Genomic DNA, 124,267 nt, shown 5'->3' with positions numbered 1-124,267 from the left:
TCGTGATCGTGACAATATATCGTGGTAGGGTTAAACTACCTAATAATAATAGAAGTAACAATAGTACGAGAAAACAAAGCTCTAAATTGTACCGAATTTCAAATTTCGTCACTCAACAACTATAAAAAAAACCACCGAATAGTGTAACAAAACCGAGAATATCAAACAGAATACACAATTACTAGGAGTCGTTCAAAAAAATCACATAACAGATTTGTTTGGCATTGCGATCTCATCAGCAAAATCAAGATCAAAGATTGTTTGTCAGTGGTCTCGAGGGCACATGCTTCGTACACGATTGGGAACTTAAGTTTTCATCCGCACAAAACTCACCGCCGTTCCTCTACAGCTAGGCATCGAAGACATACATCTCTTTAAAAGGTGAGTAGTACGGCGATAAGTATATAAATAGCATTAAGAAAACTGTAGAATTAAATTGTTAGCATTTAATTTTTAAATAGCTAGACGGCCAAATCAGACTAGCGAAATTGAAAATATTACACCAGCAGCTATAGGAGTTGTGGAATATATTTCAGAGAATAGATAATGACAGATAACGAGAAGAGATGATAGATATGAAGACAAAAAGATATGGAAAAAAGAGAGAAAAGTGAGACAGGGCAAGTAGCGTGAAGGGCCTAAAATAGGTATCTCGGTTGTTGCTGATAAGAGTTGATCTGTAACACAGTTTACTGTTGATGCCGTTCCTCTATCATATTCACTCTTTATACATTGTTTCTCTCATGGGCAGCTGCAAGACTGTGGATATGATTACTTAAAAGTAACTATTTTCTAATGAGAATAATTCGGATAGTATTCACTTAATCGGAAAATGGGCTTATGTGGTAAAACTTTAAGATTTAAGAGGTAAACTACAGTATTAAACTGCATTCTCCGATAGTTTGACTCAAAGGAAGCATTGATGAAGAAATATTTTAACCGTGTACCATTCGATTACGTTAAAATTGAAAATAACTTTTATGTGGTTAAAAACAATCATAGAGATATGATGGCCATTGTGTGCATATCTCGCTGTTTTCATTTAGCTGGCTATCTTGTTAAACTATTGTACAAAAAAAATCCATACCACGATCGCCAAAAAGCATGAATTACGTAACAAACCAGAACGTCAAGAAAAACAAATCCATCATATGATATAGCTGCATCAACTAACGGTTATAGCATACACGAGGAACATTTTTGTTTATTTATTTGTACACATGTTTTTGTAGGGAAACATTTTTAACAGTGTTTGCAATAATTGTAAACATGTTGCAAGCCAAATAGCATTGGATTACCTCGTGGGTTCTAGCGTGGAAGAGTGGATAAGTCATGGTTTAGTGGATAAGGATACAAAAGCAGAGGATCGCTAATATATTACATAATTCAGCGCATGTATATGCTGTCTCTGATGTATGTTCAAATGTTCGAATACCGCTGTAAAAAAAATACAATTTAAATAGTAGCTTTTTATACTTTCAACATTTTTTTATTCTTTGTATTTACCGATATTTTTCTTACCTTTTTTGCAGATATTGTTTCACAATCATTATCGCTAGTTTCTGCAATATAAACGAGTTATAAGATTTATTTGATCCATTAAAGAATCTTGTGTAAGTACACTAATTAAAAGCGTATCAATTGCATGAAATTCATTGCATAATTTTTACGTCACTTTGCAGGAAATAGTATAGCGAAACAGACAAAAAAGCATCGAAATTCGAATTCAAAGTGATACACACACAATAAGCAATTCTGTAAGAGCTCGTGCAACAACACATCTAAAAGATTCAGGACAAAGAGCAGTTAAACGCACTAATTACGTACGTTGCAAACGGAAAATTTAAAAAAGGCGAAGGTTTCTTGTGTGAGAAAAAACAGTAAAAAAAAAACGCAAGAAAAAATTCTATTTCAAAAGGCTGCCAAGCAATAGAATGAACTCCAGTTCGGTGTCACTGACAGTGTGGAAGGCAGCATAGAGTCAACCAAAAACTCCAATAGATTAACAATTCCTAGCAGTATTGCCAAGTTTCTTGTCGGTTGTTAGTTGAACGCGCGTGGCGAGAAAAAAGGAAAAACGCTTAGCAGGCTGAATCGCACTGCAATTGATCTTATTACTAGTACACACTACCACAACTATTACTATTACTTCTAATACTACTGCAACCAACCACCAGCAGCATATATACATATATAGTCGAAAGTAGTAAAATAACTGTTGCTGTGTTGCCATTACTCAACACCTACTTCACCAACAAGTCTGAATACGCTTTTATGAATTTACTTAAAAAACGAAAACACATTGCTCGATGTTAAAAGAACGCTCTATCGGTAGAACCAAATCTACGGCCGTGCTGAATGCGTGATGAAGAGAAGGATACTATCGTAACATCTGGTGCGCAGGATACGCAGCAGAGTTACGCCCTACAAGTTACGTCGTAACTGCTACCAAACGCTAATATTCATTACTACCACACAATCGATCTATGAGTCTGAAATCATAAACACACAATCAGGGATTGTTGCATCGACATCATCCTCTCTTAACGTAGCTAAACCGTATCCGCATCGTACGCGAAACAGACGGGATCGTTCGGATTTCGGAATTCGTTCTGGGTCGCTATCGGGGTAATCATTGCTCATCCTCTCATCGCCTTGAGCCTCGCGATCGCCAGAGGTTCACGCAGCGGAGGAAAAATTTAAAACAAACAACAAAAGGTGATATTAATTTCCCTTATTATGTGCCAGTGTTCCTTAGTAGGTGCACATACATACCTAGCATCAGCCACTAGAATACAACCGTTCAAATTCGTCCTCCTTTACATCGGTGATCGTCCCGTGGCGAAAGGCCGGATCTACGAACTTCGTGCTTGTGGAGATTTATCTTAAAAGAAAACAAGAACTACGGACCACATCACCGCAAAGCCGTACAACGTTTAAAAAGCATAAAAAGCGCCATTATCATCACTGGCTGCGAGCAGCGGCAGCAGTGCACTATCATTGAAGGTTCATCATTATCGTCATTATCCACGTATCAGCGTCCCGTGTTCAACATGATGGCCGATAGCCAGCCGAGCGAGAAGGAGATGCAGAGTAACGAAAATGACACTGTGAATATGAAATGTGATTTATCTCATTACCTGATAGCTGTAAACAAAACTAAACTTAGCGTAGTAGTTACGATGAAGGAACATCAGGAAAAGGACGATGATGACGTACGAACAGAAACGCAGCAGCTAGGTGATGATGATGACCAAATTGTAGGAAGTAAGAATTCCCAATGCGAGATACCACTATTCAAACGTGAGCAGGATAATAAACATAATCTGGAAATGGCCGAACGGAATGAACGTACCATGATAGCACGGGAGAAAGGACAACCAGCAATCGAACAAACCCAATGGATCCCCCGCTCCCCTGTGGAAGGCAGTTTCATGACGTATGAAGAGCTAGTCCGTCTCACCGGCCTGGAAGCGGGCCTCCGCCAGAATGCGCCAAACAATCGCTTTCGGATGAGATTATGCGGAGGTGGTGAGGATTCGATCAACAATGGTACAAGTGCCTGGGGTGCACCCGCTGCTACGAATAGTGCTACCGGCAGCACCTGGGGTGCTCTCGGTGGTGCTGGCGTCAACAGTGGCGTTGGAGCGACCCCGCAGCAACCGAATTCATCGTCTACAGGTGCATCAGCGATTGGCCAGCAAGGCACAGCGACAGGAACCACCGGAGCCTGGGGTGGAGCCGGGCAGCAGAACGGTGGACAATCGGCAAAGGGCACATCCTCTGCAAATCCGGTGGGCGTCTCCTCTGGTGCCGGTGGTATGGAGAGTGCCGGCGGTAGCAGCGGACCAGCAAGCCTCTGGAATGGTGCATCCGGAGGAAACATAACATCTGGTGGGCAACAATCTGCTCAAGTTTCCAGCACTTCGGTACCGTCCTCGGCCATTGTCAATGCCGGTGTGGCAAACAGTGGCGGGGTGTCGCAACAAGATCAGGGACCCGGTGGTGCTGGTGTACCGCAACAGCAGCAGCAAGCCGCGGGAAGCGTGCAACAACAAGCGGTTGCCGGTGGTGGACCTTCCAGCCAGCAAGAAGCTGGAGTCGCCACGGCTTCAGCCGTTGTGCCTCAGTCAAGCGCCGCCAAGAACCAGCTGGAACATCTGAACTCCCTGCGAGAGTCTCTGTTTGCGCAGGATGGCTGGGGTTCGGAAAATGTTGATCAAGACACGCAGTGGGACGTGCCAGCATCGCCGGAACCGGGCGGCAAAACCGATCCCAACAGTGCGACCAGCGGTCCAACGGCCGGCATACCGATGTGGAAGACAAACACGGGCACGGAGCTGTGGGAGGCGAATCTGCGCAACGGAGGCCAACTGCCACAACAACAACCGACGGTGCAGAAGACGCCCTGGGGCCCGGCGAACAACTACGGTGGCACTTGGGGCGAGGATGACGAAGCCAACGAACCGGGTAGCGTGTGGAACGGCGCGATGGGTGGTGGCGCTGGTGGCAGTGGTCCAGGACCGGGTGTAGGAATGCGCGAACAGCCTCCGGGAGGACCGCAACAACAGCAGGCACAGCAGCAGCAACAGCAACCTCCGTGGAGTTCAGCAGGCGCCGGTGGTGTGGCCGGAGCTGGTGTTGGAGCCGGACCTGGTGGCATGTGGGGCGGAGGTGGAGGAGGTGCCGGTGGTGGTGGTATGGCAGCAAATGTGCCTGGTGCGCTCAAGAAGGATAATGAGTGGGGCGCTACGATCGGAGCCGGATCCGGTGCGAGCGGTGCCGGTGGTTGGGGAGGCCCCACGACAGGAGGCGGGACGGCAGATGTTGGTCGCGTCGGAAACCAGGTGTCGGCCGGCGGTCTCGATCCGAGTGGCATCGATATGCGCAACATGCGCATCGCAAATGGCATGGACAGCAACCGTGAGATTAGAGGTGATCCACGTGGCATCTCAGGCCGGTTGAATGGAAACGTGGGCCTCTGGGATCAGCACCAGATGGCCGGCATGCAGCAGAAGTTGCCGCCGACGGCGACCACTCCGGGTACACCAACGGGCCCAGTTGTCGGAGCGCAAGGTGCCGGTGGAGCTGGCGGCCAATGGCCCTCAAACCCGCTCGCATCCGTCAACAACGGTGTGGGTGGTGGAGGTGGCAAGCTTGTGGCTGGTTCCGGATGGGACGATCCGAATGCTAGCGGTGGCCCTCCGGTCGGCGTGCGACGCAACAATATGGACGATGGAACCGCTTTGTGGGGACAGAACGCACTCAACCGGCAGAACTCCGGGAACGTGTCAGGATGGAAAGAGAACAATGCTGGTTTGGGAGGACCTCCACCAGGCGCTGACGGTGGCATGGGCCGCAACCTAATGCACCGCAATGCGATGGTCGGAGGTGGCGGCGGTGGCAACCTACCCGGCAACGGTGGCCTTGTAGGCCGTGGCGTTGGTCCCGGTGGACCCATGAAACCGGACAGTCTGTGGGGCCAAAATCCGGCCGCAACGCTGGGAGGTGGACCACGCGGAGGTGCTGGCAATTGGGGCGGCGACGACGTGTCATCATCGGCCGGAGGTGGTGGAGGCGGAAACTGGGGCGACGAGAAACCACCCGGTGGTAATTCACTGTGGAATGACGGAGCCGGAAACAGCTGGAATAGCAAGGGTAAAATGTCCGGTGCCGGTGGAGGCGGATGGAATGACGGCGGTGGTGCACCGGGTGGTGGTTCCAGCGGTCCGGGTGGTATGGACATGGGCAACCCGGACTGGGGAATGCCACCGCAAAGCAAACTGCCACCGAATGGCAACAAGCACAACTCGCTCGAGATCGTTCGCTGCAGCAAAGCATTCCGACAGCTCTGCGAGATGGGCTTCAAGAAGGAGGACGTAGAAAACGTGCTCCGGCTGACGAACATGAACATCGAGGAGTCATTGGAACTGTTGCACCGCAGTAGTGGAGGTTCCGATTGGTCCCGGCGTCCAGACAGCCACGCCGGGTTCGGAACGGGCGATCAGTTTGTCGGTGGTGGCGTCAGTGGACGTTTTGCGGCCGCCGCTGCCAGCGTTGGTCCATTAGGGTTCCAGCAGGTACGTACGCGGATCGTTGGTTGCCAAAAGTGCACTTTTCATCATCATCTCCTGTGCTTTCTAGGGCAATCAAACCAACCTCGGTGGTGGAGTGTTTGGAGCCGGCAATGGGCCGGCGATCGGAAGCGGTTCCTTTAACAGTATGAAATTTGGCGGTGGTGCCGGACACGGTGGTGCAGGCGGTAACGGTGTTGGACCTGCAGGCGGTGGTCCCCCGGGAGGTGCTGGAGTGTTCGGGGGCAATCAGCAGCAACAACAGCAGCAACAACAACCAGGTGGTATCGGTGGTGGCGGTGGCAGCGGGCTCAATCAGCAAAATGCGCAATCGCCACAGATTCCGAGTCATCAACTGCGCGTACTGGTGCAACAGATACAGCTTGCCGTGCAGAGTGGTTATCTGGAAAGCCAGATCCTCAACCAACCGTTGGCACCTCAGACGCTGATGTTACTGCATCAGATGTTGAACCACATTAAGGTAGGCATGAAATATAAATAATTGAACCCTAAAGATTAAAGAAACAGATAAAAGAATAGACCAAAGACACTTTCTTGTAGACCCCGCAAAATCGAGTCAGAGATCTCTATTTTGACTCACTTAAACATAATTATATTTTGTACTTATGCGAACCTTGACTATTTTATCTTTCTCGAACGCAAGCAATTGAATGCCATGCAGAGCAATCTGAATCGTACCGGTGGAAGTGTGAACGCTGTGCAAATGTCAATCGCGATTAACAAGCTGAAATCGCAGATAGCTAACCTGCAGAATCAGATCAACTTGCAGCAGGCCAGCTATCTTAAGCAGCAGCAGCAACAGCATCAGCAGCAGCAACAACAACAGCAGCAGCAGCAACACCAACAACATCAACAACCACCTCACCCCGGCAGTCTGAATGCAAACATTAATGTGACGGCGATGACCGCCGGTGGTGGCCATCCGGGCAACGATCTCTTCCGTACCCCGTCGGATCTCACCGGACTTCCGGGAAGTTTCGCAGATATGGGATTGAAGGATAGTGGCACCGTGCCCTTCCCAACTTCCGGCAACACTAGTCAGCAGTCACGATTGCAGCAGTGGAAGCTGCCGACGAACAGTGCCTCCGGCGCGGGTGGCCTCGACAAGGATGCATCCGATTTGGCTGACTTTGTCCGTGCACCCGGTGCCAGCTCCAAATCTGGATCAGGCATTGATGATGGGTAAGTATTTGAATAAATGCTTGTATGCGCTCTGTTTTTGATGTGTTGAAAATTTCACGCATGTTTCTTCTCGCTACAGTACTTGGTCCAATGGACGTAGCAATCTTGGCGATGGATGGCCAGATTCGAATTCGCAAGACAACAAGGATTGGGTGGGTGGTAATGATGCGTTTAGCGATCTGGTGCCTGAATTCGAACCCGGAAAACCATGGAAGGTAAGGGCGACATTTTTCCGGACAAAAGTGACAACAGTGCTAGCTTACGAACAACGCATTCTTTCCCCACTTGCAGGGTACTCAGGCAACAAGAATTGAGGACGATCCGACCATCACGCCAGGCAGCGTAGCTCGCAATCCGCTCTCGATCGCCGCCGCTAAAGAGTCCAACCTTTTCGGTGGCGGTGGTGGCACAGGCAGCAGCGTTGTGTCGGCTGTAAACAGCAAGTCCTCGCCTACCGAATCAACCTGGAGTTTCAACCCGTCTGGTGCCGCTGGCGCAGGCGTGCAGAGCGGAAATTATGGGTCCAAGGTCCAGAAGAATCCATGGCAGGATGCGGGAACGCCCACGATGCCATCGGCGGATCTGTGGGATACACCACTCGGTACGGTTGCTGGTGGAAAGGGACGTGGTGTTGGTATGATGGGTGGTATCGGTAAGCCGAGTAGCAGCAAACTGGACGCAAACGGTTGGAACACCCCGAGCAACCAGTCCGGTAGAGGTAACACGTGGAACAGCAGCGCATCCTCGACCAATTCCTGGTCATCGACATGGATTATGCTTAAAAATCTTACAGCACAAGTAAGTAACGCAACTCACAGCTGATTCTGCCATAGTCATGTAATTTATGTGTGTAATTTATGCATTCACTTTTTACAAACAGATTGAAGAGTCCACGTTGCGCACGTTGTGCATTCAACACGGTCCGGTGATAAACTTTTACCCTTACCTGAACCAAGGGATCGCTCTATGCAAATACGCCACACGGGAAGAAGCGCAAAAGGCGCAGCTAGCTCTGAACAACTGTCAGCTTGGCAACACGACGATCTACGCAGAAATTCCTACCGAAAATGAAATACAATGCATTCTACCCCATCTCATCGGTTCCAGCAACGGAATGGCAAACGGCCAAGCAGGTGGCGGCGGAGGCCAAAATTGGCGTCTCAGTGCCGCAGCCCAATCGCAGCCGATGGTTAGCAGGACGAACTCTGTCGTTCAAGGTAAGTCGGTTAGAGAAGCAAATCTTCGAAAAACGATAGCATTAATTTATTTGATTGGGTGTCAAATATTACCCACCAATAGATCCATGGAACTCATCTGCATGGGGCGCAAGCAACACCGGTCAAAGCCTGTGGAACACTCTCGATGGCGGTACTGGGGATCGCGGAACACCAGCGAACCTGAATTCGTTGCTTCCGGAGAATTTGCTCGGGACGGAACTGAACTGATGATTGCGAATTGCGGCTGCCGAGCGGAATTGATCTGCTTGCACAGAATAATTAGCTGAGAGGAAAAACAAACACGTTTAGAAACGATCGCTCGAAACCTATCACTGCTGCTCCACCTCTCGACCCGCGGAAGATGGCGGAAAGTATAGTTATAGCTGCATTAATGCAAGTGATACGATACGATGGCATGGCATCGGAGCTCAGCTCGCCGCTTCGTCCTATCTTGCATGTTGTATGCAATTGACACATCCCAAAAAAGAAAAAGAAAAGAAAATACAATTCTCTTAAGATAGTTAAGGTAAGTGCAATGTTTGGAGACTTATCATTGGTGTTCCTAGAAAGCATGCTGCAGAAATTATAGCTAAAAGATGTTTTGTTTTTGCAATATTACATTCAAATAAGCGTTATGGCATCTCTTAATACCACCAGGAAACAGTAAACATAACGTGATAGTTTCTGATCATTTAAGTAACACCACATGATGAGAAGATCAAATTTTTGTTTGTTGATCAATCGTTCAAAGCTATTTTCTCTTACCTTGCAATGCGATTTGCTTTTGTTTATTTCTACTATTTGCAGAAATTAAATTAGTTTTAACGGAAAACTGCTGCTGAGAATGAGCAAAATGAAGCACAGGAAACCACGCATCCCCAAATTCAAACAATACTGAGCGTACACATCAATACTTATCGATGGGTAGCTGAAATGCAGAGGCCTGCTATTACAACACAGTGAGCATGAACCGGAGCGCAAAGGATGTTAAACAAATAGTAAAAAAAAAGAAACCTAAAAAGTGTCTTTTGAAAGTCAGCGGTTTCGCGTCTGGCGTAGTATTAAGGTGTTGTGAATGTTTTTATCATTTTTTTAAACAATGTAATCTTATACAATTTAAATAATATATTATATATATTTGAGAAGATGGTATGATGCGAATGATTGAATGAAAAGCAAACAAAGAGGACGTTTTGAAGTGCGAGAGAGAAAGAAGAAAGGGGAAAGGGAAAGAGAGAAAAAAAGTAATGTCATCATGGCATCATAAAAAGATGAAAAAAAAGAGACGTAACCTTAAAAAAACAATGCAATCCACGTAGATCCAACGACTCGGGCCCGCAAGATACATTTCAAGTCAAAGAGAAAGATCTAGTTCTAGCTACAAACAAACGAACACTATTAATCGATGAGTAAGAGTTTTGTTGACTTTTTTGAGAGAAAAAAATCTTCCCCACCCTCTCCCTACGAGAAGTTCTCCTTCCACGCCATCGTGAGAAAATCTCTACGGTGATTTGTAGACGATTAATAAGTATAGTAAATCAGGGAGATATAGATAAAAAAGACCAGAGAACGCGATTGAGAAGGCCAATTATGTCTGCTCCCGAATTCCTCTTGCAGACGATAGAACGAAATTAACGAAAGTGTGCTACAAATGAAATCGAAAGCTGATAATGTTATTATGCTATAAGTTAATGGAGCGCTCGATTCATATACAGAGGTAGATATTTAGCATTTGTCCTAATTATTTTTTTCGTTTGTTTGTTTTAAGCATTAATATTATCTCCATCCACTTCCTTCCTTTCTCTATAGTCCCTCCTTTTTACCCCGTAACAAGAACGATCTGTTCAGGCGTGAACATGAGATGAGTACTAGAGGAAGAAGAACGATGTGTGGACAAAGAGGTTACTCACATTATATATACATAAATATATATATATATATATATATATATATATATATATATATATATATATATATATATATATATATATATATATATATATATATATATTTATATATATAGATATAAATATATATATATATATATATATATATATATATATATATATATATATATATATATATATATATATATATATATATATATATATATATATATATTTATATATATAGATATAAATATATATATATATATATATATATATATATATATATATATATATATATATATATATATATATAAACAAAAAAACATTTCCTTTTTATGACGCTTGTAGAAACGGCTGTTTTGAAAGAAGGCATGTATGGATACACTCAGCCAAACAAAGCAAATTAATAGTAGTCTTAAGTAACTAAATACTGATCCCCGACCCGGTAGGAGGGTCGTAAATCACATGCCTAGTGTGCGTAAAAAAAACTAGCCTGTAAGGATCCGGTAAATAGTAAGGGCATGAAACCAAAAGAAGCAAAACTATAAAGAAAAAAAAACAAAAAAAAAAGTAAAATGTAAGGAAAATGATGAAATCAAAAACAAAAAAAGGAACTAAATTTTCAAAACTGTAGTCATTAAAGAACGGCAAAACACGTGTTGAATGGAGAATGGAAGAAAAACCAACTCATCATACCATTTAAACTGTACTCCCTTTGATTAGTTTTTGCGTGCGTGCGAACGACGATAACAACCCCACTAGCCTTTCCTTCTCTGATGCTAGTGAGCCTATACCAGTTTGTAGGGCTGGTAGGTGTTCATGCTTTCCATAGACATAATTCGTGCGTCGATCCAGGTGCTGTACCGTTTCCCTTCTTTATTTGTTGTTGTTCCATTTTAGCTCCAATTGTTTATGTTTCAACACGTCAGTGGAAGAAAAATAACAAGACGTGGAAGGTGGGACGGAACTAATCAAAGAAACATGAGACGGTTTATTAACAGAGCTACTAAATGGATAAAGTTATCAAAAAGAAGTGCAAGTCAAATAGCCATTACGGAAAAGAGATCGTTTACCTACTGTTCGAGGAGAAGAGTATTACATAGAAGCAACATATGTGTGGTAAAAACTGGCTAACAAAAACCAAAACTGAACAGGAAAGACATACGGAAAGTAACGTAGATGTGTAGTAAGGAATATGGAATACGTTCCACCAATCGGAGACGGTTACATAAGACAAAAAAAAGGATAAATGTCAAAAACTAGGTCACTAATCGATTTCGTTTTGTTTTCATACTTTTTAAGCCACGTGCGTATTAGCTTTAGGGATTTTGTTTCCTGGTTTCGTTCAAACTTTAGGAAACTTCTGCAACGAACATAGAAAAGGAACGTGGCGAGTGACGTAGTCGTCGCGCGTGTTTGAAAAAGTGAGGAAAATACAATAACAACCGAAAACGCGCCATTGCTATTCGGAAAGCCATCTTTTTGTTTACCCATAACCAGAGAGGATAACATGGACTAATCAACCAGAGTATTGCTCTTAGTACTGTGTAAGGAATAGTGTGAAATGAGGGTGATGAATACAAATTATCCGTTCCTAGTAGTAAACCACGGTGGTAGTCATACTCTCCTGACCATTGTCGGCATAGCCCGTTACGCAGTAAATAATAGGAATTGGGTTTATAGACGACCTAAAGGCCTGTCATTACAAAATGGTCAGGCTTTGATCTTTCTCATAGATTTTTAAACTTCGACATGAAGGCACATTTCCTTACTCTTACGATATATGTATATTTTTTTTTTCTAACGAGTTGTTCTAACGATGGGCCGTGTTGTCATGTGTGTGTGTTTGTGCTCGCTAGCTAAAAGCACAAATACGTTTTCCGTTGCTTCTCCGCATGCAAGTCGGAAGGAATGGACAGCTATACTGCACTGCGGTAGCTCATTGTATAACTGTCATTTATGAGGTTGAATGTCCGTGCAAACATTGCCTTTCTTATAAAGTTCTCAAGACGTGCTATATACATATGTGTCGTTAGTATTCTCGTTAGTATCCTGCATTACATGTCGATCAGACTGAACGGTAACGAAGACACAAAACGAAGCTATGATTCAATGTGCAAATTTAGCAGCGCTCTCGTTATAAGCCTTAAAATGCTTCCTCATGTTACGTTTTTTTTTACACTGTCGTAATTATTATAAACTAATTCTATTATTTTTTTGTATCTGCATTCCTCGATTATATGTTGCTTCATGTTCGCCCTGTGTTAAAGCCATACGACTTGCGATAGGTGCTCCGCGTTATGCTATTCGGCGGCATCTGGAACAGGCAACTCAATCAATCTCAACCAAAGGACGTAAACCACAGAGACAGAGAAGCCAGGTTATTAGAGGAAAATATCGTGAAGCGCTAGTTTTTTCATCATGTATTTGTGCATACGTTAGTAAACGGAATTCATTCACAACCGGCAAAGCAATGTATGAAGTGCCTATAAAAGGAATACTAGCGTAGCAAACAAACGCTTCGTTTTTGTTGTGCATTTTAAGTTAGGCAGCATGGCAGCTGATATGAATGTTGATTTCTTTCTTAAACCAGAAACACTCAACGCTCCGTTTGAATGCTGCCCAGGAATTGAGTGCAATCATTACCCGAATATTACATCGGCCGTCGAAGATTTTTCGCACCAGTCGCGCCTTGCAGAAGTATCATTGAAGGTAACAAAATTAGACCGTTTCGTTTCTTCCAACGAGGCCGAACAATGAAGGATCAGAATAGGGCACGTTCTCTACGCACAATGTTAAATTCCATAGGTCATTTCAAGACTAATGACAGGCGTTCTTACGATTGATGAAACCGTTTATTTTTACCGTCAACTGTACTCGATAGTTTTTTTTCTTTAAGGTATAAGCTAGAAAACACGCTAAATAGTCATGTCGTACACTCCGCCAGATACACTCCGGACTGCTATACTTCTGTAAGGACAAATAAAAAGAAACACACAATTAACCACTATCCTTATCTGCATGATTTGTGCACATCGCGAACAGAATCTACAAGTGAATTTAAACAAATTCGCCCATCTCCGCCCATCAAATCGAGTTGGGAAGCCCCAGCCATTATTATTGCACAAATTTATTTGCCTTCTTTAGCTCCTGGTTTTGATATTTCGATTCGATACGTATCTATTCCGCTCGATATTCTTACAAATCAACTAGAACATCCCGATGAGCATGCACACAAAATTAAAGTACTCAGTATGTCGCATCACGTTCACTTAGCTGACAAATAACAATCGTTTAGGAATTTAGGGACAGGAATAAAAAACCGTCACCAAGCGCTGGGAAAGGTAATTATCCATTGTTTGTGTAAAAAATCACAACATACTGACACAATGATCCATTGAGGTAGGATGTAAGAGTAACAAAAGGATGGAATAATGCTTGCCGGTGGAGTCACATGTCACAATTCCCAAAAGTGCCCAGGTGCAATTGAAACAAGGCAGAGGTGAATTACTGACACGAAAAAGCTGACAAAAATGATAAACTTGTGATATATTACTTTCCACATCCTCAAGCTCATACACCTAACCACGCTCAGCATGTTTAGTTCAAAAATTATTAAACTAAAATCATATTCAAAACATTATTTCCTAATAACATAACATTATACATGGGTAGAAATATTGAAGAGACGCTAGAAAAATCATTCATACCGATGAAGGCATGTAATGGAACGAATGGTGTTAGTTCTTAAGCAGGTCAGCTCAAAAACGAATCGATACTAAGAGCCAAGCCCGCCCTAATGGTGCTTATAAATTTGTGAATCAAATTTGCTCAATTTAAATGGTGCATAGCTCTTGCTGGCGTATCAGAAAGGAACGTTTGGTATGGATTCGCATATGTGTTGAAAGATTGATCAAATTGACGTGTAACCAAAAAATGAAGCAATTTATTACTTACCCACAATAATTTTCTGTGACAATGTACTGACCATTATCAGTAACTTAAGTGCTAGTTTGTGGCCACCGAAATCTGTGTTCCGTTTCATTGGAACAAACTCCCGCAAGTACCGGGACTCTTGTTCCGTCTTCCAAAAGGGGTTTTTCTCCCTTCAGTTTTATGCTACAGTGGTACTGGCGGGGATTGAAAAGTTTTAATGGACCGGATATACCTATATATATATATTGCACAGGCGACATGAGGAATAATGCAGCAGCATAAATTGCTCTTCTCTGAAGCAACCGAGAGACGTAGGCTTAGCTTTTGTTAGATTTTGTGTTTAGAAGCTAATTTTGTCTCACTTTCGTTTCAGTGCCAAACCTCCTAGTGATTTGTAAAGCTTGTTTTCCATTCGGCCGGCACAGGATAGATAGAACAATTCTAGTGGAACAATCCAGTTCAGTGAGTGTAGACTTTATCCAAACGTCATCGTGACATCGATCGCTCGAAGAATATTACCACTTTACCTACTTAAACCCATCGATTCTCAGTATAATGTGATGTGGACGATTCCTTTGCTAGTGCAATACCATGTTGGTGGTAACCATGGCAACGATCAAGGCGCGTTGGGGATTTAGAAAATGTTTTTTGTACGTTTTACAGATATCCGTGAGATAAACAATGGCGCCATTTTTCAAGAAGGCTGTTAAAGGTTAATTACTGTATCTATTTCTGCTAGGTTCTTCTAGGTGGTTATGTTAAGTGCAAGAATAGTGAATATGTAATATTCATTATTGTGTGTAAATAGTGAATATGTCTAATTGATGTTTTGGGCACATACACACACACACATACATACATGCGCACACATCGGTGAAATTTTTCCAGAAGAAAAGTCCAATATCTAGCCCCCCTGATACATGCGAAATGAATGTGATGATAGTCAATCCATTGCCGAAGAGAAGGGATGACGAATATTTGCGTTACTCATTCGCAGTGTCTTCTTGCAAAACGATAATTTGTGATAGGAAGATGGGAAATGAATCTAGGGAAATATTCAAAAATGTTGTTAGGTTTCAAACCAAAAGCGTACGAAAAGGTGCCGCCGACGATCTACAGAATTTGGCTGATGATGTGAGGGGTGCTGGAAACTTTGCGTTTGTTATCAGAAGAAACGCGAACTAATATCGATAGGAGATAGGTCTGCATTAAGGGTTAAGCTGCCACCGGAAGGACAAGATGCGTAGGAAGCTGAAGCTCTAGCGACAAGCAAAAAAATGTAATAACGAACAAATTTATAACCGTACAATATTTAAACATCATTTTTTAAGAATATTTCTTTGATACCGAGCAACTTTTCACAAACATTTGCTGTTGCGTCCTTTATGCTTAGATTCGCTGGCAATGCGCTCAAAATTCTGCGTTTTTTATTTATATAACCTTGTTTTTTTGTTTTCATATGCAAATAATTAGGTGAGTTCATCTCAACTATCAGGGCTATCGCAACGATGCTCACTTCTTGCCGAAGGCTGTATTTATTTATTATTTTATGAGCTTGTCGTTTTGTGAACAACGGAACGAAAGTAACTGAGTTTTATTTGTGCACAGGAATGGTTATTTCTTTGTTACGTGCCCTGAAGCAAACTTTGGAACACGGGCGCACATTAAAAGCGTACATTCCAGAAGCTGGCATGGAAACAAAAGAAGACGGTAGTAAATTGTTCAGAAATATTTGCGCGAATAAATAAGCACAAACATCTTGTATGAATGTAAAAGAATGGAAAAGAATTCGTTGTTGCTTTTGTAAATCGTATACAACACGAAACACGATAGGCAAATACAATTGACGGTGGACGAGCAATAAAGAGAGAGGAAAAGGCCATTTGGAATAGAGACAAAACAGAAATGCGTAACACCAGAATTATCAAAACAGAGGTTAAAGAGAGAGGAAAAACACTGTTCGATACGAGAAAAACCAAAACCAGCAAAATGATATACGCACTTAAATGGCGGCGTAAGCCGATCGAAACAAATCATGAATCGGATTGTAAAACCAACAGTACTGATGTAAGCAAAATCCGTTCCTTCAAAATGAGGTATTAGTGTGTATACTGCAATTCAACTATTGCTCTATTCGGACATTAAGAACATCCATCCGTTACCACATTCAGACTTATCTTTTCGTTGTGCCTAAGCAAACCTCCTGGAGCAAACAACAATCCGGTACTGACAAGCGAACCCTCTCTCACCACGTTACTGGGTCATGTCCCTAGCGTTCTGATGAGGACATCGTGCATACTTGAAACCACGTGCAACCTACACTAGCGCTTAAGCTTTAATTTATTTAATACTACATCAAACCGGATACTCGACAACATTCGGTTCCTAGAACATCACCGGGAAGAAGAAAATAGGAAAAACGGAAAAGTAACCACAAATCAAGTGAAAACAAGAGTGAAATCGTGTAATCGTATCAAAGGACAGCATCATCCCCATAATCAAACGGGAAAAGCGCCTACTCTCAGTTCGCATATCTCTTTCTGACACGGAATACCGGTATTGTAAAGTGCGAAAATATTGTTTTTTTTTTCTTTTTTTCATTCAAAGACAAATTGCATAAAAACTCGTAGAGCAAAGAGTTTTTGTCTTCGCTTCGTTAGGCGAACCGATATTTTCCTTCTTTTCCTCGCCTGCGTTTTAGTTATACACTCATTGATATTTTTTGACGGATGATATAATGTTAGATTAATGATTCGTTTACATGCTATCTTTAAACATGAAAAAAAAATATGAATGTTTTAAGACAGAGTCAACAGACCAGCAATTGAGTGAAAACTATAACAAGATAGACAAAAAAAGCAAATTGCTAAAATCAATCAATGTGTTTGTAGTTTAAGCAAGGTAAGTGTGTTATTTAATTGCGAAACAGAAAAGCATAGAAACACACACACACCAAAATTACCACTAATGCGATAATTTCTTGTTGTAAATCATTTTTCCGGATAAGCATATGTATATGTAACTATAGATTTACATTTGGTTTATGGCGTCACGAACGTACCGTAGATTAAGAATGTTTTCTTGCGTCTTAGTTACAAAGGTGGCGGGATCACCAAATAAGGAATCCTGCAGGATTTAATGCTAAAATAGGAGATGAAAAACAAAATTCAGTGAAATATCCATCCAATTCGAAAGATGATTGTTGGAAGTGCGGTTTTAAGCAAAATGCAGCCGGTCAACAAAGGTGGCGCACTTGTGCGATTAGGTGTACGTAAAAATGTGTAGGTGTAATCCCTTTCAGCTCTATGCGAACTTCTGCAATATCGATAGCTAATACGACACCCATAGATCTCACTCCATCACATGCAAAGAATGTTGCCGATCAATGGTATCCTGGCAACCGGGAAAACGTTCCTTAACATGTGCATGCGCAAACCTCCAACCTTTCTCTTGCACATAGCTTCCTTGGATGGGAACAATTGGAACAACTTCCAACTCTCTTCCATTTTATCAAGCGTGTCGTTTACAATGAGCGCACCGACCTGCACACGCTACCCCTAACGCTCCCTTGAGAAGTGAAACTATCGCATTCATTTAGTTTTCTTACCTATATACGTTTTTATCTTCCTAATCGTTTAGGATTGTTTCAAATTTCGTCCCTAAAAATGACTCGTGTCGGAAAAGTCAAAGAAAATGGTGCCATCTTGTTTTTATATACGTGCTTGAAATGATTCCGTTCGTGGATTGTATGATCCCGCCGATGGAATGTAAGGTAGTTTGATGGGGAGCAAAAAATAAAATAAAATTTGGCGAGTAAATTAAGGCTATATTCCGGGTTTACCCCCAAATTAAACGCTGCTAAAATCGAAATTGTGTTCTACATGTACGGTAGAAGGATGATTAACTCAACCAGCATATTGGTGACTTTGCACCGACACGTGGAAATTTGTTGAAAATGATAACATACATTTCTTTCAATTCACACACCGCCACTCACAAACGCGTGTATGCACATAAATGAAACCCACAAACCGAACGGAACAATACAATAAAGATAATGGTAACAAAAATAGTGATCAACAAGCATTAAACTTATGGAAGCAATGAAAATTTAGAAGCAAGAGGAAAATTAACTGCTAAAGAACACTAGAAGTGTTCCAATGTATGTGGATAATAAGACAAGTCTGTAAGCTCGCAAATTTCTCCGGTCGTCCCACATTTCCACGAGGTAGAAATATTGGACGAACGTAACAAAAATAGAAACGCTTCGAAAGCTGGACACAGAAGGGTAGTTTTATAGGACAAAATAATTCCCCTTCTGTGTAGTTTTTTTTTGTATTTATTTGCAATCGTTATAGTCATTTTATTTCCTCTACCTGCCAGAAGCAACGGCAATGATACTACAGTCGGTGCAATGTGGGAAAACGATCAAATGAAAATCTAAACAACTTCGCATTGACGAAGCAGGAAAATTCTCCCAAAGTGAAACATAAATCACTGTATTATCAAAACCAACACAACAAAACAAAACAAAACATACAACTAATGGTGCATATTTAGCTGAGGAATCATGTTTTTACATAATATATACAGGAGAACAAGAACACACAGCAATCAAGTGTGCAATGCTGCAGAAAAGTGGCACAGCTCGTCGAGGAGATGAAATTTATTGCGTAATGATAATATGTGCATGGGTGCGTGTGTTTTTTGATGTACTTGAAACAAAAAAAAGATCAAGAAATTACGAAGGAGAGCGAGAGAGAGAGAGAGAGAGAGAATACACACACACACAAACACGCACTGGAAGCCGGAGATTCGAGCACTCGAAACAAAGAAAGGCGAGACAAAGTAAAACAAAAGAAACACACAAACAAAAAAAAGAAAAAGGAAACACTAACTTCAAATGCGCATACAAATTTCACATTGAAGAGACTGAAATGCCAAATTAATCATACCTTATAAAAAATAAACATTGTAGAAAAGAAACAAAAAAACGAACGCACGGAAGTAAGAAAGGAAAACAACAAAGTGAAATGAAATCAACAATTAAGCACGCACACTCACACACACACACATATACATACACGCATTCATACGAACACTTTGGAGCATGCATAAACGTAGACGGTGTCCGAAGACAGGAAGGACATATTTACGTGCTTATTGTGTATGGCGACAGAAATGAATCACAAAAATCGGGTGAAAGGAGCGAATGGGTGGTAAAGCAGTTAATACATGTGTGGAACAAGCGCGAATATGTCCGTGACTCGGTGTGGAAACGCAAAAAATAAGACAAAAAGTAAACGCGCTTGGAAAATAATGAAAGTTTTCGTATATTTATGATGCGATGCATGGAAAGGAAAGTAAAATGAAAAGAAAAAAAAGTAAAAAAAAAGAAAACAGCCTAAACAGCAAATAGGACGCAAGAGAGTTCTAAAAAAAAAAGAAACAAAAAACAAAACACGAATAATACTGCATGTAAGGAGAAAATTGGGAAACACAATGCGCGCAGTAGAGAAAAAAAACGAAGAAGAAAAACAACAGAAAAAACAGTAATAATGATTATTGATAGCAAAAGTAAGACTTTTTCTGCATACCCGACTCTGATAGATGAAGAGTTACATTTATAAGGTTCTTAATGTTCAATAAACAGTCATAATAGTGCACACATTCTTTTGTTCTTCATTTGATGTCGCTTTCTGATGGGATGGTCGCTTTGGAAAGCAAATGGATTTCTTTTTAAAATTTTATAAACTCAGCTGTACTCTCTCAGTGTTGTAAGTTGTTCATATTTATTTAGTTATATTGAATTACTATATTCTGAATGTTTCGCACTGCCATACTGTATCGCTTATAAATATCATTTACATTACGTGTTCAACGCCCACGCACCTTCTCTAGGGTATGCTTCGAAGAAACCCGCTGCCTGTTTTCATATCGCCCTCCAGAAGGCTTCCATCAACTAACGTTTCGCCGATCGGGAGAATTTCAACAAAAAAAAGATTGTCACTCTTCATCTGTAAATATGAATTAAAAACGAGATGCTACACGCACACACCGGCTCGCATACAGTGGGGTGGAAAGGATGGCGGTTTAATTGTGCGGTTCTTAAAAGCAAAGATTCTTAACTTAAAACAAATTAAATCTCCTTCGTTCCCCCAAACACCATGGATCTCGTTGGAGCCTGTTGTAGTGGTACGGTACACGCCAGTGGAGAGCATAATAACAGGGGTACATAAAAAACCCCATCCTAGAAAGTACCACCACACGATGAGCGCGCCTCCACCGTTCTGCCAGCTGTTCTTCCCTGCGATGCTTCCCTGCCAATTATGCATCAGACCGCGTATCATCACCACGGCGATCGCCGAAGGATCTGCAACGAAAAGCGAAAGTGGTTATTGCGGAAAAAACTCAACGGATCACCTTCCCAACCCACCTTTAGTCCTCGTTGCTGTCATCGTACGAGGGACTGGTCGGCGAATAGGTTGGACTGGCCGGGCTCGAAGGGCTGTAGCCCTGCGGTGTGGGTGAGTAGGCCGGTGAAGAAGGCGAGTAGGTGGGTGAGCTGGATGTGTAGACTGGGCTGGTCGGGGAGTACTTGGGGCTGCTCGGTGAGTACGAGGACATGTTCGGCGAATACGGTGCGGGTGTCTGCGAGTACGAGGACGAACCGATGCTGTAATGGTTGCTGCTGCTGCCGGGAGAGTGTTGCGGGGACGAGGGCGAGTAGCTCGGCGATGTGGGCGAGTAGTTCGGGCTGGTTTGTGCGTACTGCGGGCTGGCCGGAGTGTAGTGCGGGCTGCCGATGTAGGACGGCGAAGTCGGTGAATAGGACAGTGACGTGGGTGAGTACTTCGGCGATGATGGGGAGTAGCTGGGTGAGGCAGGGGAATAGTGGGGCGAGGTGGGTGAATAGTTCGGGCTAGACGGGGAGTAGGAGGGTGTGACAGGCGTAAAGTTCGGGGACGTGGGTGAGTAGGATGGACTCGTCGGAGAGTACGATGGGCTGGTGGGTGAGTAGGATGGACTTGACGGTGAGTAAGAGGGACTGGTCGGTGAAAAGACGGGCGATGAAGGGGAATAGCTCGGTGAGGTCGGCGAGTACGAGGGGCTCGTAGGGGAGTAACCGGGACTGGCGTAATTTGATGCACTTGTCGGATGCATCGGAGACATCGGTGAGTAGCTCGGTGAGGTCGGTGAATAATTCTGAGTGGCCGAGTGGATGTTGGGACTGCTGGGAGAGTAGTTGGAGCTGCCAGGCGAGTATTGCGGGCTCGGAGGCGAGTAACACGGGCTTGTTGGCGAGTATGAAGGTGATGCTCCCCCAGGAGAGTTGGGGGCATAGTTCGGGCTACTCGGTGAGTAAGACGGTGACATCGAGGGTGATGACGGTGGGTACGGGGACATAGACGGACCAGGTGAGCTTGGTGATCCGCGTATCGGTGACCAGGACGATGGTGACATGCCGGAAGCATCGGATTGCGCTGACGGGGAGAAACTTGGTCCACCTGGTGTCATACCGCTAGCCGGTCCGGATGGTGACCACCCACCGTAACCGGGTGTGGCCGATTGCTGCCACGGTGTCATGCTGGGTGTCGCTGCTGAACCGAAGAACATACCCGTTCCTCCCAGGATCGAGGTGTGCGGGATTTCCATGCCGAGTTTACACTTTTCCGCGTCCAGCAGCAGATCGAAACAACCGGTACCCATGCGGGGCAACTGACCTAGGATGATGTTCTCCGAGACACCACGCATCGGATCGACTTCAGCGTGAGCGGCCGCATCGTTCAATACGTCCACCGTTTCCTCGAACGAGCAGCGCATAAGAGCTCCCGTGTCCTGTCGATTGATGCCGTGTCGAGTGATTGCCATCAGATGGCCCTTGGCCGTCATCACGTCACACAGCAACGCCAAGTGGCGATAGTTTACGTACAGACCGTAGAATTGCAGCACGTTGTTCATTTCCTTCTCAACCGACTTCCGGACCGCCTCGATGCCGAGTACGGAGAAGATCTCGCAAATGTCGTTGCTGTACGTGCGCACCGGGTCGACATCACGCTCACTGAGCACTTTCATCATCGAGGTACCGTCCGTTTCGAGCAACCATTCACCGATCGGCTTAAATTCACCCTCGGGCGTGATGACTATACGCTTCTTTGCGTCCGTTTGCGGTAAATGCATGTACACCTTGCCGATCGCTTCGATACCCTGCAGCGTCATGTCCGACAGCATGTTCGCCTCGATACACCGCAGGAACATGTCGTCTTCCATTTTGTCCATGTTCTCTTCCTCGCTTTCCTGGAACTTGTTGTCCTCGTTCATGATACGGATGCGCAGCACCAACTTGTCCGCATTGTCATCGTTGAAGATGCAGTTCAGATCGTCCCCAAAGCCGGCGTTAATCTTCTCCGCAATCTGCTCCATTGTTAGCTTCTTGTCCGTCATGCGCTTCCGGTCAAGTTCGATACGCAGCAGCCAGGGAGAGATACGGGTCGGGTCGAAATCGGGCATCTCGTAGTACACGTTCACAAACTCCTGATCCTCAGCGATCACCGTTCGTTGCGGGTCCGGATCGTAGTAAATGGCCGTGTTGGCCGTCACCTTACGCAGCGTCGTATGTTCGAGCCGACAGAGCACGTTCTTTGCTTTTTCGGCATCACGGGCCGCACCACCCGTTAGAAACACCGTAAGTGAGGGTGCTTTTGGTCGCTTCGAAATGTTGATAATTTCCTTCAACCGAGGCACACCGAGCGTTACGTTCTTCGACGACACACCGGCAAAGTGGAACGTGTTCAGTGTCATCTGTGTGGCCGGTTCACCGAGCGATTGGGCAGCCAACGCACCGACCATCTCACCCGGGTTAACTTGGGCCTGCTGGAAGCGTGTCTCGATTTCACCGATCAACCACTCGAACGCTTCATTGTTCAGCCGGAACTCTTCGGCCACGTACTTGGTGCAGAGAGTCGAACGTACAAGACACTGGAACAGCAGCGTGGCGTTTTCGTTCGCCTGTTTCGACAGCCGATCCGCACCAGCTACGATCACGCAACGTTGGAGCAAATCTCGCACGCCTTGGATTACTTTCAGCGGGGACAGATCCGTCGGCGAGCGTTTGTTGATGTGGAAAATCTTCTGCACGTTCCAGATCATGCGCTGCAGATTGCACGGCAACACAACCTTTGAATCACCGTTCGGGAATATCTGCCGAAGGGCTTCTCGATCGCGCAGCAGCTGCTCGTACTCGGCTTCAATCTCCTGGATGACCGAGGTCGACTCTGTTAGCTCTTTGATCACATCCTCGTTGAAGATCCGCCGCAGTGTACGCTCGTTCGTCGAATCAAACCGATACCGCTTCTCGAACATCTTGTTCGAGAGCTTGATCGTGGGCATGTTTTGGAACTCGACCGTCTCCCCGCACAGGCCGTCTTCGCCGTAACGCAGCTGAATCAGCTGCCCGACGGAGTTGCGCACCGTTCCGTCGTAGTTTACCATGACGGACTCCATAGCCTTGATTAGACGACGTTGGATGTAACCAGTTTCGGCCGTCTTGACGGCGGTATCGATCAAACCCTCGCGACCGCCCATGGCGTGGAAGTAGAACTCGGTCGGCGTTAACCCAGCAAGGTACGAGTTTTCCACGAAACCTCGCGACTCGGGACCATAATCATCTTTGATGAAGTGAGGCAATGTGCGCTTGCGAAAACCAAACGGTATGCGCTTACCTTCGACGTTCTGCTGACCGACACAAGCAATAACCTGAGAATGGGGGAAAAAAAGAATGAATAAAACCATCGCAGATAATAACAGCTTGATCGTCGCCACACTTACCTGCGAAATATTAATGTTGGAACCCTTGGAACCGGACACCACCATCGCCTTCAGATTGTTGTACTCTGTGAGGGACTTCTTGGCTGAACCACCGGTTTTATCACGAGCGTCGTTCAAAATGCGATTCACCTGATTCTCGAACGTCTGTCGCAACGTGTTACCGGGCGTCGGTTCCAGTTCCATGTTATGTGCCTTTTGAATCACGCCTATCACGTCCTCCTTCGCTTTCTTGATGGCTCGCTGAATTTCGGAGTACGTCTGAGGATCTGCAATCGTGTCCCCAATACCGATGCTGTGCCCCTCCAGCAGCAGCCAGTTGTTTACGACAGTCTGGATGTTACCGTAGAACCGGCCCGCAATTTCGTGTCCCAGCTCGAGGAACACGATGTGAAGCAGAGATCCAGCGGATGTTCCGAGCGTTCTCTTGCACAGAATGCCCATGATCAGGTCACCGTGCTCGACCATAACCTTCGTGTCGCCGGGCGAGATCCACTTGTACGGACCGTCGTCCTCCTCTTCCGGATGCGTCGAGTGCGTACGGATCATGTTCACGTTGCCGGGAATGATGAGCGTTAGGATTTGTTTGCCCGTCCACAGCGGTTTGGGCTTGAGGATGCACGGTTGGGGCATCTTACCATCCCAAGTCGGCAAGAACATGAGCAGATTCATCATCTGTTCCTTCTCGATGAACACATCTCGTTTGGTCATCTTCCGGACAGCCGTCAGCGTATCCTGCACGATACCCATGACGGGTTTGTTTGCCTGCGGCGTGATGATTTGACGCGGGGTGATATGGATGTTCTCAATCTCCGCACGCGTTTCCATCGACTGCGGAACATGCAGATTCATTTCATCGCCATCGAAATCAGCGTTATACGGTGACGTACAGCTGAGGTTCATTCGGAACGTCGACCATGGCAGCACCTTCACCCTATGGCCCATCATACTCATCTTGTGTAGCGTCGGTTGACGATTGAAAATGACCAGATCGTCGTCACGCAGATGTCGCTCCACCTTGTAGCCACACTGGAGGTGCAGATCGGATGATTTCGGGTGGAAGCGCAAATCGATACGCTCGCCGTTGTCGCGTACGATGTACTTTGCGCCAGGATACTGCGAGTTTCCTCTGCGTACCAGCTCCTGCATCCTGTCGATGTTAAATGGCGTCACCAGCTCCGGGAAGGTCATGTTTTGGGCAACGGACCGGGGCACACCCACCTGATCGATGCGCAGGTTGGGATCGGGCGTGATGACGGTACGGGCAGAGAAGTCGACACGTTTTCCCATCAAATTACCACGGATACGGCCTTCTTTACCCTTCAGGCGCGCTTTAATAGCTTTCAGCGGTTTGCCGCTTTTCTGCATGGCCTTCGGCATACCGGGCATATCGTTGTCGACCAGGGTGGCCACGTGGAACTGCAGCATCTTGATGTTTTCCGCAATCACGTGGGCGGCCGCCCCGGTGGATTCGTTCTTTTTCAGCTCGTTGTTTGCCTTTATGATGTCGGACAGCTTGTGTGTCAGATCGTCCTGATTTTTCGTCGCACCGAACATCACGACGGCCGGGCGGACTGCCAACGGGGGTACCGGCAACACCGTGATAATCATCCAATCGGGACGCGCAAACTTTGGATCCATGCCGAGTACGTAGCACTCTTCGTCAGTAATGTGCTTCAGAATTTCGTAAACCCGTTCCGCCGAGACCTGGATCTTTTTCTCCTGATTTTCATCGTTCACCTCTTTCCATTCGGCCATCAGATCAAGGCCGGTGCGCCGGATCGACGGCTGATAGTGCCCGCAACCTCCGTGGCCCTGCTTCTTGCTCGCATCGACTGCTGTTGGTTCCTTCGTCATGTCCATGTCTTCACCGCCTTCACAGATTTTTTTTCCCTTGCATAGATCGTACACGTACGCGAGACGCTTGCGGGGTTGGCCTTTCGATTTCATAACGATTTCCTTGATCTTCGGGTTCGTCGGCGAGACAAGCATTTTTGAGCAGTAGAAGCACACGCAGCGCAGAATTTTGATAGTTTTCGTGATGAAACCGATGTGAAACACTGGCTTTGCAAGGTCAATATGCCCAAAGTGACCTGGGCACTCGGTCATATTGCCTGCGCACGTCTGGCAGCGGGAGGTGCGTTCGATAACACCCTGCCGTGGGTCCATCAAACCGCACAGCTTCGGCCTGCCACCTTCCATTGTTTCCGCATACTGGATGCCACCCTCTGTCACCGACATCCGACGGATCTCATCCGGTGAAATGATGCCGAATTGGACGCGCTTCACCGTGCGCAATGGCGCCTTCGACTCTCCACTCATGTTGTATTTCGTTTGGTAGCTATTACACCTATAAGAGCTATCGGCAAAATGTTGTTAGGATATGTTGTGTACAACGAGCCAACTTCGATGACTAAAGTCGCGCACTGCGAAATTCAACCAGTTTTCTTTCTCTTCTTTACAGCCAGCAGCAACGCTATGCAACGGGAATTAGGCAGTGATGAGAAAATGCCTTTTGTCTTTAAAAAACAAATTTCCCGGCGCAAGCTTTGAACAACTCCGTGCCCGGAGTGCTCCGGGAGCCGTTGACGATAGTTTCGGGCTGGTTTTCAGCAGTTTGTAGCACAGAAAAAGTGAAATTTGTGAAAGAAAATTCACTCGTGATTACTAACACGCGTCTATTGGATGGAAATGTGCTTAGTGGTGGTCTTGCGTTTGGAAGTGCCAAAATCGGCATCGGAGCGGTTTCATCCAGGAGTACGAAAGGAACATTTGTTCCGGCTTGTTCAGAAAGATGTAACTACTGTAGAAAATAACGCCAATTTGTTAATGAAAAGCACCAAAAATTTATCCATTGCTTACTTGTCATTAGGAGTGATGTTTTTTTTTTAATTTTTTTCAATAAAAATCCTACAATGTTGGGAATAGACGGAGAACATACGACAGCAAAAGCTTGGTGCAACACTAATGATCACTTGGATGTCCTTTGCTTCGTTGTAGCATGAATAATGATATTTGACTCAAACAATGGATACATTATTTTAAGAAAAAACTCTCACTCATTGAAGATGGAAAAATATGTTGAAAATTGATTTGAAATAATTTCTAGTTCAATTATAGTTAACTGCCATTGATGACAGCCTGTGACAGATGTATTTCTACAATTTTTCCCTGTTCAGTTGACATATTTTCCAAGCCGTGCAGGATATTTTTGGAGTAAACTCGGTGAAAATTTTGTGTTTCGCCAAAGCTCTTCTGGCATATTGAAGTACCAAAGGAACACAACATACTCGTCACAAGCGATTAATAATCGCAGCGCAAATAACGGTCTGATAATCACGATGCCGAATCCTACGGCAGGTTCGTTCTGATCTAGCAGGAGACAACATTTGTGTTTGTCCTTTGAGCGGCTGCTTTCAATATTATTGAAATGTCTTTCTAGCAACATGGGTGAAATTTTTCACAAACGCCGATATTCCTTCACCGGCAGCAGCGAGCTATGCACATGTGTTTGTTGAAAATCGCATTCAAATGGACATGTTGATGGATCTTAACAAGGAATACCTTCGTGAGATGGGGATCACGACAATGGGCGACATCATAGCTATTTTGCGCCATGCAAAAAAAGTCCACGAACAGAGCGCACGGGACAAGGTGCTCGCTGTTCCGGAGGCTGATCTGGGAGTACCGGTTGCAACGGTGGCAGCCACACCAAGTAGCGCTTCGGTCAGCAACGGACAGAAAAGGAAGATAGAAAAGACTGGTCTCACTCGTAAGTTTACACTGAAAATAACACTACGATTCGTGCTTAGCGTGCTTATTCGTCCTCAGGAACTGTATCATCTGTTGTAGGACCATCCATTGAACCTAAGCCACGACGCGTTCTTCCAGAACATGAAGGAAAGTACAAAATTACTCTACCAACGGGTAGCACACCGCGAAGTAGAGAAATTCTTGATAAAAAGACACTAGATTCCAAACCAAGCAGCAAAGCGAATGGATCCTCAATTCCAAAAGCGGGTACGAAGCGTGGAAGCATTTTTGATCGATTAAACAACGACAACGAACCACCAAGTAAACTAAGTTCTACAGCAGAAACACTTGATCACACCTCACTGTCAATTTCGAGCTCAATTTTTTCCCGCCTGGGTGATCGCAAAGCCACCGACAGTCAAAGCTCGCCGTCAAGGACTATTTCACAAAGTATTCTCAAAACTTCCGTCGTCAATGGTTCCCTTTCGGCACCGGCCAAGCTTTCTCCATTGCAACAGAAGGTAATTTTAGTGAAAAAGATGCCCGCAAAAGCAGCCCTACCATCTTCAGATGAGGACGAAGCAAGTGACCATTTGACAGCAGCCGGAAGTGCCATCAAATCGGTATCGTTTTCAGAAGAAGACGAAGTTCTTGAAATAGCTCCGAGAAAGCCGAATAAACCAACTGGTTCCCCCAGTGGACGGCTAAGGTTTAACGAGAAGGAAGTATCCATAAAGCAGCGTCTTGGGGGAGCGGTACCGATCCCCACCTCTAGTACTATTCATCGAGCATCCCTGCACGGCACCAAGAAGATGTTGCCGATGAAGTTATCACCTACCACAGTAAAAAAAATGTCTCCGGCTCGGACGGGTCTTAAATCTGATTCTTTACGTGGAGTGCGAAAGCAACCGATCAAAGCCAGGCTCAGTTTAGGATCGCACACTACCACCACGAAACAGATCACGAGGCGCATAGACAGATTCAGTCTCGATTCAAAGCTGACTAAAATCAGCAGAAGTGCTCCAACTAGCGTGTTTGATCGATTGGGATATAACCGTAATTGAATGTACTGTTCGTCCACTAATTATATTTGCTTCGAATAAAAAACCACCATTTAAGTAGGGACAGTTCAAATGTGTGCCAGGTTATGTTCAATCAAAAACGAGTTTTTATTTATTGAGAAATTTGAATGGGGTAAAAATAAAAATTAATCAAAATGCAATTGCTTCTCAAAATTAGCATAGTTTATATTAAGGCATTATTAAATGTACAGTAGTTGATTCATTTACAATATATAGCCAACGATTAGACAAAGCCATTTGTAATCTTAGATTACGCGTTAAAAACACAACTCGCGTCAGGACTATCGCTTTCGTTTCATCGTTTGTGTTATCTTCGTTATCGGCATTTTAGTAGATATATTTATTACTGAAAACCGTGACTTTGCTCAACTTGATTGTGACGATCATTATTACTTTAGTTTGAATACTCAGTTGCTTGTTAAATGGTAAAAGATTGAACTGACTTCCGGATAATTCCAGGAACACTGTGTTAAACTTTCCATAGATTAATCTGACAATAAAAACATGGACATCGTTATCAAATTAAACAGTCAAACCGTAGGAAAGGATAAAATTGCAAGGTACTGCGATGTTTGGTAGAAACAGTTGGAACTAGATCGTGGTGTTAATACTTTTTGCGTGTTTTCAGATTATGCCAATACTCCTGTCGAGCATTATGGGCCAGCAAGGAAGCATCCGAATCAAAAGAATCTATTGAACTGTTAAAACATATAGAAAGCACTTTAAGCTCATTCCGAAAATGTAAGTACAACATGAATTCATGACCATGCTGTCGTATGTACTTCAACTTTTGTTTTATTTGCAGTACTTCGCTTTGGAAAAGGTTTCGAAGTTTTATACAGTGCGACGGCAGGCTTGCAATTGAAAGACAAATCTCATCATATATTTATTGTCTTGGGAAAAATCACTTCGGGACTGTTTTTATTAGCTGATCACGTCGTTTGGCTATCTCGGTCAGGTATCTGGAAAGGCGTCGATACTACAGAATGGGTAAAACGTTCCAACCGATTCTGGCTCTTTTCAATTATCATGAACTTGTGCCGAGACATGCAGGAACTTCGCCGACTGTTCATGTACTACAACCGATCAAATATTTGCAACCTGCAGCAAACACTATCCCTTATTTATGGCGATAAGCCACTGCTTGTTGATACAGTTAAAAACGTTTGCGATGTGTTTATTCCGCTGAACGGCCTGGGCATTGTGAAGGTTTCCAATAAAACCATTGGACTGCTTGGAGCGATTTCGTCGATAATGGGTTTGCTACCATTACTGCATCCAAGACTAAAATTTTAGCACATTGAGAGGCTCAAATGATACGAATGGAAAACAAAAATATTGAAAACAAATGTAAATGCTACTGATCCGATTTGAATATTGGTTCAATGTTATTGTTATGTTTGATGTGGTTGAAGGGTTATTTGAGAAGAATCGTTAGTAATAATTACTCAGGAAGCGGGTTAACCTTTTATACCTATAACATAGTGTTTGATAGAAATATATAATTGTATCTTAATAAATGGACAAAGTTACAGCAAAACAAACTGCGAAAAGTATGAAATAAAATCAATCATTTAAACCAAATAAACACCATCCTGTTTGGATACGTACGCAGCCAGTTCTGGCGATACTTGACAGATTGAAAACGTAAACAAGGGAACATAATGCACCAGTTTGTTTACAGAGTTTGCAGTTGGTAAACAGAATACAGTTTTTCATCGAATAGAAAATGACCGGTCGGTCTCTAAATGAGTGGGATAATATTGCAAATTCGCTAATGGAAGATGAAGCGGCCGAGGATGAAGAACTCGACACGATCGAAGCGTTGGAAGCAAAAATGAGTAAAGTCCCCCGTGGTATGTTTGTCAGCGGATGGGACGACCCGGACGATTTAATTGAGGAGGACAAAGATCCAAAAGGTAAGGTAAATTGTCATACTTTTAATAGCCCTAGTACCAACTGAAAGTTACTATGATTTCAGCTACACTCGAACGACATGTCCTATGGGCCGCTGCTGAAAACAAATTTGAGACCGTGGAAGCAATCGTGAGCCGGAAACCTAGCGTTGTGCACGCGACTGACAGTGATGGATACACGGCTCTACATAAGGCTTGTTACTGTAACAACCGCGAAATGGCCCTGCTACTGCTGCGGTATGGTGCCAATCCGAATGCACTTACTGACATGGGCTGGACACCGTTGCATTCGGCGTGCAAGTGGAACAACGCATCCTGTGCAGCCTTGATATTGCAACACGGGGCTGACGTGAATGCACGCTCAAACGGCGATCAGACGCCCCTGCATATTGCCGTGACTGTGTCGAGTTGCCGGTCCACCCTGGTAACGCTGCTAATGGATGCACGTTGTGACTCGGAATTCAGAAACAATTCGGACGAAATGGCTGTTCAGATAGCGAAACGGAGCGGGGAATGCTATCCGCTGTTTACCATGACCCATCCTGCCTTTACAGTCGAAACTGGAATGATCGATTAATCTCTTACTGATAATAGACGTTCAAATAAAAGCCATTTGTTCAACAATTGGTATCTCTATAGATGATGTTCTCATGTAGAATTGCTTTATCTCGACAGGTACACTCTTGAAAATGATGAAATACGGGTTTACCGTGTAATAAAATCCGAAATTATCTCTCCGTAAGTACGCTGCTGCTTCAAGTCTGAAGGCTTAATTTATGTATTTGAAAAATTCGCCTGCAGTTTTAAGTAACTTCTATTAATTGTATCGATCGAATTCATGTGAATTAACTACCAAACTCGTTTGGATTGAATACAATTATTTATTTTAATTAGTAGAAAAACTATCCTCTTATCATAATCACATATGCTAGAGAGGAAAATACAAAAAAAAAATGAAATACGAAACGTGAAAAAATTACGAAATTCAGTTCTTGATTGCCAATCTGACCCTTAGTTCATCAATCCATGGTGCGTTAATTTTCTTCTACCTGCAGCTACCTGAGAATGTTAGGGTTCCATCCGAACTGGCAGCCGTTTAATCCAAGCAAGCTTTCTTCAAAGGTGGCTCAGTTCCGTTCCCTGCCAGTTTGTTCCTTTGCACCATCGGTTGGTGAGCTATGCCGCGTAGGATCGTTGACTTGCTGTGATCCCCGAATAGACCGGCCAGCAAGGCTACACCGTATCCGGTCGCTCGTTCCCCGTTATGTACCGGTGAAGCCATATCCACGTGGATCCACGAACCGCCATACTCGAAGCCAAGGTGCGCCCCTATGAACAGTCCGGCACAGCTAACTTGAGCGTTACCCCGATCCATAACGGAGTTCTTCATGTCGGCAACGGCCGAGTTGAACTCGCTGAAATGGAGTTCCGGGCAGTACGGGACCGGGGAGAGCATGTCACCGGTACGGCGTCCAATTTCCAGGGCTTTCGCCTCCCAGTCGTCGCTGTTGGTCAGGATCGCACCGTGATACTTTCCAGTCGCTATACCCTGCGCCCCCGTTAATGTCGCCATGTCGAGGATGACATTAGCCTTCAGATCGCGGTCCGCATAAACGACACCGTCCGCCAATACAAGCCGTCCTTCGGCGTCGGTGTTGTTGATTTCCACCGTGCAGCCCGAATACAGTCGATGGATGTCGTCGGGCCGTGTCGCTTCCGGGCCGACCGAATTCTCCGCCAGACAAAATACCGCGTGTAGGTTTTGTCGATATCCGCTCTTGACGGCGGCATAGAAACCACCTAAAATAGCCGCAGCACCACCGCAATCGCGCTTCATGCCGGGCATAGCTGTCTTTCCCTTGATGCTGAGGCCGCCAGTATCGAAAACAATGCCCTTGCCGACCCAAGCCACCGTTTCGGTGGCTCCTTTCGGTTCGTATGAAAGCACGGCTAGTGCCGGAGGATCAACAGCAGCCTTGCCAACGCCATAGATGCCACCGAAGCCCTTTTCCTCCAGTTCCTTCCCGCGTATGATCTTCGATTTCAGTCCAAGCTCAAGCGCAATTGCCTCGACCTCGGAGAGAAACCCGGACACGTTCATCTCGTTGCACGGAGCATCGACAATTCGGGCTGCCAACCGGATACCAACAGTCACATTCGCGAGCACCAGCACGTCTTCCTCCGTGATCTCTCTTTCCGTGGGATCTTCACCTCCGATCAGCACGAACTCAATGTGAACCGTTGGAGGTGGCTCGACATTCGAGCTTTTGGACGTTTTCCGGCTGTACAGGGGGAAAGCCCTCGCAACGGCACAGGCAGACGCAAGCAAGTCCAGCTTCTCACACACGACTACAATCGACTCACTGCCGCCGGTTGTGTTCGATTGAATAAGTTTCGTGATAGAGTGGGCACGCGAGGCTGTATTGTGCCGCGATGCTTTCAATGGAAGGGCGGCAACACGGGCCACATCCAGATATAGTGAACACGTATCTGTCGGAGCTGGTTGCAAGCTGGAGACGGCCTTAGTGTAGGTTTCTTGTTCCACGCGCGACCCCAGCTTTGGGCTGATCCGCTCGAACGGTAGATCAGTCAAGTGACGGAGCTGACCGATGATCAGCACCGGCACGGTGAGCGGGTCACTCGTTTGTAGGGTACGGTGAAACTTAAGAAGACTCATCGTGCGCCACTTCAGTTCGGCAAATGCCGCTCAAATAGAACTAACCGACTTGAATGTCTCACAAACTGCGGGCTCTTGAGCTGCAACATAGTAGGAAAAAAATAAGTACATTAGCAAAGAGAAAATCATGATAAGACTTCGCCTCTACACCGTCACGAATTAACAATCGACACTAATGTGCAATTAGATTGAATAATGAATACTGAAATTACTTATGGAGTTACAAATATGCCTATAAATTTAACTTACTATACGTTATTGAATGAGAAGCAAAACAGAAATGAAAATTTGCACACAAAACAGGATGACAGTGGTTTTGTGAAAATTTGACAGTATTTTCAAATTTGGCATATCGTCTCGTGTGCGATCTCGTGCTAGCACAAAAGCACCCTAAGGATAGCTCCAATTAATAGAGACAATTCGGTAGATTATAGGTATGTCGGTAGACAATGCACTTATTCTACGTTAAAAAATCAAATTTTTGTTTTGTTGTTAAAGGTTCAAAGGGTCATAAAAAGGGTATCACATTTAAAAATCGTCATGGAGATCGAATGAACTGACAGCTGTAAGCGTGGTTGTGTCAACCAAAAATATGCCCGGTATGTTCGAGACCTAATATTTGATTAAATGTCAGTATTAACGACGAACAAGCACTCACAAAAATATGTAATTTGCTCATATTCAAAAATTAAAAATCACGCGCTTTTTCTGCGAAATAATAGCAACTTTTCTTAAGCAGCACACACAAATGAATGTATGTGATATATAGATAATGTAATCTATAATATATCGGGATGGTTCAATTGGGTATCTATAAGCAACGTTACCGTTACAGAATGCATCACTTTTTTGCTCATGACTGTAAACGGAAAATTTGTAATTATTATGCATAAATTTTAGTGAAATTTTAAACCTATATCAGGGAAAAAATCCTTTATTGTCTCCTTAGTTTCGGTTGTGCACATTAAAGTACGAAAATTATAATAATTGTGCATGGCTTTTGAAGTAAGCATTTGTGCTTCCCCCTCTCAACATGAACAACACGAACAAGAGGACTAAACAGATGCTTTTTATGCTTTTTATTTGCTATTGTTCCGTCGTTCGGTGCGGTCGCTTGTGTCCGTCGTCGTTGTCCGCAGTAAAGCTAGCAAGCTTAAGTATGTAAAAAGTCGGTACGCATTTGATTCGCGTTCGTGTGTGATTCATTTTTTATTCTTTACCACGGTATATTCAACTACGTTTGAGTTTCTATTGTGTTGCTAGATAAATTGGTTCTTCCTTCGGCATGACGGTTACATTTACTACACGAAATCGTTGGCACCCAAGCAAGCCTTGAGATTCGTGCTAGATTGTTAGTAGTGTGTTTCAAAGGTATATTTTGCATCTTATGGTAATTTTTGGCCCGTAATACCGCAATCCAACTATTATTGCTTAGAGGGTGAAAAACCCGTGTGTATGTAGGTGGCGTGTGTGGTCGTACGAATGAATTATATCCGTTTTCGTTAAATTTAGTGTGTCTGACAACGGAACTGTGTGGGGTGAGTGCTTGGTGTTTTATTATTTTTTGCTCGTGACAAGTTATATTACACTTCATACAAACTGCAGAAACCTTCGAGGTCTCTAGATTTGGCAGGGATATCTATTCAAAAGTTAACAAATTAGCCCTGGTGATTTTGACTCGAAAAATTGAGCTCGCGTAAAAATCAATAACAACGTAGGAGAACAAACGACGAACGCTCTATTCAGCCGTGTTAGAATGTCATATCGGGGGAAATCGAGCCGATGGTTATAATAGGGAATGGAAAATTAGAAAAAAATACACTCATGTGGTTCATTAAATGCCATTTTTCTGTTTCTCTGGTACTTTTGCAAAATATCCCCAATGGAAGATAAAATCACTTTCCGAAAAGATCATTGCCAAAAAAGCAAAAAGTATTGGAATGACTGCTTTGTCCAAAAACTGCGAATCTTTAAGGGGTAGTTCGTTTTGGTACATGTGCATTATTTTTCCGGCCGTTTGATCACAGGTCGTAGAGCACAAAATGAAACTTGTTTTGCGATGCGAACGAGAAGTGGGATTCCTCTAAGTTTTTCGTTGTTAGGGCTCGTCCTGGCCACATGCTGTGAGATGGCGAACCGTGATCGAACAGGTTTTTGATGGATGAACGAATGGCCGTTTCGTGATCCGGCTGCCGGTTTGTGTTGTTTCACTCGCCAATCCACCAGCGCACCTGAGAATCGGTCCATGCATCTGCGAGATCACAGTTGTTGTGAAAATTCTGGCTTCCGCAAGGAGAAAATGCCAGCTGACGTCCTTTAAAGGTCCAAGGACGTTTTTGTTGTTACCGAAACGCTACTCCTTCGGTAATATACGAAAGGATGCTGTGAGTCGACCCCGCATTTAGCTTTTCAGCAGCCGGCTGTATTGCTCGGGGTAGTAAAATTCTATTTTAACCGGCTTGGGGTGTGTAGCATAATTTTCACCCTAAACGCAGGCTACGGTGTATTAAGGACCTTTTTCGAAGCCGGCTAACGGGTGCGAGTGTACGTAAGGGCTTGCGTTTTGTAAATGTGATTTTGTAGTGGTATTTGTGTGTGTGTACGTATTTAATAATATTACTTCTAATCAACGTGGTTGGAAAAGTCGCGAGTGCACCTGATAACCGTCTGATGCTGGTTTTAGGAGAAAATAGCATTTAAAAGTATATCAATGCACATCGCATACCTTTTTTCCTCCAAGAAATGATGCACGCACCGTAGTAGGCTGGTTCGTCTGTTTGCTCAAGCAACAGTTTGGTGTATACATTAATGGTTGCGATTTCTTGTGCACATTCTGTGAAGAATTGTTCGTCCTGAAAGCATTACCGCTCTACCCTGTTTATCAGTGGAAAAAATACAGCATATCGGAAAAAATTGTTGGCCCACGTTGGAAGTTTGAGACGACACGCAGCAGCACTTTGCATAAGGTAGGTGCATATAATTAAGTAATGGATTGTTCGTGCAGCAGATTCGAACGGTTGCACCAATGCAGAGAGAGTTTTTGTGTATAAAATTGCATTAGGCGACTTTTACATCAACGTGCTACCCATGGTAAAAGTTAGTGACTTTTCTATTAGAGACGGGATATCAAATACCTAAATCACACGATCATGTATTGATGAACGTAAATGTACAGGTTTGTTTCTATGTATCTCTTCACCAAGTTTAAAAACTTCAGTCTTCGAGTACAAGTCTAGGGCTAGCATTGAATATAGATCTCTTTTTAATCAATAGAGATGCAGAACGTTATTAATCAAGAATTGAATTATAACATTTAGTGGCTGCAGTTTTTTTCTTCTATCAAACTAATAATTCTAACCCGCAACATGCTCATACGACCAGTTCAATGTTTGAATCACTTGGTGTCTGTTTTTACCGCGATATCCCTGTTCGTGGGACGATGTCGATGCGTGGTAATGCGTCGAACGACCCCGTGGAAGCTTTTCCTCGTTGTCTTGAATGGGCCATCCTACGCACTTTCTCGTCGTGGTAACGGGGCGCGTGTATTCGTTGACCATCACGGGGGTTTGGCCATTTACTTGAGGGGTGTTTTTTGCAAGGGCACGACACACAACCCAAAGCTGTTTCCGTTGGTAGGTTTATGCAAAAAGGGAATGGTGTAGAGTATATATATTCCATGACGACCGGGAGGGAGTTACCTTGCATGTAAACCGTAGGTCGTTTGCCGGAAATACGGTAAAATGCGCACAAAACATGTATTCGCGTTCGATTGTGCAAATGTTTGGTTTCATTGTAGTTGGACAAGAAAAAAGGAATAGCTATTAGGCAATTGGATTGGGGAAAAAAGAGAATGGAACTGGAAAGCGATAATGTATCGTTAATGATTTACAAAATAGTGGCTTCATTTCGCAGCGTAAGTTGCTAGTGACATACAACGAAAGTTAAATTTGGTAGCCGTAGGATTTGTAATCGAAAATTGATCGCGTTTCAGGCTGAATACGCACCTTTATAGACCATGTGTTTCAACATCCTGCAATGGTGATGGTATATCATTTTAGCTCAACTTTAACGCATTTATTGATCGTAGATAATCCGGCCAGTTTGGCTAGTTTGGTCGGTTGTCGTTGCACGACGCTACATAAAATACGCCTTCTTCCGTCGTGCGTGGGCCATCATTCGCCTTGCTTACGGTTAGCTACCGAGAAGAACTTGGCTCAGTAACCGTAAATCGGAATGTAGCAAATACGTTCGACCACAAAGGGCGTAGGATAGTCGGGGTTAGTGAATAGGATAGGTAAAACGAGCGCGGGTCTGAGAGAGAAAGAGAGACAATGGAGATATTCGACCCAGATCATCCATCTCAACTACTCCGTCCTTCCCTGACCCTGGCTCACGTTCGGATCTAGGGTTGGCTTGGTCCGGGTCTCGTTACATAAGTCGTATCCGCCGTTTTCATTGAGAAGCCTCGATTCGGCGGGGGTTGATTCATACGGACGATGACGACGGTGAAGTTTGCAGAGGCCTGCACGGGAACTGCTCCTCATTCGCTTCTGCTGCTGCACGTGTACGGCTGAAGGGAAATTCTCTCCCGAACAAGGGGTTGCATCCCTGTTAGATAGAATTTGGACAGTTTTAAAGGATCCCCCTTACAAATCAGCCCATATAACGTTTGGCTGAGACCGCTCTCCTGTACCAAATACAACAGCCAGACAGAGGGTGGTGCGCATGTGTTTGTCAAGGGCAAATCCTTGACAACCTGGCAGGAAAAGACGTTTTGTTCCGTATGCCAACAAACTCGTCGTTTGCCAAAATCATTTTGTTATACAGCATGATTTTTATTCCTCTTTGGACAGCGTGCTAAGTTGTCTAGGGTCTTGTTTTTCCATACTCTAGCGAACGAATATATTCCTCACAAACGCTATCTGCAGTTCTTGAAAAAGGTGCTTTCGATTAGGTCAAAATTTTGCATAAAATTTATAAAAACACCATATTTGGGCCAATGTCAAGTTCAGTATTTTACATTTCTCTCGCTAGGATCAAATCATGTTCAACGCAGTCCACACGATCCGAAACGAACATCCTTTTTGCCTGCTGCGTCACTGCAAATTCGAGCCCATCAAATATATTTCCTTTTTCTTTTCTTCCATATGCATTAAATGAGTGTTCTCGATGAGTGTTCGAGTCCCGTTCTTGTTCATGTTTGAGATGCGGATTCAGGATCATGGCAAATTGAACAAGACAAAAATGAAGCACAAATCGATTCGAATAATCGGCAAGCGCCACAGAACCGGTTCTAGCGGATGTTTGCGAGTTCGATTGGGCGAGATTTTCAAACGAGCTTTATTGATTGGGCAACCTTTATCACGGTACTGCTGTGCCGATCGATGGAATCGAAATATTGTTTGTACTTTGAGCAACCCGGTTTGGGGTACGAAAAAATATGACGGCACTGAGGCTTGAGGTTTATAATTCCATGCAAAGCAGTTATGGGCAGATCATATATTTAGCGAAGTGAGCTGGCATTAACAAAATTTAACTCTATCCGTTGTCTGTTATATGTTATTTTCCATAGATTTTTCATATAGATGCTGTATGCAACATAAAAAGGCGGATCAATTTTCTTTTTAGCATCGCAATACTTGACATAGCAAACATATTAGACTCTTACGAAGTCTGTAGTCTGTAATTTGCAATCTTGTACATGAAAACGCTCGCTTGACGTGGAATAAGGGGTCAGAAACCAACGAGAAAATGTTTTCAACATAGATCGTCGTCGCATGAACGTCAGCCAGTTGGCTTTTTTTTCTTTTTTGTAGGCCACCTCTGTTTATTTTCCGTCACCCACCAACAAATGCGCCCTCAAAACTTAAACGATTTAGTATTTTCGCTTTGTGTGCACCCTGTGTGGTTGCCTCGGTACGAGATTTTCCAGTTTTCCCTCGTTTCGTCGAAACTACCACAAATCCCTACCACTGAAATGCAACCCCCTCCCCCCAAACCCACACACACACCTTGGCTGCGTGAAACGCGGCCTCAAAGGCTGGCTGGGACCATGAAAAAGCTCCAAAAAACTCTCTCGTCAGAGCTCGTCTTGTGTGCGTGCCTGCGATTGCCAGCGACGGGTGGTTCGGTTGTTTCGCGAAGTTTCTTACGCGGAAAGGCTTGTGGGATTGAATTCGCTGCAACACGCGTACACACCTACTCAGTGCTTTTTCATCACCTAACCAAGCTTCGAAAACAGAGAGGTGGAGGGGCGTTCGCGCTGGAAAAGCGCAATGCGCCGCCGTAAAATTGCCGTTAATGCCATCGACGGAGTGGGTGGGTTTACGTTGCACCGGGCACTGCGGGGATGGAAGTGGAAATAGATGTTTCTCTGAACACCCCCTTCTATATTTGTAGCTTGTGGCCAGAGTTGAACCCGTCCTATGGTCTGTACGATCACACCGCGTTTGGTTTCGCCAATCGAGCGTTACGGGCATTTCCTCGCGCCCAATTTGTTTCTGCTGAAGAGTTGCTCAAAATTGGGCCTTCTAAGAAATTTTTCGTCTGCCCTAAGGGTGTGTTTTTCTGACTTACAATTTCCATACGGGTGTGATACTAGATACTTTTTCTCGAATCAGAGTTTAAATAATGCTTATTTGTATACAAGAATAATTTGTCTTAAAAGATACGTGTTTCAAATGTGTTTTCATGGCATTTGAAAACTTTCCTAAAAGCCGGTTGAAGCTTTCGGATATTGGCTCATTTTTATTTTAATTAATTCCGGCCTAGCTGTGCCAGTCGGAAGCTTCTTTCATTGTCTCTCTCTCTCTCTCTCTCTCGCTCTCGATCGATAGCAAATTTAAACCTAAGCCACCCGGTCCCGATCCGGGCCGCGTGAGTGGGGAAGAAAATCAATTCAATTTCCACTCCGATACTCGATTCGCCCGTTAGCTCGGTCAGTTACACGGCTACGTTGAGGGAGAAGGAACATCAGGGAAGTCTAGGGAAATCGTGTTGATCGTTTGCTGCTTTAGCTCCCATACCCGACGGCGTGAAGACCATGTGAAGACGCCGTTGGTGGACTTGGCTAAGCGAACCAGTTTATCAAGAGACAACGCCGCTGCAAAGAAGTAGGTTTTGAGGAGAAATATGCATTTTGCAGCAAGCGATGGGCGAACTTGGCGCAGAAATTATGGAGCCAATGGACTTATTTGGCCGCGATGGATCAGCGGTATCGATAAATGACCCATTTTGTTGTGGTTGTTATTGAAAAGTTCCGTCGCAGTGTTTGGTTGGGGCATGTTAAGAAGTAGTTGTTTTTAGACTAAAGCAACGTTTTTATTCTTGTTTTGATAAACATAATGTTGTATACTGACTACTTCTGTTTGGAGTGCGAACAAAATCTGAATTATTCATTTTTAAAGATTTGTGGGATGACGTATAATTTTTAATTTATTTTCAACAATTTGCTATATCTATTTTCAATCCTAAAGTAAAGTGTATATCGAATGTGGATTATTCTGTAATATAAGATATACTGTATTTGAAACGAAGTGGATAAAATATTGGAAAATGGGTCAAGTAAACTTCATTTGTATCCAAATGGCAATCAAAAATGATTTCATATTTATCAAAATAATTGAAACAAAGTAACGGGACTCGACCATAAAATGTGCTATGTTTATTACAAACATAAAATGTCGACGGTATGGCGAGACGTTCCCCAATCCAATTAGTGAAATGGCATGATTTGAGGTCCCCTGCTAGAAACTTACATCATTGCATGTGTTTCGACTTTATCGAGCATGGCCTCAGGTTGTTAACTGTGGCAGGCTAAACTTTCGCTCCACGGGAGCTCCTCTCGAGAGGATATAGCTAAAAAAACGTCGAAAAATTAAAAATGCTGTTTTACCATAAATTTGCAATCTTTATGAAATGAACAGCTAGAGTGCCATTCGAATTAAACCATCCGTTGATCAACCAATGGTTGATTATGTCATCCAAGAAACAAGCAACATGCGTAAACTATGATGTCAAAATTCATGAAAGAAGTCTTATTCCATTTAGTTCAGGTACTACAGCATTTGTTTTTTTAAAGATCTTATTCGCAAGAATACATTTAAAATGACACATTTGTTTTACATTTGGCAGGAAAACCACTATCAAGCCTTCTTCCTTCACGTATTTATTTTCCCACACGCCATTCGTCACTGCTTCTCCTTCGTTTTTACTCGGTGGATTATCACACCTTTCACACTTCAGCACGGCAATCAATCAGGGGCCCCAAATTCGACTGATCTTCGTAGCAACAGCTGGCCACACTTTCTCGCCGTGCCCCTCTTTGATGGTTTGCTACTAAAATAAACCAAAAGCGCGCAAGATTAAGCGGCTAAGAAGCGACCAACGAAAGCGAAACCTTCACCACCATCATCGGCAAGCGTTTCGGTTCGAGTTTCCACTTCCAATCGTACTGGTGAAAAGCCGGGAAGTGGATGTGAACAGACGAGACTGCACACGTGTGACAATATGGTGGGTGTTTTTTTTTGTTTGAGGCTCATTCGAGTCATGCATGGTCCACATGATGGTAGTGTCTTGGGACACGGATTCCGGATAGGAAAGTTCACTCACCTTAAAACTGCTTCCGGTCGTTCTTCTACCGTTTGTGGGTTATATTGGTGGGAGTGAATGACAATGGGTGCGTATAATGAATTACATGCGTAAAAATACACTATTTATCGATGTTAATGCTCCAAACTAATCCCTTGGTTGATTTTCTTATAAATCAGTATGGATCTTATACGTTACTTGAAACAGCTCAAAATATTATGTGGCATTTCAAATTTGCTCATATATTGCTTTTTTTTTTCATCTGAGGTATTGAACTTAAATGCACACAGAAAATAGCCATTCTAATGAAACTGCTGTGTTCGTTTATGAAAACAGCTTTTCTTTATTAGCCCACTATTCTCAATGAAGTTGTTTCTACGCAATATCTCTTTTATTCCGGTCACTTAAAAGCAACATCATCGTTTAGATACCAAATAGTCGAAAAACCATTTAAACTGGGAAACGGATGCAATAAATGCAGGATTGCTTGCTTTCTTGCTCCTTACGCGTGCATTCGGCCTATCGATTATGGATATGGGTTTAACTTTACGACATACATTGGCTCTACGATGGAATTGTTACCACAAATGACATTTTTTACTTTAAAAACGAATAAAATAGAGACCGCATGGTTCACTTTTTAGTCACTATCTGGTTTCATAAAAATGTTCATCGCCACTCGTGCACCGGTTTCGGCACCTCACATTAAGTGTGGCATTTTTTGTTCCTTCCTTCTCCTCTGTTCAAAGACTTTGACTTTGACCGATGTGTCACAGCGAATTGCGTCGAACCATAAGGTCTGCCGAAGCATATCGTTTTATTTTTATATCCTTTTGTCGTGCCGTGTAGTATTTTTGTTTTTGAGCGAATGTGTTTTGATTTGGAGAGCGTGTGTGCCTGTTGTTTACATTGGATCGCTGCTCTTTTAATAGGGCAGAGTTTTGGTGTTGTAGTTTGACTGTTTTGTGACTGTTTTACTCCGCCTTCCGGTATCGGTGAAAATGAGTACATTATTCTTATGTTAAGTGCTCATTTAGGTCATTTTCACGAGTTGAACGAATAATTGAGTCGGAGTCGTCCGTTTAATTAGTATGTATATTAATATTTAAAATTTGAAATATAATGATCTTTAATATGCTAAAATCAATAAGTAATGCTTAATATTAGTGTTTTTACGCTCAAGCGTAGGAATTACTTAAAATCAAAACTTAAAAACCCCCGGTCTCGCGCTCCAAAACGACACAATGGAAGTTTATTTTCTTTCTTCGTTTTTCGTTTTACCCCTTTTTCTCACCTCGTTGCGTTTGATCTTAAAGCTAATAATTCCTCGAAACGTTCCGCCGACGCGGACCGCGTGCAATTAAAAGTCCAAAGCCACATAACATAAACGTCATTTATTTTCTCCTAATTTACGGCACTCGATAAAGCTGCTTAATTTTGTATGTTGTTATGTCGCTTATGAAGTCATGAGAAGAGCGCAGTGAGTGGGAGCGTAATGGGGAATTCAAGCCGGTTGAGACAGAAGAAAAATTTGTAGCCATTGTTACATAAAAACATATGAACATTTTTATAGCGCTGTATTTATTCGGGAACGATTGTGACGAACTTTGGTCATTTTTATGATCATTCTTCATCCAATCACCACACGCGCGGTTTTAATCATCCTGCTAAGAGCCAGATAAAACAGGTTACAAGATTTGTGGGAAGAGTGATAGGGAAGGCAAGAATAAACATTACTTTGATAATGATAAAAAAGATAAAAAATGTTTGTCTATAAGGAAGTAATCTTGAGAGCTCATTGGAGAAATGAAGTAAAAGGATAGAGATATTTGTTACGGGCTTTAGTTTGTGTTTCAAAAGCTTTAACCGCTATCTATGCATATTATTGCGCATGTGATTAAATGCATTTCTATCGTAATATATATACAGCATAATTCCGTGAGAAAGCTTTGCGGCTTAATCAATCTTAATCATTGTTCGTTTGCTGAAAAAAAAAGAAAAATGATAAACGTCGTGTATTTTAAAACTAATAATGAAATTTGTAAGCCACCTCTACGAGTCGGACACATAAAGCAAGAGCTACTGAATGTGCCGAAAAAAAAGGAAAATACTGCTTGACGTTTCTGTCTGATACATTCACCCCTTTTCACCTTTGGTACGCGGCGGAAGTAAAAATACATGCCAGTAATTTATGACGCAGTCTCATCCATCCTTTCCACTGCCAGTGTAGCCTTCTTACCTTTCGCTATCTGCGGCTTCCATCTTTGCGTTCTGATGACCATGGGAGACGGTTTTTCGGTGGATACGTCTCGGTTACGCGGCGCGGCATTAAGTGTGTATTTTGAAGCGTTGTACTGGCCGCAAATTCCACCCATTAAGAGAAGGGGGTTACACCGAATGTCTACTTATGCTCCTTGTTTATATTTTTTTCGAATTTCACTGTAAATATTCATGAGCGTCGTGTGTTTCCTTTCGATCTTCTCCCGGTTGACGTTTAGAATTTTGAACAGTTTCAAGCTTAGGTTAATGAGCAGAGGCGAATGATCTCGCTTTCCCTATTGATCGCTAGCATTTCTGATGATTTTATTTTCTCTTTCTCTTTTTAGAACTCCGCAGAACGCATGCGACAAGTCGCCCATCAAATTACCTGACCGGAAAGTGTCAGCGTCATAACGACGGAGACAGTTTACGAGAATATATCTTAGTACGGTACACCGAGACGGCTTGAAATCACTGTTTAGGTGAGCTGTGGGGAAATAAACATACAGAAAGCTCATCGTTCGTTTCTTCCAAGCTGGAAAACGTAGCGACAGCTGTAATTAGTGACAACCTGTGCTGTTTGAAGTCGAGTGTCAGCACGGGCACCGGTTGTGGAAGCTAGACGTGTTCGCATCAGCATTAAGGAGCATCATCCTTTTGTTTTGTCGTTGAAGAAAGTTCCACAAAAACGGCATCATGCCAGATGATGATAAAGAATCGTCTGTACGGGTGGCCCTCAGGTGAGTAATCTTTTATAAAAGCGTGTTCAGTACTTTCGCACCCCAGAGCTTTGAATTGTGATGAGCTTTGGATGTCATATATCAGGGATAAAAGTAAAGTTATCGTAATTTTCTGGCAACAATGTTTCAGTCGTTGATTGATTCAAAAAGACCTAGTGCCAAGTTTACTTTACTGTGGTTTGATGTTTCTTCATAAGGAAGATTTGTCGTAGCCAAACATTCCCATACATTGGGATCCAGTGTTTATTTGTCCTGTTCTCGGGGTGCCACAAGCACCACATTGCCGTAGCGCTCATCCGTTGCGTTGTCAGTGGAAATTGTTGTCCATATTCATTGCCACTTCCGGGAAGGGAGAGAACCTGACTCAACGAACATTGTTCAGTATGCGACGATCACGACTACGATCCGACGACGTCTCCCATTGCCACTTGATCATGTGGATGATAAAAATTATGATGTTTGACCGCGTCGTGTCTTCTTTCGAATGCAATTGAAAGTGCAACTGCGAGTCGGGTTGTGATGACCTTTGCTTGGTAACGTAGGGTGTTCTTTTTATGCATTCAAATTTTAAATTATACTTTGTTGTTTTGCTTTAATGGCTGCTACACACTTGCCGCAAGACGAAAAAGGCACAAAAGTAATAGGAAAGATCGTTTGCTTTCAATTTGGATGCTTTAATATTATCTGTACGTTTTCGACATATTTTCCGCAATTTGATGGTCGGTAGGTGAAACAAAATTACCTTCAATTGCTTTTCGATTTAAACGTAATAAGCAAGGCCCTTTCCGTGATGCACACCCTTCACTTTGCTAGCAGCAAAAGGCTCGATTGCTATGTTGGCTAATTTGAGAGTTAAAATACCTCACATCGCTTTCTTTTGAATGATTTTAAAACACCCTGTTGAAACTACACTGTTTGTAATGTCGTGTTTTTTCAATAAATTAGGACACATGCTCCTACCTCGACCTTCTATTTACCAAACTTATTTTCATTCATTCTAACCGGTTAAACAAAAATAACGTCTTCCCGTCGGCCGTGTCATGAGCGTAGCGGCCTTGCAGAGTCTTTTCCATTTCAGTAGTCGAAATGGTGACCTTTCTATTGCTACAGGGGGTTTGTTGCGTAGCAGTGACGATCAGTTTCGTTTCCTCACCTTCACCGGTTTTAGGAGGCGCTATTTTTTGGAAGAATAACCTACTATTTGCATGCTAATGCGGATTGCCTTCCCTGGGGGTGAATACTCGTCAATGGAAACCGTGAAGTGAGGTTTGAAATAAGATGTCGAACAATCAGGCCCGTAATGAGTGCGTAGATTGACACCTACTTGAAAATTGTCTCATTTACATGGTAATCTTTTCAAGCGTGTGGAAAAATGTTATGGGTTGTTCATTTTATCTCCAGTTAGGATCGCAGATTATGATCCTCAACTTGATTTGCACAACTCCAACTTCGTCAAATGGGTGGCACCCATTATGTATGCACCAATTTATGTGTCCTGTATCGTGATGTTGAAACGCGCATGATACAATTGCGCTAAACTGCGGTCTAATGAAACAATCAGACGATGGCACGATCGATATCCACGTCTGCGATAAGCGGATGGACCTGGTCCAACTAAGGTCGTCAAGTTGACAACGTGTACCCAAACAGTATTTTCTGACTCACCCGCGGTATACTCCATCAGGGCCTAGGGTTTTTTGTGGCGCATGTATGCGGCCCTCAAAATCTTATCTCTTAACCTTCCTTTAGTCAAATCGAGATACGCGCCTCTAGCGATTTCCCTTCTAGTTTTTTTCCTATGCCGGCGTGGATGTGCGCGCGCGGTTACTGGCATTTCTTTCACAAGAAGCGAGATTTCACGCCTAATGGTCATATCACACTTCGTCAATCACATCCACACGCTGGCGTACGTGTAAGGAAGAGAGGTCGGGACGATTACCTCATCTCACTGTCTACACCGTGTGCGTGAGCGTTTCGTGCTACGCAAATCCATGTCTATATCGACATTGGCCGTCAGACAAATTTCGTTAGACCAACGACGGTCAGGCGGGAAATACTGGTGCAAACGCGTCATCATGGGCAGACGGTAGAGGGTTTGGTTGTTTCCGAATCTATCAAACATCCGGCCGAATGCGAATAGACTTTAATGCCCTGCGGACAAGCAAGCAACGGTCCATATATGTAGATTTCCCGACGAAAAACTCCGGGTGATTTGAAGGAACCGTACGACCGTTGATGGAGATGTTTATTCTGTGGCGATCGAGTCTCGGCGGTTCGTGTGAATGAAATTGTTTATGGTGGTATTGAAAGGGTATTGCTTTTTGAGGAAAGCATGGGCACATTTGAACAAATATTGGGACATTTTGTGATGATTGGAACGTTGCTCAGGTGCTCATGAGCTGAACACACGCTGAAAATCTGAACTGATTATGTGGAAATGATAAGAAAATATTTGCTTTGAACATGCATTCGATGCCTTTGTTGCGTTGTTAATTTTGCTACAATCTGTCGTTTTTTACAAATTTGTTTGCCAGTTGGAAATAGAAGTATTATTTTTCAAATGATCAGCCACGCCTTACAACTATCACCCTGCGACTTGAAAACTCGAACATTTTTTGCTTTCTTGTTCAAAAACTCCTCCAACTCTTTTTTCTTGGGCAATGGTTTGCGGTGAGTGAGCAAACGGGTCATCGAAAGTATCTAGACCATCGCCAACGTTACTGATGCCTTGGGTACGGCGAGCGGCGACAACAAGAGTGAATAGGATCCACAGAAAAATGGAGACTGTCTACGGGGTAGGTCCTAAAATTAGGCATCAATCTTGCGTGACCTCCACGCGACTTAACGCAATTACGCCAGTCCATTTCTGCAATGGTCTCGCCGGCTGGTAGTGAGCTCAATGCAGAATAAAGTATGCCCTATCATGCATCTCGTTATACCCGATGGAACCAACCTTTCACAATGGTTTGCGATACATGCAGGAGATGATATTCGCACGTTGTTCAGGGATTTGACATTTAGTTTGTCTGCTGTTTGCCATGAACTGTTTGGCCGTAGACATTGCGGCGTTAACACAGCTACATTGAACTGAAGAATTACACATTATTTCTGTCTTTAAAATGATTAATGCCACGTTCGCAGGCTAAGTGGTTAAAATCAGAGATCGCGAAGGTATACCGGTACATTGAAAAACTTTATCACTTGTCATTTGATCTGTCGAAATGCCGTTTGCCTAATCGGAACAAAAAGTGAAAGACATTCGATAACTGGAAAATCGATCAGGCCCACGTCAGTGAGGGAGCGACGGCGTGCAGCGATAGTAGCAGTTTTTCCAATCGATTTTGATGACATTTTCACTGGTTTCAAGCCACTGTTACTGAGTAGCAATGCTTCGAACTGGGTGAAAGTACTTTCACTCTGTTGCTACCAGCCAGAGTGTTTTTTTGTAAAAAGAGTTACAAGATCGAATTGCTAGACGACCGCGTGGAATTGATAGTATCAAATTCCGATTCCGCTTGGTGTTACCATGAAACATACCGGGAAAGTGGTCGATTGAAGTATTTTATTGGCGTTTTAATGGTGATTGTCGTACACTCTTTGATTGTGGAGTGCTGTCGTCATACTAAGCGCCACCAGGTTTTCCAACGGTTCCAATGTTTTGTATCGTGTCGTTGTTCCGATGTAGTGTGCTTCGTAAAAACTTAGTGTGTTGAGGTTCTCTGCCAAATAGGCTTGGGCTGTTCCGATAGGTGATTAATCTTATCCTTTCCGATAGGTACATTGCTTATGCGCACAATTCTGAATTCGATGGATCGTTCAGAAATTTCTCGAATGCGCTACCGACGAAATGTGACGCTGTAATCTTGGAAGTAATTTTGCAGAGGCTTCTCAACGTTTAGCGGCTAGATGTTAATGACCTGGTGTTGCATGGAAAACCGATTAAAAGCTGCCCGGCGGCACGTTATTTGATACAATCGTGCGGGTGATTCCGCAATTGGCTTCTCTATCATTTCCGGATGCCTCTTCGCCAGTCGGCAGGGTGCCATTTTTGCGGTTTGAACTCATCGCATCGGTAGAAGCCGCAGCCTTAGTGTAGCTCCCTGAATTGCAAATCAATCGATTGCGGTTTCTTTGATATTATGTGAACAGTTTGCGGCCCCTCGGTTGGCGTAAACGGCGGCACTTTTTTGTCACCTTGTAGATTTAAGAGCAAGAGGTGGTATGAGGGTTGTAAAGGTGTGTAGGTCGCGTGTTTTGTTTGTCTAATCGACGATGGGAAGTCTGCGATAGAGACACCCTCGAACACGCTGGGGACAAACGTGACAAAACAGCACTCGCGCTCGATGACTTCAACAGTCGTGCACTGGCCCCCTTCTTGTCAATAACAATAAATTGCGGTTGAGATTTGTTTGAACGCGAGACCATCGTGAGAAATCGCTGCTAAAGTAACTCTAGAGGAAAACCAGGCTGTGAACATCGGAAAATCACAACGACCCATTATGTTTATGCGCGCGTGCGCCACTGGTCCACAATGTTAAGGTCGCTGAGGACGTCGGAGAACCTTTGAAACGGAAAAAGAGCGAAACACGAATGTGCTTCTTTATGAAGCACCTGTTGAAGCTTTTATTTCCGTCTGAGTTATGATGTATCAACTATAAATTTCTCAAGTTGACCTCAACAACTGGAGAGTTGAGCTCAACAACTGAAGGTAAACAGAAATTTGAATGAAATCGATCAAGTCATGATTGAATGGCTTCCCAATGTTCGGATATTGTTGGAACGTTTAATTTGTCTCATTTAAAAAGCTATCAAATTTTGTTTGAAACCATAGTAATGAGATGGGACTAGCCAATTGCGCCGCACCCTTTTTGTACATCACCCATGTAGACGGGGTTTGGCAGGAAAACCCTACCGACCTATAAAACGACGTAACCAGGTCAGCACTGTGGTGTCGTTGACGCCACATCGTTGTGTTACCTCACAATCTGAGCGAGGTCATCAGACCTTGAGGTTTCAGAATTTCAAGAGCAAACAGTCGATGCGAGTTTGCTGTAAAATCGTACGATTCAAAACTCGCGCGTACGGACTGGTGTTTGGATCATGCCGAAATCTAAAATAAAATTCGTTCAACCACTCAGTAGAGAAAATCACCACACAGTGCAAGTAACTGCGGTAATCTGTCGGTGTTGCTCCTAGTGGTACTGCTTTCTGTTGAGGTAGGATTAAAATAGATCGGTCGATCCAAGTTGAGTACAGCGTCGATGACCTTCTTTTTCTTTAGCCATGTAGTAGGGCCCTTCTTTGAGATGGTATATCAGATGGCAGGTGCCGACGCGATCATTCACAACGAAGCGTGTTTACTATGCTCGGTTACGTGTCTTTGGGATTTGAGTTTATGTGGAGTTGGTTAAAGAAACCAGGAGGAGAAGAATTTTAAAGGAGATTTCAGTTTCGAATTTCATTATGGGCAAACTGACGAGTGGCTGCGGCATCTTGACGTGTCAATAAGGACATGCAGACCACACAGAAGTCTCGGGTACCGGGTTTCGTCATTTATTATTATGGATATTTACTAATCCATTCTGAATAATATAAAAAAATGCTAAATGCTCGATGGTAAGAGTTTGCAGGAGTTGTGTTCGAATGGTGTTAAAGGTACTCAAAGCAACCTTGCGCGCAGTAGCGCACGAGTGACAATTGTTTCTCTAAATATTGTCATCTAGCTCGGTAGTGTTTTTTCCCTTGCTCACTCAAAACGATCACTTTAAACAAGGCGACGGCCCATTGAACCACCCAAAACACCTTGACAGGCTGAGCACGTCCAGCATATGCGTCCTAGCTTGGCTGATTGAAGGAAGGCGAACCGAATATGTCCGAGAAGGCAGACACACAGCGGTCGTTGTTCGCGCCAAGAGGTTGTGGCTGAAGCGTAATGTTTGCGTGAGGCAATGATGCTTGGTAAATATAGGATTGGTTCACGCCGGCCTCACAGGGTCGCGCATCGGTGCTGAGCCGCTGAGCATGATGTTTCATAATCCGCCGAAAAGCGACCACCCTGTTGTGTGTACTGTAATCGCCTCACATGGGGTGGACTCTCGGCTCTGTAGAATAAATAATTCACATCAAAGGTCAATTCTAAGGTTTTTAAAAAATATTCCAATAACTTGAAAATTGTCAACAAGGGAGATAAAACATAAAGCCGAGTAAAAGAGGCATTCATCGGATAAACCGTTCTCTTGCAATAGAACAAAATGTTATTTAATTTCCTTAAATGATTTCGTAACCTTCGCATCCCGTCCAGGGGTGGACAGGACAGCTGGAGGCACTAATTAAACGGCCTGTTTTGGCACCGCCAACGATGCAAGGCAACGTCCATCCTTGAACGCCATGTCGGCATGAGTGAGCACCATTGAGGTGACTTTAATGATATTGATGTGGATTATTTGGTTCAAAATGGATCAATGGAAAGGGTAATTCATTTTTTTGCATAGATCGTACATTTTATTTAACTATCAAAGACTATTACCCTTAAATCGGGCACACTTTCACATGAGTTTGGTGAAGGTGCGTCCCTTCTCACATCATATAGCCGACAGGCATATTAATTTGCTTTCCACAAGGAAAATAACCACGTGCGTGTTCATATGATGTATGCGCTTCCATGATCGATTGGCGTATTGAAGAGGACTGTTTTTCCGGCCAACACAGGGAAGGTGATTGGTTTTGGTTGGCTTCTTTTCCATTTGGATGAGTAAAAAAGGAGTAAACGTGTGGCATTGCATGTCGGTGAAAAGTTGGCGCGTTCATTCCACTCGCTAAATGCACCCGTCAATTTTCTCCGCCGAGTCCGGGAAGAGGAAGCAGAAAATCGATTCGAGAACAGGAAATGATTTGTGTGCCGGCACGCCCGAAGCTGGAGATTGTTAAGGGCCGTATGAAACGTAGGTGGTTCGAAAGGCGGCTGCTGGAAAGGTATCAAATTACAAAACATCTTGAGCGATGGCCTAATTCGAGATCGAGGAAACCATTTGGCACGCTCAAGTGCAGAAGGAAACAGATAATGCGTATGCAAATTCTTGCCACACGAATAAGTGCATACGATTAAGTGGAGTTAAAGCATACATAACTATCTTTACGACTGGCGGCGTGGTGTGTGGTTTGTATTCATCTACACAACGATAGTGTAATTAATAACCGTTGTGCTCTGAGCTCGTATGCGCTTTTTCCAGCAACAACGAATAGTTACAATAAGGAAATGCTTTTAAAAGAAACGTCGTTTGCACTTATGAGCAAGAGTCGCTTGAAGGTGTCAGGCGTAATCGCGAAGTATTATAAATTGCACCGTATCTCTTCTACTGGAGAAACCGTTGTGCACCATAATTTTTCTCTCAAATGCCTTCTGCATGTATTGAGTCTAGTACATGCCGTTGGTTAAATTACCTCCTTTCACAAAGCATTTTATAAATATCGTATGATTGTTTGTTGTATTCAAAAACTCTATATTAAATTATTAGATTGAATGAATATTTAAATCCAATATGAAGACCGTGTTAGCATGAATGATTACCCGTCGTATACAATATTTAATGCACTGTGAAGTTAATTGTCCAGAGTCCTAGGCTGCGAGTCGCGCATGCGCCTGTTTCCCTTCAACTTGTCTAAGTCGCGGCTCGCTACGACATGTCGGCTTATGTCAATAAAATGAAATTAACCCGATCCGCAGTCGTGATGGTGCGCGGTATCGTTTGTATTTTAACCGGTTCGGTGAATTGAGCGACGTAAGCAAATTTGTTAGACTACCAAAGGCTCCTTCTCTGAGCCTCTGCGCAACTATCTCTCCGAGGTTCAAAGAGTGCCGAAGGGTGGCACTTATCATGTTAATACTATCCCGGTTTTTTGCTTGTGATTAAATGCAAGAAAGCCACCGGTAAACGTTATCGTTTTACTTCGAGCGATATCTAAATTGGAAGGGGATAATTGATTATCGGAGTGATTAAATTACGCACATTTGACGACAGTTTCCCGTAATCGTGGTATCGTATTTTTTTACCAGCTTCCACGCGGCTTTCAAAACAAAAGGGTGTATTTTTGTGTTTACGTAAACAGGTTATACCTAATAATAGCATCTGGTTTTTTTTTTAACATCGGTCTGATTAATCTTAAAGTTAATTGAATTGAAAAATCATACCTTAACTTTGGTGTGGCTCGCATTAAGCTGTAATTAGCGTGATTTAATCTGCAATTCAATTAGTATCTATCTTTTAAACTATTTTCCCGTTTCATTTGGCCTGAAAATGAGAAATGAAATTAAATTAATGATTAAATGAACGATTGTTTTCAAATCAAATTAGCTGCCCACGCTAAATCTCATTATTGTGTTATGTAATGTTTTTTTTTTGGGAAATTTGTGTTTTTAATAAACGACGTCAATTAAATATTTAGGTTTCAACCAATTCGAGTGTTTCATTTTATCCAGTTCAAGATGTTTGAACTTTAGTTTTCAACTCAAATTGCAATAAATATCGTCATGACTAAATGTGCAATAGTACGAATATTAACATATCTAATATGTTTTTCCTTTTGTTATCACATCATATTCTTCACAAATTGTATTCGAATTTAAAACGATGGCATAGCAAAACTATACTTTATTGATTTTTGTTATTACGAAGCGAACGATTCTTTTAAAACCTTGATATGCGACGCAATTGGCCTTGAGATAGGTGCATTCTTTCTATGCCTGTATCTAATAGAGTTTTCAATTCATTCGTATTGTAACACTCTATTCGATCGATTTAATTTCGATCCATTTAGCTGTTAGTCGTCGTTTAGTGTTTGTGATTCGTTTCCTACGTCATAGACGAGACATCAGAAACGTGTGCAATTTGATTGCTTTTTTCGAAGCCCCTATTATTACCCCGTAAGGGTATTGGAAATTGATGTAAAAAAACCGTTCAGTACGAACGGTGGTCAATCTTTTTGGCAGCTTAGTGAGGATCGATTTTTCGCTCACAATAGTTTAGTTATTTTTAGCTATGGATTTTTAGGCGCCAAATGCTGATGTAAAAAAAAAGTACAGTATTTTTTTGTCCACGACTACGAGTAATTTTGTGTTTACCTTTTATAGCATCTGACCTTAAATTTAAAAAAGTATCAAAGGCTGGAATCGCAGGTATTCTGGATGAGGCGGATCTGCTAATTTGGTTACCGATACGGTACAGCTCTTGACATTTTGCTTTCAAGATTTGTAAGTGGAAAGATCTCTTTGCTTTCGAAAGACGGTGTAGGATTATGGCCATACCATTGTCGTGGGATTAGCGCTTTTTAATGATCTTGGTAACACATGAAATAAGGAAAGTGCGCGTTGGTGGTTGAAGGATCAATGCAGTCCTTGAGAAATTCAGAAATTCTCTCTGTTTTTCTGCAAACTAAAGTAATTGCGGTATGGAAATATTGAGTATGATCTGTTACGAATAATCACACTTCTTAACATTAGGAGTTTGCCAAAGTGTGATGAGAATTAAGCTGTTAAATAAATGCCAATAAAGACGATAAAAGGTGCGGTGCCACTGATCCAATGGTTCAGTTGTTTGTATAATTAAGAAATTAAACATGCCATTTAAATAAACCATTATCCACTTACTCATCTCCTCTTACGTAACGCGCAAGTAAGAACTAGCAGCAGGTTTCGATAGCGAGTTGCGCGCGCTTTGATCATCCACGGTCATCTCCGGCGAAATCAAACAGTGCCATCTGTTGGGCCATCGATAAACGACGCGGCGCAATAAAACATGTTCATTTGTGCAAACGTGGGCGATGGTGGCATAAACGAGCTGAAAGAGGAAGCACATAGATGGCGTCCTGTCTGTTGGGTGAGGGCCGGTCGTTTTTCGTACCATACCGATGTCGGCGCCATTCGGGCCCACTTCCTACTGGGCATATTCGTGTCGTTTTCAGTGGTCAGCTGTTTGGAGGAAGATCCATTAAAGAAACAGACGACCCGCTTGCTGGATGTTGGTCTGAAACCTGCCACATACTAAGGGTACGCGGACCATGCTCACCTCCTCCCAATGCTTACGACTACGCTAGTGGGTGCTCTGGTGCATATGGTCTGGTCAAGGACGACCAGTTTCGTACGATGACGATCGTCAACGGTCGGTGCAGCGTCTCGTCCGCGTTGCGTAAAGTTCTGTTTGCGTGAGCGCCCGCGCGAGATAGTTTCATTCATGCGCACGAATGTTTGGACGTTCGAAAGGTTTGTTTTTTTTTCGGTGGGCAAGCAAGAGCTTCCAGGGTTGATACAGGGGAGTGATATGCGTTAAGTTATGGGGAAGGTTACCGTCAGTACACCTACGCAACATGTCGTGCAGTTAATAACCTTCTTGTCGTTCTCATTTTGAGTTCGATCGGGCGTGCGATATGTTTTATATATTCACTGCTGTTGGGTTTGTTGGTGGATTTTTTCGACAATAATTTCTTGATTTTTTGCTGATATATTTTTTATTGATTTATTTTATTTTAACATTATAAATTTTTGATTTATGGTCGATAAATGAAAAAAAAGAATGTGTTTGTTTATCATTATCTTATTTTTAAAGGTTTTTTTTTTAATTTATGATTCGAAAGGCGAGATTGTATTTTGTTTAGCTTATCTTTTGTTTAAGATAACATAACAAAACATTGACTGTTATATCAAATATTTGTGCCAGGTGGAGTGAAAGGCATTCCTCTAAACAGCCACTGAGAATCCCTTTTCAAATATAAAATAAACGTTGAATAGTTATTTTTTCCAGCAAACGTAATAAATTTTTAATTATGCGATTGCTCCAATTGAGGGCGTCATTGGAAACAAATTGTGAAACAACTTGCCGTGATTTTCTTGTACTTTTTGGATTAAGAAATGATATACAATTAGAGAAAAAGGGCGATTCTCCGATGCACATTGTGAAGAAGATAAAATCTTAAGCATCTTCTGTTCATTTGCGGAAACAGAGCGCTGTTGAAAAAAAAACACAAACGCTATCAGGCTATTAGCTGTTAGATTACTGTATGGGTAACAACAAAGGGAAGATATACAACTTCCCGCTGATGGCTCATCTCAAGGCATTAATGAATGAATCTTAAGGAGATTACATCGACGAGAAAAAAACCTCCCCCAATTCGCATTCCTTTACGTGTGATAGTTCGCACAGAGGTTAACGATCTCGAGACTGTCGGAGCATCTCAACAAGTGGCAAGCGATATTTTGTACGATCTTTGAGCTGATGCTGAGGCGACCAGCATTTCCCGATGTGCAACTGTAAGATCAAAACTAAACCGTGGAAAAATTTAGCAGCAGAGGACTAAATTATGTTGCATGGCCAATTAATTAAGCCACCGCCCTCCTGTCGACAATGCGTGGGGTTTACTTGAGCTGAGAATTAGGGAATGACGGTTTCACGGTCCGGATTTCGGCGCATGAGCGCTTGGCCCCGTTGGCAGGAAATAAAAGCGTGCCAAGAGTCGCCCGTAGTGCAGGAAATATATTGTTCCTTTTTGTTGTGAGTATTCGTGTGCCTTTTTGAATGTTTAATGATACATGTTTCTTGGTGTCTTTTTTGAGCGTGCACGCGAGAGCATCGTTATAGGTAGATGGAGACAGTCTTTTATTTGAAAAAGTGGATGGAAAAAGTAATACCGAATTAGGTTTCCACTCGGATGTTTCAGTGAGAGGCTAAATTCATATATCGAAACACTATTATTGGCGTACTGTTTACAATCTAGTACATTCTCATTACCACCTTTATTTTGATGAACCGTTCTAATGCACCTTCCTTAGAATGCATAATCCATTGGTACGAAATTTCCATGTTTGACACGCTGCGGTTGTGGGAATTTATATGTGTTAATTTTCCGCTGGCGCACCGCGCACAGCTAACAGGATCTATCCACGTGGGTAATTGGCGGAGAAAGAGAAACTCTCGACGCGAGAATAATGTATGCACTTAAAAGAAAAGGCAAATAAGCATGCAAATACGGGTCGCCACGCGATCCCGTTTTAGAATGTAATCGTGCGGGAGGACGTCTCAATGGGTTGAGAATGTCTCGTTCATATATGTTTCCGTTTTTGGATCGGGGTTATAAGACAGCTTTCCATCTATAGCAGCATGTTTTGAATTTCTATCCGTGCTAATACTTCGCATTGTACTGAGTTTTTTTAAAAGATTTATCATATTTTTTTTATCATATGCGTTAAAAAATTTAGATAAGTAAAAACTATAGAATCAAAAATACCTTTATGTTGATGCATATTAACCTTGACATTGTACATGACGTACAGTAGCAGCCTAGGTGTGGTCGTTAAAACCGTGCACAGAATTAATGATCCAACGAGCGTCATATCAACGGTGACGTCAAGTAAACAAAAAATCACTAGTTAAACCGGTATTATAATAGATAGACATTAATTAATGGAAAAAGTGTTCGTCGGGCGTACGTGTGGGTGCGCTGAAAAAAAAGCAAAAATAAGTTAAAAACATGTAAAGTTGATTCATAGGTGTGTTGGGCGGGAGAACTGTGCGAGATCGTGAGAAGTTTATTGTCAGTTAGTAATGCAATAAATATTCCTAACACTAAGTAACACAAGTATATGGTTTTTTATTGAACTAACCATCTTTTACTAGATGTCACATTTGGCCAGCTGATATGCAACAAGATGTGTTATAGGATTAAATCACACGACAATTAATATTGTTTTTGAATAAACATGTTTTGTTTTTCATTTTCAATTCATATTGATTTCATTTAACAAGCCCATGTGAAACAGGAGCCTCTCACGAAGTCGTGCTGTTATGCTGCGTGTTATTAAGAAAATCAGGTTTCATTCGGTTTTTTTAAACCTCTGCAAAGGTTTATCTTATCTATAGGTAATGGCTCATATAGGGCTGCTTATACGAGCAAATGGTTTCAGTTATGGTTTTAAATTGTCGTTATTCATTCGGCTTGGGAATATTGATTCAACTATCAATGAAGTTTAACTAACTGAGATTCGGAATCATCAGGTCGGGTGGATGTTAAGTGGTGGCGTTTCACGATAATAATAATAATAATAATAAATCCTATCTATTTTTCCCCACGACAATGAAATGATCGATGCAATTGAATAGTACGCTCGGCCCTGGCAATGTAGGCAATGAGTGCGTTTCATTTAACGCTAATTGTTTCACACGTATACGATGCAAGCAACGGTTGCTGGCCACGATGAGAGTTAAATGTGACAGCAAAGAAAGTTTCCTTCCTTCCCGTGCTATCATTTTCCTACAGGAGGATAGACTATGCATTAAGAAGTAGTTATTGCTGAACACATGGAGTCGGCGCAAAACAATGGCAGCGGATAGTGGTACTTTGATAAAAAAAATCAGCATTGTACAGTGTTAGATAAGGAACGTGAGTTGTTTAAAAACACGTACAAAAGGTGTTTGCTTTGTCTGAGAGCGGTTGCACTCTTTCATTTGGTGGTTTTTGCTCACATTCCCATGGGATAGTGTGACTGTTAGTATGAAATAATTTAATAAGCATGGTTACTTATGCCAACACAAATGTTGTTTTACTTTGACTGCAATGTTTTTTTGATAGGTTCTCTCGAAAATCGTACATTTGTTTCTTTTTTACTGTCAATAAAATGTCCGATGGCACATAAACATTCGTCCTCTTCAACATCTCCAGCTAAATCCATAATACTTGACTTGTCTGCCCCAGCGTAATCAAAAGTAAACTTCTCCGATGTTCTTGCTTGAACCATAACACGGTAGTTATGCCTATGCTAGCAGAAGACAACACTTTATTTGTGTAAAGATAATGCCATTGTACTGGAAAAGCACCTGCAAAACTAAAATCTGAACGTATACTAATGGCATGGTGATGTCATTATTATCGGGAGGGTAGTGGACATTCTGCAAATATATAAAAGGAATGATTATTGTTATGAAGCAATCCATACCGGTCGAGATCCACCGGCAGTTGATTTCCTGTGCGCCATTACCTTAAAAAGGTATAGGCAGGGATGGATCAGGAATTAAATACGCATAGACACAAATACTACTCGTTTGAGGATATTTTTGTGTACAGCTATCGCTGTAAAAGCAATGCTACCGTGGTGCAAATTCGTTTGTAGTCTTGAAGACCTTTCGAAGCTTCACCGTCTTGGCGTTTTGTTTCGTGGCTTCTCGTACGTGAAAGAGTACACTGAGTGTCAGTGTGCATAAAATGTCTTAAAGTGCACCAGCACACACCCGCATAACTTTCTCATATTTCGCTAGAAACCCCGGAACGTGATCTAGGCAAACAGAGGTAAATTTTGTCTTCATTCATTTGGTCGATCCTTTAGGCGTTATCCGACACCATACTTTAATGCCCTCAGCTTAGATAGTCACGATATGGAAAGGGCAGTCGAACGAGTGTAGGAAAATTTAACTCGACTTCACGTGCGTCGTAAACAAATCTGAAATCAGGAAAGGTGGTTGAAGGTAAAGTTACTTTTCATAACCCTTGGATATATTCTGTGGAGCTAGCACGTGTTTAAAAGTTATGTCCATTCGAATTTCATACCGTCTGCTTACAAATGATTCCATCTTACGATGTATAGAGTTACTCATGGTTTTGCTCAAGTGGAGGTGCATTTTCATGGAACAGCAAAATCAGACACACGTTGCATGCGGTGTTTATGGTAAGAAGCAAAACGTGCGCCGGATTTTGTTTGCTGTTCCATATTCGTCCATCTTTTCGTTTTTAAGACAGCTTTTCCGCACTTTGTGTTAATCCGGCTAACATGTTCTTCCGGAGGCAGTTGAGTAAGCATGTCTGGAAGACGAATGAAGTATCAACGATGGCCGACACTCGACCGATCACGTACAGATCATTATTTTTGAATGGGTTCGTGATTGCATTTTTGATGCTATTTTAATAGTTTTATTTTCATGAGGTTCAATCGCTTAGCATGTGTATGTGCCATTTAGATACAAGTCTACATGAGAAAAAAACATTCAGCTATATTATTGTGAAGCTTATTTCTCTGTCATGTACTGTTATTCAAAGATTTATAAAACTTAAATCTATTTTTAAGGTTTATTTGTCATGTTTTATAATCGATCATATGTCTTACCAAAGAAAAATGAACTAGCGTATAAATCGTAATATCAATCATACTACCTGTTGACAGTGAAGGACGTGCGCGTAGGGCGAGAGGGAGTTATACATAACGCCCATTAGCGAGAATGTGTCTACGATCGTGTCTAGTGTCGGTACTAAGATTTTCCTGTATTGCCAAAACGAAAATGCAAGACAAGTTTTAATCTTATCGACAGTTAGCGTTTATTGTAACGGGTAGCTCTTTTAGTGCATTAGATTGCACATGTGGAAACTACAACAACGGCTTAGGCGAGAGTTGGTAGCAACGTAACTTTCGACGTGTTGGAAGCTACTCAATGTTTCACCCAATGAAAAGAACTTACTTAGTCAGCCGGGAAATATTTTAATCTTCCGGCATAAAGGTGACTGTTTCCGCTTAGACAATTCCGTGTGGTCTTGAGGGATGTATGAAGGCAATATGTTTGTCTGGATAATAGAGGGACATAGTGGGTTTTGTTAATGACCAGTGAGATCCATCCAATGGGCACAGGTTTTCTGGTTTACTTGATGAGCTACAAGGAAAGTTATTATACAACAGATTCCACCTATACAACAGTTGCATATATATTGTCTTGTCAAATATACATAGGCGCCTGGTTGGAGATCACTAACCGATGTAATTCAGATCCTTTAATCGATTTTTTTTGCATACATGTGAGATAATTTGGCTAGAATAATCTAGGTAACTCTACTTTTCCACTAAAGCTCGTTTCTCTCTCTTCTCTGCAGTGTTGCAAGAAAAAAGGTCTTTATGATAGTCGTAGAGTTGTAATTGCATAGTTCACCATTAATCATCACTGGCTTGTATCTCATCAATACCAAATTGCTTACGATTATTTATCATGTAGGCGCGAGGGCTGCTTCACAACGCATTTGATCTGCTTCGTGCGTTACTAACTGTTTCTCTTGTTGTGGATATCTTTTCAGAATTCGTCCACAGATACCGCGTGAGCTAATCGATATGTGCCGGGTGTGCACGCAGGTCACGCCTGGCGAACCTCAGGTTCTCCTCGGATCCGATAAGGCCTTTACCTTCGACTATGTGTTCGATATGAGTACGACGCAGGTAAGTGTTGTTGTACAAAACTTCGCAAAGGGCCCTAGACTTTACGGAGGAAGAATGTGTGTCCATGAGCGGGTATCGGACGTGGGGGTCTCCCATGTTGCGTAGGTTGGATCATGTAAGAGCCTATAGGGCTATTTTGAACGCTGGTGGTAACTGGCCTTCATTCTACTGTAACGAGAAATCAGCTGAGTAACAAGGCTTTGTGAATTTGAGATTGATCCCTACACAAATTCATTCTCGGTAATTGTTTTTGGCCGGACATTTTGCTAAAATTTATGATTCTTTGTTGGTTAGTAGGAATAAAACTTGATTCGGCAATGCGGTCTGTGGTTAAGGCTGTAAATGCAACCCCAAAATGTATAAAATTAGTTTTTATCAAAAAAAAAAAAACAAATGCGCAAATACTATTTGCATATGCACTTTGTCTAACAAACTCGCATGTAAAAAAAAAGAAACCTAATGCAATCGTACATTGTGCAACTTGTATTTGAAGTAAATTGAGGGCCGAAAAGTTCAACGCAGAAGATAGCTTGTATAGCAATACATATGCTATGCATTGTATATGTGAACGAGCGATGATGTTGATGCTCTTTTTGTTTTCTCTATACCATTATCAAGATAGCGACCCGAAATGGAATGCAGGTTAGTGGGGTTTGGTGATATGCTTTGTTTGTTGTTCTATAACACGTATATGATCAAACCTGCGGATAATGATTTCCTCATGTTTCTTTCAAGAAGGGTTCTATTTGCTTGAAGCATGATATATGTGCTTTGAACGGGTGTCACATTTAAACATAGCTTTGTGTAAGCGATGTTGTACTGTAAACTGACTCGTAAACATTACCAACATAGTGAAAAAAAAGAACACATCCAAGACATATAAAGGGGAGAATCATAATCCCCTGGAAAAGACGGGAAATGTTGAATGCCACATTTTCCGCTATGTGATCCGTCTTATAGCGGATGTGCCTGTGGAGTTTTGTTTTCTGGTTTGGGAACTTTTCCATAAAGAAGCAACAGCAATAAGAAATTACGGACACCCTGTGTGTAGTACTGCTGCGCTGCCGCGTCTCCACTCGATACTGGTTCATATTTTCTCATCCCAAAGCTTACCCGCGGGATTTGTGTTTATTTCCACCGGTGATGACGTGAGGAGGCCCGGTCGAAGAGATGCTGCCGTGCATTACCTAATTGTTTGTGCACGGAAATGTGGAGCGTGGAATAACGCCGATCTGCATCATCACGACAGGGCCAGCATTTCCATGTAGGGCCAACAGTGACTTGTTGGGAGCAACTAATTCAACAGTATGGGCTGTACCTCTTTTGTGGTACGTGATTTGTCGCTGCAATGTAGTAATATGCAAAACAAATGGATACAATATGCTCTCAAAAGGCACTACATATCTGCGCACACGGAACGAAAAAAAACATTTTTTGCAAAAGGATTTTTCATATCACTTATTTGGCATGACACGAGATCTTTCTGTACGACGTCATGACTCCAAAATGAGAGTGAGACTAAGTATACTTAGTAAGCTTTAAGATGATTTACATTCAGATATTAAACTATACCTTTCAGCTATGTTTGCGGGTGCAACGTAAGGTTATTTATCTTTTATGTGTGTTTTGTTTTTGCATTGCAGGTATCTGTGTATAATAGTTGTATTGAAAAATTGGTAGATGGAGCTTTGAAAGGTTACAACGCTACGGTGTTGGCGTACGGACAGGTGAGCGGCTTGAATTGTGTTGTTGCATACAGTCAATTGATAGAATGTAGTAAATCTTCACCGTACTTTTATCCCTATGGTAGACTGGATCAGGCAAGACGTACACCATGGGTACTGGATTCGAACGAGCCGTACCGGAAATGCAGGAAGGTATCATACCACGAGCAGTACGCCATCTGTTCGAAGGCATTGCACAATTGCAGCAAAATCCGTATGATGAAGACGGCACCTATCTCGGAGCGGTGACTTTCAGCGTCGCGGCACAATTTATGGAGCTTTATAATGAAGAAATAATCGATTTGCTCGATCCTTATAATAAGGTATTACCGTATGCTTGCCAGAAATGTGGGACTTTAATTTAGAAAGATTTCCAAACGTTACTTCTTTCTTGCAGGGTGGACGTGTATTTAAAATTTTTGAGGATGCGAATGGAGGCATTTCGGTGGCAGGTGCAACTATCAAACCACTAACAGGACCTCAAGAAGCTCTTAGTTGTCTACAGCAAGGTGCTTTAGCCCGAACCACGGCCTCCACGCAGATGAACGAACAGTCGTCACGAAGCCATGCTCTGTTCACCATTCTAATACGGCGACAACGCGTCATGTCTGCAGAACAATGCGGTAATGTTGATGGTGACACGGAAACGCTCACTTCCAAGTTTCATTTTGTCGATCTGGCTGGTTCAGAGCGACTAAAGCGCACCGGGGCCACGGGTGAGCGGGCTCGTGAAGGAATTTCCATCAATTGTGGCCTGCTGGCTTTGGGCAATGTGATATCTGCACTTGGTGACAAAACAAAAAAAGTGTCCCATGTGCCGTACCGAGATTCGAAGCTGACGCGATTACTACAGGATTCGCTAGGAGGTAATATACTCTTTACTCGCGTTGCTTTCTTCGTCGGTTTTTAATATACTAATTGCATTCGAACGTTCTTTCATGTCTGGGAACAGGCAACAGCCAAACAATAATGATTGCCTGCGTTTCACCAAGCGATCGTGACTTTATGGAGACCCTCAACACATTGAAGTACGCCAATCGGGCGCGAAACATTAAGAACAAAGTACAAATCAACCAAGACCAGAGTTCGCGAACCATATCGCTGTTGCGGCGAGAAATTGCCAATCTGCAACTGGAGATTCTCGAATACAAACAGGTAGGTGGTGAACGAGAGGTTGTGTGTTTGTTGTCGAAGACGACTATCAACCATTTCTGAATGTTGTAGGGCAAACGGAGCGTGGATGCTGAGGGTAACGCAGCGATCTCGGATGTGTCGCTAGAGAACGCAATTTTAATGCAAGACAATAAACGACTGCAGCAACGTGTAAAGGCGATGCAAGAAACCATCAACTCGTTGACAGACAAAAATTCAGCGCTCCAAGCGCAGCAGACAATGTCTTCGTTGGTTAGGTCTTCCGCGGGTGGAGATGGCGTCAGTGCCACCTGTCCAGCAAATGGCACCAACCCACTATCTGGTGGGGGGAACGATTCGGCTATGCAAGAGCTGATTGTGGGTTACATAAGTGAGATAGAAAAGTTAAAGGCTAAATTGATCGAATCGGAACAAATGTTCCAGCAGTTTAAGAAAGCCAAGCCATCGCAATCCAAGCTAGGCCTCAAGGGATATCCTTTCATCGAAGACAACCCGGAAACGATGATCAATCTGCTGAAGCACGAAATGGAAAAGGAACGAGAAACACTAATGTCCCGTTCGTTACCGGGTCTAGAAAATGATTCGAGCAGTACCTGTTTGGGGCAGGATTCGGATAGTGAATCGGACACTGAGTCGGACGATAAGGCGGAAGAGCTGCGCGCGGAAATATGTGACGTAAATTCGGACATTGAGCTCAAGGTACGTCTAATCGAGCAATTAGAAGAGTCCCAGCAGCGAATGCAAATAATGCGTCAGCAGTACGAGAAGCAACTGAACGTGATGAAGGAAAAGATTGCCAACACCGAACGTGAGCGGGATCAAATGTTAGCGAATTTGATCAATGGAGGGAACGGAGGCCCCTTGAACAGTAAGGGCCAAAGCACAAACAGTGAAGGGGCCATTAAGCGTGTGAAAGAGGACTACGAACGTAAGATTATTGAGATGAAGCGCCAGCTCAATCAAATGCAATCAACGAACAAGGAGCACCAGCGGTTGCTGCGTAACATGCAGGCGCAGGACGTGAAGATAAAAACCCTTCGTGGTGAGCTGGTGGAGCTAAAGCAGGTAAAAACGCGGCTAATGAAGAAAATACAAGAAGAGAATAACAGACATAAAGAGATGGAAAGTCGAAGAACGCGTGAAATTGCGCAATTGCGTAAAGAAACCAGAAAACATGTGAATATCATCAAATCGCTCCAGGCTCAGGGAGCCGCCAAGGATCAGGTACTAAAACGCAAGACTGAGGAGGTGTCAAACCTTCGTAAATCGCAACGTGGTGTGATGAGCCTGAAGGCAGCTGGCCGAGTTGCTACGAAAATCTCCGTCAGCAATATGCTGCAAGGGACGAAGCGCTTTAAAACACGCTGGGACGCTTTGCAAAGGACCATCATGCGTGCTGCCCGTAGCCGACAGGCGGTGCAAGAGCTTGAGATCGAGCTGGATCGCGTCATGCAGGAACGTGACACGTGTAGTCGGGAGCTAACAAACTTGCGGCATCGCAAAAAAGATAACGCCGAGTCTTCGTTGCATGATCTGGTATCCCAAGAGGACACGATCATCGCCAATATGAACTATCTTCATGACACGATAACTGATCTACAAAACTCGATCATCCAGATGGAGGAAGGAAAGGATCTAAGCTCGGAGCACGCGATGCTGCAAACCATTATGGACAACATCGGAACCATCGAGGAAGCGAAGTTTATGCTACAACGAGTGTGCAACATCACGATCGGGCACGTGTGCGATGCCGGTGTTACACAATCGAAGCTGCGTGAGCGGGACGCCCTGTTAACGGAGATGCAGCAGGATAGTAGCGCCCAGGAGCAGCTCCTTCAGTATATGCTAGCCCGGACCCCAGTGCCGGCGACATCTGAAACGAGCTTCAGTTCCGCTCAATCCGCTAACTCGTACGTGAATGCATCGCAGTCGAATTTTATAGAAAATGGTGAACCACAGCCGTCCTCGTCACAGTATCGATTGCTGCACGTTGTAGATTCGACTACACGCAGTCCTTCCCCGAGCAGCAGTAACACGAACCTGTGAGTAAACATAACAAATGTCCTTTCACGAATTTGGCAGCTAGCTGCCAAGTTTTCTTATTTTGATTTTCTACATAAGCTCACATAAAAACGACAAGCTTTTTCTCTCGGAATTTGCGTTGGTTGTATTTGTAAATGAGTGCTTATCATGTTGAACCCAACCTACATTAGATGGTTGTAAATATGTACTGTATATCTGCCGCTCATAAGTGTACTCCAAACAGTGATTACTTAACAAAAATTTAAAAACGTAATTCAACTTTACGGGTGCTATAAAATTTGTAACGTCGACATTATTTTTCTTACTCCTAGCTCACGAAGATATCCACAAACACCAAGAAATCGATCAAACATTGGTTATGAAGTGGTTACGTACAAGTCTGCATCGAATGTACGGATCAATGAAATGAACTGAAGTCTTTGTTTTGATAATTTTACAAATATTGTTCCATTATGTTTACATCGTTTGGAAAGATTTGTGTAAAAAAAAACCTAATTCAATTAATTATTGTTAAGTAATGGGTACATTTAAAAAAATCCTGTGTATTTTTTCTCCAAATTAGTTTAGTTGCTTTCATGCTTGAGTTTGAATTTTCTCTTTTTCTTTTTTTTATCTGGGGCTTTGCTTCCGTTTCTCGCTACTTTACTTCTTTTCTTGCGTCCAATGCAACTTCCCCCTACCCTCTTCTGGTCACAATGCACCCTCGTGACGAACCCATTATATCCGCAATTGGAAATGAATTGAAAATGAAGCGATTCTACCGTCACCTACAGGAACTCCTCGAAACAAAGACGAAACCCCGCCGTGGTGCCTTCGATGGCAACGATTCAGGATTTACTGTACGGCAGCAGCTCGAGCTACGTCGGTCCGGCCGGCGACGGTGCGGTTGGGGACTATCGGTCTGCGAACCGAAGTGTTACAGGCACCGGAACCGGTGGGGCCATCGTTGGCAATGGAGCCGCCGATGACGGCAGTAAGCTTGAAAAAGTGGGTATTTGTATTTATCTCGAGGATTCCGCAGATGACGATGACACGAAGCACCCGCCCTCTCTGCAGGACCGGCACGACAGGTCGGACGTGATGACGCGCTCTTACACGATACTGGACGGGGCGATGGATGCCGTCGCGGCCGCTAACGCAGGTCTACCGACCGCTCCACCGGCTCCTGTAGCTCCGGTTGCTTCCACCAGATCTTTTGTACCGCTTTCGCGTGTTCCCAGTGCACCCGGTTCTCTGAAGTAAGTAGTTACAGATTTGAGGTTTGCTTTCAGTTGTTTTGGGACTAACTTTTGTCTTCCGTTATCCTTGGCTTGTGCTGAGGTTGAATTTTTGTTCCTGTGTGTGCGTTTGTAAGAAGGTTTGCCAGGGGGTTTGTGCGAAGGTGATCCTCATTAACTGCAATGCCAAAGCATCGTCTATCGCTGTAAAATTGGTGTAAAAGTCCTTTCAATGTGACCATTCAGTTCGTGAATTTGTGCATTTGCAGATCATCTTAATTCGCGATCGTATCATGATTTTTTCATCATACCATTTCATAACAAAATCGGACCATGAAGGCTACCGTTTGCTGGAATTTGTTGTAAAACACTAATAGGATTGAGCTGCAGTGATAGGCATGATTATTTGCACGTACTAATTAGCGTGCTGTTTGTTCCCGGACGTGGGCATACTCTTCATGACGTCCGTTAAGTTTCCCGCTGTGACGACTGTTCGAGCCATCATGTATCGTTTTCTTTGTTTTAGAAAAATTCTGCTGCGTCTGCTCGCCACCATCGATATGCTGTATAGCATTTTACCGATACAGGCTTTTCTCGAGCTTAAACGGTTAATGGAGCACAGTTTGGCCACATTAGGTGGACAGCTGTTGCCTTCATCAGTCACCCTGCTGGACAATGGCAGCACCATCGTTTCTTCACCAGTGCAGCGGTACATGGAGCATTCTGCCAAAAAAGAAAACGGATTGATCAAAAGGCTTTAGAGAGCATTCGCTATCAAACAGAGCTTTTCCTTTCAAGGATGTTAATTAATCCCTCAGTTTGTTTTATTGTGTTGATGTTGTTATCCTTTGTGTTGCTTTGTTAAGTTACGGAGATATGTGCACAGTATTTGCGTCTTATCTCGTCACGCTCATGGATTCGGTATTTTTTGTTTGTTTGTTTGTTTGATTGTCTACTATTTCGTTGCAGAAAAATGTTTCTCAGTCCGAGGCTGCACACACATTTTTAGAATTATTATAGACAGCACTAGGAAGAGTCGTGAATCTGCTCTCTCACGGGATAGATTTGAAACAGTGTTCTAGTACATTATGTGATCAAACGCACTGCCATTTAAATAAAGGATTTTTATTATCTTGATGGAATCTTCCAAACTAGCAAGTTTTATTCTTCATACCTTCATTACCTGTTCACAAGCGCACGCACAACGTTTTTTTCCTTCATTTTTTGTATGTAATGGGTAAAGGGTGTGTGTAAGGGTACACTTTACATCGTACACTCGAATACTCGAAACTCAACACACGCATTTTACAGAGGTCTACAGCCGCACCAAGGACTATCGCGCCAGAACAGTACCGCATCACCGCTGCTTGCTCGAAAATCATTTGAAGCTAATGGTGCTCCACCGTCACCGAGGATCAGCCGCAGAACTTTCCCCAGCAAGGTTTCCCCGGGCATGTAAGTATAAGCTTTTTCCCCGTTTAAGGATATTCTTACAACAACGGCCCACGGTGCATACAAGTTTCATTTTTTCATTGGATAAATCTCTGTTTATCCAGTTTATTGAAAGTGAAGTATTATTGTCAGCATCACTTAGGCTTCGTTTATGATTTTGTGTGTGTTTTTTTTACAACGTCAAAACATCCTCCGCCATTGCTGCCTTTTCAGCGGTTTAATAAGTGACCAGCAGTTTAAGAATTCGGCGGTCTACTACTACGGTAAACGATGACCGAATCTAGGAGATGGTGCTGCGTGCGTAAAGGATGCGGTGAATCCTTTTATCTGCACACACTCCCACACACACAAAGGCACGCATCAAAGCTAACTGGCTTACAAGAAACATTCGTTTGCGTTCAATTGTCCACTTGCCAGTGGATAGCTCCATTTTCAATCCAAGCCAAACTAATACGTGAAACGGAGTATTAATTAGCTATTAATCAGTTATCAGTGAATTTTGGTGTGGGGTTAGGAAAAGTGTTAGTATATTTTGGCTAACAGAACGTTTTTTATTTAAGGCAACACATTAGGATCATTGATCATCAACAAGAGGATGTATTTTTCCACCTTTAATCGATGGGATTGTTCGCAGATTTAAGTTTTAAAAAAAAGTTTAAAAAATAACGTTAAGCGAATAATAAAATGTTGTTTTTAATTTTCAGATAAATGAGAATGCTTTTTTTTTCAATGCATAACATGGCATGTTTTTTTTCTTTTTAAACTTTCGTTAGTTCTGTTAGGTTATTACTGTTTTTTTATCATTTCAACAGTGGCATTAATCCAAGATACAAACATCTTATCTTTTATTTTCGACCTAATTCATCATCGTCATGAACGCCTCAAACTAACCATGTCGCGCGCCTGATCGATTGGCTGTCTGGATGTCTAACCGAAACTACCCCAACGCTGGCTCAAATTGACGTGCGTGTTTGCTGTGTGCTTTTAATGTGCTTCCCGTGTTTTGATGTTTGCCGGCGTGCTCTTGCTAAACTGACCGCGTTGCTGTCTGATAACATAACAACCATTTCATACTGCAACAACCAACCTGCACAATTCAAAACATAACTATGCTGCACCCTAATGCACAAAAACCAATGCGCCAATGCAGTGAGGATTCGGGTGACGTACCAACATCGCCACCTGTGTACCGGCGCGGAGTTTCCCGCGAGGACAATGGGGACGTATTTTCGCGTCTCGGTGCTGGAACGCAAGATCCCCAGCCCGGAGGGAACATTAAGGAGCTCAATGGAAGGGTAAGTTGACGTGCAGCCAAAAGAAAAGGACGGAATAAGGCCACTGTTTAACTGCAACTTTCTTTTCTAACAGTACAAGGCCGGTTCTCCGCTGATCTGTACACATGTGGTCGAAGGACACACAAACTCGGTGCTGTCGATAAAGGTCAGCAATCAGATGCTGTTCACGGCGGCCGCAGATCGCACGGTAAAAGTTTGGGATTTACGTTCCAACTCGACACCGCACTGTTTGACTGGCCACCTCGGACCGGTGGCGGCCGTTGAGTACGATCGGGCGAACAATATGCTGTTCTCTGCTTCGGGAGCTTTCATCAAGGTGTGGGACCTACGAAGCAGCAACATACGTCCCATAATTACTCTATGGTAGGCAACGAGTGTTGAAATATGGGTGCCAGAATACGAGTCTAGGAAACTTCAACAAAGCCCTCTATAATTTACCCTCTTTTACAGCTCTTCGGGCATAACCTTACCTTCGAACGCGACGCTCTCTGACTTAGTACCGGGAGAATGCTCCATCACAGCCCTTACGATGGGTGCATCCGGAAAGCTCTACACGGCGGCATCTGATAAAGTGCGATTTTGGGATCTACGGCAGTTCGCATGTCTGGGACGACTTTCCGGCGGCCATCAGGCAGCCGTCATGTGCTTGACGGCCTGGGAAGGACCTAACAACACCGATCTGGTCGCAACTGGCTCCAAGGACCATTACGTGAAGGTGTTTGAAGTGAACTCGACTGGTGGCGTAGTACAACCGCTGCTCAATTTGGAACCTCCGCACTATGACGGTGTGCAGGCGCTGGCAGTTGCGAACGATGCCATCGGTGTCGATGCGGAGTTGTTTTCTGGGAGTCGGGATTCCGGGATCAAAAGGTGGGACCTGCGAAACGGAGAGCTCAAGCAGTCGCTCAACAACGCCCACAAGGGTTGGGTGTCCGGGATGGCAATCTACGGCGATATTCTACTGTCTAGCTGTCGTGGTGGCGTTGTGCGCCTATGGAATATTAAAACATGCGACAGTCTAGCCGAAATGAAGACGGAACAGTCAATCAACGACATTGTCACGAGCGATAATCGCGTCTTTACCGCGTCCAAGTGAGTATCCTTTTGCTACATTCCGCAATCTTTATCCTAGGGGTTGATATGTCTTTCGGGGATGTTTTATTTCTTCTTTCAAATTAATATTCTATATATGGTTCGACATGGTAATACTATGAATCGTTTATCGTGTATGGTGCTTTTGTCGATGGGTTGGTTTTACGGTTTTCTTTTTTTCCTCTTTTCTCTTTTCCTGCTCTCGTTGCGATTTGCGTATCCAAAAAAAACAATGATGTTACAATTTTGCCCACGCATAGTTCCGGTGAGGTACGGATCTGGCGATTTGTAACCACCGATTGGGATACGCTGAACGCTTCTTCATCCGGTGCAGGATCGGTCAGTGCCGGGTGCAACGGTGGTAGTAGTTGCAGCAGCAGTGGCACTGTTGCTTCTGTAGCTGGTACTGTAGGTGGTGGTGTTGGTACTAAAGCGAAACGTTAAATCGAATAATGTTGAAGAAATCCTCTGGTTAAATGAGAAGGATGCAGCTGAACAATACGTAGAATTGACACAACTTGTCATCTAACGCTACAATTTTAATGCTCTAACTATCTTAATCAACTCTCGTGATGGTGTTTCAAATTAGACTGTAGACTCACTTTCCAACTTCGCATGTGATAGTTTGTATAACAGCAAGGTCAACTATAGTATATAACTGAAGCAAAGCAATGGAAGACTAATGCTAGGAGAGAACGTGAGATTGAGCAGAAATGGAAAGGATCAAATATGTCAACAAGTATGCATTTTGTCGTTGGTAGCTTATTTAAAACTGATTGCAGGGATTAGCAGACACTAGAATAGGAGACAGACTGTATGTTGTTCGTTCTATGGCGAAATTAGGCGACACGCGAGGATGAGCTTATGATTACGATACATCATGCTTCTTAATTCGTTCACAAATAACCTGCTTATTGTTTTGTGTGTTCTGTTTGTTAACACAGTGTTTGATGCGCGTGTTTTAGGATCAGCTTTGTTTTTGTTCACTAACCCGTTTGTAATACTGAATACTATCACTGTTCACATTGAAAATAGTCTCATTTACACTGCAGGAAAATGAAAGCAAATTTGGGCCGCTTAGTCAATTTTCTGCGCGTGTATAAATTGTATCCATTCTGTATGTTATCAAACGGAGTACATATGTTTTCTTTCCATTCTCATAAGCTGATCCAATAATTAACTTCTGTACCAATGCAGGAGTTGTGTTCTAGTATAGTGATAAAAAATGTCCTCAACCATGGTACTGTGCACTTTGTGGCGTTTAACTGATACACGATTTATTTATTATTTATTTTCTATTTCGACCGAAAGGATGTTGGCTAAATTAATCATCTGGCTGATGGTACTGGTGTGGACACTAGAGGTGGTAGTGTTCTTCTTCTGTCCTATTAGCTGCTGTAAAAGAACGTAGGGGATTATGGTCGAAATAAATATCATTCGTTTCGATAACAAAAAATAGACACCGTGGAAGGCAAAACACAACAAAAAAATACAACATTCCATTTCAGTTACTTTGAGTGAATTACGATACGGTTTATTAGTTGCGTTGCCGTTAGCGTTCTAGTTCTAGAGATCGCGTCCTAGGAAACAGGCAATATATAGATTTGTAAGTTTTTTGTCTTTTTGTATTGTCATATCTTAAATTGGGCTTACTTCGCGTTGTTTTTCCGCTATCATACGCATCGCCCTCGGTTGAAAAGATCATCTTTCATATTTGTGTTGATCATCAAACGCTTCGCTAAGCTCATTTGCGCTCTGTTACATATTTGGAACATTTGATTTTTGTGCATGTCGACTCGAGATCAAATAAGAATGGTTTTTTTAATATATATATTCAAAACATATATTTTATGTGGATGTAAATATTTAATTAACTGTCGTTTTCATTTGAATACTGTTGTTTGGTTGTGAAAATGGTTATGAAAATAATAGCCCAAATGACCCACATTTTGTCATGCATTTATGATGCATAATTGCACAATGCAGTCTGCCAAATCGCTTTGTTTCAATATGTTGCTGTTCCCGCAATTTGATCGTCAACTCATTGTACATCGATTCCTCGCTTAATGTACTGTATTTTTGTTTCGTCTCGTGGCTTCGTTTATATATATGTCACAAGCGTTCAACAAAACCGTGCCGTGAAATTGATTCATTTCTTTCTCTCTCTCTCTCTCTCTCTCTCTTTCTCTCAATGCAGCGATGGAAAGGTACGACTGTGGCGCGTTTCATCGGCCATCCGGCGACTAGGACCAAACGATACCAGCATATGACGCCAGGACACGGAAGCGATACCCGATAGCACCCGAGTGAAGTATCGCAGACAAAGCAGCATGCCACCAAACCTTATGTCCCGTTCGATCGAACATCCGCATCTTCTGAGCGACAGCAGATCAGGCTTACCGATGACGCGAAGTAGTCTCTACCATTCGTCGACACTTGCGTCCTCCTCAACGGCGGTGTCTTCGGCGTCTTCATCGTCCTCATCCTCATCATCATCATCATCATCATCATCAGCTACCGTAGTGGCATTCGCTTCCGTACCGCCCGTAACCGCAGCCAAACCATTAGTGCCCAATAATGTCCCGGCAGACGCGCCAACAGGACCTTCCGGCTCGTTGCGCAACAGCCAACTCTATCGTAGTCTGAACCAGAACTATCTCAGTATTCTGAATCGCACAAACCGAAGGTAGTTGTTCCTGCTTGGGCTCGTTGGTTGTGCGATTTTTGCACCGTCAACCGACACCATGCCGTGTGGTGATACGTTTTTGTCCTTTTCTCTCTATCTTTTAATTTATGCTTTGTGCGCTCCGTCCGCCAGTTGGGAGAAATGTTGTAAAATTCATTCCACAAATCCATTTTCCGATAGCCTTTTCAACCCAAAATGGGGGGGTGCACGGAGCTTAGACACTATCTAACACAAACATGACATTACAGTTACTTTACAGAAAATTAGAAGTCGCTTTATGCGTCGGGGTCGATTACCCTTTACCCTTCGATTCGACACTCATTCGCGCGCTCATTTTGTAATAATGATAAGCTGCCCTATTCTGTTTGTATATTCGAGTTTACATACTGCTGTGTTTTAGCTACATCAGATATGCCTAATTTAGCATTGGTTGTGATTTTAGTTGATAGAGAACATCGATAAGTATTTACTTAAAAAAAAAACACCCGCTTCATGTTTGTCCCGTTCGCTGCTCTATTGCTTGAGCTGGCCGAGCTTTGTATCGCTCATTTTATACCAATAGTCAACCGATGGTGTGCAAACGGGGTTGTGTAAAGCCAATGTGTATGATTAATTTTAAACAGTATTCCAAAAGCATCCTCTAACCCTCCCCCCGTGCGTTGGTTGATTGCCTTGATCAGTATTTGGAGGCTTTTGTTTGTGTACCGGATTGCTTTTTTTTTTGTTTGTTTTTCGTTAATGCGCTCAGTTTACGGATTATGTCTGCTGCGTTGTGTAGTGGTTCGTTCAGCCATATGCGTTAGCTTGCTCGTGTATGTGTTTATGCTTCTCAAGAAACTAGATATGCAACATTACCTGCAGACTGACGACGAGGGTGCATTCGAACAAACAAAGTCGAACGCGAGGTCGTGTGGAAAAGATACGAAAGAATACAGGTATACCTACAGAAGGAAAAATGTTCGATGGACTTATATCAATGCTAGTGCAAAGGGATCATCCTCTGATGTGGCAGCGCGTGAAAGATGTTATGTAGTGGGAGGTGACTCTAAACACACAACCAGTTACTGAATGTGCACTGCGAGAAAGGCAGGAATGAGGAAAGGCAGGCAGACTTTGTACGGCACATTATAGATGCTACTTAGGAACGTTTAAAATGAATAAACAAATAAAAATATCTTACCAATTTTGAAGAAAACTTGTCCTTTTTTTTTTTGACTCAAACATTGACTGAGGTTTTCGCAGTACCGATGCGTACTCGTGAAAGAAACTTATTCATGAAAGAAATTTTGTTTTTTTTTTTCAACAGAAGGATGCTTTCCTATGTCTAATTATAATGAAATTTTCAAATTTCCAAATAATAATGAGAGCATTCGGATTGACCCAAACTGTTGTTAACGTTTAATAAAATTTTTGGTGCGAATTATTCAAACGAGTGCGAAAACGCATTGTATTCGAAAAGAAATTGCTCACTCAACACTAAGACACAAGAGCATCCAAAGCGCGAAATGTAAAAATGTAAATATCAAAAAATGTGCGCGAGCTTGAACGGCAACTCGAGAAAATTTTGAAGCAAAAGTAACAGGAGAGCATGATCGCGAGGAGTTGCAATTTTGTGGTGCTGAAAAAAATTTTAGCTGTGGCGCCAACCGGTCAGAAGCTTCAAATAACCACAAATAGATGGCGCTATTTATTCCGACATGTGAAACGTTTCAGTAATTGAAACGCTTCGAAATGTTTCAAGCCGCGCCATCTATGAGTGAATAGTGAAAACATTTTCCCCTTTAGCGAATTTAGCGCCATCTATTGGGTTAAAAAGTAAACAGTGAGCGAATTTGAAATATTTCGTTCATTTTTCATGAAATATTTCGACTGATTTGCAACTCTTAGCTGGTATGCTCTCCTGGTACTTTTGTGTAAAAAGTGTACTCTGGCTTGGTAGTCAAGTGCGCTCGAATTTTTTGTTCTGCATTATTTTATCTTTCGCGCTTTGTCTATTTGCGTTTTATGATCACATTCTTGGATAAAACAAGTGTTTACAAATCCGTTTGTTCATCTATCATTTGAATAATTCCCAACCAATGTGCGAACTATTTGAAGCTTCTTTTTTGTTGTTATGTGTGGTTATTTGAATTCCCTGTGAGGCAGTAAATTAATAAATTAAAGATAAAACAATAGTTTAGTTCCTTCGGATTAAAACGGTTCTCATTGATGTCCCTTGGCGATAAAACGGTGTTATTGTAATATGTTTACGATTTAGCCATTGCCCTCAAAAATCGACACGTTACTATAAACGCACGCTAACTCGGACCTTAGCCTGTCAACGTGACAAACATTTGAATTGAAGCGGATTTCTGCGCGTGAAAAGTTCCGAAGCGTTTGTTTTTGTCCTTAGCCAGGATATTCCACTACTTTGTTATTGCCTAGTTTTTCAGTGATTCATTTATGTAAAAAGTACCGCAACCATGGCAGAGATTGTATCGTGCGCAAAAGATACGCAGCTTCACAGCTTCCCGGCGCTGGAGCTGCTTAGCTCCAGCTCGCACGTCGTTAACAACGGTTCCAGTTGCCAGTTTTTCGGCTCGTCGAAGCTTTTTATGCGAGCCAACAAGGATTGGGGCATCGAATTGTTACGTCTCAAGTATGAGGACGATCAAAACGGTACACACAACGAGCACGGCAGTCGGCGTACGATCGCAAGCGTTAAGAAGATCATGATCGATAATTTGTACTGTGTCGCCTGCCCAAAATCGGCCGGTAAGGAAGAGATCGCTATCGGGCTGACGACGGGCACGGTGCGGTTTATGGACTACAAAAAAGCCAGCTTCACGAAACGCTTCGACGCTGACCGTATCACGATCGGTGTGACTTTCATGGATTTCAATGCAACCGATGACTTTTTGGCGGCCGTATACGAAAATGGGCTGGTAAATGTGTACGGAATGAAAACGAACTCCAAGCTGCACACCTTGGCTTTCGATAAAAAGTAAGTTGCATTAGTTGACACGGCTCATAAGAGACAGCAAAAGTATACACATTTGAAAAACTTCGTAACGGTCACCATGGTAACGTTAAAATTGAAACACACAATTCATGTTCCACCCTCTGTTTTTTCTCCACCAACAGCACCATCAAAGCGCGATTTCATCCCACAAAACGTTTCTCTATGGCGGTGGCCTCTTACAACGGAGCCGTATTGCTTTACGATACGCAATCGAAGAAAACGATCTTCTCACAAACAATGGCCCATGGGGCACCGTGTCGTGACATTGCGATGGTCGATACATATCCCGATTACCTCTTCTCAGTAGGCTACGACAGTGTGATAAACATTTTCGACACCAGACGCAAAGAAAAGGCGTCTCAGATACAGTCCAACTATCCGTTCGAGTCGCTGGCGATAGCAGAGAACGGCCATCATTTTGCTGTGGGTAATTTGAAGGGCTTCGTGTATGGGTACGATTTGCGCAGTCTTAAGGAACCGTTAAACATGCAAAAGATTCACCAGAGCAGCGTAAATAGTATCGCGTTTGTACCGGCGTCCCGTGACGTATCAACCCGCCGCAGTATGATCGAGCTTGACGAGTTAAAGCAACCCGCGAAAGGAACGCAGGATAGGAATCGGGGTGCCGAGCAGGCGATGGTCACAGAACCACAGCTTCCGGTGGGGCAAGAGCAGCACGACAGCTTTATGGGAGAGATTGACCTGTTTTTGCAACGCCGTGAGGCACCGATGGATTGTTTGTCGCGGTTAAGTACTTCCTCCCGGTTGAGCACGGAATCGCGCACGAGCATGCACATGGCTGGTAACAATCTTATGGGGTTTTTAGATGATCTTTCTGACTGCAACATAGAGCACGAAGCCGGTGATCCTACGCCTCCCGTTGGGAAATCTCAAGAGCACCACCATGAGCAGGATAACTCGGCCAACGGTTCCGAGCTGAGTGTAGACGACAGCTTTGTGAACGTAAATCGGTTACTCAAACGGCTCAAAACTGATGGCACACGATCGAACGCTAGCAGTAATAGTGTGTACAGGAAAGGGGCACCATCCGGAATGGTGAGCGTGAACGATAATTTGGAAAACATTCGCGAGGAAGCGACCGATATTGAGGAAGACGATGATGAGGTTGCTACAGCAGGTGCAAGGACGAATGGCACCCAAAGCAAAGGTGCTATCACGCGAAGCATCACCACGCCAAGAATATTAATCGAAAGCCAGCTCGAAAACAGCCAGGTTGAGTCAGTTTCGGATGATGCGAGGAGAAACGTTTTGAATGATAAAAAATCGCAGGTCGATGAAACGAGACCCGTATCGGAACCAGCACAACCTGCTCCTGCGGCGATGTCCGGTGGTGCTAACAGAAAGGATTCCGAGCTGGCAGCTCGACATGATATTGCCGAACTGCGTAAGGCGATGATGGGACAGTTTGAAGAGTGCATGTTGCGCCAAATTGGTGCGGAACAGGACATGAAAAGCCATCTGTGGATGTGTATGTTCAATTTATGGCGCGAAACGCAAAATAAACTCGACTCGCTGGAACAGTACGTTAGCACGGTGATGGGTTTGTTGTTGCCGCGGGACGAATTTGTGCAGCAATTTCTAAGCATTCGAGCTGAAAACGAGCACCTTAGGGCACAGCTGGAAAAGCTAGAGCAACAGAAAAAGAAAGGATAAAAGCACAAGGAGCGTTGTGGCTGTTTATTTGTTTTAAAGGTTGTATACTTTTGAATGTATCATAATTTGTTAAAATTTTGAGGTAAAAATGTACAGGCAGATGCACTTGATAGTGAATAAATCTATTATTGTTTTATTTCATCTAGCTTTAAATGGAACGTGTATTCAGTTTTTTCGTGTTCAAGAATGAAACATATTCGACAACTGATTGAGATTAGGACGTTAGGGTTTCCATTATTTCTTGCAATTATTTTAGCTGCACGAAAGAGGCGACTGATCAAGAGCGTTTTAAAAACCTGCTTTGCAATTCAAGAGCATATTGTTTGCTTTTATTAGAATTTCAATTAACACTTGTTAGAATCGTCCGTGACTTTCTGGGAACATTTCTGGGCCTGAGCCTGGGAAGATCTCTGGCTTTCCTTCATTTCTTTTCGTACCCGTTTTCGAAGCACATCCAGCTGGCGTGCGCTGCACAATGGCGTGTCCACTTGTTCGAGTTCGTGCATACGATCGTTCAGGGCGACGTAGGACTGTTTGCGGGAATCATACTCGACAATGTCCCGAAACCGATGGCCCCAGCAAATATCCGCCGGAACGTACGACGTACGTGCCTGATTAATCTGCCCCGTCGTCATCGTTCCACCCGTGACCGTTATCACTATTTCCAGCTTCCGTCCGAGCAATTCCGCCGCCGACAGATCGTACAATGGACTGTTACGGTCGATCACGTGGCACACGGTAACTGGCCACAGCAGTACCTGCCGTCCATCATTCTCCAGCTTCAGGTGTGATTCATGTTTCTCGATCCACTCGCCTTCGATGGTGCATCTCGATTCAAGCAACACCGCCGATATCTTCGTCTCAATCGAATGTTGCCACCTGCGATCGCAGATACGAAACACGAAACAGAACCGACCGTCTCGCTGGCAAATGACGGCTCGGTTGCTAAATTTGGTTTCGGAGATTTTTTGTGGAGGACGAACCAGCTTTGCGTAAACCACACCGAGCACGGCACCATCAATTAGCAAACCCACGATCAGCTGGATCGTCAGCAAACCGAACGATTCGGGACATTCCTCTGTCGGAACCTTTTCACCGTACCCGGTGGATATTTGCGTTTCCATGCTGAACAGCATAAATCCCGTAAATGTAGTCGCACCTTGAACGCATGGCATCGCACCATCACCGAGCCGCTCGCCCGTGACCGGATCTTGTGTGAGATCACCATGAGCGTATGAAAGCGTGTACCATAATCCGGCAAAGAACGCCCAACTTCCGGCGTAACTGCCAACAAACACCAGCAGCGCATAACGCCACTTTTCCTCGACCTGTGAGGCATCGATGGAAGGTAGTTTTCGAATCCATTCCAGCACTTTATTCGGTCACAGCGATTACTTACCAGCGTCGTCACGATATCCTTCACGAAACGGATCGACCGTTGGGGTAGGTTTGAAATTCGCACGTTACGCTGGCCGATTTTGTTCACCACACGGGAGGCCAGTGAGAATGCGTTATCCTTATCGATCCTTCCACCGGTCGGTGTAAGGCGATGGCGTGTTCCTTCTTCATCGGGTGAGTCCATCGGTTGGGCAGTTACTACCACGCAGGAAGTGAACCGACTGATTCGGATTTCAATACCGGAAGATTTCTCTGGTCAGTGAAGATGCGTCGGAGCGGAGAAGCGAGTCAAATGATAAGATATCACGATTGCTAGTGACACGATGCCGTAGACACACTTTAGCACCGGTGCTAAGATGAAACGTAGGGCACGTGAGCGGGTTCGCTAGATGGGTTAATTTAAACACGCTGCCCGGCGAAGGACGGACGGATAAGAATTAAGCCAATTGCAAATAAAGCAAGCGAAGAGGCGGTTTCGGTACACAACGGTTCGTACTCTATGACTGCATCTAATCTGATGGCTCTAGCTGAATTCGGAATGTGAAATCAAACATTTTTACACGAAAGGAAAAAAAGCACTGGAATGTATTACACGATCGGATTAACATACTCTAAACAAATATTCATACAATTAGTAATACTAATATCTACCTAAATTACACTGCTTTCTGGTTTGTTGTTGAAATACTGTCATTTACATTACTATCTTCAATTAATAAGCCATTATTCAGGAAAGCCTTAATTATTCGTACACTTCAACCGGTAAGTTAATGCTGCATGGTTGGTTGTTTCGTTTCCACCGGTTCGCTAATTGAAACCCCTGCTAGATCAACTGCATTACTGTCATCAACAGCAACGGTGACCGTGGTGGGTTGCTTTAAGGGATCTTCATGCGCTTTGTGTAGCTCATCGTGCTGTTCGTCCTCTTCAGCCTCGGAGTAGACATCGTGGATACGCACAAACGAGCTAGGATTGCTACGGAGCCGTGTGTTGAATTTCCAGCGGAAAGATGCCTGCAACAAATTGGACGAGCGATTTGAGAGGAATGTTACATGATCGTGATCAAACTTACCCCTAGCCGGCTGTCATTATCCACGGAAGGATAATCGTCGCAGTGGCGCTGATCTTGTTGCAATTCGTCGATCACTTCCTCGAGCTGACGTGCGCTGCAGAGTGGTGTTTCTACCTCCTCGAGTAAATCGATCTGTTCGTTAAGGGCCACATAGCACTCTCGCTGCGGGTCGTATTCGATTATGTTCTGAAACCGGTGCCCCCAAAGGATCTCCGACGAAAGGTACGAAGTGCGGATTTGTGTGCACTGTCCTGTCGTCATCGTGCTGCCCGTCATTGTCACCACAATTTCGAAACTACGATCCAGAAGGTCCGCAGCCGTCATGTCGTACAGCGGGCTGTACCGATCAATCACGTGGCACACGGTTATCGGCCACAGTGGCAGGATGTGGCCATGGTTTTGCACCCTCAATCGGGACTCACACCGTTCCAGCACGTTTGAGCCGGGATGACGGCGAGGTTCAAGCATTATTACGGTCACCTTAGTTCCGATGACGTACTGGTGCTTCTGATCGCACACCCGGAAAACCAAGCAAAGCTTGCCATCGCGTAGACAGATGACGGCTCGTTTGCTGAATTTTTGTTCGTGCGATCGTTTCGAAAGACGGATCATTTTTGCGTACACCACACCGACCATCGCGCCTCCAATCACCAGCCCGAATACGATTTGTACCAGCAACAGAAAGAACGCTTCCGGGCATTCTTCGGTCGGGACGATCACGCCGTATCCGGTGGAGACTTGGGTTTCCACGCTGAACAGCAGGAAGCCCGTAAAGCTGCTCGTTCCGTCAACGCACGGTTTGTTGCCGTCTCCGATCCGTTTGCCCGTTTTAGGATCCTTTTCGAGATCGCCATGGGCGTACGCGATCAAGTACCAGAGGATAGCGAAGAAGATCCAACTGCCCACGAAACTCAACACGAAAAGCATCAACGTGTAACGCCATTGTTCGTCAACCTAGCGTGTAAAGGGCCATGAACATGTTAGAAATGATGAACAAAACGTACGGGTACATGTTTTTCCAGCTGCCCGAACCAGAGCGTACCAACGTGGTAGCAATGTCGCGTGCGAAACGGATTGATCGCTGTGGAAGATGTGCCAGCCGGACGTTGCCTTCTCCCTTTTTGTTAACAACCCGCCGGGCTTTGATGGACCGCGTTCCTTGATGTTGCGGATCTCGCCGCATTCGGAGACTCAGCAGACTACGAGCGCTTCGTATTGTTATGGGAAATTTTGGCTCCGTATCTGTCCCAAAAACGCGACAACAACGGAAGATTGTTACAATGATAAGCACACCACGAAACGTATGATTCAGTGCGTGTTACTCACCCGTTTCCGCGTTGGAGAACAGTGCAGGTTGATCAGAGTTATTGGACGCATCATCGGCACTGATATCATTGCGTGTGTTATGCCGCGGTTTTCGATCTATTTCAGACTCCGAACTAGAATCATCTTCTATCCTATTAGGACAGCGGTTCGTTACTAGGTTGAAATCATTTTCAAACACACTGACGACGCGTCATAGCAAGCCATATTCCATGCGTCTTACCACAGTCTATTCCTATCGAACGCAGGCCGGCGTATATGATAAGGGCTCCCTGGCGCGGACCAGGAATACCGTTCGTTATCATAGTCTACTATCTTGATCGGTCTTGAGAATCGATATTCGATATGTTGTTGCTGCTGCTGCTGCTGCTGTTCTTGCATCCTTAGCCAGTTTTTTCGCGCCAAGTACGGACTTCCGGTTAACGAATCTAAGCTACTACGATGAGAAAAGCAATATGTAACAAATACAAAATACACTTGGATCTTAAATTAATATCAACTAAAACGATAGAACGACAATTACTCCATGCTCATTTTCACGGCAAGAAATCACAACGCTATATTGGAAAAGAACGAAATTAAGAGAGCACAACCTGACGCGTTCGGGTCACCTTTCGATATGATACTAACAATCTTTCATGGCAGTTGGCAAAGTAAAACTGTTCCCCGCTTTCTGATCAGTGATAAGATATTGGGCTTGCATTCGATTTGTTTCATTCAAGCGCAACGTGCGAAATTAGCTGAACTTCGATAACGGGATGGAAGCATAAACACATTGCTTAGTCAAGGCGACTACACGAACATTACAGGTGCATGTGTCCTGTAAATCCATGGTTTTGAATTCAAATCTTACTCGAATCGTGTATAACCATAAGCTGTAGAACAGCAGATGCTGTAGGTGTTGTTCATTTGGTATTTCTTCTTTTTAAATAATTCAAATAATCGATGTACTGTCGGCCAATGCCGATCTTGTTAAGGCCTTTCTATGACTTGAAATTTTTACATAGCCGGATAGTTAGTCCTGGCTAGGTGGGAGATGCAGTCGATATTTGAAATTTGAAGTCGATATTTGTATGTTTCTATCGCATGCTAACACATTCGACTATCGAGCCCGAATTCATTCAGTTGTCAATTTATTCCAGTCTTTGAGTTGTAAACGTATTTTGTGAAATTTATACATTACAATAAGAAATATAATTTAAATCGAAAATTACACAATAAAAGCAGCCAACTGTTTGTTGTGGCGTCAACAAAATGTCATTTAATCGACCCACGTGACGTTTGTCGGACGTCGCTTAGCATCGCAAGCGGAGCTGAAATCGACACCAGTTTTGACAGATCGCCTGTATTCCGTGAGAAAAGTTGATTTTTGCTGCTACGCATAGAAGAACCCCTAAACGAGGGGAAGTACTTTGCGCGTTCTAGAGAAAAATTCTTGGCCAAAACACACGAGGCAACGTTGCTAAAGTTCGGCAAGTGCGTCGCGGAACGGGATTCGTCGTGAGCCGCATTTTCCAGTTTCCTCGAGGTGTTTGTGCGCTTACCGCGGCACGGTTGTGAGTCCCGGGCGTTCTTGCGGACGCTATTGTGTAGTCCGCGATGCTTCTGTAATTCTTTTCAACCGATTAGCATCGTTCCCGGCTAAGGTTGAGTCGTGAAGCAACAAATCGGGCACCCCTTTTGCTGGGTAGGGTTGGCTAGAGCCTGGTTCCGATGTGTTATGGCCAAAGCATCCCAGCGTGTTGTGTTTGGCAGACGAATCTTCGGTGACAGGTCCCCATCCCGACCGCGCTACGCTTGAGTGGGTTGGTCGTCTCCAAAAGTCGCGTTGATGTTGTGCTCTAGTTTCCCCAGCAGTAAATATAGCCCGCCCTTCTGGATGGAAACGCTACTTCCCGTGGATCGATTGGCAGGGTTGTGTAGGAACCAGAATAAGAAATTTACCCTATAACGGTGTAAGCGCGCGAGGTGAATGATGTAGTGGCAGCCGCAACTGTGATGTTTTCGAAACAACGTGCTGCTTTTTTGTGGCGTTAGAAAAAAAACCCTTCCCATAGACACTGGAGTGCAGATGTGAAAGAAAAAACCAAGTGAGGAGGGTGAAATTGGACAGGTGTAAGAATCGGCAACGTGCTGGAAATTATTGTTGCAAATGGTGTTCACCATCGGATAGGATCTTCCTGCATTAGGGAGTGTTTGAACCTGCGGAACCATCCGCGAGCATACCGAGTGGTAAACAAATCAACGATAATAACAGCTACAACATGTCAACGAAAACAACTACTACGACGGTATCCGGTCGCGGTAGTGGTAGCAGTAGTACGGGGGAGTTTGATGTAGCCGCCTTCGAAAAGAAACTACGCGATCTAAAGGATACACAGGACAGTATCCAGCATTTATCCAACTGGTGCCTATCGAGGCGAGTGCATCATAAAAAGATTGTTACTAGCTGGTTAAACGTGCTGAAGCAAGGTGAGTCATAATGCACATAACAATCTTTCGATCGTTAGCTCGATATCAATGTTTATGGATCACTTCGATTCCGATTGCAGTTAAAATCGAAAGCCGCTTAACGCTGTTCCATCTGGCGAACGATGTGATACAAAACAGTAAGCGCAAGAACTACGAGTATGTAGACAGCTGGGGAACGTACCTGCAAAAAGCCACCACGCTGGTGCGAGACGAAAAGGTGAAACATAAGATTTTGAGAATCTTTAAGATCTGGGAAGAGCGGGACATTTACAACGAGGAGTTTTTGTCCGATCTGAATGGGTTGCTAAGCGTAACCACATCATCCGCAAAAAAGCTACAGCAGCAGCAGCAGCAACAACAACAGCAGCAGCAACAACAGCAACAGCAACAACAACAGCAACAATCGCACCACCAACAGCAGCAGCACCAGCAACAGCAGCATCAACATCATCATCATCAGCAACCGCAGCCAAATGCCTCCGGGTCGAGCGTGAGCAATGCGTCTCTCGCCACCGGTCCGACTAAACTCGCCGAAACGAAATCGGCCGTCAGTGCCAGCAGCACCCAGCTGGAAGTGGATGACTATCAAGCGAGCCATCTAGTTGCGCTCGTGCGTGAGTGCGAGAAGCACCAAAGTGAAACTGATCATACTTTCAAGGGTCTCAACAAAAAGCCACACGTTGATGTGGAGGCTGTGATGAACTCGATTAAGGGAAAAGATCGCAAAAAGGTAGAGGAGGTCGAGCAGGAGATCGAGGATCAACTTGCCCAGTACGAGAATTTCGTCGAGGTGCTAAAGACTGAGCAAAAATCACGTCGCGAACTGTTGACAGTGCTGGATCAGGCTGGTTCGTTCTATGAAAACCAGCGAACAGAAGTACGAGTCGTGGTGAATGTAAGTGTTGCTAACCCTTTTTCCTTAAATGTTGTCGATGCGAGTGCAGTACGAGTTAATTTTAACCCTTTGCTTGCGCTTGCGGACATTTACATATTCTTTTAGGCCTACCGAAACTTTGGGAATCGTTTGAAAAACACGAAAAAGAAACTGGACGAATTGACGGTCACCTTACCGAGCCCAATTCCTTCGCCTGATATCAATGCACCGTCCCCGGTACCTTCGGACGGTGATAACATTCTGCCAATCGAGGATGGTTACTTTCAGATGATTCAGCATCAGGGTAGCTACATGGGCAGCGGCAATCTGTCATTCAACATCAATGATTTCAACCGATGCGATTCTCCTTCAGCCATGAATAGAGGTAAGAATCGGACCAGTGTGTACGTTTGCTTGTGTGAGTATTTGTATAGATGCATGGCACAGATTAGGAAAGGAAGAAAATGTGTCCTTTCTTGCATTGCAACGACTGTTTGCAAATTGTTTCATTTTTTATGGTAGATATGTTCAGTGAAATGTTGGACACTGGGTAATGTGAGAGCGTTAGTGTAAAGCTGGCAGTTTTGTCAGGCCTCATAGTGTGTATTCTGTGTGTGTTTTGTTTACAATATAATAGTTATGAGAGAGAGAAAAATAGAGAACGAAAGAGAGAGGGTTGATGGTATACGATTGTTGCACGTTTTGTTGCATCTATCACCTAAATATTTTATACCATTTGTGTCTATCTGTTCTGTATCATCTTGCATCAGTTGTACGTTTTGTTTTGGCAGCTTGCTGTAGTATTCGAGTCATGTTATAATAATTTAAATCAAGTGCAATTAAGTTCTGTAAAGATTTTCTGTATCATTTAGGTTTCGATTTTTGGTTCAACAGAAAGCTTAGGTTTGAACATTTATGATTTTGTATATTTTCATGGTTTATAACATTGAGAATACAAATCATAACAACTTCTTTAGGCACTTGTACATTTTAAGTGATCGGTTATGTATATTTTGATTAAATTAATTAAAAAACAAGAAAACACATATAACTTATTATTATATTGATTCATCAATTTTGAAATCTGTCTTAGCACTTCATGACATCAAGTTTTTGTTAATAATCATCTTCATTCTTTGGATTCTCGTTAAAATATTATTTAAATATGTAAGGTAACTTTTATGGCTTTTGATTGCAGTGCAGTATAGTTTGTTATTTTTTGCCAGTAGTCCTAATTCCCACATATTGGTTAATATTTACATGCTAAGTTAAGTTGCTTTATTCGTAAACATTATGCGCTCTTATAGAATAAGGATGTTGAGGAAAAATCAAACCAAAAATCAAATGCAACGCACCTAAATGAAAACTTTACTAGCCACTTACGTAAAATGGGCCCGTGCTGATGATATCGTGTTCTTTCTGTATTCCCCTACTTCTTTTCCTCTTTCTCTTTCTCTTTCTCTCTGTTTCTTTCTCTTACCTTTTTGTCCAATAAATGCGGCTTGCCACCTTGCACGGCGGTTTCTGCAGTACAACCGATTCAAGTGATACATTCGCGTAAGGAACAATCGGAAGGGGTAAACGATTTCCTGAAGACTTTTTTCCCCGATTCATCAGGTTACCATGGGTCTCAAGTAAACGCACCGGCCTTGTCCGCCGGCGGAGGTGTAGCGCCACCCCAGGCGCCGTCCGGTATCGTTCCTCATCCAGTCGGACCGTACGGTGTTGGAGGAGGTGGTGGAAGTGGCGGTGGCTTGATAAATCCCTGGGCAACATCCACACCTCGTGGTCCGCCACCAGGCAGGGGAAACAATGTAGGATACGTTGGTAACAACAGACCACCTCCGTACGGTGGTCAAGCAATGCTGTCGGATTACGGTGCGCCTCAGCCGTCACCAGGTGTCGTTGGACGGAATTCATTATCAATTGCCCCACCGCTTCTTCCACCCCCGATGCCACCCCTAAACCTGGATACAACTGATGATTACAACTCGACCTGGGACATGCCCATGACGTGGGATGGCACGCACGTAAGTATACTACAATATTTGCGCTTTGCTTTGCCTTGGTACACTTAGTGAATGTGATCGTATTCGTTACATGACTCTGTTCTCTCCATCGAAGAACTCGTCCGGCTTCCGTTCTGGAATGGATGCTCCGGTTTCTCCGTCTCACTACGATCGCAAGGGAATCAATAACAGCGGCATGCTACTAGATTACGGTGACGGCAGTAACGGCGAGAGTGGACTGCTGCAGGATGTTGACCACCGGCAGCGTGGTGGTTTGTCGATGATTCCGTTCGCTAAGGATAAGGGTCGTCTGGCGGACGTGGATCATCGCAATTTAATCTCGCTCACCGGCTCGCCAGGAGCTGCGCCCCAATCGAAACACATGACGGTGAATGACTTGGATGCGATGGACGATAGCTCATCCTCGAACAGTATGCCAGCCATACGTGGTGGGCCTAAGCGGAAATCGACCCCACAACCTGTACCTGCCCCTCTGGGAGATCCGGCCAGTACACCCAGGGGTGCCATATGGGCGTCGCAGGAAAACACATTTCCGATACCGGTTACAAATGACACCGATTTGAGGCCAATGCCTCAACTCGGTAGCGGTTCGTCTGTATCTGCGGCAACGTCCGCGTTAACTACAGTCTCTACGACGTCCGGTTCGGAGGCTGCCGCCCTGGCGAGCGATGCGGGCGAGGAATCTAAGGATCTCGACATGCGGATACAATCGCTGGAAAAAGCGATAGCTGCCCAGATTGCCAGCAACGGCGGGCAAGCAGCGGTTCCATCGCTATCACTTGAACAGCACGCGAAAAGTGACAAAGATGATTCGGCTCAGACGCAAAGTATGGCTCAACAAGACGCAGAAAACGATGATAGTGCGCAATCGTCCGACGATGACGGTACCGGTGAAGGCCTACCCATACTGCAAACGCCTGCTTCGCTGCTGGAAATTGACGATTTTCTGGTACGTAGCTCTGGTAACCGTATGGCCAACGGCAACAGCTGATCTGTGTATTTCTCTTCTTTTTCTTCCCAATAGCAAAATTTTGAGCGTGAAAGATTTGATTTTTCGAAGCCCCCTGCGTTGCTGATGAGTAATCAAACAGAATCGTCCCAATCTCCGCCAGCTACCTCAGGTGAGTATCATCGTAGCATTAGCGATGATTTTTAAAATGTGCTTTTCCTTTTTTTAAATAAGAACTATGCATTAAATGATTGTTTTGTTAGAGTCAGTTCCAACTGTCTCTAAAATGGAAATGGAAAGGAAAGGGTTTCGTTGGGCTATTTGAAACTAAAACGAGAGTTATTTGGTTGCACAGAGCATTCCGGTTCGGCGACGGGAGATTCTAGGAGAAATCCTTCCGATAACACGGAAAGTGTCGACATGGATTTATCTGACGAAGACGGCGACAACCAGCATCAACAGCCAGCTCGATCAGAAGGAAAACGTTCGTCCCAGGAATCCGCAGGTAAGGGAGTCTAGAATGACAATTTTTGCTGATGGTGTATACCGTTCTCAGCTTTGTTTCGTAGATCGAAACGCTTAATGTACTGTATGCCACGTTTGGTCTCTGAACTTTTCTACCTCTGGCGTTTCGTTTCTCGACAACAATTTTGCAAACACGTTGTATATTTTAGCTCCGTATCAGCATGCCACGGACGAAACCAGCAACGACGCGCCCGCTGCGAAAGACGAGTTCGTAGCAAAGGACAGTCCAAGTGAGGAAGGTCCGCTATTGCGATTGCCCGCAAGCAGTAACGGTAATGCCAACAACAATGGTGTTGGTGCGAGTAGCACTGTGAGCGGGAAAAACAGCGGAAGCAGCACCACCGGCAGCGGCACCACTCCGACACCACCCTTACACCAACGGCCTCCGCTACTGCCGGATCCCACGTTCCCTCCCGGTGGAGGTCCGAAGTGGGACCTGCCACCACCGAGTCTGCTGAGTCTGCCAGTGCTGAGCAACTTCAATGCTGTTCTACCGCCACCGCCGCCGCCCGGGGGGCTCGTGGGTAAACTGAACCAACCACCACCAGCTGCCGGGCAAATATGGACGGAAAAGCCACCTTCCGGACCTGGTGAGGTATCTGCTCTATTTGGCCCACCGAATCGGCCACCACCGCCGCTTCCGTTCGTGGTGGGTTCACCTGGACCGAAAGGCATCGGCAACAATTACCGTGGAGGGGCAACTCCACGTGGGGGACGAGGCCACAATAGGGCAGGTATGTCGCCGTACTTTCGCGGTGGAGGCGGTGCATCCGCGGGGTTGATGATGGGTGGTGGAGCAGCCGGAGGAGTGGGTGCGGGCGGTCCGTTTGCAGGATCCGTGGTGGGTGGTGGTGCCGGTGGGTCTCCCGGAATGCGTGGCGGATATCACCATCGGGGTGGCGGGGGAAATAAATTCCGCGGTGGAGGCGTCGGTGGCGCAGCTAATAATCGACCTCCTTGGTGAACGCGGTTAAGATTATCTTTCGTTTATATACGTTTTGATTATACAAAATTATTCATAATGACCGCCACACGCTGACGGTCAGCGATTTTATGTTTTAACTGTATAGATTGTTAACCGAACAACCGGTAATACGTATAGAGTTTTGGAGTTTTGCGATAGGATGTAATGAAGCGATATGAGCGATCACAGGTACGCATGATCGATAGTAAAGGTAGAATGTCAAAGAATAAACGAAAGTGAAATAAATGAAAAGAGCTAAATAAGGAATAAAAATAGAGTGTTAGAGGGAGAATGAAGAGGAGAGGGATAATGGAAAGAGGATAACACGAACGGATGTATTAGTGTAAAAAGATTCAATACTTCAAAAGAAATCCTATCTTACAGAAGATAATTTTATAGCGATAGTGAAAATCGACACATATAACTGATATTTGTGCAGTTGAATTGTAAATATATATATACATAGTTATAGATGATGTCAGCATGTAAAAAAGGAATGAGAACTTATGAATCCCACACAGCAAATGCTCTACAAAGGGCCCCTATCGCAAAATCCGAGTACCAAATCTTATTAAAGGCGCTGTATCCTCTGCTCTCCTGTTTGTAGAAATCGATGATCCTGCCGTGCGGCATAAAGTGATATAGGCACATGTAGAGGGTTCTCTTCTAATGACCACGGGAAAAGGAACGATGATAGAATGGTGTTCTATATTGTCTGGTACGATTGTGGAATGTGAGATTTTATGAAGAAATAGCCAAGAAATAGCGTTGTCTGTCTATTCCCAAGCAAACCAGTCTAATATAAATGTATTTCCCAATCCTTTTAGATGTATGTATGTCTTGCGGATCCTGAGGAGCATAATGCATAGCCTAGGAGATATAGGAAACTTTTTTTTTCTTAATCGATTGCTGCGCTTGATAGTTTATTGCGCCTTCTGATGAATGTAGCACCTACATTTGTATTCTTACCCTACCAACTCACACATCCCGTGTCAGTAATCCGAGTGTAGAAAAGGTCCGTATCTCACTCAATTGGATGGGTCCGAACATTTTTTTTCAATAAAAGTTTAACGAGTATGCGCATATTCAGCGGCGAATAGCTAGCAGATAAGTTGAATATCAATCTCTCTTTAGCGCATGATTATGGGTGGTTGGAACGCGTATGTAGGTACCAAAGTGATTCTGGATCGTTCCAGATCAATGCATGGATCGGATGAAATGGATGGAATATATATACAGGAAGAACACCGGACATGAGGGACGCTGTTAGCATCTGTAGCAATACTAATACTATGTAATATGGTAGACTATTGCAAGTACGAGGTTTTGTCTGAATTCGTTCTACACTGCAACCCTCCTCATACTAGTAATTAGAGATGTTTTGCAAGTGATTGAAAGATAGAAATAAATTGGATTGTGTTTAATTCGTGAAAAATTTCCGGGTGAGTGATTCCGTTGATGGGACGCATCGTTGAATCTTTGATCTTTTTGCGTTGGGCGGTGCTTTCTTGATGAAATTTCTTTCCCTTATATGCTATACAGAATATTGGGAATTTTTCACTGATAAGCATGTGATGTGAATTATTTCAATCTCAACTTAAAGAAAAGTGGGAGGTGTCGTATCACAATAATTCTTGCTTTAAAATCATACCATTTCATATGAATATATTGAAATAAATCATTAAAAGTCAGTGTATTGGCTATGCATTCTGGAGTAATTATGGTTGTTTTCCTTTCGGATTTACAGCATTCGTTATGCTGTTCTGGAACGACTTGGATTTTGTTAAATTGTATATTACTGTTTTTGTGAAATTCAGCGAAATTCTTCCATTACGAATGTGCTGACAATATAAGGACGTTTTATTTCATTTTAAGAATAATTGGGTTTATGGTTTGTTGAAAAACTAATATCAGATTTTTGAATTAATCATTCTACAACCTTAGTGTATCTTTTTCTAGTCTTATTTTTAAGAAGCTCGTCCTTCGTTAGATATAAAACACATGGAATATACGTTGAGCATACGTTCGTCTTTTAAGGAAGCTCCTCTACTGTGCATAGAATATTTAGCAACCTTAGTAATATTTTAAAAAGATGTTTTAAACTATAAAGAAAGTTCAAAGGTTCTTTTCATACAACTCAATTCATCGATTCATTTTATTTAATCGTGTCACATGTAGTCCTGTATGTGGGATTTATTTTGTTTGTTTTCTTTTGTACCATCATGTTTTATGAATTTGCATTGATTCAGTTGACTGCATACAATAAAACGACACTTAGTATATCGATTATATTTTTGCAAAATAAAAGATTAACTCGAAGATCGGTTAAAAACATTCATTTTGTGCAATTCTTTCGCTGGAATGGGTTGGCCGATATACTCTCAACCCACCACAATCGTTACCAAATTTATAAAAAAAAGTACCTACAGCTTCGCTCCTTTCCCGTGGTGATCGATCTCCTAGGATTAATTATTTTCTGTGCCCATGGGGACGTATGCTTTTGCCCATTTATACTCCTGCCGTTTGCCAGAGTGAGGAAAGAGAACGTATACCCGTTATAACATCGATAATTATACATGCGTTTTTTAAGTTGTCTAACGTTTATCATCACGTTTAGGTGTTACGTTTTGAATCATTTTTTAGGGAACGAACTGGAACTAAAATGTACAAAACAGGTATAGGTTTAATTAATGCGTAGCACTAGTATGAGGTCTAGCAGTATGGATAGTCTAAGGTAAACGTTATTTTGTTAAGAAATCCATTGTGCGTAAGTAGTAAATAAGGCGCGAACGCTGAAGAATTGTGGCAATGATCTTCAAGAGGTTTCCCAAAATGAGCATATATTTTGGTATGCGAAATAAAGTGAAACTGGCGATAAAAACAACTAACGTTATCGTCACGTTGAAAACAGAAGTAAATACAAAACATGATCAAATGAAAAATGACTAGTAATTAGTACTTCTATTTGTTATATACGCTACTATCCGAAATTTACTTACTTATATGGTGTACCCCAAAGGTATTCAGCAGCATGTTTCAGAACGTTTTGTTATTAACACGCAGCATATTACTTGATATTTCATCGGATGTGGCAGAGGACATACTGAAGACGCATGGCGTCAAGCCAAAGGAATATAATTGGAAACTTAATACAGTGATTGACACGCTAATGATTGGTCCAAAGCCCATGCCGGCTCCGACGTTCCACAGGGATATCGAAATGGTGGCACACCGGTGCTGTTTCCATCGCCATCCGATGACGTAGCATAGGGAATTGGGCGCATGGTATTTTGTTCGGCTCCCAGCAGTCAAATCGGTAGATGGTGTGTAGTTGTCGGCGTCGACGTAAAGTAACCTGATACAAGGACGACTTAGGATGAGTTCGAGTTTTTGGGCAGCCGTTGGGGTCAACAAAAACCGATGCACAGTGAGGAAGCCAAGAACAAATCGTGGACAAGACAATTTATTTGAAAAATATCTGTTATTTTATGACAAACAGTGTTTGGCTTTTCGCTTATTTAAGATGCTTTGGATCTTGGACATGCACAAATCTCCATTGTCTATACGTTTTTTTCACATTTGTTTCATTTATGTTTGTACGTACATTTGTTGACAATAAAAGTTTTACCGTAAATATCTTTAGTAAGAAAGGTTTCTTTGGTAACAAAACACCCAAAACTAAAGAAAGTTGACTCAATAATAGTGGTTACTTTTATTAAACATGAAATTCTAAAAACAAAAATTCATATTTTTGAAAAAGTTGATATTTATTATTTACGCGATCATGTTTGCCACAAGGTACCATGCGCCTCCATATTTATCGTGCATGCACGATATGGAGACGCATGGTACTTTGTGCTGAATATGTATGATAGAAAATGCTCATATTTACCCTTTACCATTTTAATAGAGGATATCAAAATGTTGATACAAATAACATTCGAACTTTCCTTGAGTTTTAAAGAGGTATTTTAAGAAACATTTATTAAATTTATTTCTACAATTAATGAATCAAAACAGCTTTAATTTAATTTTTTTCTTTAAATTATGATTTACATATGCTGAAATTTAAGATTTACAAAAGCTTGGCCGTTCCAATCATTAATCAAACAAATAATGATATGTTCTATGTTTGAGCCTTTAAAAAATAAATTAAAGAATTAATAATAACAGAATAAACTAAAAGCTATACGCAATTCTTTTATACTTCTGTTTAAAAAGAGGCAATTGCTTTGAAAACTATTCCTTGATATTGAAAAATTTATTTTTTTTAAGCTTTCCTATTTTACCATAGTAATGGGTGTATATTAGTATTATGAAACCATACCTTGAATTTTGTTTTTTATTTTTTACTGATTCTCAAGTCATTGTCTTATTCCAAAAACCTACGATATCAGTTAAGAGTTCGATTTTTGACCAGCTTTTACTCAACGTGCGACTAAATAACACCTCGTTTCGATAGCCATAAAAGCTCTACTGCCATTTTCGCGTCGTTATTCTTTTGACATCTAATGAACGAATGCTCGTAAAGTAATTATTTACTAACTCCCCAAAAACTCCTTATTATATGGAACGGTTTGCTGCACATATGGCAAACATGGCTCTACGACAGTCCCATTCCTACCCTGGATAAATGCGTTAAGTGCATATTTCTATAGTACTTAGTAAGCAAGAGTATTTTTGTTATTCATTACTATATTCATCGGATTATCGTTTTTGAAAATTAAATTGAATTTATATTTTTGGTAAAATTATAGTTATTCTCGTGATCATATTTCATTGAATTAACATAGTTATCACGAAGTACCATGCGTCTCCATATTAATCGACGATGTTAGGAGGGATTCGGATGGAAATCCGGTCAGTTTCCACGACTCAATCTAAACTGATCGAGAATGGGAATACTGAATCATGACATTTATCACATTATTATAAAAGTGCGAGATTGCGAATCAATGCCTTGAGAATCGAATTTAACCAACAGAACCGAGGAGTTGAATACAACAATTAAGGTGTAGAATACGGAATAGAGAATTTTTTCGAGAAAAACTTTTCAAAAGATTCGTAGAAATGAAAATAAGAAACTATCAGAGCGGATTGCGACATAATGAAAGCATACGGAATTCTGACCAGGCTTATCAATCCTGTTGAAATGACGATTACCAACATCACAATTGAGAGTGAACGAAAAACTGTCAAAGCAATTGGCTTTTACCGATGTTCTGTATTAGGGCAATCATAATAAAATTTAATTTGTCTTGGATAATTAAAATATAACCTGTGTCTATTTTAACCATGCCGTAGCAAAGGATAGCAGAGATTGAGGAGTGGAAACTTTGGAGATCACCTTCTGTAAGGCCATCCAGATCCAGACGCTTGATCGAACAAGCATTAAACTATCTTGAAAATCAACGAGATGCATAGCATCATTAGCGGGACAGCAACTAAGGATGGATAGATTACTGATACCGTCCGAAATTGAACCTCGAGCTAGAACTATACATAACACATTTAGTTACTAATTTAATGCTGTTCCGTAGTTTATTGCTGTATAGCGAATTAGAAATGACGAGTAAGCTGGCTTTGTTGCGTTGAATTTAATCTTGTTCATGTGAACATAACAAATTTATTGCACGTTGGTGCTATGGTCGTATTTTTCCTCAGACATACTCCTCTATTGCAAAAGTGAGCTACATGAATATGTCTGAGTGTGCTTTAATAAGCTTGGAATAATTAATAAAGATCTCTCCAAATGAGTGCATAAGAGATCTGGAGACCTTGTTTGGAATGTTATTTCAAGACGAAAGATTTACGAGCTTATTTCATTGGCTGTTTATATGGGTTTTGTTTCATAAATGCAAGCGGTTTTATTGTTGGATGTGAGATATAAGTCTAAAGATATTTAAAAGATGTTTCTGTGTAATGATATTGTTGACTGATTGTACGAGGTGTCACGTTTAAAATTAATATGGCAAGGAATTTAAACAGAAACTTGCAAAAACTAATATAGGAGAAAAATAATAATGATATTTTTCTTTTTTTATACAATGAAAACATACTTTATACGCAATAATAAACAGTACGTATAGCTTAACATATTTTTTTGGCACACTGTTTTAAATCGATTCAAATCAATGAATAATCTGGAAACATGTTAAAACAAGATTAAAAAAGAAAACGTCATTATACATAAGAAATAAAAAGAAAATAATCAATAAAAAATCACGTGCAATGCATAACAATAGGTTCAGTTTGTCTGGGATTTCTAGGAAATTCAGGTTGATACTGGTGATTAATGGAAAATTCAATTTCCCAATGTCGATCAGAATACTTTTTTATTTCCCACCATTTGGTTGCTACGCAACCAACATATCTCTATTGAAATGAAATTAATTTGTGTAGCACCTTCACCAACACGTGTGCCCCTGCAGGTTCGGAAAATGTACTTGTACGTGCTATCTCTTTCTGCCTTTCTGTAGTTTCACTGGAGTAATGTTATGGATAAACGATCATGGATAAGCGGCGTGATAATCAACCGTGGCAGTTTTTTCAATGGTGCTGGGTAATTTGGTGCCATATGGGTGCATGCGATGGACATGGCCGGGGGTGATTTTTTACACTCAACTTATTGCTCCACGGGTAACACGTTCGTGGGATAATGATTAATACTATTTTCGATGGAAAACAATCTGAAGCCGATTCTTGATTTTTAGGTATTGTATTTTTCCAGACTGTTCGTGTTAGCGTTATTTGTTTGAATTTTGGTTTGGAAAATGCGTTTGAATTTTGGTTCTTATTATTCGTTCTGTTGGCTATTATATTCTAAATATTTTGTTTTACTATTCACAAGGTTGAGTTATTTTTTTAGAACAAATTCTGAAAGAATGAACTTCCGTTCGACACTTTATGTCGCCACCGGATGTCACAAATATTTTTAATTTAATATCACTGTCCGAAGGAAAACCTGGATCACCCGTTTCGTTAGGAGGTTAGATTTTCCGGAACACATACGGATCCGAATGTCGCTTCGGTTGACATTTTCTTGCAAACGGTTCCAACATGCTCTGGGGTGGTGCCAACGTTAATCGCTTCCCATAATATTGTGGCTCGTTGCTACGTGTAAAGAAAGGAGAAAATCGAACGCTTACCGTGGCGTTGGGTTGCAGAAATAAGTTGTTATTTTCCTTGTGATAATAACCACCGAGAAGACAGTTCCGTGAAACGGTTCCTGGGTGTGTTTTGTTTTTGTCGCAGTTTCGTAGCGGCATCGTGAAGTTTCTTTTTAGACACGGCGAAACAGCTTGCCCGGTCAGCCATTGGGCGCCGTTGGTCTTACCAGTTGGCCCGGACAGCTTGCTGGTTCCCGAGTAATTCTAACCGCACTAATCGTCTCATCTACCCTGCTGGCATTTGCTCCTGGGATCCATGGTATCGGAGAAAATAACAGAGGCGCACGCCAGGAGGGCTACCACTTTTAAGGCAACCTATCGGGTGGCAACGTTCATGTGTCGTTCTGTTCTCCGGTATCGTCGGTTTTCAACCCACAACACCCCATGCGGTAGCGCTTTCTTTGATCGGTGCCTTTTTCCGTTTTGGTTCTTCTTGCAACCCACTACCGGTCAGCATGTCAGAAAAATAGTTCACCAGAAAACGTAAGGGCGCAAAAGGGGGGTTCGTGGGAAACTGAGCAGGGCTGAAACGGGAGCACAGCACGCGATCCGCGGGCGAGTTGAGCAGTGTCCAGAAAAATTGCTTTTTTATTATGAGCAACGGTAGACCTGAGCGCCACATGGCTCATGACCACAGCACGTGATCGTTGCTGTAACCCAATGATACACTCGATGCTTTGTCACCATTGACACAACAGGTGTCTGAGAAGGATGTTTCTCATGAATGTACATGAATCTTCTAACCCATTTAGGATGTAGTTTATTTTTTCATTGGCCTTTTTGTTGTATTTGTGCTTCAGGTCTATAAAAGCTGCGTAACTGGTGTGGCGATTTTTAGAAATTTTAGAAAAGATTTCACTAACTGAAACGTTGGAGTCTTTAAGGCCTTACTCATAGCTCTTGAATTGAGAACACTTATAGTGAGGTTAGCCTGACGGTTCGGCACATTCTCTTTCTCGCCCATTTTTAATTGGCTTTATTTACTCTCAAATATTGTTATGAAAGTTATGAAAACAGTCGATTTTGTGTTAAAGGATTTATAAATATTTTGGTTTGGTATTTCTGCCGCGGGCGCGATAACCCCTGTTCTGTGTAATGAAATGCTTATCAGGCTATCTGTGTGGGGGGCTGCATTTTTGTGGATATATTGTTCTTCTCCTGTCGGCAAGAACGCTCCTTTATTTTTGTGCATTGGTCATCTGTTTTTCTCTGCAATGTTTTTCATCTGATTCCAAAATGCAATGCCTGCATTCTTGAATTGAACGTGTTTCACGGTGTGTTCGCAAAGTGGTTTGTGTTACAGGCGCGTCAGTAGCGTTACAGTCTTGATTATAGCCGAATGTTTAGCTGATATGCTACATCGTGATTGACATTAGAGGTATTCGAGGAATATCCTGCAGATACATCGTCAAAGCCACCTACGATGTAGTAGTTTTTTTTTGATAATATATCTGTTGTTCATATCTAAAGTAGCCGCGTATCCTTGGAGTTGAATAAGTTTATGTCTATATTGACGATGAAGGGTTAACAAACAGTTGAAACGCATATTACATGTATTTAAATTTACCTACTGACATAACAAATATATTATACTACCGACATAACAAACGATGTAATAGTCAATGATAAAAATTAGCTAACCATTGATCACGAGAATCTGCAAGCAGTCACAATGTTGGAGCCGAAACCGCTAAATAGAGGGAACGCGAAAAGATGTAAACATGAATAAGTAGCATACGACGATACCATATGGCAAAAACGTGAAGTACTCTTTACGCTTAACCAGGCTGTACTCTGTAGGCTGACCAGTCAACAGCTTTAACATATGGAGAATCTACATTTCATTCGGCTCGAAACGCTTCGGCACGATGTTTTATTGCGGCTGGAAAATATCGCTTTACTGGCATAAGCACCATAAGCAGATCGTCTGGTCTGCGTTTCGTCACATGAAGCCTGCCGTTTTAACGACCGTTTTGGGGTCGTCCAGGCTCACCATCAGGAGTAGCGGAACCGTGCCGGAAGGTGTCACGTACGGCAGGCGAAGAGCCGCCGGCCAACGATGATACTTTATCGCCAGCGTCCAGCGATACCATCATCCGACACCGCCAGCAAGTGCTGCTCTCTCTCGACACCATGTTGCGTTTGAAAAAGTAGTTTCATGGCACTAGGAAAAAAAGGCGTCAGATAGCAGCGGTGTTCCACAGCATGAGTAGCGATGGGCAAGTGTTTTATATGCGCACCGTCTAGGAAACGAACGACGAAGTAGCCATAGCTGACGCATGTCTTTTTAGTTTTTTCTACTCTTAGAGAACCATCTCATCGTGAAGTGTTAACCGAGACTAGTTTGACCATACCAGCTGCTACACTGATAATGCATTCGATTCGATTTAACATTGTTAGGTCCAATTTAAAGTACAACAGGTGAGCGATCATTAACAACGGGCGAACGAAGATCGTAGTAAAAAATGATTCCATAATGTTGTTTGTCAAAATCTTGGTAGAATTTACAATTTTTCGATGGTATCACTTGAAACAGTATTTGTTTGGCATAAGGTTCGTCATTTTCTAATAGTTAATTTAATTGGAATTTATTTGCATATTGTTACCCCTTCACCTGAAATGATCAACAGAAGAGAATGTGTTCAAGCTTTTTCTTATATTTCGTTTTCGTTTCATTTCAATCCATTTGCTTAGTTTAAGCTCTGTCCTAAATGCATCCACATAGGTAAGGATTACGATGGACAACTTATTGGGTAAGTTTTACGAAACCATTCTCATTTCGGCTCAACCGAGCATTCATTTACTCGCAATTTTTCTTTTTGGTTTTTTCCTACGAAAATAGTATACCCTCAGGTGGTTCCCGTTGGAACGGAAAGCGAGTGGAAACATAGTATCAAAGTAGGCAGACATGGTTTCCAGACAGATAGATACCGCGCGAAAGTACCCGCCGATATGGCCAGTGCAACAGGATAGGCGTCGGATTTGGAGCTCGGGTACGTTCGTGTAAACGGTTCGGGAGTTCGTGCTCACGATCGGTCACTGGGTGCCATCGTTGGGAAGGGTGAGGCGCAGGAAAACAGCACAGCCCAGTAGTGACGATGAGCTATGCCGTTGTATTTTCAACCAAAAGGACCAAGCCATCCGGCACACTCTTCACGATGCTATCCCCGGCGAGAGGGAGACATTTAATAACGATAAAGTGGATGTTAGTGTGTGCGCGTGCGAAAGAAAGAGAGAGCGAGAGAGAGTGCGCTAGATGCGATGGCGTCCGCGGAAAACCATCCCAGGATGTGCGCGTCGAGTCGAGGGGGCGGATAGGTTATATATAAGAACCGCGTGACGCTGGCGATGCCTCATCATTTCGCTCTCGGTAACGGTGGCTCTCGGGTGGTAGTGCTTCAGTTTAGTCCTCGGCTTGGGTGTTAACGGGACCCATCATCCAAATACGAGAGTGACAACTTTGGCAGCAGTGCATGCTTCAACAACACACACAGAACGTTCCTTAGTAGGCGGTGAAGCTAGCAAGGCCAGGCAGCCTCCCATCGTAGGGTTTTCGGTGGAGTTGATCCTGGCGCTTGAAAGCGACGTGTCAACACGTGTCCGAGGCTGTCGCGCGTTTCGTGCAGTGACGCCAATTTAAATTAACGGTTTCGTTGAAATAAACGTTCGCTTAGGTTTGTGGTTGGGACTTCCATACGGTTCCAGGCCAAGCAAGAGCAGTGAACACAATAGTGCAATTATTCGCTAACCGAATCAAGTGTTGCGAGTGTGGGCCACTGCTAGCCTACTACCAATTTTCACCACCGACGCAGCCATACGGCCGATGAACCAAGATGAATAAGTGCACGGTAGGAAGACTGTTGATCTGCTTGCTGATCGCGTTTATTGCCGGTGCGCACGGTGCCAGCAACTATCTGTACGAGTCCGATGAGCGGTACCCGGTTGCAGCCTCAAACCTGATGGAAGGTAAGTGAGCCCTCTGATAGGAATACGTTGGGAATAGTGAGAAAAAAATGGTGTGTTGAGTGTTGCCGTTGGTAGGCGGACGTTGAGGCTCCCGTAGGGTGAGCTCATTTATCTTCCACCGATGGCAGCTGGCCTTTGGGGTGTGTTTTTCGCGGCATTCACGTTTGAAGGCGAGGCAAAGACCAACGGTTGCTGCCATATGGTGGCATTCTCCGTGAGCCGAATAGAAACGTTTTCACACGTCAGGGGAACGTTATCCAGCTGCTAGTGAAGTTGCTGAAGTTCGTTTGTTCTTTCTTCCAGCTCACCCCCTTTATTACGGTCCAAACGTTTGCAAATGTGTTCAGCCTTATATCGCAAAGTGCGCGCGCGCGTGTGTGTGCGTAAGGGAGAGTGTCGTTTTGTTCCTTTTTGTTTGCTTCGAAACAAACTGTTGAATATCCTGAAGGCTTTTGCTAGTGCTTCGCAGGAAAACAGGAAGCTCCCAATAAATTGGGAGCGGTCGGATGGTGCACAAGAGGTGCGGACGGAGGTGCAATAATTTCCGGACTTGCTATTTTTCCGCCTCATATTCGCCTGTTTTCACGTTGAATTGGGTGAAAACAGGTTGAGAAGGATGCTTTTAGTGGTTTTTTGTTTTTTGTTAGCTACCTGTGTAGTTGGTGGCCATATTTACCTTAGCAATTTAAATTCTAATGTAAATGCTGTTAAAACACTTAAGCACATCGAACCAAAATACAACTACAAAAATCAAGAAGTTGAACCGCAAGTACTCCATCCAAAGACAGTATTTTATCATTGGCTAGTGTGCTGGTTTTTTGTTGTTATTTTTCAAACTTCTATCGGCTTCGACACTCAGCCCTTTCAACCATTTTTAACCATCATTTATGGTCGATGAAATTGGATGGAGACAGTCTCTATCCAATGTTTGCCCGCCGTATGGAACGGCTGAGGCTTTCTTCGATCGGATCCGCCCGGACAGTGGGCAGGATCTTCACTCTCGGCGTGGAATTTTATGAATGGCTTTAATGTTGCGGAAGGTATGCCATCCTCGGGGCACCAAGCTCCATTGCTAACGAGAAGCTTTGAATTCCAACGATTCCCTTCCGAAGGGTTTGTCGATCGTAGCCTAGTGTTGCGACCGGGCTTGCTGTTGACTGTGCCGTTCACGTAAATATTTATCCTTTCACATCCACACCACGTTCGGGTTCGGTGCGAAACTGCTGCGAGCAACTATCCGGAACGTCTGTCACGAAAGTGTTTCCCATTTGCGACGGTTGCATTAAAGAGCTCTGGAGTTATGAAGTAAAAAGTGGATGTGATGTCGGAGGAAAACAATGTCAATATTATTGAATACGGGTCACGAAAACGGACCGATAAATGCGGGAGAAAAATAAACTCAATTTATACACGAACGTGTTAGTGCGCCACGAACCGTGTTTGATGGTTTCATCCGTTTGATTTGGTTAACTGGCGACAAATTAGCTAACCCAACAACAGGCATTCAAGACCTACTAGGATCAAATCACATAAATTTCAATGAAAAATTCATGTTCAAAGTGAACTTCAGCTAGTTATCTGGAATTTGTGATTAACTTTTGTGCGGTTAAAATCGAGTGAAGCTTTTTAAAAGATAATGATTAGCTTTGTAATATAGATTTACAGTTTCAAATAGTAAATCAAAGAACTTAAAACTTAATGTTTTATGAATAATACCACCTTGGCGATTTATGAATATTTTTATAATATGCTGAAAAAGTTTTATTAGGCTTGATTAAATTAAATCAAAAGAAACCGTTTTAACCGTCGGGGACATGCTTCGATGTATAGAAATAAAGTTTGCTCAAATCCCGGCGGTCTGCCTCCGGCGGTTTGGCGGAAAGTTATGCCTTGCGGTTTGTCACAATGCACTACCTACTGCAAGTCCGAGGCGGCTTTATTATCAATCCTGATAAACTTGTGCGAACAATTGCGGTGGCGTAAGTTTGCGCGAGTGATTCGAGTCTGTCATGACCATCCGTAGAAGCAAAGAAGCTTTGAAACCGAGTAGAGAAAGCAGGCCACCGGTACCTTCCGTAAGCGTGTACACTTATCGATTGTTTCCAATGAATGGTGGAGCAAAGACAAGCAAACAAAAAAGGTGGGAGACATTTACAGACAATTTAACAATTACAATGGGTAGGTGGTGGGCGATTGGTAAAAGGGAAAACTTTTCCCAGTGCCCTTCCAGTGCCACTGTGGACTGGGCTTCGGTGGTTTTATCGCTCCCACTAGAGCTGGATTGAGCTAATTGGACAGAGGAACGTGACAGGTGGTCGGACAGATCTCGCAAGAGGATCGAAGATCGCGGGAACGGTGACAATTGTATAATGTCCTGAGACAATGTTTGACTTGTCGGTGGAAAGTGGGTGAAAGTTCAAACGCTAATAACTGGCTTAAAAATGGTAGGAGTAACAAAAAATATACTGAACGACACAGGCACCCATACCCATACAGCCACCAACACTTCCACATTTATGACTTGAATACACGTTGGCTTCGCTGGCGCCAAATATCCTGAAACGTTTGTAAACAGAATCCCTATGAAAATGTGGGACGAGAAACTCATGGTGCCAGCATTTAGTATGGCGTCCCGAAATGGGTGCACTATGGCTGCGGTCACGTGCATTAATGCATGGAAGACGTCATTTGAGGACTTATAATTATGCGTTTTGAGTTTGTATATTTGAAATCGTATCAAATGTCTGTCAGTGACAGAGTTAATTAAAGGCACTTTACTTTACCGACACAAGCCAAAACGGAAACGAAGTGATGTAATAACTGCAGATGTATTTGGTATTATTCATGAATTTAGTACAAAATAAATGAGCTTAATAGTAACATAATGCTTCATTCTTGAATCTGAAATAAACAAATTTTAACTTGATTCGAATATAAACTTAACTTGATATAACTTGATTAACTTGATATTGTTAAACAATAACCTTTTTTATTATTTGTATGCATTATCATTTTTTTTCCTTTATTGGGGCGGACAAGCCGTATGGACGACTCTACGTGAGCCGCCGATGTAATATACAAAGGGCATTTAATCCCTTTCTTTGCCTTATCCCGGGCATACTCGGTTAAATATGCATTATCATGATATTCAAAATTTTATTTGAACTGCTTGAAGTATCAAGGATTAAATCCTGATTTCCTTCTCAAAATATTTACAATTTCATATATTATTTGTTCGAAGCAACCGAACATTAATGAATTTATATTACGAAAATAATTGCAAGTGAAACCACAGGATCCCTAAGTCTCGGATCAATTTTCTTTTCTGCGGTGTAAATAAGGAACTGTCATTAAAAGTGATCGATTAATCATCTCGGTAACTTGTCAGTCGTCCGGATGCGGGGTTATCTATATTAGATGGAATGTGATCTGTTCGTGACTCGAAGGTCATTGTTCGTGGGCTTGAGATCTTTCATTCTTAATTGAGTTTTATCCGAAGAAGCCTTACAAACAGACCGCGCGCGAGTCCCTCGCCACCGGTCACCGGCGTTAATTAATGTTTAGCAGAGGGTTTTTCTTTCTCATCACCACCACAACCACGGACAATATGTTTACGCAACAGCTCTACCGAGCGAGGGCGTACGAGATTGTACAACTGGCGTACCGTCGTCAAAAACTTGCCGTGTCAAGTTTTTCACCGCCAACTTAAAACAGGCAGCAAAACGGATCCAAAAGGTGCGTCAAGCAAGTGTCAAAGTAAAGGATTTGTTTTCACTTCCAGCGTGCCGACGGTCAGGCTAGCTCCTACGCACCAACACGTCAAGTTTGAAGCGCAACCGTTTGGTGGCACAAGAGTGATGGTTGGAGTTCATCCCACGAACGAATCAAGCCCATTTCAAGCGTGGTGATCGTTTGACTCTATACCGTTACGTTGTAGTGAGGAAAACAAAGGGAAACCCATCTCGTTGGGCGAACGAAATGCGAAAAATATGAGCCCCACAAAAACCCGTCAAAGGCATCCCGTTTAAGAGGGAATTGGCTTGAAAAATGGTGGTTTGTGGCAGGATGTGAGAATGTGAAAAAAATGGTAAAAATTTCATACACCACGCTCTTATGAGTGGCTTCCTTTCGGGGACCGGGTTGTTGAACGAATCATTTTGCCACCGAACCCGTGCCCGAATCTGGTGGTTGATAAACCGCAAAACCCATGCGCTGGGGGGTTTATAAAAAAGCCACTATTTTTTTGTGCTCTCCGAAAACGATTGTATTTTTTTTTATTTTTCGCTGCCAGAACACACGTTTGCGATTCGCCTGCGTGTGGCGTCCTCATGGGTTTGATTCTTTGCTAGTGGGGGTTTCCACGTTTTTTTTTCAGTGGAAAATATTGATTTTCTTCCTGCATCCACTTTGTGGAGTCACGTGTAAGTTATGACGCGCGATTTATCTGAGGTGCGAATAGAAAATGCATGAAAACTTGCCGTAAATTAGCATACCGTTCAAATCCCTCCTTCGATTCGGACTACCCAATTTACCGCATTTGATTAAAAGCGGATCATTCGTGAGAAAAAGTAACGAAAAAAATGAATAAGATCCTTTTTTGCTCCATCGTTTGTCTCATCGTGTCTTTTCCCTTAGATGATAGCCGGTTTGTAGGGCGGATTATGGAAACATGTGAAAATTTGTTGCGACATTGAACGATTGTCTGCTCGTTTTCGCGCAGTTCGTACCATTTCGTTTGTGGAGAAATCCAACCGAGAAATCGCACGCTCACGGGATTTTTTTCATCCACCCAACGGCAACCAATCTTTTGGGCCAATTTCGGTGGCCAACCATTTGACTTCGGTTCGCCAACTTTTCACCCCAGTGCGAAACGGGGAAACATAAAAACCGGAAGCAACCTTATTGCCTTTCGTTTGTGAGTGGGCTGATGAAAATTGCTTCGGACAGCAATTGGAACGATTATGAATTATCATGGCTGTGTGCTGCTTTTTTCGCGTTGTGAGCAGTTGTTCTCTTTTCTGTCGTTTTGTGCATTCGTAGGAAAAAAGAAACATCTCTTTCCGGTCTCGATTCATCCATTGTTTCGCGATCTTTTGGGACGCGCTTCCGTGGCTTAATTTTTTTAAAGCAAAGAATTAAACCGGGAGTTTTTGGAAACGAACGCCACCGGATCTGAATGATCGTGCCGCCAGAAAAGGACTTTTGGAACGACAAAAATGGCATTCGTTTTTTTTTGAGTTCGCTCTGGTACGTTTCAAAAGAGGTTGGATGGATTTCGACCATTCTTAAAGCGGACGTATTTTTTTTCTCCTCGTGGACGTATTTCTAGTTGCAAACTTATATCCTCCCCCAGCTAATGGGCGTTGGTTCGCTTTGTCATCGTTTCTTCCGACCGCTTCCCATCACTTCCGAGGCCACCGCTGGCGACAGACGAATGAGTCACGCCCGCTTCGAAGAGCCATCTGGCGTGTGGCTTTTTTCTTCCAGGAAAACTGCGACCTCGAGTTGACGCAGCACAGTGAACAATGTTCTTGTGCTTTTTTATGAGTTTGTCAATTTTTTTTTTCGAAATAAAACCATCCTCTCCCACCCCCTCCCTACACACGTGCCATTCTGTGAAGGCTTTTTTTCTCTTGTTTTGCGGCGTGGGATGGTTCGAGGTGCAGACAAGTGATGGACTTCCGCCACCGTAGCCCCGGAAGCCCAGATCGGATTGAAGGTGATGGAATTTGTCACGCAAAACGTATCAACTCCTGTGCTCGCATTTTTGAGTAGGAGTTTCCATCAAAAGCATGATTGAAATTTACCGAACCGCTAGATGGCAGTCACCGAAACAGTTCCGAAAGGGTGGCGTTAGAGTGATGTGTGAGCGAGAAATTCGATTACGCTCATCACGTTAAACCGCTCGAGAAATCGTACCGTACCTGGTGTTTTGAAGCAGCCCTTAACACCTCATTAAAAGGTTGTAAAATAAATTTGATTTGGTGCCAAAATCCCCAACCGAAGAATGCAAATGAGAATACATAAAAGCCTAAGCTGTGTAGGGAAAAATCGGTAGATTACGCAAGAGCCCTTCATAAAAGCAAACCACAAAATCGATTAAATGCCGGCGGTTTCTATTAAGATGGGTGAAAATTGGTAAAGAAAAACCACTCATCCTGCGTTTCCGTTGGTGCGACAGTTTCGGATGTTTTTCCTGTTCCTACGTCTTTTGAAGACGTATTTTACGATGTAAATGGGAGAGAAAGAGTACGATTGGTCAGCTTGACACTAAGTTGACGTAAATCTGGCTTTAGGAAAAAAGGTGATGGACAGCTTGAAATCGATCGATCAAACGGCCACGACTGCTTCGATGAAGCAGCTTCATCAACCGTATCCTTGCAGTGACCACGAGCCAAGTATCGAGCTCCTTTTTCCGGTTGATTGACGGCTCCATCGAAGGTGGTTCGCGGGGGTTCGTTGAGCAACCGGTAGTTGAACGTAACAAATTATCACGCACGATGCGTTTGGGGGAGATTTTATTAACCCCCGACTGTCGCCAGGATGCTTAACGGGATTCGTCGGTTGATTGACTGATCATTAAGCGCACAGCCGATGATAATTAATTCATTTTCCGGTGACCGAACTCATTGCAATATGCTCTTTTTTGCAATGGTGTTGATAAAAAGATAATGATTAAAACGTTTTTCACTTGATGTAGGGTTTTATGCTTAAGAAAGTTTTTTTTGAACGGCTTTAACCGTGAGAGGTATATTATTGATGAAGATCAAATTAGCTTCTTTTAATTGTCGATCGTTTCTCGTCAAATTATTTATTGATCGTTCTTGTTTAAATTGTGTCGAAAAAGTTCATTAAAGTTCTCGTTCAAACTGTGACACCAAGTGTTGCAAACATCAAAACCAGTTACGCATTAATTTGAAACATATTTCTGCTGGTCGGTAACAATTAGCAACGACCACAGTACAATTATTGATTTCCTCGAAGCATGAGCGCATTTTTATCAATAATTGAAAAGCTTTTGCTGGTTCAACACTCGTTAAGCACATGATAAATTGCTACTGAATTTGATGTAGCGAAGCATGGAAATCGTCATTGAAATAAAAAGAGTCCAAATTTTGTTTCAAGTTGCTCATATAACTTTCACACACATGCAATATTCGAAGTTTTTTTCCCGCCTGCTGTACGAGAAATTCGTTCGCTTGCGATTCTCGGAAAAGTGATCACGTGGAACCCGTTTTAGTCGTTCCGCACGGGATACTTTGCGGGATGAAATAATTGGGCTCGCACCCTTGGCGGGATTCTTTTCCGCACCCGCGTGTGCGTCATCTCCACCTGGTCACGTTGGTACAGTGTGTGCCAAAGTATAAGCTTACGCATGTTTGCTATCACAGACATTTTCGAACTAGCGAGAAACAAGCGTTTCCTTCCCGAAGGATGGTGAATCGAAAGAAGGAAAGAAATTAAAGCTCCTCTTTCGGTGGCAGCTATGACCCGAACCGAAATGTTGAAGCAAACAATCGCGCACTCATCAGTATTCCGGTCGCCTCGTGAGGGTTTTCTTCCAATAAATCAATTTTCATTTCACGCTGGCAACGAATCGAGCCTTCGTGTGCGTTTTCTTTGCAATAGTGCGATAGCTTATATTGGCTTCCGAGGAGGAACCAACCGCTTGGCTTCTAGCCAAGCGAAAATCAACAGCATGCCACCGAAGGGAATGATGTGCAAATGAGCATCGTAGAGTTGTTGGGAGGTTTTCGGCCAAAGCCAATAACATTCATTGGTCGCCCTGCAGGGACCGGTGGCGTCATGTAGCGAGGGAGGGAATTTGAAAAATGACCAATCTACTTGCGAAGCTGACGGTTGGGCATAATGATGAATTTATTGGTCAGCTTTCGGACTAGAGCCGGGAAACACTGCGCATCCTCCGCATCGTCTAAAGCTCCTTGAGGGAAGTGGAGCGGGATCAAATAAAGACGACGAAATCGAAAAATAGATTAACTCACGGCTCTTGCCAGTGTTATGCTCGCAAACCTTGTACCGTCTCGGTTTGTGCTTTATTTTCTTCCGTCGTCCTGACGCTCGCGCGATAAATTGGCCGTTTGGATGCCGCTTTTTCGCCGGAGACTACAGATTATCGGTTTATCTTACTAAGTGGGAAGCTGGTCCCTTTTCTTGATGCTTCTCGAAGGGCTTTGGTTGTTCAAAATGTTCAAGTTTTGAAGAGCAACCTTTTTTGAGTTCAATACCTTGAAACGAACTTTTCTTTTATTAATTCCGAAAATCTGAAGATGGGTTTCGGGCACAAAAAATATCGATACATTTCCATTGGTTATACACGTGTTGAGAAAAAAAATCAAACAAGTAAGGAGGACGTAACAATCCTTCCGAGAAATACTAAACTTTTCCTCCACGCCAGGAGCCGAATCTAATTGGCAGGGTGTATAATTGGGTGCCTGCATCGGATTTGACTACGTTTTTAATACCACCACCTCGTTAATCAGTTCGTCCTACATGTGCGTCACTAGACGTGGAGAAAGACCCGTCTATAAATATGATTATGATCGCTTAGATTATGAGCCCCGGTGATCGCTTCGTGAATAGGTGGAATTTTCATTCCTTTCTCTTTCCTTCACAATCAGCCCCGATGACATCAAATGGAAATTTTGTGTCGAGGATTGAGCATTAGTGGTGGATCCTCTCCATGATAGCGCATCTCGAAGGCGGACGTTGTAATGAGCTTTTTTTCTGCACCGGCAACGGTAAAAATCTAACGCCTCGCAGGTGCGAAAAAGCGGCGACGGAAATCGGAGCGATTTTCTTCCGACCCAGATGGATTAACGGATGCGTTTTATTATTCATTATTCGGCGGGCGTCTTTGAAGTGTGTTCCGTTCGCTAATACGCGTTACGGTAGCTAATGGCTTTATTGCTCCGCGCGGATGCGAAGGTTCGTCCTGTGCACCGTGGAAAATGTCCGCCAGCCGGGGGCTAATGGGGCGGCTTGCGTGTCGTTATTAACGTTGCCCTCCGCGCTACGTGGTCGAATGGAAAATTTTGCAAAATTGCACATTCCCCCGTCGGCTTTCATCCGTGCGCTGCGTCGGGTTGCATAATAATGATTGTCCCGTTCCCACTCTGCCACGCAAAACGCTATGATGATGATGATGATGACGATGATAATGATGATAAACGGCCCCGGAAAGGGATGACACCGAGCGCGAGCGACAAACCAGCGGGAAATGCAACACCCCTGAAGGAGCGTGCCTCTTATCCAGGACACCGATAGCTTGGGTGTCCGTGCCTTTGAAGGGTCCCTCTGCTCGTTTGGATGCATTTCCGGCCTGAGGGTGAGCTCGGATACGGAAAACCCGAGCCACTCTTAGGCACCACGAAAAGGATGTAACATTTCGCAGCTTCCGCTTGACATTGTGCAGTGCTGCTGGGTGCTTCCATGCCTTGGCTATTGTACCGGTCTGGGAAATAGGGGTAGAGATTACAGAAAAGTGCAGTCGTTCGTGGGGCCGCGTTCGCTAACCGACCGGAATGACTTTTGTGAGTAAATTTACTCCGTTTCTATTCCGGTTGTACGGTTGAGGCAGTAGTCATCGTTGGCTATTTTCCCAGCGGGAGAGCCGACTTCTGGACGCATTACGATTATGTTGCGAGCGAGCTTTTTATTTGTTTCATTATAGAAGCAAATCACGCCAATTGGATCAACTGCTAAGGAAAACTCCCCTGTTTTTGTATGCAACTTTTCGAAAGGATTATAAAAATGCACTTTTAATTCATTGGTAGTTCCGGAAGTAGTCTTCGGGTTCCGGAAGTTTGAAATGTTTCTTAAAATGTTTCTTTAAAAAGTTACTACAGAAACAAACAGCATTTTTTAAAACAATGATAACTTTCTTTTTTACTTACTTTTTACTTACTTTTTTTACTTTTACAATTGAATTAAATGAGAAGTTTTAAAGTGCGTAAGGTTAGGGCTTCACTGGATTTGTTTCAGTTGCTTGCAAGAGTTTTCAATTTAAAGTTTTGAGAGCATGTACAAGTGCATATTTTGCAACTGCATTTGCTTTCTTTTTGCCATCAGGACCGAATTACCAAAGGTGGAGTAATTTTTTCTAAAAACTTGTGCTATTTTCATTTTCATGAAACTCTTTCATACTACATGTGATCAGAAATGTTTGTATGCACTTCATTTTCGCTTCAGTTTGTATATGCTATATTCTCACGTTGGAAAAGGAAAAGTTTGCTCCCCTCTGCCCTCACTACCAGTCATTTGGTGCTCGTTCCAACAACACTCACCACGGTTCTTTATTAGCGCTGTCAGCGGCTGCCTCAGTTGGACCACCATTAAAGTTTTCCCAACCGAACGAACGGCGCACCAGTCAAGTGCCACGATGCGGTGCTCGGAAGAGCTTAAAGATAAATGGACTCACCCCAACCCGTGGGACCGGGAGGTCAGGGGCCAATTTACTGAGCAAGCTGTGTGAAGACTAATCGCGCCCGACTTGCGGCACGACGAACCGAATAATTGAGTTAGGCACAGTTTTTTTTCACACGTCGGCTCACGCAGATACATGGAATATTGCGGCGCTAAATTAGCATCAAGCGGGCATTCGGATCTAATCGCGCATGCTGAAGCATTATGGGGTTAGAGCAGCGTGAAAATAGATCCATCGGAACGTGTGTTTGTTGAAGCACGATGGAAACGTTCCTCAAAAGCCTGCAGGATATTTCCAACGAATTTATTACTCGATAAACTGTTTACTGAACACTAGGAAAAGCGAAAGAAATAGAGAGAGAGAGAGAAAAACTAGCCCACTTCCGACAGGACACATTTTACAATTTCCTTCCACCCCCGTTGGTTGGGTTGGTCGCGTTTCCGGTATGGCGCACTTGCCACATTTGTCGTATGGCGTTTGGTCAAGCTGTGTCACCGCTTTCGAGGCCTGCCATGAGCGGAACAGCTGGGGTGTAGCATTGTTTTGCAAATACAAATAAAAAAGGGCAATTTACTCCCTTACAGGAGGGGTTCGTTCTCGGTAAAAGCGGAAGCAAGCGGAAGCGTAAAAGAGCGAAAGAGCAAATAAAAAGCACGTCAACTTGTATCCGGCAGTGTGGGTGTTTTTCACCTGTGCGGTTCACCTTTAGCTTGGCGCATGCCAATACTGCTACCGTTTGCATCGGGTCACACTGTGGTCCGTAGTGGAACTTTTTTGTTTCGTTCAATAACCTGCGAAGCAAAACGTAATTTAAACTTTTCCCGTCCGGTCCAATTGGTCCAATACCGACCGGATATGTGCATGGCTTCATGGTTCCGGATCGCATTTAGAGTCCTTCCAACCGAAGGGCCACAGGATTCTCGTGGCACGTGTCGTCAAAAACCAATAAATGTGCGACCCGTGGGCCGAGTTTAAAGAGACCGCCGAGAGGAGTCGCGGGCAGGGTCGAATGGAAAATGGAAGCCATGAATAATTTATGAGCTCTGATTGTGGCGGCAAATAGTTGCCGAGTTTCGTGACGCGGTCCTGCCGATGGACGCATCCTGCCGCTTCGTCACCGCGAACAACGCGAATTTAATGGAGTTTATTTTTGGAGCCTTTCTGTGTGCAACGGCACTTCCGGGTTACTCCAAGAACGACATTTACTCCATTACGACGTCACGAGTCACGGCAGGATCGCAAAATGGTGATGTGGTCTATAAATAAAGTTTCATCCCGACCGGGCATGATAAAGTGGCGGTTCGTTTGTTTGTTTGTTTCATCACGCATGCATCACCTGTGAGATATATTGAAGTGTGGAACAATAAATTACATCGTAATCGCTCTCCATGGGATGTTTGGGGATGGAGATAATCGTGATAATTGAGTAGTGGTGCGCCAGCCGCATTCCGTAGGACCTCGGGGAAATAAGTTGTATCAGGCTTTATGTTTCAATTAGCTTTGTGACAATACGAACCCGTGAAAGGATTGTTTCAACGATATCAAGGACATTAGGGAATGCCATTTAAAATGGCAGAAAATAGTGAAGCTTTATTTGCAGTATTTTTTTCTCAATCCATCTTCAACATAATGTATTGCTGCAGGGGGAAGTTTAAATCCTTCTATCCTGTCGCACGTTGCAAACCGTACCGGTTTCTTTCTTCTTCCCGACGATGTGTAATAATCTCATTACACTGCCGTTTGCACCGTAACGAACGTGAACTGTCTCGAACTCGACAAACCGTCAGCAATAATCCGTTGCACTGAGCCATGTGCTATTGCAAAGAATATTTATTGCCCCACCAAGGCTGAGAGCAAAAAAGGAAGAAACATTGTGTCCTCCAAACGTAACCCTAACGTAACGTGCATTACATACAGCGACGCACAAAAACACTCCTGAGCCTCGGGCTGAGATCAGGCGCCGTAACAGTGGAACGTAATATATTCACCGTATCACGCCCGCCCGCAGCGTGAGAAATGGCTGCATAAATTATAATAGAAGCAGCGTTTCGTCCGGCTTCCTACCGGTGCCGGGCCCGAGTTCCGTTTATGATACGCAAATAAATTGTTACAGAGGAAAATAGTGCACACCATGCTGCTAAGGATGCCGATACATGGAGACGCGGAAACGAATGCCGAGCTGTAAGCGAGAAAGAAAGAAAAACAGAAAGCCCAGGTGGGAAAATCGTGTCTTAAGTTGCCGCCTACTCTTCCAAGCTGGTCGGGTGATATTTAATTACGTATGCAACAAGCGATCGTGTTGATGACGATGGTAATTCGATTAGCTTTTCCCTCCTCTGGGTGGGAAATGTTCTCCCATCCCCGGGGAAACGATATTGCACCGGGCTTGGTTCCGTCGGAATGGCATCGCAAAAGAAGGAAGAAGCTTTTTGTCGTGTCTGGAGAGTCGTTTTCCTGCGCCTTTCGACCGGTATCATTGGTAGTGCTGGAAAACGGTTGGCATACGGAAAGTTGTGACGTTATTATAAGTTTCCATTTAAGGTGCGGCACAACCACGGCAGGTGCTCGGTAAGGCCAGGGCGCTTTCTAAGGCGGAGGCCTTTTGATTGAGTAGTCCTGACGTGATGTACAGGATCTCTTCGGCGTTTCCGGGAAGAAGGCAGGGCACTGGCAGGCGTGAAAGGAAAATCGATCTCTTTCCTTTCTGCTGCTTTCTTCTGCTGGGTTGACGTTCATGTGTCCTGGCCTGAAATTTGAACAGTTAACGTTCAGCGCCTGAGAGACTCGTGTCCGAACTCGGCCCGAAAATGGACATATCACCAGACCGGATGTCGATGAAACGCGATACCTATCTGCTTTCCCCCGTCGTTAGTTGTTGAGTTGAGTGTTTGAACAGTCTTTTGTTAAGTGCTTTTCCGCATCATCGAGAACGATGCTGTAAATGTTTAAATAGTGACCATTGCCATTTGAGGGAGTGCTTTTTTCTGTGCTTTTTCTATTTCAGCTCAAAATCTGAAGCTGGGATGAGTATTTTGCATGTTAAAAGACGCGAAAAGGTTCATCGACTTCACTAAGGTTCATTTCATACAATCTGTTTTTTCTCATTTTAACTTTTTGCTTAACCTTTTCATTGACAACAAATAGAAGCCAGATTCATTCACCGGCACCCGTTTTCCATTCTTTTTACCGGAAGTTGCGCATTCGGTTGCGCTCGCTTTCATTTAATGGGCTTTCCTCTGTCGCGCTTGGCAGGATATTAATTCGGTACATCCGGACCTTCGACGGTTACCGACAAAGCCTGAATCCACATCGCTCAATTGGCGAGGAAAATCCCTTTCTGAATCAGGATGCCCAAAACGAGCAGAGCATCGATCCTTCGACGCTACGATACCCACTCACCCTTGCTTCACGCTTGGGTGGGTATGATGGGTCGCCCATGCAAACGATGATCCATCATGAAAGTCTCAACAATGGCTCGTTTGAGGAGTCATGGACCGATTGCTGGTTACACCGAGCGACAAAAGCCACCGTATGTCACCGTATCGTTCTCGGCGCGACGCTGGTGTACCTCCAGAGCGTCCGAGTAGCGTGGGGGAGTGATTGAATGGAATCAAAAACCTCAAAGCCCTCGGATTGGGTCGGGGAGCTTTGTGGGAAGGATTTAAGTTGAAATTAAATTCACGAAAGTTAACTGAGCACCATTGAACGCGTTGAGCTTCTATCTAACTAATACGTGCATAGACCCATCACGATGTATGGTGTTGGGGTTGTTGCAATGCTGTGTCATCACGGAGAGGATCTAGAACATTTAATGACGTCGTATGGTTTCCATTTCGTCATTAATCAGTAATGTGATTTAAGTGAAGTCTGTGATAGGTGATCTTTCCACAACAGAACTTTCACAGTGTGAGAGGTTTTGCATTGGACATTAGATAGATGGCAATCAATCAATCGTACAGAAGCAAACGAAGGTAATTCAAAGTAGGTAAAAAGCCTTATCATCCATAATTTAATCAAGGATCAAGAAAAGTGTAGCTACTAAGACACTACCCAATATAAGTTTCCATTTATTTCGAGCTAATCAAGTTAAAGGTGCCTGCAAGCTACTGCAACACCAGCTTAACCTGCAAACGTGTTCCATTTCCTTTTCTTGTGGGTTCAGGACTGGATCATGATACCGTTGGTTCCGAGTCCAGGAAAAGCTCTTTATTAATGGGTCACCATTTGAGCTTTTTTTTGCTTGCCATAGCCATCCCCGAGGAATGTAGGCTGAACCGTACCAAAGACACCATAACAGGCAGTAAAAGCGCAGCTGGTGCTCGGGTCGAGCAATTGTTGGTCGTGTCGTCAGCGCCTCCGGAAGTACGAGGAAATTGAAATTGCACTCTTTGTGCTGCAGCAATCCGCGAGGGATACGGATCCCTGGTTCCCGTGCATGCAACCACATCCACATCCCACCGTTGGAAGAACGAACTACTGGAGTTCCAGAGCACCAATGTGCAGGGAAGCGCCAGCAGGCGATTGAATTCACTGCCGCCACCTGAGCGCTCAAGGCTAGCGAAAGGGATTAGGTGGCATCTGTTTTGTGGTAATTTTGAGTCATTGCAATGGTGCGCGTAAAGTCTTGCCTGATGTAACCCAGTCCAGCTGATCGATTCATGATGTGACATTTTAACGACACACACACAGCATGGTGGTTTAATTATATCACATAAGAACGCCACCATCGGCGTGGTGGTAATTCTCTAGCAATTTCAGTAAAAGCGAAAATATCCTATTTGGTCCCTCGAGTTGCTACTCGTACTCCTTACTCAAGCCGTTGCTCTACATCCTTGATCGTGTGCTATGCTTGAAACCGTCTCAAGAAACATTTTCTTTTCAAAACGCGCACCCCACTGGGTACGTGTGATGCTTTCCATTTAGCAATTATTTTTCACCAAACGGACTGAAATCGAATTCAAGCAAGGATGTTCGTCCTGGTGGCTGTTCACAGTGCGCCCTCTCAACATCTCAAATCAGCAAGCATAAAGAAAGCATTCCACCATTGCGCCAGATGCTAAATTACGTTACATTGTGCGCACACAAAAAAAAATACAGAGTTGCGTGATTCTTCACGCCTGCCACGCATGTTCAACTGCAGAAGCATGTAACATTCGCTCCGTTCCCTTTCCAGTGTACACGAGGCAGTGCAGCACGGAATGTTTTCTCGGAATGTTCCATCTTCGCAAATAAAATGTACGAATTATTACTTTTTTCGCCCACACACAACCTCCACCCTGCACGAATTGATGAAAGAAAAGTATGAAAATGGATCACTACGCTCGTCATCGTCGTCATCATCATTATCATCATGATCACATCGTATAGTTTTTTTGTGTGTCGTAGCCACCATCGCCAGGATTCGTGGCCAATTTATTCCCATTTCCGTCACCGATGGAGATGCAGACTGCTACAGGAGGATAGCATTGGTCTCGTTTATTTCGAGCCCTATCATAGAGACCGAGCTGGAAAAGCTGGAAACCAGATTCGTGGGGGAGAGTTGCGAGAGCTTTTTCCAACACAACAACGTTAAGTCAACACGGGTTATTTCGTAACAGCTGCGTTCGTTGACTTCCATGGTGATCCAACGAGAGGTTTCCTCGACGTTGTGGATTTTGAAATGACCCTTCGGAGTCACCCGGACTTAGTAGCCTCCAAAAAAACCCTCTTGTTCGGTTCCTAGCATCAGCGCCATATGTTTTCATCTAGCTTTTACCTATTGAACGGATTTAATGCGATAACTTTTGCGGCCACGAGAACGACCCAGTACACCCAGTAGGAAGAGGCGTTTCAAGATGAAACTCGTTGAACATGTCCATATGACACTTCAGCTCGAGCAGCCTTGGAACGTGTGTATGTGTAGGTCTGTGGGCTTTTATTTCTTTGGCATGAGAGCAAAATCGACACAAATCAGGTCCTCTTTTATCGGGTTTTAGCGGGTGTGTGGCGCTAGAGGATGCTTTTGTTTCGTGTTAAAGCCACGAGGGAGGAACGGACCGTCGTCAGTTTTTGAACGTAATCTCATCCTTATCGCTCATGTCAAGTGGGAGCGAAATGGCCAGCTTTTAATATGCAGCGTGAAAAGTGGACGGAAATGTGCGCCGATGCGTACGTAAGTAGGTGTTAATGGTTTCGATGTGACGTACCGAGCACGAGTGCCATTTTCTTCCCACTCGGAATGGGACGAATATCTGAATGGAACTCAACTTTTGCGATCGGCAGACGGAAAGGATGAGAGGTGGGAAGAAATGTTTGGTAATTTAACAAAGTGGCAAACCCTGATAGGGAGAAGGAGACAGAAGAGCCATTCGGGAATCGGGCTCCTGTCTGTGGAGGGTTGAATTTTTCAGGACGCAGAGCACTTTCCATATAAACTCGCATGCTCTACAGTTCCAAGGAATTTGATCGTTTATTTTTGAGCTTGTCTGAAGATACAGTCTGATGATTTTCAATTTATTTAATGTCAGTGTCATGAAATGTAAACTCGAATTTTGTCTGATAGACACACACACAAATATGACTAATTCAATGAAAATTGGAACGTTCATTTTTAACATCCAAATCAACTTAAACATCTAAACATTAAAACATATTACTACACTAGGGATGGTTATAAAATAAAGTAGACATCCGAACAGATTGTTTGAGAGCCTTTCCATGGAAGCTTTTTTTAATCTCAATTATGCCTGGCGGTTAAAAAATATGTATGGAGCCCATTGTTAGCTGCATATGGGTGTATGAGCCTTTGAGCATAAAAAGCAGCCCTTCGTGGAGTCAATTAGCGAGTAAAATATGCAAACGCTAGACAACAAACGGGGGCTTCTGATTATGCCGTCACCTGAAAGGTTCTATTCCCGTGACAATGGCTCCATTACATCTCGAAACTCGAACTCGAAATTCCATCGGAAGAATGGTTTTAAAAATAGCTTTTCCGAATTAGCGATTCTGATTCGCGCCAGTGAGCGCCCACATTTGCTTTTCCTTTCCAATGCGTCCCTTCGGTATGCCTGGAAGGCAAACTTTTTTTCTTCCTTGGCAGGATACAAAACATGATCTAGACAGTACCAGCACAATTGATATGAATCGCCCATTATAAGTTGGAAGTGCCACATCGTCACCTTCTCCCGGGCTGGTGCCGGAAGGTGGGGCCACAGTAACAAGCAGTATCATGTTCCCGTATGCCTTGACGTGGGCGAATATCGACACGTTTTTCTTGCGCTCACCCTCCTGCCACAAACGGGGGGAACTGATTTGGTGATGGGAAATTGATACCGACACCAACCGCATGCTTCTGCATTTTCCACCGATAAGGGAGGGAAAAATGCCGATGAAAAATGATGCAATAACAATGATGATAAGTTCCTTGAAGCGACATGTTGATTGAGTGTTGTTTCAAGAAATGAACGATGTTCCTACTTTAAATTCGCGTTGTGGGCAAAAATGGGACGCATTCCATGAGGTAATTTTTCCGAGTTCAAGTGATATTGCTTCGAACTCTTCGTAATGGAGGCGCATCGTTGTTAAATTCACATGACATGTTTCACTGTACTCTCTACTGATCGACCATAATTGCACGATATTGATGTTGCGAGCACCAGCCCAGACGTTACAAACTTATCAATGCTCTTGTGCAATCTCGTGAAAGCTAAGATAAGCTCGCCATATATGTATATATATAAACATCGACGTATATACGTACGGGTCGTGTCCATCGCTGTTCTCTTCCTTTTCCGGGTGGGTAGCAGCTGTGTGTGTAGCATATTAGTCCGCCACCCACGGCGTTCAATAAACTTACCATTAAACAAACACGAAACCAATATATTTATACCCAGTGCTCGACGCCATCGTGCGTGGCTTACAACGCTGTAACGGGTGGCGATTTATCTTCGCTTGCTTGCCGTTCCGGCTCGATGTTAGAGGTTGGTGTGTATATATGTTTATGTGTACGTACAGTTTTATCATCCTGGTCGCAGGTTTTCCGTTCGCCTAGCCCACTCACCACCAGCTGTAGCTTTCGAGGCTTATGTCTCACTTTTTTTTTAACATCCATTTGCCCTCGACCGGGCTTACTTAATGCTCAATTACATCGCACTTTTGGTACCCCGGTGTACGTGATCCCAGCTGGGTTATCGCGTTGTACGAGTACGAGTGTGGGAGAAGGAAAAACACAGCGCGACAGTGTGTCCAATAAATACAATCACTCCGTGTGACTAACCCGGATGGACGGCTCGTTACATCGAAGCAGCGCCCGGGCACAAGATCGATTGAAAAGCGCCCCGGGAAATGGCAGGAAGCCAGACTGGGCAGAATGCGCTCGGAAAGGAAGCCCGTTTTCCGGTCGGCGCCGAAGGATCAATAATGTTTGCGATCATGTGGCTGCTCAAGCGGGATGTTAACGTCGGTCGGTTGGGTGGTCATCAATTTACAGCTTCAGTGGGGGAGATTTTTTTCCCACACCCCTACCATGGTTTGGAGCTTGTTAGGTGAAGCCGAAAATCAAGCCTAAATGAGCTGACGCTTCATGGTGCGGTGATAATTTCCGGCTTATGGAATTTGCTCCTTTTTATTTCCCTTCCTCTCTCTCTCTCTCTCGCTTTCGCACTCTCCATCGCTCTCTCTCTCTCTCTCTCTGTTTCCTTCTCACGCATAGGGGAGTGCAATTTAATGGAAAAGCGACACAGCTCGACACAGGGACGACAAGATGGATGGGAAGTGATTTGACGGGTGATAATTGAAGCATAACAGCATTCTTCCCTTTCTGTCCGTAATGGAGCGGTAAGGTTTTGCGGCCTAATCCCGCTAGCGCACAAGGACATTCGATTTTTATGCGAGGTTGTAACACAGCGATGAAAGGTGACGATCGGTGGGTGATGTTGGTGTTGGCGAATTTAATCATTGGCAAACATTTGCTCGACATCGCGCACGTCGCTTCAGATGGGAGTGGGAAACATTATGCAGCAAATATCATTCATACTGCTCTGCTAACACATCGGAAATGATTCATTCCTTTTTTCAGATGAAGCCGAGGACAGCGACCGAGCGAGCCTGGCGGACGATGGGCTACTGGAAAACTATCTGCAATCCGGAGCGGCAAAGTAAGTATTTATGTTTGCCATCACGAGAGCGGTAATGGGTTTTATAAACTTGCGTGTTCAAATAGCGGATTGTTCAGCTTTTCATTTCCGTTCTAATTTAATTTTGATTACATTTGCGGAAAACAGCGGAAACAAGTTTCAAATGAGTTCTCACGATGCCGAACGCAAAGCACATTTCATTCTTTTCGTGCGGAGCTTTTGAAGCTGGTTTTAAAAATTTATGAGCAAATTGCAATATATCTGCTGAGCTCTGGCTTAAAAAATGATTGAATATGTTATTCATTTTCCTCGGATTTCCACGGATTTATCCATTCTTGATATATTTCATTTAACAATTCAATGTGATTTGTAAATGGCTTCCTAAAGCTCCATATCATTTTGGGGGATTAAGCTTTTGTGACAGGACGGAAAATGTGCAGATAATCACTCAGACTAACGGCATAGTTGAGCCTTCTGAACAAAGTTGGTTTCACACCGCTGCGAAACATCCCCAACGCCAGTCGCTTATCGTTTACACCCTGTGGCTCCGATATGACACGGCCGTTCCATATGGTTGGGCCGAAGCATAAATAAACCGGCCAGCAGATGGGCAGCAAAAGCATTTTTCCAAATCGTAATATTACACCCATTCCACGGACGTGATAAACATTCCATTTCGCCACCGGCGCACTAACACGCCTGAGCCAAACCACGCCGGTGTAACCGTCGTGCGTTGGAGCGGGAAGCTAAATTGGAAATTAGAAATGTTTTCCCACCAGACCGGAGATCGGAACCGAGGGTAGCCGAAAATCAAGCGATCGTCTCGAAAAGAAAACATAAAAATAAACGCTTCACGAAACCCACCAAAAAACCCTCCTCATCCCCCATCCCACAAGCTGATAATGATAGGTAGAACGAGGGATAAGAACGAATCTCGGGAGGGATGGACGAGCGAAAAAAAAAATCCCACCGAGGATAGAAAATCGCAGGGCGCTTAGCTGCGAGGTCGTGTAACAATAACAGCGACATGATTTCCCAGCTCAAGGACAATGGCTGACGATCTCCCTGAATCCCTACGCTCCTTATCAAGTGCTTGTTGGCATGTTGTTGTTGTTATTTCACTGCCACCCGCACGGGTCTTTCGCCTTGCAGCATCCACCTCGTAAAGATTGGGTGTTTTCTCGCCAGCTTTTGGCCCGAAGCCCTCCGGCTCACTAGCCGAAGGACATTTCATCATCTTGCGCCCGGTGGGTGTTATTGTGCTTTTTCCTTGCGGCCGGAGGAATTCGAAAAATTCCCACCGAAATTGGTGCCGGTATGCTGCCAGCAGCTGACACCGAAAAAGGAGAGAGTGAGGTGGGATCTTACAACAAGGACATCATTTCAACTGCTTTCTTCGTTCGGATTGTAGAGCCACCAAATCGGCCTCGCTGTTTTGCTGTAGCTTCTCTTCTCTTTTCCGATTCAGCCGTGGATGTATAGGAAATGGCAGGAAAAACTGTCGAGTTGTCACACATGCGGGGCGTGCTTTTGTTTCACGCGCAGAAAGGCGATAAATCCGGCCCAGCGTCAGCAGGATGTGCAAAATTGATTGGAATTGACACATATTTCACGACAGCTCGCTCATCGGATGAGAGTTGATGGAGTAAGGCAAGAGGGGCAGCAGAGTAGGATGGAGGAGGGAAATGTGGGTGGTCACGGGCACCCTTTTTACATCCTTTTTGTGGCCACGCAAATCCGGTCCGCAAGGCACCACAGCAACGTGCCCCGGTATGATCGACACGTGGGTGTTTTTTGGCTTTCTGCGTTCGCCTACTTTTTTCGCCGAATATTTTTTGTGCCACGCTGCCGTTTTATGTGTTGCTTGGATTAAACGCTTGGTTGCTTGACATCGCGAGCTTGTGTTGGCGTGTTGTCTCCAATGTGTATAATGAAACGTAAGTCGCTTTTTTTTGGCACGTCAATGACATGGGAGTTTTTTACTCGTTCCATGAACGAGCTTTGCTGGATGGACAGTATGGTTCTGACCCTGACAACTTTCGCAGTGATTAATGGCCATTTATCCGCCATCGATGATGAGCCTTATGATGGTGTGTGTGTGTGTGTGCGGGCATGTAAGTCGCTGTTTACGATGGTAATTAACGAGCATTTGGTGTGGTTTTTTGTGTGATAGATCATCTCTTTCCATCGGTAGATGAGATTTGGCGGACGTTAAAAAGTTTACCCAAGGTTAATTGAATACATCACAGAAGCTACTAGTGAAAGGATACAAATATCAAAAGCTTATGTGTGTTATGTGACGAATAAATATTGAACGTTTATATCATTTTGGGCTTAAAAGTCTGCACCCACTACTAGAGATAGTCGTTCCAAACTGCACCATAAACTCCTGCCAGTTGTGCATATAGAAGATTTGCATGTAGTAGATTGTTCTGGATTTGCTTGATGGTATAGGGTACAGTTTAAAAAATACATTGGATTATATTTACGCATCACAATGCATAAATATGATATAGTAATATCTATAGCAATAAATGTGTATCAAATTTTGAGAATTCATTTTTAATAGTTTAATGTGTTAGATGTTCTTGCGTACTATTAAACATTGATTAAGATCCGTTACATTCCTCGTTTTGGTTCTTTTCCTCAACCTCATCTCTACGGCACTGCATTTGTGTGTGCGATGAGTAGCATGATATTAGAGCCTACAACTATAGCCTAACGCTCTCGTTCTTTTACACGCTATGAGCGGTTTTCTAATAAATGAACAATTTTCTTCATTCTCTGCAGGCGTTCGTCATTGATCCAAGTCTACCGAAGAGGATGCATTCCGCGTGGTGGCAATTGCGACCACCGATCGAACGACTGTTGCCACAACAGCTCATGCCGGTGCAACTTATGGGGCTCCAACTGTCGCTGTCAACGCATGGGCCTGTTCCAGAAATGGGGATGAGCGGTGAACGAGCTGAACCACTAAGAACTTCCCATTTTCTTTTCTCTCCTTCCATTTCCCGAAACACACATCCTCACCGTAGCCTTCCCGAAACGTTACTAACCACCCCTTTCCTGGTTTCCGTACAATGAATCGATCCCCTTTTTTTCGACCCTCAATGGAACGGCACCTTCAATGTACCCCACCTGCACGAGGAATAGGAACACCCTGACACGGATATGGCAACCACGCAAGGACCACGCAACCGAATTTAACCGGGACAGGCGATCAACCGATCAACGGGCAAAA

The 124,267-nt window shown here is 43.5% G+C and overlaps 12 protein-coding genes across 12 annotated transcripts; 8 read left to right on the top strand and 4 right to left on the bottom strand.

Annotated features, from left to right (window-relative positions):
- The first annotated feature begins 3,053 nt into the window (after positions 1–3,053).
- On the top strand, positions 3,054–10,389 carry LOC128724036 (protein Gawky-like). The gene is made up of 8 exons (XM_053817800.1): positions 3,054–6,080; positions 6,145–6,555; positions 6,739–7,277; positions 7,357–7,492; positions 7,569–8,075; positions 8,158–8,494; positions 8,577–9,020; positions 9,302–10,389. The coding sequence occupies exons 1-7, from the start codon at positions 3,054–3,056 to the stop codon at positions 8,720–8,722; spliced, it is 5,103 nt and encodes a 1,700-aa protein (XP_053673775.1). The 3' UTR covers positions 8,723–9,020; positions 9,302–10,389.
- Positions 10,390–20,106: 9,717 nt separating this feature from the next.
- On the bottom strand, positions 20,107–26,466 carry LOC128723661 (DNA-directed RNA polymerase II subunit RPB1). The gene is made up of 3 exons (XM_053817422.1): positions 24,148–26,466; positions 20,756–24,075; positions 20,107–20,692 (listed from the first exon to the last, which is right to left on the bottom strand). The coding sequence occupies exons 1-2, from the start codon at positions 26,464–26,466 to the stop codon at positions 20,758–20,760; spliced, it is 5,637 nt and encodes a 1,878-aa protein (XP_053673397.1). The 3' UTR covers positions 20,107–20,692; positions 20,756–20,757.
- Positions 26,467–27,485: 1,019 nt separating this feature from the next.
- Positions 27,486–28,999, top strand: LOC128725947 (uncharacterized protein C19orf47). The gene is made up of 3 exons (XM_053819721.1): positions 27,486–27,504; positions 27,587–27,916; positions 27,976–28,999. Exons 1-3 carry the CDS (start codon positions 27,486–27,488, stop codon positions 28,959–28,961), a joined length of 1,335 nt encoding a protein of 444 aa, XP_053675696.1. The 3' UTR covers positions 28,962–28,999.
- A 484-nt stretch (positions 29,000–29,483) lies between these two features.
- Positions 29,484–30,275, top strand: LOC128726850 (peroxisomal membrane protein 11B). Its single transcript, XM_053820689.1, has 3 exons — positions 29,484–29,539; positions 29,608–29,720; positions 29,785–30,275. Exons 1-3 carry the CDS (start codon positions 29,484–29,486, stop codon positions 30,273–30,275), a joined length of 660 nt encoding a protein of 219 aa, XP_053676664.1.
- Positions 30,276–30,708: 433 nt separating this feature from the next.
- Positions 30,709–31,472, top strand: LOC128726627 (ankyrin repeat domain-containing protein 49). Its single transcript, XM_053820444.1, has 2 exons — positions 30,709–30,898; positions 30,961–31,472. Exons 1-2 carry the CDS (start codon positions 30,709–30,711, stop codon positions 31,470–31,472), a joined length of 702 nt encoding a protein of 233 aa, XP_053676419.1.
- Positions 31,473–31,756: 284 nt separating this feature from the next.
- On the bottom strand, positions 31,757–33,578 carry LOC128723302 (probable aminopeptidase NPEPL1). The gene has a single exon (XM_053817027.1). The coding sequence runs from the start codon at positions 33,570–33,572 to the stop codon at positions 31,992–31,994; it is 1,581 nt and encodes a 526-aa protein (XP_053673002.1). The 5' UTR covers positions 33,573–33,578; the 3' UTR covers positions 31,757–31,991.
- An 11,538-nt stretch (positions 33,579–45,116) lies between these two features.
- On the top strand, positions 45,117–71,810 carry LOC128724035 (kinesin-like protein KIF21B). The gene is made up of 13 exons (XM_053817799.1): positions 45,117–45,160; positions 61,253–61,391; positions 63,035–63,118; positions 63,202–63,438; positions 63,513–63,981; positions 64,068–64,270; positions 64,340–66,309; positions 67,063–67,548; positions 68,839–68,982; positions 70,130–70,274; positions 70,348–70,637; positions 70,725–71,366; positions 71,627–71,810. Exons 1-13 carry the CDS (start codon positions 45,117–45,119, stop codon positions 71,808–71,810), a joined length of 5,037 nt encoding a protein of 1,678 aa, XP_053673774.1.
- Positions 71,811–76,514: 4,704 nt separating this feature from the next.
- LOC128724034 (uncharacterized) lies at positions 76,515–78,727 on the top strand. The gene is made up of 2 exons (XM_053817798.1): positions 76,515–77,035; positions 77,176–78,727. The coding sequence occupies exons 1-2, from the start codon at positions 76,515–76,517 to the stop codon at positions 78,725–78,727; spliced, it is 2,073 nt and encodes a 690-aa protein (XP_053673773.1).
- A 176-nt stretch (positions 78,728–78,903) lies between these two features.
- On the bottom strand, positions 78,904–80,309 carry LOC128724032 (ATP-sensitive inward rectifier potassium channel 8-like). The gene is made up of 2 exons (XM_053817797.1): positions 80,127–80,309; positions 78,904–80,055 (listed from the first exon to the last, which is right to left on the bottom strand). The coding sequence occupies exons 1-2, from the start codon at positions 80,307–80,309 to the stop codon at positions 79,072–79,074; spliced, it is 1,167 nt and encodes a 388-aa protein (XP_053673772.1). The 3' UTR covers positions 78,904–79,071.
- Positions 80,310–80,892: 583 nt separating this feature from the next.
- Positions 80,893–83,054, bottom strand: LOC128724031 (ATP-sensitive inward rectifier potassium channel 11-like). Its single transcript, XM_053817796.1, has 6 exons — positions 83,044–83,054; positions 82,744–82,956; positions 82,524–82,654; positions 82,240–82,439; positions 81,198–82,151; positions 80,893–81,138 (listed from the first exon to the last, which is right to left on the bottom strand). Exons 1-6 carry the CDS (start codon positions 83,052–83,054, stop codon positions 80,893–80,895), a joined length of 1,755 nt encoding a protein of 584 aa, XP_053673771.1.
- A 1,730-nt stretch (positions 83,055–84,784) lies between these two features.
- Positions 84,785–90,334, top strand: LOC128724030 (uncharacterized). Its single transcript, XM_053817795.1, has 9 exons — positions 84,785–84,992; positions 85,073–85,379; positions 85,464–85,887; positions 85,993–86,251; positions 87,397–87,896; positions 87,991–88,845; positions 88,921–89,017; positions 89,201–89,350; positions 89,520–90,334. The coding sequence occupies exons 1-9, from the start codon at positions 84,785–84,787 to the stop codon at positions 90,332–90,334; spliced, it is 3,615 nt and encodes a 1,204-aa protein (XP_053673770.1).
- Positions 90,335–101,336: 11,002 nt separating this feature from the next.
- Positions 101,337–123,986, top strand: LOC128722771 (U8-agatoxin-Ao1a-like). Its single transcript, XM_053816451.1, has 3 exons — positions 101,337–101,469; positions 120,969–121,047; positions 123,817–123,986. The coding sequence occupies exons 1-3, from the start codon at positions 101,337–101,339 to the stop codon at positions 123,977–123,979; spliced, it is 375 nt and encodes a 124-aa protein (XP_053672426.1). The 3' UTR covers positions 123,980–123,986.
- Positions 123,987–124,267: the final 281 nt, after the last annotated feature.

Source organism: Anopheles nili, chromosome 3 (genome assembly GCF_943737925.1).
Source record: "Anopheles nili chromosome 3, idAnoNiliSN_F5_01, whole genome shotgun sequence".
NCBI lineage: Eukaryota > Metazoa > Arthropoda > Insecta > Diptera > Culicidae > Anopheles > Anopheles nili.
This window is presented reverse-complemented; position numbering and strand designations above follow the sequence as displayed.

Bases quoted from the DNA above. Each gene is read 5' to 3' on its own strand.
- LOC128724036 (XM_053817800.1), top strand. From the start codon at position 3,054: ATGATGGCCGATAGCCAGCCGAGCGAGAAGGAGATGCAGAGTAACGAA. The intron at 7,493-7,568 runs GTAAGGGCGACA...CCCCACTTGCAG, and splicing joins AACCCGGAAAACCATGGAAG to GGTACTCAGGCAACAAGAAT. The intron at 8,495-8,576 runs GTAAGTCGGTTA...ACCCACCAATAG, and splicing joins GACGAACTCTGTCGTTCAAG to ATCCATGGAACTCATCTGCA.
- LOC128723661 (XM_053817422.1), bottom strand. From the start codon at position 26,466: ATGAGTGGAGAGTCGAAGGCGCCATTGCGCACGGTGAAGCGCGTCCAA. The intron at 24,076-24,147 runs GTAAGTGTGGCG...CCCCATTCTCAG, and splicing joins CCAACATTAATATTTCGCAG to GTTATTGCTTGTGTCGGTCA.
- LOC128725947 (XM_053819721.1), top strand. The intron at 27,917-27,975 runs GTAAGTTTACAC...ATTCGTCCTCAG, and splicing joins AGAAAAGACTGGTCTCACTC to GAACTGTATCATCTGTTGTA.
- LOC128726850 (XM_053820689.1), top strand. From the start codon at position 29,484: ATGGACATCGTTATCAAATTAAACAGTCAAACCGTAGGAAAGGATAAA. The intron at 29,540-29,607 runs GTACTGCGATGT...GCGTGTTTTCAG, and splicing joins GGAAAGGATAAAATTGCAAG to ATTATGCCAATACTCCTGTC. The intron at 29,721-29,784 runs GTAAGTACAACA...TTTTATTTGCAG, and splicing joins TTTAAGCTCATTCCGAAAAT to TACTTCGCTTTGGAAAAGGT.
- LOC128726627 (XM_053820444.1), top strand. From the start codon at position 30,709: ATGACCGGTCGGTCTCTAAATGAGTGGGATAATATTGCAAATTCGCTA. The intron at 30,899-30,960 runs GTAAGGTAAATT...CTATGATTTCAG, and splicing joins GGAGGACAAAGATCCAAAAG to CTACACTCGAACGACATGTC.
- LOC128723302 (XM_053817027.1), bottom strand. From the start codon at position 33,572: ATGAGTCTTCTTAAGTTTCACCGTACCCTACAAACGAGTGACCCGCTC.
- LOC128724035 (XM_053817799.1), top strand. From the start codon at position 45,117: ATGCCAGATGATGATAAAGAATCGTCTGTACGGGTGGCCCTCAG. The intron at 63,439-63,512 runs GTATTACCGTAT...TCTTTCTTGCAG, and splicing joins TGCTCGATCCTTATAATAAG to GGTGGACGTGTATTTAAAAT. The intron at 67,549-68,838 runs GTAAGTAGTTAC...CGCATTTTACAG, and splicing joins AGTGCACCCGGTTCTCTGAA to AGGTCTACAGCCGCACCAAG.
- LOC128724034 (XM_053817798.1), top strand. From the start codon at position 76,515: ATGGCAGAGATTGTATCGTGCGCAAAAGATACGCAGCTTCACAGCTTC. The intron at 77,036-77,175 runs GTAAGTTGCATT...CTCCACCAACAG, and splicing joins ACCTTGGCTTTCGATAAAAA to CACCATCAAAGCGCGATTTC.
- LOC128724032 (XM_053817797.1), bottom strand. From the start codon at position 80,309: ATGGACTCACCCGATGAAGAAGGAACACGCCATCGCCTTACACCGACC. The intron at 80,056-80,126 runs GTAAGTAATCGC...GATGCCTCACAG, and splicing joins AGGATATCGTGACGACGCTG to GTCGAGGAAAAGTGGCGTTA.
- LOC128724031 (XM_053817796.1), bottom strand. The intron at 82,152-82,239 runs GTACGCTCTGGT...TTTACACGCTAG, and splicing joins GCGACATTGCTACCACGTTG to GTTGACGAACAATGGCGTTA. The intron at 81,139-81,197 runs GTAAGTTTGATC...AATTTGTTGCAG, and splicing joins ATAATGACAGCCGGCTAGGG to GCATCTTTCCGCTGGAAATT.
- LOC128724030 (XM_053817795.1), top strand. From the start codon at position 84,785: ATGTCAACGAAAACAACTACTACGACGGTATCCGGTCGCGGTAGTGGT. The intron at 85,888-85,992 runs GTAAGTGTTGCT...ATATTCTTTTAG, and splicing joins AAGTACGAGTCGTGGTGAAT to GCCTACCGAAACTTTGGGAA. The intron at 89,018-89,200 runs GTGAGTATCATC...TTGGTTGCACAG, and splicing joins ATCTCCGCCAGCTACCTCAG to AGCATTCCGGTTCGGCGACG.
- LOC128722771 (XM_053816451.1), top strand. From the start codon at position 101,337: ATGAATAAGTGCACGGTAGGAAGACTGTTGATCTGCTTGCTGATCGCG. The intron at 101,470-120,968 runs GTAAGTGAGCCC...TCCTTTTTTCAG, and splicing joins AGCCTCAAACCTGATGGAAG to ATGAAGCCGAGGACAGCGAC. The intron at 121,048-123,816 runs GTAAGTATTTAT...CATTCTCTGCAG, and splicing joins CTGCAATCCGGAGCGGCAAA to GCGTTCGTCATTGATCCAAG.